This window comes from Diceros bicornis, chromosome 10 (assembly GCF_020826845.1).
Source record: "Diceros bicornis minor isolate mBicDic1 chromosome 10, mDicBic1.mat.cur, whole genome shotgun sequence".
NCBI lineage: Eukaryota > Metazoa > Chordata > Mammalia > Perissodactyla > Rhinocerotidae > Diceros > Diceros bicornis.
Window position 1 is genome coordinate 53,582,839 of NC_080749.1, and position 121,896 is coordinate 53,704,734.

A 121,896-nucleotide genomic window follows, 5' to 3' on the forward strand; every position below is an offset into this window, starting at 1 on the left:
TCATCTCAGTCTTCCCTGAGCCCCAGGATTTTCCTTTTGTTTTTTTGGTTTCCATATTGTTCTATGAACATTCTGAAAGAATGTTGGGGGCCCCGAAGCAGCAAATGTCTTGGAACAGCAAAAGTCAAGCATTCTAACTCTGACACTCTGAAGGTTTTCCTACATCTGACAGCTAAAAGGCAGCGCTGAGGACAGGCAAAGGCTCTGCTTTGAGAAGATTATCTGTTCCTGTAAGAAGAAAGTGCTCCACTCCTGAAATGATGAGGGATACCCATGGTCAATGAAGCAGAATTCCAGTGAGGTGCTCAGAAGCATGACATCCTGCTCTCTCAGATCCTATCTAGAACCACTGCTCCGAGATCCTGGTTCCACTTCAACATGGAATTCTCAGTGCTGGTGACAGCTGACTTTAGTCACTCCTCTTTGCTACTTTGCCTGAGAAGACTGTGGCCAGAAGAGTTGCCTGTGCAAACATAGCTTTGCATCCAGGCTCAACGCTGTTCTCTCCTGCCTGTTGACCAGAAAATAATTCACTTACCTGCTGTCCAATAAAACAAACCAGGTAGACAGGATTCCTTGCAGATAATTCCCTAAGATAGTCCATACTGTGTCTGCAGAGAGATCTGTGTGGCTGTGGGCAATGATGTGAAGGCCAGAGGAAGGGGGTGAGTGAAGAGATGGGAGAGGAAGGGAGCTGGGTAACCAAGATCCTGTGTCAAGACAAATCGCATGGTGCCATGTGACAGTGAAAAGAATTCTCATTAGCTGCTCCAATGCCCTTGTCTCTAATGTCCCAGAGGGGCCCCCTAACCTAAAATTTTAATCTTGAGGGCCGTTTCTTTGCTTCTTAAAATTAAGGAGTGGAAGAGAGAATGGTGGCCAGGACATCTTCCCCCACCTCCACCCCTCTCTCTTTATACATAATATGTGTGTACATACATGTATACAAATGCACATGCACACACAAACCTACACTTGTGTGTATGTATGTGTAATCCCTGATATCAGAGCTTGTTTCTGACCATGTTTTGCATTTTAACATATATTTTTCTGGATCTCTTCTTTAAGAACACTGTATTATACTTTTGAATTGTGACCTATGTTGTGTGATCTTTCACGTCCATGTTTATTTTGAGCCACTGATCCTTGGCACTAAGTTTTTAATATTCTACATTTTAAATTCTACCAGTGCGCTCCATATAACAAAACTTGTTTGGGCCCAATGCCCATAAAGAGAGTGTTTGCTTAACAACAGAGTAGGTTCTGTTTCCTTGTTGACTCACTTCAAGCCCTAGAGAGTGGAATGCCTTGCCCTCACAAGTTGCCTGATAACCATCAGAGTTGCCCTATTTGACTAGGGGGATGGGGAGCACAAGAAGAATATGGTGTTTAAGCTGTGATGACCAAGTCAAGTCCTTCCCTCAGCTCAAACTATTTCCCCAAGGAAATGCAGGGATAGAAATTTTCCATAAGGTCCAGAGGAAGAGGAGGCAAGTTCATGACTGACAAATGCTGAGGAGGGTCAGACAAAACTGCAGTTTGAAGGAGCTGGGCCCAAGACCAGGTTTCCCTGGGTTGGAGCCAAAGGATGTGACTGTTCCTTTCACCAGCTGGGGAGCCTAATGACGCTACCTTCTGCCCACTCCTAGATCAAGTACTTCCTATGGCCAGCCCCCTGTGATGGAACCATCTCCGAATCCCTGAAAGTCCTACTTCTGGAATGTCTGCCCAGTTTCCTATAGCCTTGAGCATTTTGTTACCTGTGTTGAAGAGGTAACCCAACCCAACCCAGGCATCTCTCACACTTTTCAGCATACTTTCTCAAGTAATGGAGACGAAACTAGAAGATGTGTGTGGCTGACATGCTGCCAGGGGGTCTCCATGGCTGTGTGTGCCTTGTCCAGACTAGTGGACACTGCTACTTCTCCCCTAGGCCTGAGATACTCATGAAGTCCTCATGGATGTGACCCCTAAGAGATAGGCCCAAGGTCTGAGCTGCTTAGGAGAATTCAGGCACAGTGATGAGCTGAGAATCCTGAGTTTGTTAAGAGCTTATGAGATAAAGGCTCTTCATTCCCAGCTGCAACTTTCACAAATTCACTGGCCTTTAAAAAAATAGCAGATGAAACTCAAACAGCTGGGCTCTTTCATGCCACGTTCCCCAAACTGGTGAAACCCTTCCATGCAGCTCTCCCCACTGGCAGGACATTGTGCTTGGAGGTGATGCCCCTGGGCTTGCATCGTCTGCGATTTCTATTTAAAGGCAAATCCCAGACAGAGCCATATTTGTCGTAAATTATTATGGCAATGTGACATATGGCTTTTCTGCCACTAAGGTCACTCTACTATAGGCGTCTTGCTTCCTCCTCAATTGCTGTTCATTCCAGGAGGCTTCCTCAATTTCAGCAATTCTTGTGGTGCGGAACCAGCCACTCAGCCATTTATCACTGGTAATAACCAGGAGAGTTGCGATCTTTTACATCTCCACACAGTGATCTAAGTCTTGGAAGGCTTCCTAAATCCCTGGCCCCCTCTATCTGGCCAGGGCCTCTCTTCCTTTCTAAGTTCAACAGCTCAAAAGTTCAGATGCAGGGCTCTCCTGCTGTGTAGGAGCTTGTAGGTCACAGCAACACCCGACAGATTCATTAACATAGCAATAACAGGAGAGAAAAGAAGGCTGGCGATTCTGGTGAATGCTGAGCCTTGTTCTAAATCCTCATATAGAATCTTGATAGACCTGTGAGCTGGGATTTGAAGCACTATTTTGCAAAAGAATTTCAGAGAACCGAAAGCATGGGAATGGAGCCATCAGGACAAAAAGCCATGCATTGCAAAGCCCTACTGCAAACAAGCTCAGCTCTCAGGAGAGGTCTCAACTGAAATAATAGCACGTGGTGGTTGTTCTAACTCCGTTACAGCAGATGAAAGCATTTTAAAATTTTGAAGGAAGTATTTTAAAATTTTGAATGAAGGCAAGAATTCTTTTTCTCCCTGTCGGTGGTTCCCATTACTTACTCTCTTAGAACACAATGCTCTTTCTCCAGTCCTGTCTATCAGAACCAGAGGACCTTCCTGCAACTTGCAGATATTTCCATAGTCTTTGGTGGACCCATCTTGGCTTTGAGGGTGGAAGCAGGGTGTGTCAATTAAAATACAAACTCCCAGGGGATGCATTTCTTGAGGAAGCAGGCCTGAGTGTGCCTACATCCTTCCTGGTTCTTTCCTTGGATGTGTCCTGCCTATTAGCAGCCTTCCAGACAGGCACCCCTAGCTGGCTTTCACAGTGGCCTGTGAGGTTTCGCCTGCCAGGACCCAGGACTTGGGGGTAATTCACAGTCAAGAAAGAGCGTCAGCATGTAGAGTCTGAACAATGGGCCATCTTGAACACATAACTACATTTTGGGAACAAAAACTGTGCATAGAGATTTAAGGAATTCAGCATTCAGATAAAAGAACACCAATGCTATGGGAGAAGAGGGCTGCTTTTTGCCCCACCTACTTTTTTTGGGCCACAAATTCCAGAAAACTTCTGGAATTGCTTATTCTAAAAGTCTCCATTTGGGGGGGAAGAAAGACGAAAACATTTGCCCAGTAGTATGCACCTTTGCCAGCCACTTTCTCATAAAAGAGTGCACTTGATAAGTACTAGATTTGGAACTTTACAAAAAAAATCAACAAACCAATCCCTTTTCCCTACTTTGTGACTACATGTAATCAAACACACTAGTAAGTGGCATTTTTGCTTTTGAAGTTACCCTATTTCTTTCTCTTTACAATTTATTTAGTAATGAGTTGCTGTAAAATGCAATGATAGATGTGCTGGCTCTGTATCGGTCCTCCTTCCTTAGCACTCCTCTTTCTTTTGATCACCCACAGAGGAAGGAGCACCGGAATAGCTGCCCCTGGTCCCTCTCTAGGAGGTCTCGCATCACATGCTCCTTATTCGGAAGAAAGAGTTGCCATTTGTTAATGGCGAAACGTCATGGTTAGCCCATGCTATTGATCTGGGTCCCTCGTGTCACAGCAAAAGGGGCTGTAGTGGGAGCGGGGAGAAGAGGGCTGAGCAGGATGACTTTGGTGTTAGAAAAGTGATCAAATTTGGGCTATCTCTTGGAAGCACAGTGAGACGGCACAAGTTGGAGGTACAGGGGGTGATGAGGGGGCAGGCTCAGGGTCAGCAGATGCTGAGGGAACATGCTTTCCTGCCACTGGGCCTCCTAAAGGGCTACCAGGCAGGGCTGACTTGTATATCTCCAGGGGCCTATTCATCCTGGAATTGTGTAATGCTGACTTCCCAGCCTTACTGCCTGAGGGGAAGAGGTGACAAGGACTGGGCAGACCTATGACTCCGCCCCCACTCCACCTGCCTGTCCCAGCAAGCTTCCATTCAGAGTAGTGCAGCAGACTGTGTGTCAGAGTTCATCTCTGAGGGACAAGATGTGCCCCATGTGGCAGAGTCTCTTCCTGGCTTTGCCACACACTAAACATCTGACAACTTATTCTATTCCCCCAGTGGAGGCCAATGACCAAGAGAAGGCTCATGAATGAGTTTTCAGAACTTGGCCTTCTAAATTGTACTTCACGTCCTCTAGATTTTCCACCAGAACTTCTTTTTCTACTCTTGTTGCTTCCCTATTTGGCCCAAGCCCATTTGTATGATGTCCAAGGTGTAGTTGGGGCTCTGGGGTAGGGCTGGTTCGTCAGGCTCTGAGGGACTGGAGATTCTCAGGCTGCCTCAGGCAATGGAGTACGTGGTAAGGACAGATACAGCGATGCAGGAGATGGGGATCCCACAAGAGCCCAGACTAGAGGACAGAGGGTCGTCATGGAAGAGGGAATAGAGTTCAGGAATTGGAAAGATCTAAAATTTCTCTAGGGCCTATTTTGTCACTCCCTCAGATATTGAATCTCCACCATGACAGTGGCAGAGCTCTTCTTGTCTTTCTTTGGATTTTCCCAGCATCTACCCACCACCTGCATCATGTTCCATCCTGTATATCTTTTTCTACATCAGGGATTTCTGCCAGCCCACAGCTCAACAATACTCATGACTTCTGTTTCCTCCTAACTTTCATTCACTTGTGGGCTTTCACTGTTCACTGCAATCAGTGCTCTTGTATCTTATATTCAAGATTCTACAAGAGACACAATCTGACTGGCCCAGGTTGTCACCAACAGTCCTCTGGGCAGAGGCTTTCATGCCAAACCACATACCAGTCTGCAGATTACCTGCCTAGCCCTGTCCCCTAGCAGGGGCCTCTGGGGCTTTTCCCCAACAGAAAACTATGGGCTTGCAGCACCTGATGGTTCCCTCCAGAGGGGAAGACAAAATATGAAAAGGAAGAAAATGAAATTTTCTACCATTCCACAACAACCATAAAGCACCCCTGACGTTGAGGCATCTCGGGAGCCTGCTCTTAGCGAGGTTCCTATTACACATATGGCATTTCTACCAACAGCAGAGCCTGCAGGTTGCTGGCTTGAAAGCAACAGCCAGCCCTTATCTGCCTGCCACTTTGTTAAAAAACCAAACCTTTGCTCAAGGCTGTGAATACTAAAATTTGCCAAAGGAAGTGGTGGGAACTGCATTACTTAAATCCTTTCAAAATTGCCCGAATAAAGCACTTCACTCAGACATAAGGAGAATAGACTGACGCTGACCCTGCAGGCCATCCATAAGATGACCTCAGAGTTTTTTTTCTGTGTCTGGTTTCTATGAAGAGAAAGACCAGAGCTGAACCAATGAAACAAAGAAGTAAGTTCATACCCCTCCCACCCCCATGCCCTTTAATCTTTACTTGGGTTCTAATTCCAGATTGTCTCCACCAAAGAAGTTTTAAAAGCATCCGCACATAATGCCATCCTCAAATAGTGTAAGATCATCCTTTCCACTGTAAAGAGAGAATTCATTTCAAAAAGTCTTTCGTGTTTCCATTTCTTCTTCCGTAATTACTGCAAATGTCATCATGAGTGGACTCTGAATAATTCTCCCAATTCCCTCTGGTGCCTCAAAATGCCCTCCACCTTACAGCCGTCAAATTGAGTAGAATGTTCCCTTGCACAGCTTTACTGCATCTGTTATGAAGTAAAGGCTGTTTGCTCTTTGAGATCCAAATAATCACAGGGCAGCTTCTCAGTCAACAGCTAGAATCCAGAAAAGTAAAAGCAGAAGGAAGTGGGCATCTTTTGCAGGAGGTGTAGCTTGCTTTCTTTTCTTCTTTCATTCATTCTTTGTTTAGAAAGCAGATAAGGAGGTATTATTTATTGAGAAAGAAGTATGTGCATTAGCTACCATGGTAACTTATGTTACTGTTGGCAATGTCCAGGCCAATTAAGGTCCTTTCATAATGCTCGTTTTCTTTCTAGGGGCCGAGAAAGCCACTCAAGTCAGAGTCAGATAAGTATCTTACAAGCACTAAGCATTAGACTTTGAATGTCCTTCTATTGGCTTTCCTGGAAATCTTACTGTGCACAATGGATTTGCATTTACCCCAAGCCTCCAGGAGGAGCCTGGGCCCTGGATTGCACCCAGCTCTAGCTCTGGACAGGGAGACCTCCTTTAGCAGGGGTCAGTCTTGCCGCCATACCCTTCTGCACCTGCTGTCCAGTCACTCTGCAGTTAGATTCTGAGCCTCACTTGCTTGTTCTATGGAGGTCTTTCTTCCCTGGGCTCTTTGCCCAGGCTCTTGGTCGTTGTGGTCATACCTCTTCGATGCTAAAACTGGCTTTCTGCTGATATCTATGCATTAATCCATCTACCCACACATCCATCCATCCGTTTATTACCTTCCTACCACATACCAGGTGCTGTATTTGGTGCAGGGGATACTGAGATGAATAGGACATGATTTCTGCCTTCAAAGAACTTGCAATTTAATGGATGAGGTAGACAAATAAAAAGGCCAGTGATTTTACATACGGACATTTAAAATTCACATCATGTGAAAGATTTACAGTGAAACATTTCATTCCCACTCCTGTTGTACAGATCCTCAGCTCCCCTCCCTACTAACGTCAACCAATTATTGGAAATCCTTCCAAGGATACGTGCATAAGCATACTCAGCTGTCAGGGTGCGGTGGGCATACAGTGGATGCCTTCTGGCCATAGGGACTCTGACGGAAGCAGTAAGTATACAAAGTCACTCTAGCAGGGTTCCCATGGAGCTATGTCCCAGTCCTGGTACACTGGCAAACACACTTTCTTTCTTTTCAACTCATTTGTATAACTGTGGGTTAATCCTTCCAGGCTACCATGATATCTACGATGTGTACAAATCCCTAATTGCCTGCTGATCTTGATACGTAACTATTTCCTCAGCCTTTTCTTTGGAGGTGACATGAGGCACCTAAAACGTACATTCCAAATCCTACATGAGTCATTTCCGTTGCTTCTTGAGAGGCCCAACTCCATCATTTCACACTTTATCCACCATCGTGGGTGTTCACCATAACGTAAAATGATGGGCAGGAAGAAAGGCCACATCAGGTTAAAAATGTGGTTGTTTAATTTAGGGGAGTATAGCTGAGTGCTAGTGGCTCATAGCATGGAGAAAATACACACTAACCAAGGATTTCCAGTGGATAAATTTTGCATATGTTCAGCACTTACATTCAGGTATGCACTGGGATGGCTACACTGGTTGTTAGTAACTGGTGTATTTCTGATTAGTTGGTGTCATGCCATACAGATTGGAACTATTTCAGCTATTAATAGTGTTAATACAAATAAGGACTTCATGGGACAGTTTTAAATGAAGAATGCCTGTATTTTATGTATAATCAATCATATATATTAGGCTTGGGATTTTAAAAGCATTTTCTGAGGCCCTTTAATCTTTCCTTGGAAATTCTCAGAGCACCCTCCTTGGGTAATCAATGAGGCCAACCAGGCAAGGCCTTGGGTCTCCCTCCTTCTCCTGCTTCCACTTCCTCAGAGCATCTGCTCTTTTGCATTGAGTTCTGAGTAAGATTTCTTTTAAAGAAAATACTCTATTAATGAGAAACAAGGTTGAAACCCTATGAGATATATAATTCCACTACTCTGGTGGTATTTCTATGGGGGCCATAGAGGTGCATGGGGAAGAGCCCCTAATCCAGTCTTGGGCGTGAAGCATGGATCAGGAAAGGATTTCCATAAAGAGCAATTCCTGAGTGTGTGTAGGGTGGGGTGGTGCGATTGTGTACCTTCCAGGCAGAGGCAGCAGCATGTGGAAAGTCCCAGAAGCAAGGCAAAGAAAGTTTAGCTTCTTCAGAAAAGTTCCACGGAGTTCAATATGGCTGGAGTGTTTGGTGTAAGACAAGACTGAAGAAGAGAGAGGAGGTCAAACCTATGTTCCTGCCTATTTCGCTTTGTCACTTTCACATCCTTCAACCAATGCTCTAGACCTGGGTGGTACCACCCAAACTCTTGAACTTCAAACCTGGTGAGGGTACCATCTGTTCCTCCCTGTCCTTTCAGCACTGAGCTTTGACCTAACCATGCTTCCGACATGACCCAGCCTGAAAGATTGGACATTGAATCCAGTCAGCTCATCTGTATGTTCACTTTTTTGCAGTCTGCTTATACCCATTCCAGATTCCTGAGCCCTATCAAGCCTGAGGCCCGATTTGTCTAAACCAAGTGCTGACCTTCCAGTGGCCATGGCCTAGCTTTCTAATTCTCATTTTGTTTCTTAGTCAACTCTTTGGACAAGATCTTGCAATGGAATGATCAAGTGACCTCCCAAATTCTCAACACCCTCCAGCAAGCAGGTGTCGCACCTTCAGGAAGCCAGCCATTGGTTACCTACAGTTTCAGTTTGGCTCACCCTCAACAATTATTGTGATCTCCCTCCAGCTCACTAAGCTATCTTTTGTACCAAATTGTAGCCTGGGCTATGACATTCTAGTTTAAAATCAAGTTTTTTGTTTGTGGAAAATGTTCTATCCTCTTTTCTTCACATTGGACTTCTCTTAGTCAAAGGGGATCTCCAAGTTGTGAGAATTGAAAATGCCAGAATTGTCTCCCTTTGTGCACTGTTGAGCACCAGGATGACTGCCAGCAAAGGAGCTTTGGGCTTATCAAAATCAAAGAGCTCAGTTCAAAGTCTTTAAGGAGCTGTCCTTTCTGGTGGAGAAACCATCAAGTCCTATACTGCTTATTACGGTCTTCAAATTGTTGATTGTGACAAAGCACATTTTGTGTACAGGAAACAACCACTTCCCTTCTCCCTTTGGAGGACCGAAAAAAATTAGATCTTAGATAAGAAGCCATAAATAATCACATAAACAATTACTCAGCCTTTGCCTTTTTTCTTTTAATCCTGTAATAGTACTTTAGCAATAACATCAAACACTACTATTTCTCTTTGCTTTGCACAGTGAATAAAAATAGGAAGAAAATTCAAATATTGTAAGTACTTGGTTTTTAAGATTTCCGTTAGTTGTGAGAAGACACTGTTATTGATGCATTGTTGGCTCCTAATTTGCTAACCATGCATGAATATGCAACGGAATGCAAGTTTTTTATTTTCCCCCAGCAGAGAACAAGACCATTTTTACAATGTGTCATTGAGGACATAAATTTCTCAGCTATATGAAGTGCTTCTATTAAAACTATGTTTTTAGATGTGAACCACAGCTCCAATATTTAGTTTTAACTATCTAAATTTTAACTTCTCCCAAGCCATAAAGAAGTTAAAAGCCTGGTCACTCTCTAAACAGAGGTTGGGCTTTCTAATGTACTGTTATCTTTTATGGGATCACAAGTGCTGGCAATGCTCCATAAATGTTAAGCTGGCTTAGCCTATGTAGTTTTCTACGGGAAGTTAGGAATAAAAATGTGATCCATCAATGTGAACAATAAATATTTGCCATGTACTTAGTGATAGATAAGACATTTACTGCTTGAAAAAGTTCTAGAAAAAAAAGGAAGAGCCATTTTACTGTGGAGAATATAACTGTCATTAACAGGAGAAAAGAATTTCCTGAATTTGAAGTGACTCAAAACAGTTGATTTAATATTTAACGTTAGTATTATATACATTTTTAATATTTTATAACCACAATACCTCCTTATAATTTAAATGTTATAATGCTGGATAATATACCCTGTGACTAGTAAAGCTTATTTCATCTAAACTATCAAGGTGGAAGCTTCATTTAATGCTCTAAAGTAATTGTGTAATTGTACCTTTTATTTTATTAAGCCTATTTGCCTCATAGTAGTAGGACTGATTGCATAAACACCCTTCTCTATGCCTCCAAATGATGCTTTTGTCATTCATTCGTTCACTCTACTTAAATCATTCATTATTTATTCATTCTACTTAACACCTGTTGAGCACCTACAGGGGCCAAGCCACTCAGTAAAGGGGCTGAGGAGGAATCAAAGATGAGTGGGATCTGGTCTTTGCCCTCCAGGAGTAAAAAGCAAGTGGAATGGAGTGTTTACCGTGCTCTGGCACAAATGGGAACCCAGCGCAGAGGAACAATGGAGGGAGGGGCTGGGTCTAGATAGACAGGGGCCTGGTCTACACAGTTCTTCTACAATGCAGAGTTTACCCACAAAAAGTGAGAAGATGTCATGAAAAGGGCCCTGCATTGGGAATTAGAAGGCTTGGGTTTCGCTCCTCGTCCAGCTACTTACAAGATTTTTGATCCTTGGCAATTCATTTCAGCTCCCTGAAGTTTCTCATCTATAAAGTAGAAATAATAATAATAGCTGTGCACTCATCTCACAGAATGGTGGTTTTGAGGCTCAAATGAGCTAGCGCATATGACAATCTTTTTAAAAGATTATGTGTATCTTTTAAAAAGATTTTCTCTATATATCTCACATTATGGCCGCTGGTGTCCAATTTCAAGTATTGTGACTACTTCTGGATTTCATAATGAGAAAGAAAGGTGAAGAATTTGGAGAGGACTCAGAAGACATGGATAAGAAGGTGAAAAAAAAAAAAAGAATAAAATGGGAAACCTGAGACAACATGTGCAATAAACACAGGAAGGGCTCCAGGTGTTTCCTATCTTTACCAAGACCCCCAACAAGAAGAAATAGATTCAAATTGCAGCATGAGGGATTTAGGTTAGGAAAAAAGGTGATTTTATTTTCTCTAAAGAGCTATTAAAACACTAAAATGGCCAGTAAAGGAAGGCTCTGGTTCTCCTCCAGGAGTCTTTAAAGGTAGGAAGAACGAAGCCATCTTACAGTGGGTCACTGTTCAGAGCAGAGGATATAAACAGAGTTCAAGTACAAGAAGTGTCCAGATGATACTTGAAACATGCAGAACTTTAAATGATTCCTTTGGGGGAGAATCAGAATCTGGAGAATTACATTGGGACCCCACTCACCTTCCAGAAGAAGTAGATGGAAAAGATACGCCTTCTGTTCTGCAGACCTGTTATTCTTTGTTCCTTATTTTGTGTAACTTTAGACATTTTATGGCATATCTATACAGCCTGAGGGCCATGAAAATCATTTGCTTTAGGACCAACCAAACACACAATTGCTTTTTCTTAAGCATCTGGATTGGTTCTCATTCTTGGTGGGATTCTCTAATTTCATCCCAGTTCCATGTAGAGTGCCATACAGGCCTAGTGGGCATTGGACTAACCCAAGCCTCTAAGTTACAGCCCTTACCTCAGCAGAGTATGTTTCAAGGATTCCTGGTATGTGGCTAGCCGGAAACCAGGTACATTGGGAGCTAAAGACCATACTTACCTTGGCTATTTTCCAGGCTCTATAAAGTGAATAAAGTGAAACAGAATCTTTAAAGCATCCAGGTACAGACCTAGTCCAGGCAGAAAGCAAGGGATAGTCTGTATAACCAGCCCAAAAAACACACTTCAAAGAAGCCATTTGCCCTGCTGGAGTTGTTCTGGAATGTTCTCAAACCTACACTGTGATTAAACCTGGCTTCCATTTCTCAAAAGAGATGAGAGTCTGCAAGGAGCAAAGGCCTACAGTGGGCTTGCACTCTGGCTGTGGGTTAGTCCCACGTTACTCCCGCCTCTGCCCTTCGTTGGCTGTGGGAGGAGGAGTTCAGGGCCAGAGGATGCACCAATGAGTCTTTTACTGTCCACGTGTGATTATTTGGGTCAGACCCATTCCTGAAATGGCACTGTTCTTTCTTAAGCTTATCTCCCATCTGATTACACTGCAGCTTGGAGCATGTGCTGCTTTTTTCCACCCTTCCTGGTTGCAGTCTACCTCTCTACTTGTGTAGCCAACAGGGAAAATGGCTACAGTAGGAGGGAGTCTCTGTTGTAACTGTCTATTTTTAGTGGTTCATAAACTTCCCAATATTCCTTTGGCATGAAGCTACACATGCTTGGTCTCAGCCCGAAGGGAAGTTATTTTGGAAAGTTTGAGCAAAATCCTCTCCATTGCTGCTTGGACTGGGTAAGGCAGACAGAAAAAATGGGATTTTAGAAAATCAGGTCAGTAACTTTGGGGCTGGTGTGGAACTGGACACTGGAATCCTATGTGGTCTGTCCTCCTCCAGGCCCCTGTTAGAGGCGGGGCTGCCGGACTCCCTTTAGGCTGCTTCTAGTTACAGGAAAGTGGCCGCGCCATTGCCTCTGAGTTGAGGGTGATAGCAAGGCGGTCAACAGGCTACACCGTGGTATGAAAGGAGAAAGGACTGGATCCCAACTCAAGAAAATCAAAATCTGCCTCTCAATAGTTATACGGCCTTGGACAGATCTCATCCCTTCCCTGGAGTTCAGTTGCCTTCTCTATGAAATGAAGCAGCTAAGCCAGCTCTCAGTTCTAATTCTGTTCTGGAATAAGGGGATAGAAATACATCTCTTCTTGAGATGAAAGCACTCACATAATTGGGAGGAAGTTATCTTCATCCTCTAGGGGCACTGGTGGTAAGAAGCCATTGAGACCAAAGGCAGGCTTTTCCTATAGCTCGTATTAGGGAGAATAAAAAATTGAGGCTCTGGAGTACAAATACTTACAGGATTCTTGTTTGTGGAAGGTGGAGATGCAGGAGTGATAAAAACAAAAATGAGGCGATGGTTTTTCTGTGGTTATTCCATGTTGTTTCCCAGAAGTGAAGCTATTTATCCATCAAAGCAGATGAAAGCCGAGCTTAATTTTTTTCGAAAATGTGAAAAGTTCATTTGTTTGTTTATTCATCTATTTATTTCTTCAACTAACATTTATTGAGTGCCCACTAATTTTCACCCTTTCCTCTTGGAGTGGGGAAGGAAATGGACAGGGGATGGAAAAGGTAAGAGAAACAACTGGTTGACTGTCCAAACACAAAATGTGGGCTTGGGGTCTGGGGAGTACCCTGAACATGAAAATGGTGTCCTCCAGGGAGGGCCTAGAGCATCCCTGAGCAAACAGAGTGACCAGACACTTAGATTATATGTTTGTGCTTCCCATGTGCTTCCAGGTTTCGAAGGCAAATCCCCCTCGCTGACTAGCAGAGATGCTGGGACTCCGTACCCAGGGGCACTTGGCAGGATGCCATCACACCTACATCAACCTTCTCGCTTCCTTGCTCTGTCATCCATTCCCATGGGAAGCTCTGAGTTCCCACACGTCCTCAGCCAGGAAGATCAGTGTGGACACATCTGTGTGTATCATAGGGTGTGGCTGATAAGCACCAGCTGCTGGACCCTACTTGGCCCAGAGCACCACATCCTCTTCCGTATCGGCTACTGCAGCAAAACCGCAGACCCTGTTCCACAAGTCTGATCAGAGCCAGCTTTTAAGAAGGGGAAAAAGAAATAGCGTAGGGAGCTTGATTGGGTTTCTTGCCTACCAGGCAAGACCTGGTGTTGGTACTACTGCTGTCAGAAGCAGTAAAGGGGGAGTGGTGACATCCTTTTCTGAGGCTTTGACATGAAACCAAGAGAAAGGAATCCATACTAAACTGTCGCCAACCTGAGAAAATGATACCAGGGTGCAGAGCAGTCCTTCTCAAGCTTCCATGTGCATACAGATCACCTGGAGATCTTGTTAGAATGCAGGCTCTGAATCAGCAGGTCCAAGATGGGGCCTGAGAATTTCCATTTCTAACAAGCTCCTAGATGATGCCTGCGCTGCTGGTCCGTGGACCACACTTTGAACAGCAAGCCTTTAATTTTAGTCTCCCCAGCACTTCCTCGGGGGTAGGAACATGAACATGAACCAAGCTGGACCAATGAAAATATCTCAACACAAGTCAAGGCGTGGCACGTGACCCCTGTGTGGCCAGAGTTTTTGCCCTTTTTTCAATTGGGGCGTGGTCAATATGGAACTGAGAGAAGGAAACCCTATCCTCTCTAGTTGCTCAAGTGTGAGCCAGAGCTGCTCCTAACAGTGATCCCCATGTCACAGAGGAGTTGGTCTGAGAAGACACAGCAGATACGTGGGAGAAGTGAGCAGGGGAACAGAGAGGTTCTTGACCGTGTTCAATGTCCTAGTTCCAGTTGTCCCTAAGGACTGGCTCTTCCTGTGGTTTTTCTCTGTGAGTCTGCAAATGACCCTCTGTTGCTTAAACTGGTGGTTCTCAACCTGGCTGCTCATTAGAATCTGATGCTGGAGGTCCTTACCTGGGGACTCGGATTCAATCCGAGGGATAGGACTTGGGCATAGGCAGGTTTTAAAGCTCCCCAGTTGATTCTAATGTGCTGCCAAGATGGAGACCCACTGAGGTAGGCTCATTTAAGTTAGGTATGCATCAGCAGCAACTGAGGGAGTCCTAAAATGGGTTCTTGGGGACCCACAGAGCTAGAAGAGTCAGACTGAGCAGGAAGGCCGGGACAGACTCCTGAGAGGACAGCATTACAAAGGGCCTGAAGAAAGGGAGGCTGAGGACCATACTCCAGCTTTCAGTGACCTCTTTGCTCCCTCAACACTGTGTGCCACAAGATACCATCTCTGAATTATGTGTAGTGCTCAGTCTTGTTTTGGTCTTTAATTGTTTCCAAGGGGATTAGCTCTGGTTCCAGATCGTGTGCTCCTTCAGGGCAGGGATGGTGTCTGATGCCTCTTTCATTTCTTCCTAAGCACCAGACACTATACATGCACTTGCTGGCGTTCCCAAATACGAGGTGGTTAATAGATATCCAAGCATGTGCCATAACTGGTTGGCCTCATCTTTCAAACCTAAGTCTTCCCAACCTCTTCCTCAATGAAGAATTCCTAAGGCTGTTCACTCATTCTCAGCATGTATTTTGGAGGGGGCGTGGGGGAGGTTCATCAAGTGCTTATTTTATAGCCCAGACCCACATCTTAGTCCAGAGTGGATGGAACGTGCCAGAAGTGGGGGATCAAGGGGTTTGTGAACTCTCTTGCCACTTCAGGTTCAACCACTTATTCTCTTGAAATAGAAATAGCTGCTAGTTCTGTGGGATTTTTTCTTTCCCCAAGGTCAGGCCCTTTTCTCAGAAATGCAGTTGCCTGTGGAAAACTGACACTCCCTAATGAGTCCTCAACAGCTGTCAGCCCCACAGCAATACTAATTATTCTGCAAGCTTCTTGCTAAATTCCAGTGATGGTCTCTGCCAGGGCCTGGCAACACATGCTCACTGGAGGTGGCGGGAGCTGACAGAGCTCTTTGGGTGGTATCCTCTCCCTTTCCCTCAGGAGGACTTGCCCTGGGAGGCTTCCAGGCAGACCTTCCACGATGGATGTGAGGAGACTGGAAGTGCATGTAGAGTTTTCAGGCTGAGCCTTAGGGCTGTTCTCCCTGAATCAAAGAATCTGAAGCACGAGAAGGGACTAAGCTGATAGCTAGGAAGAGTCATCAGCCTTGCCAAGAAGAAAAACATACATGAAAGCTGTTAATATGTAGAAAATCTTTCACAGATATAAACACTGTCGTTCTTTCTTCTTTGGTATTGTTGTATGGGTGAGAGCCGTGACATGGACAAGACACCTGACCAAATCCTTGGGTTAGGAATCCAGAGCTCGGCTGTGGTCTTCTAGACTTTATTCTACCACTAACTTCCTGTGTGACAATTCAGTTAATTTGTCTGGGCCTCATATTTCTCACAGCTGGATGTGTACCTCTTCTAGTAACAACATTTTTACAATTCAGCAAACTATTCATTAGATAAGGTGTCGACGGTCAATAGCCTTCAAATAACATGTGGGAAACTACAATTATTGGCAAGAATGGTAGGGGGCTCTTTCCAAGTGACTTAAATCCACACGGATGTCAATTCTTGTATTTCCTGGAGATGTGGCCAAAATAAAAGGCTAGTTGGGAAGAAATTGTAGCCCCCTACTTGTAACCTTGGTTTGTTAAATGGATCCTCTCCGGCTTAGTGAGATAGAAAATTTATTTTCCTAACTCAGTTGAGAATCTCTGTTGTGCTCTGTTTCTCACTCCCTTCTCCTTCCCCCAGCCTCAATGACTTCTGGGTTGGTTTTTCCAGAACACCTGGGAAAGGCATGGGGCTGGGGGGTGTCCTGGTCCAGTCAGCTGCTGCTTACAGCACATGCTAAAAGGGCTTTAAGGAAATAGCGCGGGATGCCTGTCCAGAGAGCGGCCCCTCCCAGGCCATTCCGTGGAAGTGGAATCCAGCCAGTTCTCCCCAGCTGGCTCCACAATCCGATGCCTCAACGATTGATTTCACCATCTGACTTGCATGCTGGGCCATCTCTCAAGAGTGTGATAATCCGTGCTTCCCAAAAAGGTTTCCAAATGCCACTCTTTCCAGTTTTTTTTTCTCATGTGGCAGATCTTTCTCTTGAGTCTGAAGACATCCCTCCATATTATGATGAAGTAAGTTTTGTACTTTTTTGTTCCTAGAATGTGAAGGACCCAGAATCCGTGGTTTATATCCTTCACGTGCCCGCAGCTCTTTGTGCCTTCCTCTCTGTTGCCACATGTTGTTAAGTATTGTAGTTACTGGTGTACTTCTGCTTCAACAATGACCTCCTCAAGGCTGAAAGTTGTGCCTTATTTATTCCTGAAGATTCAGCAACTAACAGCACATAGTTCTGAGCACACCTTAGTTGTTACTAAAACGTTATTTGAATGAGAGCTGTGCGTGAACTACATCACGGCATTTTAGTGATATCCAGGAAAAGTGACACCACACAGAGTCAAAATGTAAAAAACTGCATGGTTTTAAGGTATCAGTAGAGGGAATACATTTGACTGCCTGTTCAGAGCCTGGTTTACTTTTGGTGTCAGTATAAAGTTATTGGTTAAATCGGTTTTGTTTCTTATAAATAAGACTCTCAAGTCTCCTAAGATAACGTGAAGGAATCCTATGAGGCCTTAAACATGAAGTGAAAAGCCTGTATGCTCATTTATCCACTCCTAAGTATTTGGCAAATGAATAAATGAATGGAAACGTATCTCTTAATAAACAGAAAATATATAAATTCCCTTTAACTTTCTTTGAACTCTATTATTTAAAAAAAAACAAAACTCTATCTTTAAATGAGATAATATATATATATATACCTAGCGTGATGTGTGGCACTTAACTGTTAGCTATTTTGATTATTTTAATGTAGATAATGGAGCGGCATGCCTTCTCATTCAGTTAGTGACAAATCACAGTTAATACCAAGAACTCCCCCACTCTTTTGTTAAATTAAAAGCAAATTAAAAAATAACTTTTGAAAACTTCTCTGGGTAAATACACAGAATAATTTCTTGTATCTGAAGCCTTTGTTGTTTTGTAGTCTTTATTCTTTAGGAACACTTGGATATAGCAAGGCAAGAAATATTATCTTCAATTTATAAATGAAAAAATTGATGGTTTAGGAGCAGAATTTGGCTAGATCTCAGGGCCGCATTTCCCTTCAGTGACCTGACTCTCAGTTGGTAGCCCATTAGTTCTCCTTTTTAATTCTGCCTCTTTCCCTTTGCTTTGCATGGAGCTTGATGAGGACAGTTCTGTAACTGGGATATTAGGCCCCAAAGGCTTCTAGAAAATGGGGCTGGATTAAAGGATGGAGAAGAGAGAAGAAATAGGGGAAACGGTGTGCAATTCATTACTTGCTGGTGTCTTCAAAACTCCTGAGGGGATTTGGCTGGTTCCATCAGGGAACTAGAGAGGGTCATCCTCATTAGAGAGGGTCATCCTCATTAGAGAGGGTCTGATGTTTTTAATAACCCTGGTGAGCAAGGCTTTCTTACAGGGCAGACAGTCCCTTCTGCCTCTGCACAGCCCCTCTCCCCACTTCAGTAGTGACGACAGGGTTCCATCACCCACACCGGCTTTCCTCCCCTCTCCAAGCCTAGAATGGGTATAGGGTGCGTCTCCCTTCCTCCCACCCTGTATAGGGAGGCGCAGGTTTTAGGTACAATTTCTGGCTTCATATTATCCTGGTGTCCCCCAATATGGGCACACAAGCCACGCCCATTTTAAGGGTTGTTTTGCTATTTAGGACAATACGACAGACAGGAGATGACAAACCTTACAAGGTGCACAGAGTCACCATCTCCGGAGCCAGGCTGGAATTAGAGTGAGGCAAGTGACGATGAGTCACGCAAGTGCAGGATCTGATCCTGTCTTTATTTAAAATTTTGATATTTTGTTTATTCTGGATTTTTTGTATTAAAATGTTAATTACCTTGATTACTGACTTCCACGGCAACCCCTTACATTTTGACTGAATCAACAGTATTTTAATCACCAGTACTGTCAGATTAGGTAGCTGCTGACATGTTTTCTTGGTGGTCTCAGAACACAGCGAGGCCCTCACACCTCCATAAAGTCACAGGGCACCATCTCTTCTGAGTTAACATAGATAAAGTAACCGTGCCCGGTACAGGGTAGGAACTCAAGAAGTATAGGTTCCCTTTCTTCCACTTGAGTGTGGAAACGTCTCAAAGCTTGAGGGAATCTTCCCCATCATAATTAATATGTTTCAAGTGAATGTGGTAGGTGAGCATGTCTGCGATTTATTCTCCACTGAAATGGAAGGGTTGTTTTTACTTCTGATGGAAGGAAGCTGTTTGGTTCCTTCTCTGGGCTCCCATAGCACTTTGCTTCTCCTGGATTATAGCTCTTACTCTGCTCATGTCCACATGTCTCCCCAGACTGCACATTTCTCTATACAGAGGCACTGTCTTACTGTTTCTCCCTAGCACCAAGTACAGTTCCTGGCCCTGGACCTGCCCAATAAGTGTTTGTGGAGTGAAGGAATAAATCAGGCAGTGTGTCTGACTCGTACAAAATATTTTTGGGAGACACCTTGTTGCAGCGCTTTTTGTTGGCATGAACTTTTTGTACCAAAAGTTCTTTTTTTTTTTTTTCTGAGGAAGATTCACCTTGAGCTAACATCTGTTGCCAATCTTCCTCTATTTTGTATGTGGGTCACTGCCACAGCATGGCGGATGATGAGTGGTATAGGTCTGCACTGGAGAACTGCACCCGGGCTGCCAAAGCAGAGCTCTCTGAACTTAACCACTAGGCCACAGGGCTGGCCTCTCAAAAATTCTTTAATAAATCAAAACCAAGTGATTTCTGTGAATGCTATCTAGCTCTCGTTTCTGATATTTCCATTTGTGAGAGTTCAATGTATGTAGGGTCTAGCCATTTAGAGAAGTCCTTAGTAATTGGACAGAATGGCTATCACTTGAAAACATTATTTTAGTGACTGAAAATTTTCTTGAATTAATCAGAATCTTTTGGGTTGCAAGCTCAAGCAAAATTAGCTCAAGCAAAAATGGGAATTGGCTCAAGTAACAGAGAAGCCCAAGGAGGGATGTCTGCTCCAGGGTCTAAAATGATGTCACCAAGACCCATCTCTCACCACTGGTGAAGATGGTTTCCAGCATCTTGAGGCTCGCAGGCAACCTGCTTCCAACTCCCAATGAGGAAGAGCTCCTTCACTTGAACTCCACCAGGAAAGTCCTGGTAGAGACTGCCTGGTCGAGACCAAATCACATGCTCACCTGTGAACCCATCACTGAGGTCGGAGGGAGTAGGCCACCAGACAGGCCTGGGTCAGATTCCCACACCTGTGGGGGAGGAGGGGCCAGGAGTGTCAGGTCCACCTGAGCCGCATGGCCTGGGGCCCTCACAGGAAAGGGAGGCTCTGTCACAGAAGAATTGGGGTGGGTCTGGGCAGGCAGAAACAACAGATGCCCACTACACTTTTTACATTGGATTTACTCATTTTCCATTTTATTTTCATTTTTGCATTCAGTCTTATTAACTTATTTTCACTTAAGTTACAAATTAGATTATTATTGGAGCAGTTTTATGGTTTGATTTTTATTTTTTTTCCCCTGGGAAATCTTTTCAGGCCTTTCCTGTGGTAGCCTGTTGTCTTTTTTCCAACTGTCTGTCCTTGGTCTGCTTTTCTTTATGTACCAGTCTCTCCCTTTTCGTCCTTGGCTCAGGGGTTGGTCTTCATCATCAAGAGTGTATCTTGGGCTTCTGGTTACTAACAGCAGTGTCGTGTGTGTGTGCATGCGTGTGTGTGTGTGCACACGCACGCGTGCATTTTCCAGTCCTGACTATCTTCAAGTGTCACCTCTGATGGCTTCTAGATGGTTTCAACAAGCAAGCTGCCTCATTTCCCAGGGCCTGCTCCTGATAAGCCCCGCTGGGAGAACGTGGCCTGGGTGATCACAGGGGGTGTTAGGTGAAGGCACGCTGATTCTCCTGGATATGCACTGCGCTCTCACTCCACCAAGCATTTGCATGTGTTGTTATCTCTGTCTGAAATGCCCTTGCGGGTCAATTTCTACTTGTCCTTCAAGTGTCTAATCAGGCATCATTTCCTCCAGGAAGCTCCCTGGCCATTCAGACTGGGCGGGGGACAGGGTTCTTTCATAATCAACCGGTATAGCCATTTATGGAACCAACTGTTTACAGCTGGAGTCAGTTCTGATTGGTGAGTTACATATCTTGAGTACCTATGGTTAGGGCCCCTTCTCTGAGTTGCACTGCATCCCACATATATCCCTATTATGCCTGAATCACATTGTTGTGTATTCATCTGTTTATCTTGCTCTCCTAGTAGACGATCAGCTCTTTGAAAACAAGGATTGTCTTTTAACTCTATTCCTAGTGTCAGGAACATAGTAGGCTTTTGATAGATGTATGGAGAATGACCCACCCCCTCCACTCAGAGTCTCTGAAGCTCTGCTGCAGGTCCCTGCTGGTCTCAGTGCTCACATCTATTAGAGCACCATTGCTATTCGTTACGTGCCTCATTTCCCTATCACATAGTAAATTTCCTGTGGTAACCATCTATGTCTTTATTCATTTCTGTTATCTGGCACCCAGTCCACTTTCTGGCATATATAGTAGATGCTAAATAAGTGTAGAAAAAATATTTTAAACTTATACCTCTTTAATTAAAAAGTTTCAAAGTGGAAGATTATCATATACCTTTTTGTTGGTATCTACTGAAGAGCTTGGCTAGATTAATATGAACTAAACCATATGACTTTTGCCAGCACTTGGTTTGGATGTTTCTTAAACGTCCTCAGGTGCCAGACTGTTAAGTAGCATGACTAGGCATCTGTTACTCTTGATACTAGGATGAGAACAAAGTCTGAGAGACAATGAGCACAGTCAAAGCATTCTGTGCATCCCACAGTCTAATTTATGTCCTGGGTGTGTCTTCATTAGGACCTTGCAGAGGGGATCCAAGCTTTCGACTGAGCTGGGATTTTAAGCCCCCAGACTGGTTAATGGAGGTGAATGGGGCTGGAGTTTGTGTCCAAAAATGAGTGTAGGGTCAGTGCTGGCATCAAGCAAGAACTGGGTTCCAAGTAGAGAATCCTGAAGGGAGAAGAAGCTAGAGAGACCCCTGAAAGGAGGTACTGGAAAGGCTTCCGGAGGCAATGGGGGGCACGAGGACCTTGTCACCACAAACTGCCTTTGAGTCTGTGGGTGGAGAGGGATTGTTTGGGGCAGTGGGTGAGCTCTGAAAGAGACAGGAAGTTGGCCTCTTGGCTATATGCAGTGGCGAGCTGGAGGACCACCACAAATACACCCTGTGTGTCAGAGGACATGGTGTAGACAGAACACCCTAGACAAGTGTACACTGAACCAGTCTCCACCAGGCTACCCTTGGGGCCTGATGCAGTGGAGGTCACAAGACGGGGTTGTTGTTCTTTTCTAACTGTTCTGAGCAGCCCAGATTTGAAGAGTAAAATCTCCTCATCATCTCACAAGAGGCTAAATAAACATGATTAGTAACATGTCAGAAGCAATTCAGATAAAGGAGTTCTGAACCCACCCAGGTTACCCAGCCAGTGATTCACACAAGCTGCATGGCCCTGGGCTCACCACTCGTGCTGGATAAACGAGGAAAGATACTCCAGGGAAGAGAAAACAAGAAAGCTTGCGTCTACTTTTTTTTTTGTGAGGAAGATTAGCCCTGAGCTAACATCAGTTGCCAATCCTCCTCTTTTTGCTGAGGAAGATTGGCCATGGGCTAACATCCGTGCCCATCTTCCTCTACTTTATATGGGACGCTGCCACAGCATGGCTTGACAGGCAGTGCGTCGGTCTGAGCCTGGGATCTGAACCTGCCAACCCTGGGCCGCTGAAGCGGAGAGTGCAAACTTAACTGGTATGCCACTAGGCCAGCCCCTCTCTTCTACTTTTTTATAATACCTATCAAGTTTAGCAGGATTAAGTGTGGAGAAAACAGACTCTATCCACTTTCGTCTCGGAAGGAGACACTCTCTTTCCTAGCCAGCTTATGTCAGAGTAGATGATGAAGATTTGATAAGACAATGTCTTTATTTCCTATGTATATTTCTTTGTTCCAAAAAGAGCACTAATGTGTTTTCATGTTAGGTTCAAAGAAGAGATTGTCATGGAAAATCACAGCTCCTTTGGAAGGGCAACCGGGACACGAAAACCTTTCTGCTAAATCTTCACCCTGTTAAGCTGAGAACTGAATTTCCGAGCCAGGGTGAGCTCCCTGGCTCAGGTGGTTTTTAATTAAAGCAATTTATATTCAAAGAATGTGTGCACATGCAGGCTCACACAAAATCAATGCAGTCAAGAGAGGAAACAGAAATAAAATAATGTAACCTAGAAGCACTTATGTGGAAAGATAAAAAGAAATTCTTTATGTTTAATTTCTGTTTAAAATATTTATATACATAGCCTCATTTCAGCCAAAATTCTAAATGTGTTGCACACTAAATACTATTCTGCTCCTCCCTCCCCTCCCCCTACAAAATAAGGCTGTTTGGTCCTAGATTAGGCATTGCTCCTTTTTTTCTTACATTTAAACAAGTACACAGTTTGAGTGCCTAGTAGAACACATGAAATAATTTGCTGCCACTTTCCTTCAAGCAACTCAATGGGCATGAGATATGAATGAGAGTGTCCCCTTAAACAAGCGGCATGGTTTTGTCATTTCCATAAAGCTGGCTGGCATACAAATATAACCCCACATTCTTTTATGAAACACATAAATGCAATAAAATAGTTGCTTTGGTTCTGTTCTGGAGGCAGAAGGAGAAAAATGTCAAACTCTCATTGTTCAGTGTTCCTAACAGACCCCTTTTGTACAACTTCTATGACTTTCCAGCACAAAGTTCCAAACTGCAGATAATAGCTTAAAAGGCTATCTGAACCCATTCTGTTATGCAGATGAAAGGAAGTCTTTAAAATTAATCTATGGCATCTCTGAATAAAAAAGAAGGGCTCTCATCCAACTTATTTCCTTGGGCCAAAGCAGTGAGCAAGCAGAACAAAAATGCCAAAATTCTGCTGCTCGAAAACCAGAGTTTGATATGGCACAAACACAGCAGATCAGCAACCAGATTTTTGCTTCTGATCTGTCACTGTTTGGAAATATGAAACAGTGGGTTATTATTCAATGTTATCACTAAATTAAAAGTTAATGTAAGGCGTCTGACTAAATAAAGTGTAGCATAAAGGCTAAGAACTTGTTACATCGCTGTTTTATAACAAAATATTTTACCAGAAATGCATATGTAAAAAGAGATAAAATAATTCTTATTTAAAACTTAGATGACTGTCTAAACCAAAAGAAGCAACTGAAAAATTAACTATGTTTGTCAAATTGGAATGAATATACTGGGAAATATGCATGGTGCATCATTCTCGAGAATCAATTTTATTAATAAAATTGTATCTCCAAATTTATTTATATTACAACCAATATCATATTAAGGAATCAAATGCAAATACCAGCAAAATAAGAGATTTAAAGAAATTCTGAGTTAATAACATCAGTTAAAATGACATCTACCATTCATACTGCATTCGTGTGAAAAGATTGGGAAGGACTCATTTATTAGAACTAATAAGCATTTGGGGGAAAGGTTACAAAATAATGATACAGATCAATACTCTTTCTATATGCAAGCAATAAATAGAAAATATTAAAAAAATACAGATCCCATACACTGTAAGACATAGACATACACACAACAAAAAATACACAGGAATAGAAATATGCTGGGCTTCTATGTAGAAAAAAACCAATTTCCTTATTGGGACATATAAAAAGGATTTCAGTACATGGAGAAACATGTTCTATATTTCTACAGTAAAGACACAATATTAGTAAGAAGTCAATCCCCTCAAATTAAGTTCTGATTTTTAACACATTCTTAATGAACATGCCGATGATCTTAGGAAGAACTTGACAAAAATTTTCTAATGTTCATCTGAAAGAGAAAATAAAACCATGTAAGCATATCCAGGAAAATCCTGAAAAAGTAGAATAATGATATAGGACTTGCCCCAGTTTAAAAATGTATCACAAAATTATTATTTATTTATTTATTTTTTGGTGAAGAAGATTAGCCCTGAGCTAACATCTGTTGCCAATCCTCCTCTTTTTGCTGAGGAAGATTGGCCCTGGGCTAACATCCGTGCCCATCTTCCTCCACTTTATATGGGACGCCACCACAGCATGGCTTGATAAGAGGCACATTAGGTCCACACCCGGGATACGAAACTGTGAACCCTAGGCCACTGAAGTGGAGTGCGCAAACTTAACCACTACGCCACCAGGCCAGCCCCCTCATAAAGTTGTTTTGATTAAACCAGCATGGTATTTTCACAGGAATAGATAGACAAGACAGGAGTAAATAAGATATTTGTCACTCCACCAATTGGGCAGACATGCTCAGAGGCGAACACTTATAGCTGGGGTTGTTCTCCCCCAAAAGGCTTCTCACCTCCCAGGCAAATGGATTTCTACTGGGCATTTCTTCAGTTTATCAACTATGCTGTGAACCCTGAGGGTAAAAATACTATCATATTCTTCATTCTCAATCCTGCACAGTGCCTGGAAGTAGTAGGTATTCTATTAGGTTTGATGAATGAACAAGGGAATATATGAATAAATGTGCATTGAAAAAGAAAACTTTGAATAATATTAGGAAGATCCATCAGCTTTTAAAATCTCTGCTTGAAAGTTACTGACAAAATTCTTTTATAATAGCTAGCATTAGAATGAGATTTTCTATTTAATAAACCCAACCCCAGCTAATGCCTTGATTCAGTGTTTTTCAAATTAAATTAATTTATGGATTGCTTTTCTTGGAAAAAATTCTTATTAGCCCAAGTGATGACTCAGACTATTTTTTTAAGTAAAATTACTTAAATATGGACACACCCAAAACTAGGCATATACTTCTTAAGCTTATGACCCTTAAACAAACATAATACCAAAATATATTTATCAATTAAACATCTATAATTATAAAATCAATAAAATTCAAATAAGCAACAAATGATATTTTACAGAAATCAAGTTGCTGATGTTGGGCTTAATAGGAAGATGGGTTTAGTTGTTTTACATTTCACTAGTTGACTTGATTCTTTCGATTGAATATGATGGACCATTATCTGAGGCTTCATTGTTGTCATTGCTGTAATTTTTAGTTTTTATAGTTGGGTTTTTATCCATTGATCCATTGTATTGGTTGTCCAATCAGTTTAGTCCACTGCCTGGTGTACAGTGTTGTATACAACACTGAAGGGTTAGCACCAGGTCTCTTGGAAACACAAATGCAGATGCTGAACTCAAGACAGCATTTGGTTACAAATGGTCATCCTCATGGTCCAGAACACTCTTATATGACTTTTCTTAAACCATAATCCAAAGGAAAGCCCCCAAAAAATTCTTTCAAAACTTGTGAATCTCTACCCTATCTTATTTCAAGTGGTAACTGGTTTTTTTTTTTTTAATTCCAGGATAACAGAAGAAATTGGGCAATCTTTTGTGATTGTTGTAAATAAGATTTTGTGACCATTGATGGATATTTTCAGCCCCTATCTTGGGCATGAACCAACTGGTCCTCCTTTGGAGACAGGCGCTGCGAACTCTATTCGGCAGATAAAGAAACCAAGGCAGCAAACAGCACTGCAGGGGCACAGCAAAAGTTGTGGTGAAATTTAGACTAGAGGTCAAAGTTGTGCCTAATTGAGAGGAAAAGTGAGGAGGAATCACAGAAATTGCTCAGCCTTTGGCTTGCTCTGACAATCATTTAGGCTTTACTTTTTTTTTCTCCTTCTGGCTGAACTCATTGGTATCTCAGACCACAATGCACAGTGCCTCATCGAGCACTTGTGCTAAATACACACTCCCTGTTCCTCACCCCCATGTGTCCTATTCAGCTACAGGGGCCTAAATGGAAGCTAATAGCTTGTCTGAGACCATGAGAGCCAGCAGTCGGCTTGTAAGGTGTTACATGCTTCTAATTATAGGCCCGAAAGGGGTGAATGCTTACCATGGGGAGCGACTATTCTTTCCCAAGTACAGGTGTCCCTTCTTGTCGAGCAGCTGCCAGGTACTCAGCAGCTTGGAGCCCTTCAGATAAATAGCCCCTGAGGTTACGTTGCCTCAACCACAGCATGTGCAGGCACAACCCTCAGGTATTTGGGCGTGGACTCGCTTTAGTCATGGTGAGACTGGAGAGAACGTTCCTTCAAATCAGGCCAAGTTATAACCACCTCCCCAAATATCAGGGGAACATCACCCTAGCCATAGTTACTATTGTAACTGAAAGAAATCACCGTAGAACACCAGAGAAATTGTGCCAAGTAAATTCCTAATTAGTGTTAAGTAAGATACCATTTAGTATTAAATAGAGCTTTCCTATACTTGAAACCTTTCTGCAACTCAGCAGAACAGCATTGGAAAATAATTTCAATTCCATAGTTCCTATTATTAACTCTAGTAAGAGCTGGAGACCTGTTTTTAAATGACCAGATTTCACGTATTTGCATGTTTAGAGTAACCTGCCAAACCTAGTCACAGCAGCCAGATTGCCCTCTTCCATCCTTATATTATTTTGTTTGTTTGTAGGATCCCCAAAGTAGGGCTTAATATATTATTAAGAGAGAGTTTGACCTATGATCTTTAATAAGGAGCTTCTTAGATTAGTCAATGTTTGAAAGCCAAATATTTATAAACATGTTTCTACATGCATAAAAGGGAGGATGTAAACCAAATTGTTAACAATGATTGTCTCAGGGGAGTGGTACTAGACGGGGTGGAAAATGTCACTTTCTGTTTTATATACTTCTATTGTCTAAGTTTCTTTAACAGTGAGCATGTGACTCATATTTTAACTTTTTAAAAACATTGTTTATTTAGAATAATTTCATTTACTCATGTGAAATTAAACCGGATTCACACTCATGCCAAGAGCAAGTATGATTCAAGGCAGATTAGAATCAGTTGATTTGAATTGATCAGCTTTAGGAGGAACTTGTGGAGATAGATGGATATGATCCAGGGTAGAGCCTCTTCCTCGAACAGGAGGGATGCTTTCTCTCAGTCTCTTCTCATCCAAACCCCTAGATTAGAAGAAGAATGAAACCAGGAACACTGCAAGCCCTTGTGTGGAACCTAGGAGGCAGGGACTGATAACCATCATGCCCTACTAAAGCAGACAGGATCCAGCCTCAGAGGAACGTGATGCCAGGACACAGCCATGGAATCGCCTCAGCATCTGCCAAGTGTTTGCTCTACAACTTTAGGATTTCTGGGCAAATATAACTTCCATGGTTGTGTTCTACTGCAGAGCCCTGTGAATTCTAGTCTGTTGGCTTGTTGTTGAGAAAAAGAATGTGCCACTTCTATGATGATCTGGTCTGCTGGGCAATATACTAGGTGAGATTAGGGAGACTCATGACCCGATCCTGATTCTGCTCCTAATCCTTTATAGGCCTCAGTTTCCTCAACTCTACACATATTGAGAAGACTGAATTTTATAGGATCCCTACGGTCTCTTTTAGCACAAAAACTTGATGACCTCTAAAGTGGTCCATAAACCAAGAATTTTGAGTAGTGAGTACCATACAGTTCCTCTCTCAAACTTTTTTCAAAAATCCCAACTTTAAACATAGCAACTCAGTCAGATATGTCTGTGTTGTAGGTCACGTGTAGTATGATGTATCAGTCAGAGAAAAGTCAGCCTAACCTGCTTTATAGGAATGGAGATGGGAGAACTGAGAGAAGGGGTATGCTCAAGTTTTCTCGTGAAATAAGTATGGATTTGGAATTAGGATTTAGCCCTCCATGCTCTAACATGGAGAAAAGGCTGCTTTCACGTCTCTCTACATCAGCACAGTACCTTAAAAATAAGTACCATGTTTCTCATTTTCCTACAAATTGCACCTTCACCCGGGGGCAGAGCTGTGTGTAGCACGGGCAGTGCAGGGTGCAACCATAATTGATATTCTTCTGGCCAAGGCATTCCCACTCTGAGGGGGGCTGCTCTCAGGCAGGTTCCTGAAGTGAGCTGATGAATCAGTCTTGACCTGACTGCTTCAGGTATTTAAGCTGTCCCCAAGGAGGTCTGTGGACAGTGGGGAAGAGAGACTGCACATGAAGTGCCTGAACTCTTGGCCACTCTATTTGTCACGCTCAGCCTCAGTCACTTCTAAACCAGGATGTGATTTTATGACGACCACGCTATTACATGCCAGACTGTACAAAATAAGAGAATTCAGAGCGACCTTCAGACATCATCTGAAAGGTCAACGCACCTTGACCACTTCCTCTGACACATGTCCATATTTGCTTGTTTCTTCTTCTTCCTCTCTTTTTCTTCTATACTCTTTCTATTTCTTCCTTCTCATCTGACTCATGGCTCCCAGGGCACTCATGGATGGACAGTGTGTATTTCTGTCGGCAGCTCAGACCCAAAGATGCTCCTGAGCTCTACTTCTCAACCATTCAAGATTTGCAGGTGTTGTCTAAATTGCTTCTCGAACATCTTCTGGACTAGGCAGTCCATGGTCTTTTTCTGTAGCTTGCCAACAGACTCTTCCTCAGGTTCAACACAAAAGCTTTGACCAAAGCTCATTCCAACTTCTATGATTACAAGACACAATTGTGATTAAAAACCTTCCATGTTCTTGAACAATAAAAATGTAACAGCTCTCTTCTCTCTAGAACAATTAGCCCCAATTCCTTGTAGCTTCACTTGTAAGTCATACTTTAATAATTTTAATTATTCTTGGAACCTTTGCCAGGACCTCTATATCTCTATATCTTTTTTTAAAAGAGTGGCTAGGGGCCAGCCTAGTGGTGCAAGCGGTTAAGTGCGCGCGCTCCACTGCGGTGCCCCGGGGTTTGCCAGTTAGGCTCCGGGCGCACGGATGCACCGCTTGGCAAGCCATGCTGTGGTGGCGTCCCATATAAAGTGGAGGAAGATGGGCATGGATGTTAGCCCAGGGCCAGTCTTCCTCAGCAAAAAAAAGAGGAGGATTGGCAGATGTTAGCTCAGGGCCAATCTTCCTCGAAAAAAAAAAAGGGGGTGGCTAAAATGACACTGTGTGCTAAGTAAGATTGGATTAAAATAGAGTGGAAAGTTTTTTTTAAAAACCTAGCTCTTTAAAAAATCACAATTTACATAATACATTGCTTTTCAGATAAGTTAATATTGTATTGGTTTTTTTAAAAAATGGCTTCATATAGGTAAATTATTCTTAATTTTGGATCTTTTTTTATTCGTTTTGTGCATCAATATTTCCCTAACCTATTTTGGAGTAGAGGGATTTTGTCCAAAAGTGAACTCCTTTTCACTCATCTGATTTTTCGGGTTAGGCTTTTCTGTTTGCAAGGAACAAAGATCCTCTTGAGTTATCTAAGGCCATGAGGCTTGTAAGAGTACCTGTGGACCACAACGGAATCTGAGAGCCGCCAGAAACTGCATCAGCTCAAAGCACAGGCGTCTCTGATTTCTCATGTTCGTTCACGTATATATCATTTCTCTCCCTTCCTCTTTCACCGTGTATTTCTGCCTCATTCTCCTCTCTAAACTGATCACCTTGCTCTGCTTACTCAAAGCTTCTGCTTCCTCATAGCTTTGGCTTGCATATGCACATGACCACAGTGGCCTCTTCTTTCCTTTCCCTATATCATAACTTTTCAACTTAAGTTACTGTTGCCAACTGGGTCACTCTGTTTTCCAAAGCAAATTCCCAAGAGTGAGGATCTGACAGGCCCAGCTCAACTTCTCACTCCAGCCTGTGGACTGACTGTGACCCAAGGGTGACCCAACACCCCTGGGTCAGGTGTTCGCCCATGTCCAATCATCTGTGCTGGGCATATGAGGGTGTCATTCAAAGAACATGCAGCAGGGAGTGGCTGATTTGGCACTGTGATTGATAAACATTTCTGGCACATCAAAAGTGAATTGAATAGTTTTTATAGAACTATTTTCCCCATTTTCTGAGAGTTAGTTTGAATTTCCGTCGTCTTCCAGGATATTATCAATTTCACTAAAGTCATTGTCATATAAAAATTGAAGGCATATATTCTAACTCTTTTTATCTATCTAATAAATACTGATATTGAATGAGATAGACTCTGAGAATGAACCCCATGGGACTTTCTTCAGAACATCACAGGTGGACACGGTTCCACTGAATGCTACTACCTTTTGGGTTCAATCTCTAAGCCATGACTCTAACTCATACCAAAATAAAGTCAAAAGATAATACTTTTTCTTGATTGAGTAAAGAGTCATGTATTCTGAGAATCAATTGGGTGTGGGGGTCATGCATGCAGGCTCTGGAGCCAGTCTGCCTGGGATCAAGGACACGTCTGATCTGTGTACCTTGCCGCTCTTCACTTTCCCTGTGTATAAAAAGGGACCACTGAGAATATTTACGATACAGGTTATTATGAAGATTAAATGAATGAATCAACATAAAATGTTTGCTGGAAATAGCACCTACTAAGGATAAACATCCCGTACATGTTAGTTATTATTGTCACAATTAGTTCCATAACCTTTGTTGAATACCAATTGTATAGCTTAAGCTAGTTTCAGGTGGGATTCTGTGAATTTTACGACCACGGTGGTCTTAGCCAAGAAAATGCAGGTGGATTTCCTGTCACTTTCTACCAGCCTAAGTGGCCATAATTTTATTATAGAAAGAAATTAGACTGGTTTGTTATGCCAAGCTCTTTACAGATTCACATTGGTAATATTCTGTCATCCTCATATATATTATTTCATAAGTTTCCTATTATGAATGTATTCAACTGCCTGGGATCAAATTGAGAGAAATTACATAATTTTTGTTGTCTTCCAGAATATCAGATATTTAATTTAATTTATTCCAATTAAAGTGTCCTTAATTTAATATGAAATATTTTACAAATGTAATTCTTTGAGTCTTGTAGTGACATGGTTCTTTGCATTTTTTCCCCTGTATTAGTGCTGAGTATAGTGACTTCAAGCTGTGAGTATATTAGTGTGAGAGTCTATACTGAAACAGACACAAGAGGCAATCTTGAATCCAAGTTCATGAACTGTGAAAAGCCTGACAAGCAAAGAAATGTGGTATTGCTAGTGGTCATCTTGAACTAAGCTGTAAGAGTCCTGCTCCAAGGTTCTGTCATATTAAACAGGTTCATCTTGCTAAGCATCTGTATCAGGTTCACTGCCTCTAAACAGGCAGCCTCTCCTAACCTAGTGGTAAACATTTTGATTAGTGAGAAGTGTTTTCACATCTGCTTCTTTCAAGCATAAATGCTTTTCTCCCTCTCGCAGAAAAATTGAGATAAGGCAAATAGCATCATCCCCATTTATTCCCACTTGCAGTTCCAGCTAGTATGTAAATACAAGGCTTGGAGGACCAGAGAATGTCTTAAATTTATACAGTATCCTAACTGCATTGCCCAATGCTGGAGAGTGACGGGAAATTGGCTTTCCTAATGGAGCTGTGGTGAATATGCATTTTTCCATCTGGAAACTAAGCATATATGATTCAGAACGTTGAAAACTGGTGTGACTTCGGCACTGTAACTACTTAAACTTTATATCTTCAGAGTGTCGGTCACATTAAAAAAATGAATGTGCTGCTATAAAAGTATACAAATGAGAAATAGAACTGAATTAGTTGCAGAAATTAACGAAGTCCATTTTCAGAGGTAACCTGGAGAACAACCACGTTAAAAAAACATTCCTGGGTGAGGATTCTGGCCCACACTTTGATCATTGTTCTGCGGGGTCCATAGGAACTTGGAGATGTGCTCTGCTCATTTCTCCACAGGATTCCAATTTCAACAAGAATTTCCAGGATCTCCTTAGAAATATAGACTATTGAGGAAATGGAAAGAAATTGAGTAACTCAAAGACACACCTTATGTCATAAATAAAAATCCTATAGTTAGAGCTTGGATTGAAAACCTCCTGGGGATCGACAGCTCATTCCTCTGTTAGAACTGCTCTCTGGAAATTAATGGGCTTGGCTTTGTACCTCCAACTGTTCTGCACAAATGAACCAAACTGGGAATCAGTTGGAGTCACTGAAGCTGAACACAGCTCCAGCTATTGTTTACATGGCTCCAGTGAAACCCCTGTGCCAGCTGATTAGATGTACATTTCATTCGATAAGCTTGTCTGCTCACGGTGCATAAGGCAATGAACCTTTCCACAAAATGAAACTAGAGCGGGAGAGAAACAAAACAAAAACCAAGCCTTTAATGAAGAGGGAGGCTGAGAGACTTTGGTGGGGGATCTTTTACGTTTTTAGAAAGCCTCTCTTATGCTGGGATTCATAGGCTCACTGTCAGAATGACACTTTGGGATTTGCCCTCCTGCTTACCAGAAACTCTGCAGTGCCATTTTAAAATTTGTTATGATAATGGGTATGTGTAATGCTAATGGGATCTGGGTCTTTTATAGACTCTTAAAGATGAAGTGGGTCGGGGAGCACCATGTGGAACAGGGGAAGCTATCACCAACCACACAATGCCACACAGAGCTGCTTTTTTGTTCTCCCCCTATCCCCATGCTAGAAGCTGGGAGACACTGTATAAAGCCTACCCTATTTGCACATGCTTTGGACCTATTATTGAGTGGTTGGGAATTAGTCATGGAGCCATGAAATCATCACCCCTAAAACTGTTTCTGGTCACCTTTAAGCAAGTATAACTGATCTCCTTTCTCCAAGACCATGACTCAATAGCTTTGCCAACCATGGCCTAGCACTGTGGACTTGCTCCCACTGAGAAAGACAGCAGAGGAGGGGCTAGCTGAATAGAAAGAAGCCCACCATCAGAGGAGTCCCACGTGGGAAATTTATACCACATCTGTTTTGGTTATTTATTGCTTTATCACAAACTACCCTAAAATTTAGTGGCTTGAAAACAACAACCACTTTGTTAATATCTCACAATTCTGTGGGTCTGGAATTCAGGTGGCGTGATTCTTTTGCTCCACATAGCGTCAGCAGGGATTACTTGGTGGTATTCACCTGGTGGCTGGGTAGTTTGTAGGGTCCAGGACAGCTTCACTTCCATAGCTGGTACTTTGGCACGGACGGCTGGAAGGCTGGGCTCAGCTGGACCTCTCCCTCTCCGTGTGATCTCATGATTGCTCCACCAGGGAAGCTGGACTCCTTACATGGTGGCTCAGTGTCCAAGAATGAGTGTTCCAAGACTCCCAGGAATGAGCTGTAAGGCTCCTTATGCTTTAGCTTGGAAAGTCCCAGAATGTCACATCTGCTAATTTTTATTAGTCAAGAAAGTCACTAAGTCCAGTTCAGATTCAAGGGTAAGAGAAGTAGACACCACTTCTCAATGAGAGGAATGTCAAAAATCTGTGGCAATCTTGAATCTGCCTCAAACGCTTTCTCATGATCTTAGAGAAAGAATTCAGTATTACAAGTTAAGTCATTTTCAAATCCCTTACCCAATAATGGAAAAAAAATAGAAGAAGAAAACTCTCAAGAAACCCTTATGCATACATGAGTATGCACTGAGTGCCTAATAATATTTAGTAACAATTGAGAGATCCATTAAATGGAGTATATGATTGAGTATAATTGCACAGATTTCAAATAGATAACTTTTGGCTGACAATTTTACTATCAACCTTGAATAAATCACAGGGAAAATTGATGTTTATATAAAACAACATAGTCTGTAGGTATTAAACTCTGGGGCTCACACACTGGATGCCTTTTCCTATTGTTTACCTCATACTCTGTTATCTTATTGCTATAACCATACTTGTTCACACACTGCCCATGTCTCCAGAATTCTATGAAAACTATTACTGTGGCTTTGAACCACATCATATCATCCTTGCAGGTGCAAACAGAAGCCTATTTCCTTTAGCCTTTTAATTTTCATTGCAGTAAAAAGTCCCATCTGTAGTCTTGATGCAAGCTCATAAGCCCCAGCTGTGTCTGCTGTGATACTCATGCGTGTTTCTCCCAGAAATCTTTTCCTGAGAAGGCCTAGCTGGCACTGAGCTTCCTCCCATGTTGGCATGTGCAGTTGGAATGGGGAGAGGGCAGGGTGTGGAGACTGACCCAGTTATATACTGCTGGGTGGATTGGGTGTGGAGGCCAGGAGGTTAGGGAAGTCTATCACCTGAACCTTGCCTACTTCATGTCACCATGTCTTCTCTTTGGTGACTAAAGGATGAGATACATTGAAGGTGAAAGCATTGTGAGCACTTCAGGACAGTAGACCAAAGAGTGAAACAAATATATTTTCTAGTTTAGAGAAGCTTGCCCTACAAGGACCCTGCTGCTTTCTTTGTTCAAAGGACTTTTGATTTGCAGCCATCATGCCCCCATCTCCAATGCACCCTCTTCCTCTCCACTCTCCCTCCAACCTCCCCAAAATCCTTTGCTAAGAATTTCCACTCCAGATCATGCAGTCCACTTTCACTATTTCCTCGCTGTCTTTGAATTATTGGCAGGATTATAGCATCGGAGACCTTGCGTCCAAAATGGTGCGTTGTTAACTGGTTGACTTGATGCAGGGGTTTTCCATTTCCATGAGAATTACTGATCTTTAGAGGAATCTGGGTGGGGAGGATGTGCCCTTTAAATAAAGTTCACTGTTGGGTACGCTCCATTTTAAGCATATAATACAAGGATGACACATTTTCTAAAAAACCCTCCAACTTCAAAGATGTCTACTGGCACAAAAGTGATGATTAGTGAAAACCGTTAGGTACCATAGTCAGTCATTTTTCAGTACCTTCCATGTTCTAGGCCTAGTTATTGGTACCAGGGATACAAAGATGAATAAAGCATGGCCGCCACTTTGAAGGAACCAACAGTTTAGTAGCAGATAGTTATGTAAGCAGATAAATCGCAGTATCACTCAATATTAAGTAGGAGAGAAGTGTATGCAGAGTGTTCATGGAGTCTGGGAAGGGAGTGCCTGGGCAGATGGACAGAGTGTCTGCTTAATGCTACTCTCCTCTTTGAATATTTATCCTAAATGGCTGATGGCTGGAATATACATATCCTTTTAATTAACATTTGAAAATGTTTCAACTTTGGAATATATTTTAAAAATACACATAACATTCAAACTATTTTTCCTGCTTTTGAATTATTTAAAAAATACAGATTGAAACTGTTTATAACCACTAAAGACATCACTAGATGACTGTAGTCAGCACATAAAGAAAGTCTCAGAGAAATAGATGTATTTTGGTTATTTACACAGTGTAAATTAGGAAATTCTAATAGCCCTTCAAAATCAAAGAACTGACTGTCTCCCATACTCTCTTACCTCCTTTTCAACCGATGTGGCATTTACCCAACCGTTTCTGTAACCGACAGCAACCGGGGGTTGGGGAAAGTAAACTTCTTCAGGAGTGATGGGGTGGAGACTCTATTTCCTAGTAGGGTCCAAGGCTGAAAAAATTCACCCTGGTTCATTGGATGAGGAAGGGCACGAATCCCCCTGATTAGCCTTTCTATGCTTTCTAACCTTCTGTAAGCAGGAAGAATGAGCAGCATGTGTTTAAGTATGAACACCTAGACCAAACTGATAAAATGTTACTGTGGTTTTTTCCTGGCAGAGAACACCTTTGATCAAGATCACACTTCACAAACTGCTACAATTCCTTGTTCGGGAGGCAGGAAATTTGGTCTCAGTGGACTCTTCGTCGGCCAAGACTGAAGAAGGGTATGAAGGTGTGGTCTTGGTTATGAAATCAGAAGTCAGGATATCCTCAGTCTTAATTTGGTCAGAGACTCTGACCTGCTTATGAAAAGTCCCTGCTTCGATGTCTCCAGAAATAAAATTGGGACAATGTCTTTTGCCTTGTGGAGATGCACTGACTTTCTAAAGATTTTTGAAAATGAAATATGGTATAAGGATCAGTGAGGCCATTTTTCTTCTTTTTCGCCAGGGAATGTCCAGAAATACATTGTATAATGCAGAACCATTTGGCTGCTCACTTTTGATCATGTGGTCTCGGACAGCAAAGCCATTGTTACTGGAACATTCTCAGCTATTAGGTGGTCCAAATTTCTTTTTCTCCTCTCTTTGTTATTTGTTCTAGGTAGCGGTTTGTTCACAGGGCAGAATTTATTACACTGGCTTCAAATGTCTTGTTAATACGCCAGTAGAAGCAACTTGTTAAATATACTGAGTACTTAATTATTCACGTGCAAATAGCTTGCTTTCCAGATTCAAAGATTTTGAAGAAATTTTGAAGTTCAGGTCTGACTTCCCTATCAAGTAGCATGTTCTCCTAACTACCCTGCTGATTTATTTTAAGTAGTATAAGCTGCTATAATATTAGCAGCAAGATGTATTCAATAAGATAAAGCTTCAAACACAATAACAATGATTTTTAAGTTGGCCGTGATTTTGGATAATCCTTAGCACTAACTCTCCCCTGGCTGAACAGACTGTGAAAAGAGGAAGATAAGGACACTGGAAATGTCCTTCAGCTTTCCTCTCTTTCTCCCACCAGGCCTGCTAGCTGGCTAGTCCTCTGAACTGTTTTTCTCTTCCAAACTTAAGATGCCGAGTTTAGGACCCTTTTGCTTCTCCAAATGCTGGTAAGAGTTGGAAGTGGTCCACACTCAGCGTGAAGCACCAACCTGCTTCCAGCCAAAATTTAGGCACTGAGAAACTGTATTATGACAGGGATTATTTGCCAAGCTATAACTGGAAGGAATGGTTTATCCTGACCTTTTACATGAAGTGAATGTGGGTGACCTCATTCTCATATTCTCTCCCCATACTTAATGCCCACTACCTGAAGCCCTCTCTTATTTTCTCGTATATTTTCTTCTCCTTCATTTTCACAGCTACCATTTTATTCAGCACATATTTAATAGCAGACATTGTACTACACATACCTCATATATATAATCTCATTTAATCCTTATGACCACCTGATGAGGTAAGAATTCCGGCCATTTTACAGATTAGAAAACTGGGTCCTAGAGAAGCAGAGGAACTTGCTCCAGGCCCTCAGCTGGGAAGTGGGTGAGGCTAAGCTGCCTTCCTTGGGTGTTTGCCTGGATCTGACCTGACATACTCCAGAGATCCCTGCTTTAAGTCTTAACTCAGAATCAGAATCAACTTGTCTTTTTTTTTATTGAAGATATTTTTATAGAAAGTTTTTTCTTTAAAGAAATTAATTTTAAAAATGTCTCCTCCAAGTTTGGCCTTTCAAGACTGCATTGTGTATGACATGAGATACACATAGCTTCATGTTTATTTCTGATGATGGTGGCGATGGAAAAACAAATTTTCCAAGTGGGGTTTTCACCTCAGCCTTGGGAGCTCAGTTTTAAATTTAACTTGAATCATTTAAGGTTTGAGTTTATTTCTGGCTGGCTGGCAAAATGTGGCTTCCTGGCTTAGAAAAATTCCCTTAAAACAAACTTGAAAAAAAGAATCCCACCTAAAATGGCAATGGGAAATATTCTACAGCATTTTAATGAGCTTATTATAAGTGAATTAGAATCATTCAAATGAAATTTACTTTAAAATAGATCTGGGTGAACAACCTAGTGTTCATTGACAGATGAATAAAGAAAATGTGGTATATATATATATGTGTGTGTGTGTGTGTATACATATATATAGACACAGATACATATATGTATATACACACATATATATATAATGGAATATTATTCAGCCAGAAAAAAGAAGGAAATCCTGCTGTTTGCAACCACATGGATGAACCTTGAGGACATTGTGCTAAGTGAAATAAGTTGGACAGAGAAAGACAAATACTGTATGATCTCACTTATATGCAAAATCTAAAAAAACCCCGAATTCAGAGAACAGAGAACAGATTAGTGGTTATCAGAGGCAGGGTGGGGTGGGGGGTGGGCAGGGGGAGGGGGATGAGTGAAGGAGGTCAAAAGGTACAAACTTCCAGTTAATAAGATAAATAAGTCCTGGGGATGTAACATACAGCATGGTGACTATAGTTAACAATATTGTACTGTATATTTGAAAGTTGCTAAGAGAGTAAATCTTAAAAGTTCTCATCACAAGAAAAAAAATTGGTAACTATGTGAAGTGATGGATGTTAACTAAACTTATTGTGGTGATCAGTTCACAATATATATACATATATCAAATCATTATATTGTACACCTTAAACTTACACAATGTTATATGTCCATTATATCTCAATAAAACTGGAAAAATAAAATAGATCTGGGTGTTGAAATAAGGTATAACTGGCAATTTGGATTCTCCTGATCCCAACCAAAGGTGGGTTTGCTCCTATAAAATGTGCTGTGACTTAGAACAAATAAAATGTGAAAACAAAAAGCGTTAAGGTTCCCTGCGGAAGGAAAACCCCTGAATACATAAAAAGAGACAAAAAAGCAATATGGGAAAACTCTATTTTTTTCTTCTGAAACAAAAAATCTGCCATTGAATAGAATCCCGATTTAAAACAGTTTACTCTATATATCTAGTTCACCAAACTATAGGTATATCGTGGGTCACGGCATAGCTCGTCAAAGCCAAATTTTGAAAGCCTGTACACAGGTGGAAGTTCCGGTGTTAACACAACATCCTAAGTGCTTCAGATCACATTAACTATTAGTCCGTAAGGCGAGGCAGCTCTGTGGGGGTAAATGCTACCGTTATCCCCATTTCACAGCTGAGGAAACTGAGGTGTAGAGAGACTGACTTGTTTAAGGTCACCTGGCCAGTGTGGAGCAGAGGCAGGATTTGAAGCAAGGGACTTGGGCTAATCACTCTGCTTCCATTAAAGGGCTCCCATTAAAGGGCTCCCAGGAATATGTGAAACTGCCAGTATAATGCAACCACACAACAATAAAGAGATGTTTTCAACAGCTATTTTCTGTGTTGTCTAAAAGCAGCAAATAAGATATTCTCTGCTGCTGGTGACCATGAAGTCAGTATAAGTGACCCTGACAACAAAATGATTCAAGTAGGTCCCAGGAAGTGGAAATACGTCAGGCATGACGTGACTTCCTCAGACTTCTCCACAGGTGGCCAATAGTTTAAAATTATTTGAAGCTCCCCTACCAAAGGTGGGGTATAGAACAAATAATTTTCTTTTTAAAAGTGTATTGGTAAAACATAAGAATTCAAAAGCTCCATCTGAGCAAACGCCTCTATTCATTGCTCTGCTTTTCTATTTAAATTTTTTTAGTTTGGGGCCGGCCCGTGGCTTAGCGGTTAAGTGCGCGCGCTCCACTGCTGGCGGCCCGGGTTCGGATCCCGGGCACGCACAGACGCACCACTTCTCCGGCCATGCTGGGGCCACGTCCCACGCACAGCAACTAGAAGGCTGTGCAACTATGACATACAACTATCTACTGGGGCTTTGGGGGGAAAATAAATAAATAAAATCTTAAATTTTTTTAGTTTGGAAAAGTTTCTTCTGTGATAATGTAATTGTGTTCTTAGGTACAGTCATGCTCCACATAACGATGTTTCGGTCAACAATGAACTGCATATTCAGCGGTGGTCCCATAAGATTAGTACCATATCGCCTAGGTGTGTAGTAGGCTGTACCATCTAGGTCTGTGTAAGTGTACTCTATGAGGTTCACACAACAACGAAATTGCCTAACGACACATTTCTCAGAATGTTAAGCGACACACAACTGTATTCCTTTTCGGTTTTTTTCTAATCAGCCATTTTTGGATCATGACACGATTTTGTCATAACTGGATTTGTAGAGCCCTTCTTACATGTGCACATCTTGGTTTTTTATACCCATGTGTGTGAGTGCGTGCGCACACATCCCGGCCCCATGCCCTATATGGTGAGCACCTTTATCACCAAGCTCTCTCTCTTTGGTTCCAGACAAGTCTTCTTGTCCTAGATTTTTTTTTCCATTAAAACTATGTACCTCCCTCCCCAGGTCTTTATTTCGTAGTTTTCAGTTTTCTTGCTTCTTTCATTCCTTTGGCCCCAGAGATGGACATTTTCCTCAGCAGATCCTGAAGGATCTCCAAATCTTCCTTTTATAAGACACTTCTCTCTTATGTCAGCCTAACTTTACTTACCATGGAAATGACAATGATTCACAAAACTTGATTGTTACTGTTAGTCAGGAAGAGCTGACAATCTTCAAAGAGATTATTGTTAAAAGAGTCTTTGAGTTTGACTCAACTTCAAGTATATTTGGCATCCTAGGCAGGAGAGAGATGGAAGGTAGGAGTGTGGTTGATAAGTTTTTCATCTGTGATGGGTACCCGGCACACTCCAGAACAAATCTCTCACCCTGTTTTTCTTAATCCCTTCCTTCTCCCATGCAAGCATCATTCGATTTAGTAGCACTATACATTTAGTTGTTATATTTAAATTTAACATTATCTAAAATTTCAATTTGAGCACAATCAGTATCTATGATCAAATAGATCATTCTGGCTATTCAAACACCATCTACTAAACATATCTTGGAAGCAAGAAACGAACGGTGCACAGAATTACTCTTAAAGCAAGGGGTGATATTCAGTATAGTTAACATCTGGTATGACATGGGCACACCCAATCAGAAGAAGCCCTTGCAGTGCCAGGGTTTAAGGGCTTAAACCTTTAGTTGCTGGACAATGGGAAAGTTGGCGGGTCCTAGGAAAGTGGCCAGGGCGGAGGCAGTTGAACTGAAGTGAACAGGGCGCCCAGTTGAACGGGGCGGGGCTGGGAGTTCGGGGCAGATATTTTACGAACCAGTTCAGAAGTATTTCAGCAACCATTACAGCCACATCAATGGCTCCTGCTGAGGACCAGCCTGCAGTGAGGTTCACTGTGCTCTAACTATCAGAGCTTGGACCTGTCTCTCTGGAATAGTATGTGTTTAACATGAAGAAGAAAGGCTAACTTGCATGAAAAATCATATTACAGTTGTTTCTTAGCCTATTATAGTCTCCAATAGTTTCTCAACCTTAAGGTCATCACGCACTTGTTAAAACAGTGTGATCTCCAAGATTGTCTACTAAATTTGAACCCACCGCATTCCACTTTTGACTATATTTGACTGTAGTTACTGATTGGCAAAGAGGTGGGACATATCTGTAACATGCTGAGGGACTCATTCTGGCAGCTGTTACCACCTCTGGACACTTGACGATGTTCAGGTGGCTTTTCTACATGTCATGGGCTGCTCCTTTGCTACAAATAACCCTTGAGGTGAAGGGGCACACTACCTCCACCCCCCAACTCCCCCTCCTCCTGACCCCCACGTGCATACACAGCTCCAGCTCTTCCCTGGGACTGCACTGTGCTACTACTTTCAATGCAGGATGTCAGATTCCAAGGCAGGCTCCCCAAGGCATTCCAGGAGCCTTCAGGCTAGCTCTTCTTAACATTTTTTATGCCATGGGGCCCCTTTGGCAGGCTGCTGAAGACCATGGACCCCTTTTCAGAACAAGGTTTTTAAATGCATAAAATAAAATACATGGGATTGCAAAGGAAACCAATTATATTTAAATATGGTTACCACAATGTTAAAAAAATTGTGCTATAGCAATATACATATACTTTTTAATTGACATATTACATAACAAGATCTAGCTGAGGGTCTAATAACTACTTGAATTTAAGATATTTGCCAACTGTGCCGTGATGTAAACAACCTACAGGTTCTACTAGAGACTAAGTCATACTTATCCTACTGCCACTGGGGTGTGTTGCCTACATTCATAATAGAAGGAAATGCTAAATGTCAGTTAGAGGTCAGTGAAAATGTAAATTTTTTTGTCATCCAAATTCACAGTAACCCTGAATTCTCTCTCCCCTGGTGAAGAACCCCTGCAGGATAAAGTTGCCCCAGGGGTCAACACCTCACTGGAGGTCATACCCCATGCCCTGGAGGCAGAAGCCCTTTAGGCCACCCACACACAGCTCAGAGCTGCCTCTTGGCTGGAAGTTCTCCTTCCAACTACTCCTGGGAATTTGGGGGCAGGAAAGAAGGGCTCCTGAGCTCATGGGTCCCATCCTTTACTGTTGAGCGGCTTCTTCTCAGCCTCAGAACACCTGGAAACCAAGTTTTAAATAGCTGACACCAGCGTGCCTTCTCCCACAAGCTCTCCTTTTCACCCGGGCACGGAGCCCTGGGTGCTCTGGGGCAAGGTTGGGCTTCAGTTTTCTCATCTGCAAAAAGACAATACTCACCATAGGATTGTTAGGAGGATTAAATGAGATAATAGCCGTGAGCTGTAAATTGTACAGCACTATCCAAGTCTGTTCTGTAATCATGTTTGACAGTTAGGTCTTTGAGGGCCGAGCACAACCTATGCAGCTCCATTCCTCAAATATTTGGCACGCGGTCGGCGCTCCATAAACACTTGTAGAATGAATGAATGAAGTCTGCGTTTGCACGTGGGTCTGGTCTGCGTGAACACGCTGCTTAAGGCGATCAGGGCCGGCGCATCCCCAGCACGTTTCTTTACTAACAGGTAGTAAACCCCTTTCTGGCTCTGCGCCGAATGGTAAGCATAATTTAAGTGCTTCTTTCCAGGAGGCCCCCCGGGATGGGGCTGCTCGGCCCGGAGGTCGCCTCCTGGTCTCCCACGCCGCTGCTTCCGGGCCAGGTAAGGGGCGGCGGGAGAGGCGGGGCCGGCGGGGAGGGCAGCGCCGGGCCGCACCGCAGCCGGGCGGGCCGGGAAGGTGCGGGCGGCGGGCCGGGCGGCGGGCGCGCGAGGAGGGGCCAGAGGGTGGGGAGGGGAGGGGCGGGGCCGGCGTCCTCGTCACTTGATAAAACGCCTGCGAGTCTCCAGAGAACAACGGGCTCATTCAGCGGTCGGGAGTTGCCCGCGAGGGGGAGCGGCCGGCGGAGAGCGCGACTCGTCCCGGGGGTGGGGCCGGGCGCAGTGGCGAGAGGAGACGAAGGTGGCCGCGGCAGCAGCAGCAGCAGCGCGGCAGCCTCTACCCGGCTCGGAGCGCAGGGCGGCCGCCGCAGCTCCGCTCCCCTCCCGGTGCGCCCGCCCATGGCGGCCGCGCGGCAGCTGTGGCTGCTCTACCTGTCGGCGGGGCTCCTGTCCCGGCCCGGCACCGCCTTCAACTTGGACACCCGCGAGGAAAACGTGATCCGGAAAATGGGGGACCCCGAGAGCCTCTTCGGCTTCTCGCTGGCCATGCACTGGCAGCTGCAGCCCGAGGACAAGCGACTGTGAGTTCCCCGACTCTTCCCAACCCCCCGGGGCGCCGGCCCGCGCGCGAGGAGGGGCGAGCGCGCGCCGCGTTCCCGCCGGCCAGCCCTACCCGCGCGGCTGCCCCGCCCGGGACGCTGCCGGCCCCCGGGAGGAGCGGGGTCTCGCGGCGCCGGCCCCCATTCAGCCCGGGAAGGAGGGGAGCCCGAGGGCCGACCCCTGTGGACTGCAGCTCCGGTGCCAGGCGGGGCTGTCCTCCGTCTCGGGAGAGTTTACTTTTTTTTAAACAAAGTGCTTTCCGGCGGTCCTTCCCTCCGGGCGTGTTTGCTGGGAACCCGGCAGGTGGCACGCTTTGCTGAGCTTCACTTGCGTGTTTGGGGCGGGGGCGACCTGGGGTGTGGGGTCGCTGTATCGCTGCTGTGGGGCTGCTGAGAGCGTTGTTCAGGAAAATCCAGGCCTTTCCCAAACTCACGGAACCCACCCGTCGGCCCGCAGACTCGCGCGCCCAGCAGAAGTTGGAAAGCCGCTTTTCATCGTGTTCTGCGGGCTTTCCCCGCACAGCAGGCTTTCCTGTAGGAGATACTTTTACACTCCCCTCCTTTTTTTAAATGGGGAACTAACCAAGCACCTGTTCGCGGGACTAGATCAGCTGAGAAGGCAAGACCCCCTGAATGGTGTGCCCGGCACCCCCGCCCAGGCCCAAAGTGCCCGGCAGCATCCGAGACCCTCTGGGCTCCCGCACTGGGCAGGCCCAGCCGAGGGAATAAAGTAAAATGTCGGATCTGGGCTGGGGCTTTGCAAACAAGGTTTGGAAGTGACAGCCCCCCACCATAGCATAGCGGGGCTCCTCCCAGAAGAAAGTGGAGACCGGTGCTCGTAGCCCCTCCTTTGCTTTCTTAGACAGTGTTTGGTTCCCACATGATCGGACTATTTAGGCTGGAGAGGGTATTTGGAGCTTAGTCGCCTTAATCACTGTAGGGCTGCATTCGTGATCTGTGTGTTTGGTTCCCACATGATCAGACTATTTAGGCTGGAGAGGGTATTTGGAGCTTAGTCGCCTTAATCACTGTAGGGCTGCATTCGTGATCTGTGCGGCCGAAAAATCAACTCACAAAAGGTCCTCCCTCCCCCCGGGCTTTAGTTGAACCGATGTCCTTCCAGGACCAACAGACCGGAGAAGGCAAAGTGCAGCCACAGTAAGGAGAAGACTTTGTGTTTTTGAGAGGTGAATGGGATTTTAGAGCTAGAGGAAACCTCTTGATTTCAGCAATTAAGAACTTTGAAATTGGTGACTGTTGTGGCCCCTAAATCTTAAAGTCAGATTTTTTTGATAACACCTGCTAGTGAAGCAAAGAAATTAGTTGGGGGCAGGGAGACCATTGGCGGGTGGTCTGCAGGCCTGGCCAGCCGCTTATACTGTACTCTGCTTTCTCTCAGTAGAAATAATTGTTAAGCTGTAAATCTGAAATGAAAGGTGGTTTCTGTTAATTCAGTTAATGGATGATGTTTAGTGTCTCTGAATACTTGAGTGTGTAGATGTGCATCCATGCATATGGAGAATTTGAGCTAGTTAGTGCAGAAATGATTGTGGGCCGATAGAGGGAATAGATTCTTCTTGGCATTCTCTTTCCTGCACCAGACGCCTACCGAATCTGGTGGCTGCCTTGAAATACTTGTTCAAGCGAACATTGTGAAGAGGAAGTACTGGGGCAAGAAAATATCCTTGGGATGGAGATTTGCAAAATCTAACTTTCGCCAGGAATCGTGTTGACACTAAGCGGGCATGCTTGCTAAAACTTGTTACTGCTAGTGGGCTTCTCTGCTATTAGAGCTGCTGCAAGTCCTCCTGAGGCTGAGCATAAGCCTGTGATTGGAGTCTGGCACCTTCTAGAAATGCTTTTCTTGGGGGCTGACAGAGAACAGTGGCTGATCAGACCCTGGGATGGGGAGAGACTCCCTTAAGGGGGCTGTCTCTTTCCCTAGAGCTTAGAGGTTGGCAGTAACCGCACTCTAGGGGGCTGTGGTTTATGTCAAATGCTGCCTCCTCCTCTTCTTTTGGTACAGTATTCCAGTTTCAGGAACAGCATTGATCCTCCCAGGAGAACCAGCACACACACATCAGTTGTCACCTTTGTCTGTAAAGGATGTGGGTATAAATAACAGCAAGTGAGACTGAGACCCCACAACTTCTGGTCCAGCTTCCTAGACTGCAATCTGTGGAAAAGCTCAGTGTGAGTATTTCACGGGACTAGTGAGAGGGACCTGAGCTCCGATTCCTTTTCAACCATTTAGCAGCTGTTAATTTACTTTGAGCCTTAGTTTCTTTATCTGTAAAATGGAGATATTACTGCTTAATACGGTTGTTGTGAGGATTAAGAGATAACATGCAAAGTGCTTAATTCCTGCCTGGCCTGGGTACTTGCTGACTAAATGGTAGCTGTTACTGTTGATAAATTTCGAAGCGGTAATTGAATTCCTACTGTGTGCCAGCTGCTGTGCAGGTGTTAAACTTTCTGTGATTCTGACTGCCAAAGAGTAAAGCCAAAGGTTATTGTAGTTTGGGTAACTGATATTTTAAACTCTTAGTCACATTTATGAAACCCATGTTCAAAGCAATTTAACTTTAATCATTCTTAATTAGACTTACAACGAAAGTAAATTTACTGAACAAGGGACTTTATTGAGGCAGGAGAAGTAAAACATCAAAGATATGTGGAAATATCAGATGAACGCACCATTATAGAAACCACCATAGATTTTTGTGGGTTAGTTTTTCTATAAGGCTATTTAGATATTTAATAACATCTTAAACTCCTGTTAAGATTTTATAACAGAACAATATTGTATGTGAGAGCATTAAAACATTTTGGGTGTTCCTAAAACTTGGGGACTATAAAACTGAACTAGAGGCTGTAAAACTTCGCTCAGGTTTTTAGGCTGTGTATTAAAGAAGTTTTAGACTCAAAAGATTATTAGTTGGCTGAGTTACTGAGGTCAGAGCCTGAGTTCTTTGGAATCTTTCATTTCTCCTAGGTAGTTAAGGTTGAGTCACTCCCCACCTAGGTAGAAAGTATGGGATGACATCTGTGGGTATGTCCATCCTGTGAATCATCACTCTTGGCTCTTCTGGGAAGACATGGATCTGTGTATGACTGCAGGGCAGAACCTAGAAGGAAGAAATCTATAAGTGATATTCTCTTATAGAACTTTGGATTTCTTGAGCAATTCTGGATTTCTCTCAATCTCCATTATGTTCTTTTTGGGAACCTTCTGATCACCACTGTCATCCAAAGGCTCTCTAGGTCCACTGTCCCTTCTGTTCTGACTCTATGATGTTTGTTCTTGATTTTTCTCAGACTTGTGATGCTCCTGCCTTTAAAATCATGTTTACTGGACTAGAGATCATCTAGTCCGACTGGTTCCCTTTATAGACCAAGAAACTGAAGCTGAAAGTTAGGAGATGTCTAGTCTCACAACTGCTTGAGCAGAATCTTAACGGAATCTGTGTTTGAACTTGGTATTTGTGACTCGTGCTCACGCCATTTCTAAAAGGAAAAATCAGAAATGTCCTTCAGACCTGGAGAAATTGGCCAGCATCTGCGCTTTGGAAATGTACTGTGTTATGTTGATTTATTAAACTGCTTCCCATATGGATCAGGGCTATCTATTTAAATATCTGTGCCTGGACTCTCTTCCTATTGCCTCTTATTCCAGCTGGCCTTGGATCAGCTTCTAGGTCCTTCCTTCTTTGCCTGTCACTCCCTCCCCTTCTGAAAAAGCCCAGTGAGGGGTGACTGGAGCCAGCCAGGGATCAGAGCTGTGTCCAGGATGTATACCTAAGCACTTGCTTCCTTGCATTCATTCAGAGTGCCATGTGGCCCGGGGCCATCATCCAAGGACTGTGCTCTGTCACCTTGTGTCCTGAGAGTGGAGAAAGAGCCAAAATGGGCAGGGAGACTTAGAGGAGATCTTAGGACTCTGCAAGAAAGCAGAAATAGACGAGTTTAATTTTAACACAGGCTGGTGGGAGACCATCTAAGTAATGACTTAAGGGTTGGAAAAAAAAGTCAGAATACATATTCATATAATATGAATAATTTGCCAGGAAAGTCAGGTTAAATGCTCATATAATAAGATTCTCCACTATCGTAAGTAGTTACTTGGTGTTCTTAGTTGTATAATACTCTATTTTAGCATAACAATACTATTAAGATTTAAGTTAAGCTTTAGTAATCAAACAGTACTGGAACTATAGCACATGGTTCCCCTAGGACCTTGGCTCAATATATTACTGTGGACAGAGTTGGCCAGTGAGTTATTTGGCACTCTCAAGAAGGTCAGTGGAGGGCCGGCCCCGTGGCTTAGCGGTTAAGTTCGCGCGCTCCGCTACTGGCAGCCCGGGTTCGGATCCTGGGCGTGCACCGATGCACCGCTTCTCCGGCCATGCTGAGGCTGCGTTCCACGTACAGCAACTAGAAGGATGTGCAACTATGACATACAACTATCTACTGGGGCTTTGGGGAAAAAAAAAAAGGAGGAAGATTGGCAATAGATGTTAGCTCAGAGCCGGTTTTCCTCAGCAAAAAGAGGAGGATTAGCATGGATGTTAGCTCAGGGCTGATCTTCCTCACCAAAAAAAAAAAAAAAAAGGTCAGTGGAGACATATTAGAAAATACTATCATATGCTTAGATGACAGGGTCAGTTTTACTTGGAACACTGATTGGTCCTGAGTCAGCCCGTCTTAAGAAAGAACATAATCATGTCTCAAGAACCAGTTAAATTTATCCATGAAAGCCTTTTGAGCCCAGCCTGAACTACAGCAGTTTCTTCTTCCTTTGAATGTCTATAGCACTTAGTATCATGTGTCTGACATTCTGATGATTTCGTGTTTAACTGTTATCTACCATTTTCAGAGGATGATCCAATCTCTCCCAACTGGATTTAGGTTATGTGAGGGCAGGGGTCTTATGTTTATTTCTTTGCCCAATAGCACCTAGCATATGCCTTGCAAATACAATGGAGTCATATCATACACTCAATTTAACTTGTAAAATCAACTCTTCCAGCTCAGGGTAGACAGAAGGAAAAATCACTTTATTTAACCCTTTGCCCTTCCCTGCTTAAAGTAGCCCTTGGTCTCTGCTGTCCCCAGGGAAAGGGAAGCTATAGCCGTAATGCAAAGAGATACCCAGGATGTTAATTGTTGATTTTTGAGTTTTCAAGGGCCCAGGTCTCAGTTAAAGGATTTTCATGAGTGATTTTTAATCACACTTGACTTTTGCCCTAAAGGCAGACTTTAGAACTTAACCCCAGACATACAGGCTGTCCTGCACTGCAGTAGGTACTCAGGATTTGTTGGTTATTATAATCAGACTAGATAGAGAAGGATGGCCATAGAATAAGATCCAGAAAGCATTTGACAAGGGTGTGGGGGTCAGATGGGAGTAAGCATGTGAGGGCACTTGTGAACTGATGCCTAAAGCTTTAGTTATTCAAGGATACCAAGGGAATCTTGGGTGTATGTAACTCTTTGGTGGAATAGTACAGAAGCTGCTGACTCCCTCCAGAGAGCTGTAGAATGGCAATCTGGGTTAACTGCATGTTAGAACCAGAGTTCTGATGGCCTCTTGGGATGGTTGTCAAGATTGAGCCCTGCAGTAATGGGCACTGGGGGGCAGGGCCATCCCCCATTGCTTGTCGTACCCTTCTGTGTTTGAGTACAACTTTGCAATCAAGTAACTTTATATCTGCAAGGAACCTTAGGGGTTCTTAAAACTGGCTGGTCATCTTTCATCAGAGTAACTTGGGGTTCTTTGTTTTTTTTTTTTAATAAAAAATATAATTCTAGGCCCAGCCCAGATCTATTGCACCAGGATCCATAGATGTGATCCAAGAATCTGTTCTTCAAATTTTCTAGGTTTGAGCTAGATGAGCTTTTCTTTTTTACCCAGAAGGCAGCATAATGTAGTAGATAAGAGCAGACTTTAGGGGTAGAGTCTAGATTCTAGATCCCACCCAGCTGGGATCAAATCCTGCTCTGCCATTTACTAGCTGTGACGTTGTGCAGGATACTTAGAATTCTGCACCCAATTCCAATGTGTGGGAGGTTTTCCCACACACCACCAAGTAATTCTTGGACACCAGCTGGGTGTCGTACAATTTAACTCAATTCTGACACTGTCTACTTGGAGTTAGCCTCTGGTCCCACAGGTTAAGGGCTCAGTCCTAGAAGATTGCCTCTCCCCCCACTTCACATGCCAATTGCAAGTCCAGCTTGTCACCTGTGCTTCTGACAGACCAGCTATAGATTGGTGGTTCCCATGACCTCCTCCTTGCATTTGATTAATTTGCTAGAGTGGCTCACAGAACTCAGAGAAACATTTTACTTATTAGATTACCAGTTTATTATAAAAAGATATAACTCGGGAACAGCCAAATGGAAGAGATGCATAGGGCAAGGTATGGGGAGAAGGGCTTGGAGCTTCCATGCCTTCTCTGAGCACTCTATTCTCCCCAAATCTCCACGTGTTCACCAACCCAGAAGTTCTTCAAAATCCATCTTTTTGGGGTTTTATGGAGGCTCCCTTGCATAGGCATGAGTGATGAAATCCTGGGCCGTTGGTGATTGAACTCAACCTACAGCCCCTCTTGCTTCCCTGGAGGGCAGGAGGGTGTGAAAGTTCCAACCCTCTAATCAGTGGTTGGTTCTCCTGGCAGCCAGCTGCCATCCTTAGCTGAGGTCCAAAAGGCACCTCATTAACAAAAGGTACCTTTATTACTCTCGTCACTTAGGAAATTCCAAAGGTTTTAGGAGCTCTGTACCAGGAGCAGTGGATGAAGATCAAATATATTTTTTATTATAAATCACAATACCTAACCACTCTAGTCTTCTCTTTCCTCAACTGTAAATTGAGGATAATTGTACCTTAGATGAGTCCTGGTCCAGTGTAAGCATTTTGTTTGTTAAATAACTGTGGAAACCAAGGCTGTCAGAGGTGAAGTGGCCACGGCATGTCAGGCAAGTTGTTTCTAAATCCATATCGCCCATGCTTCCTGGCCTGTGCAGTGTGTGTGCTCTCTCTTCTTGAGTTTGCTTTTGATAATGTTTAAGTGTACATCTTCCCTTTCTTCTATTCCAGTCTACAGTTACCATGTTTGGAAAGTACATCTCAGAAGAACTATGCCTTATAGCCTTTTGGTAGCTGCCAAGCGGTAGATAAATACCAGCAGGGTTTTAGTATGTAGAGGAGATGAATAGGCAGACCAGTGCAAGGATGATGAGTTTCTGGGTGGGCAGTGACTTGGTGCATAGGATACCCGTGGAGGGTGGATTGTGCAGTTACAGGGTGGAGTTATTCATGAGGAATACCAACTGTCTGGTTTCCAGATCCTCTCAGACATCTGTGACTTTGCAAGTATCCCCCCACATCTATCCCTGGAGGCTGGGTAACTTGCACTCCACCCAGGGCAGGGTTGATGAGGATTTATTTTTCTTAATCCTTTGTTTGGCATTAATGTATGGTAGGAAGGAGCTTGTGGAAAGCTGGATCTGACTGGCGATGATGAAGCTGCCTAAAGTTGAAAGATGCATGGACCAAGTGTGGAAGTAGTGTTTTAGCAGATTTTTGTTTGTTTGTTAAACTGGCATTTAGAATTGCAAACAGTGATCTCTTGGAACTAAGAGGCTAATTGTTAATTAGCCCTGAACTGGGGCAGGTGGATTGACACTTTTCACCAGTGTCAGTGCCCGTTAGCCTAATCACAGGGCGGAATGATCACCATCTAATTTGCTACCGTCTGGCTTTTCTGTTTAGATAAACAAGACAAGACAATTCCAGATCAGTTTGTTGGTGTGTTTGCAGAACAGACACCTTTCACAGGCCACAGTGTAGCAGCAGACCCTCCCCACATCACACACATGTGCACATACACACGCATACGCACGTGCTGGATTCCACTGTTGGATACTGCTATCACTTCATCTAATCCCAAATTGACAAAAACACTTCAGAAAACCTGTAAGTCTCTAAAACCAATTAAATGGTAAAGAAGACAGTTCTGAATTAGGGGGAATGGGAAAGTGCCACTAACGCAAGTGCAGAAGACAGAAACAAGTGACACGGAGACATCTGCTCGCGTGTTTATTTGCCAACCAGCTAGATATATTGCGCATGTCATGCAATCCAAAGATCACTTTTTTTGAAAACCCATTTCAGTTATAGTATAAGAAAAACCTTTTAGAGAAGTATGCTTGCTAAGCCTGGGAGTATAGAAATCAAAATAAACTTGGGAATAATTTGGAAGGAGCCGATTGGTTAGTGATATGAAGAATGAATGAAGCATGGGGTAATACCTATTTACCTAAGGGCTGTGCTGGCTTTGCTCAGTGATATCAATGTCACTACAGTTTCTTCATTTTGAAAAGGACATTCATTTGTACTGAGGTTATTTTAATTGTGTGTGTGTCATACAAATGATAATAAACATATCAGTCCCAGAGGGTAGGATGTCACTGAACTGTAAGTCTCCTGAGCCAAATAATTTCTTGTCTTGGTAGAATCAGAGTCCTTCTCTTTAGGATATACTTCCATTGATCAAGTGGTCACAGTCTTCTGTGGTCCTGATAAAGCAACCTAATGTAAAGTTAGTTAGATGATCCTCATCAGAGTGAATCACAGCCAGAGGTGTGGAATGGTTGTTCCCTGGTGTGGACGGCCCATCTGGCAGCACTAGAATTTGAGGTTCTATTCTCCTTCCTCCTTGCTGAGGAGAGTAAAAAATCCTTCCTGGGTTCCTTTCCCACCGATACATCTTGCCAGGTGATGGCCTGACTGCCCTCCTACTGGCAGTGTAGTTCTGTCTATCCCTTGAGAACAAAGGTATTTCTAAGTAGTGAAATGGAAATGTTTAGAATTCTACCAGGCTCTGGGGAGATTGGAGATTGGTAGGAAAAGACATTTAAAATTCCTGGAGTAAATGTGAGGTATTGAAAACCTATTGATTGGACTTAAGTAATGCAGCTTTGTTGTGACACAAATAAACCTAAGAGTTTTCAAACAAGGAAGAGCTTAAAGAGGCTCATATGTGATCAGATGGATACGTGGAGACGTAATTCTAGGAAAATGGCACTTGCCACTGAAGCCTCATGGCTGCTAGTGACACTAGGCCCAGGTGTCAACTTAGGACAATACTCAGGAAAAGTTGAGACCTGGCTTTAAGATCTGGATGATGAAAAGGCCTCACATGAAGCCACAAGTGCAAAAAGAGATGGGTCTGGACTCTGCTGGGCCTTCTAGAGGCTCAAGGATAGAGGACCTGGGGCAGACTGCAGGAGAAGCCTGCTGAATTAGATAGTCTGAAGCTCAAGGGAGGACCTTGGGGGCCAGCTGGAGAAGCTCAAGGGAGGACTGTGGGGGCCAGCTGGAGAAGTGTTTTAGTGCCCAGAACGTGGTAAAGCCATTTCAGATACCATATCAGATCAGCCAGTGTAGAAAGAAAAGTCTATACCTTGTATTATATTTAGAAAGGGCCCAAGGCTGCTATAGAGGTTAACTAAGAAAGGGTTATGGGAGTATGGAGAGAGGGGACCCTCACTCAGAGGATGATCCCAGGAGGTAAGTGCTGAGAGACAAAGATTCCCCACACTTAGCAGCACCACCAGGCAGAAGCCATCTGAGAAGGTTTTTCACTATCATAGGATAAGTAATGGGTCTTCTGTAAGCTCATTTATTTCTATGTGTGTATATATATAAATGTATATTTTATATTTCAACCTAAAAGAAATAGGGATTTTATCCTTACTTGAACATGAGGAACAAGTAAAAACTTGGAGGGGAATGTGCTCTGGACCTGCTAGAGAAACCATAACCAGCTTTTTTTTGGAAGATGTTTGTAAATGCTCACCAAATATCTGTTGAACTATGTATTAGAGACTGTTCTAATGTTGGACATCCAGCAGCAAACAAAATAGATAACATCCCTGCTTAGGTTCTGATGGAGAAGACCAACAAAATAAATAGGGGTATTATGTTAGATGGTAATAAGTGATACAGAGGGAAATCAAGTGGAGAAAGGGACTAGTGAGTGGAAGTAGTGGGGAGTGGTTGGCAATGGGTCAGCCAGGGAGACTTCACTGAGAAGGAGAAGCTGTCAGCTGTGTCAGGATTGCGGGGGAAGAGTATTTCCGGCAGCGAGAACAGCAAGTGCAAAAGGCCTTGAGGCAGATGCATGCCTACCATGTTCAGGAACAGCAAGTAAGCCTATCGTCTCCTTGGAGGCAAACTGTGTAGAGCCTTATAGATCATTGAAAGAGGCTGGATTTTACTTTTGACTGAGATGGGAAGCCATTGGAGGGTTCTGAGAAGAATATGACATGTTCTGGCTTAGATTTTAAATGGATCTTTCTAGCTGCTAGATTATTGAGAATACTCTGTATGAGGGCAAGGATAGATGCAGTGATGTTCATTAGAATGCTGTAATAATAGATAAGAGATGATGGTGGTTTGGACCAAGGTGATAGCAGTGAAGACAGAGAGAAGTGGTTCGATTCCAGCTGTATTTTGAAAGTAAAGTCAAGAGGATTTCCTATGGACTTGATATTAGGTGAGAGAGAAGAAAAGAATGTCTCCAAGGTTTTTGGCCCAAGTGGCTGGAAGGTTTAAGTTTAAAGTTGTCACATGATGGTTTAGGGAGGACTGTAGGAGGAATAAATTTTGAGGGAAGAGCAAGAATTTGATTTTAGACATGTTAGGTTTGAGATGTCTAGCCATCCGTTGGAATTGTGGTAGGCAACTGACTGCGAGTCTGAAGTTCAGGTGGAAAGGTTTGGATTGGAAATACAAATCCTGGACTCCTGGGCTTCTAGGTTGCATGTAGAGTGATGGACTGAATGATGAATGGGATCTCCAAGGGAGTGAGGATGGAGACTGAGGGCAGAGCTGTGGGGCACTCCCACATAGAGGTTAGGGAGGTGAGGGGACCACACCCGAGGCTGAGAGGACGGGCCAGTAAGGTAGAACTAGGAGATGTGCTACTACGGAAGCCACAGGATGAAGGCATTTCAGAGAGGGAGTGATGGATCAGTTGTGTCAAATGACACTGAGAATTGATCACTGGAATAGCAATGTGGAGGCCATGGGTGACCTTATCAGAGCACTTCTGGAGGAGGGATGGGAGCAATGCCTGCTTGGAGTGGGTTGGCAAGAGAACAGAAGAGGGATTGGAGACAAAGAATAGGAACCTGAGTTGTGCTGAAGAGGAGAGGAGAGCAAGAGTTGGAGGGGAAAATGAGGCCAAGCGGGAATTTGATTAGTTTTTTAAATATGGGAGGAAATTATAGTGAGCTGGTTTGTTGATGAGGATGATTCAGTAAAAGGAAAAGTGGATGCAGGAGAGTGGAGAATTGCTGGTGTGATGTCTGCTAGGAGGTGAGAGGGGTACACCAGTGGAGGAGTTAGCGTAGTTATTGGAGCATCACACCGCAGAATACAGGGGCATGGGTGCAGGTGGGTGGGGAGTTGTCCTGGTGGGAGACTGTGAGGTTTTTTCTGGTTTCTTCTAATTTCTCAGTGAATAACAATAGATCCTTAGCCCTAAGTTTCTCAATACCTGTAGAAATTTGCCTTATAGGTAGAGGAACTCCATTCTAGAGGCAGAGGAATGTGAGGTTTGAGTTCCAGCTTCTTCACATTCTTTTGATTTGACCTTGGGCAAGTTTCTCGTCCTCATCAGTAAAATGGAGGTGCTAACAGTACCTGCCTCATAGGGTTGTGAAGGTTCTATGTGGTGAGTAAAAAGCACTTAGTGTGGTGCCTGGAACATCCAATAAGCATCAGCCTTTACTGTTGTGGGCGCCCTAAAGTAAAATATGAGTATAATCCGCTCACACGGGAGAGTTTTTGTAGCTGTCTTTACAGTCTGGTGAACAGCAGAGGTTACCCTTTGGGGGTCAGGTCAAAGGTGAAGTTGCCCCGAGGGTGGGGCTACAGCCCGAGTTGGGGGCACTTCACAGACAGGTGGGAACTATAATATTGCCTTGAAGAAGCGAGGAAGGGGAAATATGGGACTTGGAATGGCAACACATCAAAACCCTTTAACAATCTCTACTTCCTGATGCTATATTTGAGCTATGGAGAACCAGGGCTTTTTATTTTGTTAAATTCTTACAAGGCTTATTTTAGGTGTTGAGTGAGCATTGCCCATATGGGACTATCTGCAGCTCCAGAATCTGGTACTGTCTTGATGGCACAGTGTCCGTGTGTCCCCCACTGTAGACACCCAGGTAGACACTAGGACGTCGACAGGTGGGCGTGTGCCGGTGCAGGGTGGAAGTGAGCCAGGAACACGGCAGGGGTGCCAAGGCTTGCTTCCTGCTCCTGCTGGCCTGGTCGATCGTCTTTGTAATCCTGGTCAACGTATCCAGCATTTCACCGAATATATTGAATAAAAATGATGCATGGCCCTGTTGAATTGTCAGGAATGTGGAAAACAAGGGTCAATAGTACTTTGAGTTCTGAAATACTGTCCAGGGGCCGGCCCGTGGCTTAGCGGTTAAGTGCGCGCGCTCGGCTACTGGCGGCTGGGGTTTGGATCCCGGGCGCGCACCAACGCACTGCTTCTCCGGCCATGCTGAGGCCGCGACCCACATACAGCAACTACAAGGATGTGCAGCTATGACGTACAACTGTCTACTGCGACTTTGGGGAGAAAGAGGAAAAAAAAGGAGGATTGGTAATAGATGTTAGCTCAGGGCCAGTCTTCCTCAGCAAAAAGAGGAAGATTAGCATGGATGTTAGCTCAGGGCTGATCTTCCTCACACACACAAAAAATAATAAAATAAAATAAAATACTGTCCATTGGCAGTCTCTTCTTTCAAGATAAGTGGTGTAGGCTAAAAGAGGTAGCTTGAGGTAAATCTGAATCCGAAAGGCAACAGAATATCTCTGAAATTATGCAAGAGTATGAATCCTCAAGACCTTAGCATCCATTGTCCTGGGGCATGCAGCAAATTAATTACAGAACGTCTTCCTGTGGTGGCATGGTGGTGAGTTTTTTTTTTAAAGTTACCTCATTGTAGTGCAGAATGAAATGTGTACATTTTTAATTAAAATACGAGGCTTTAAAGACATTTTAAGCTTTTGGTGGTTATTTTGGGCTCTGTCATTGAGTGCATTTGTGAAAATGGTTAAGAAACACTGACCAGCCCAAGCTTTTCTCTGTGGAGGGACGACTGAGACCCAGAAAAGTCAAGTGACAGCTAGGTGATGGCAATGTGGGAATCCTGAAACCCAGCCACCTGATGCCCGATCCACCTGATCCTGTGCCATACATGTCTGCCATTTGGTGAAGTAGCTCATTCTTGGAATTAAAGCTGTACCACATAGTCTTGCCCTTTATAGAATGGTAACGTGGGTTTTTAAATGTCTTCCCACACAAAGGCCTGGAATAGTGACAGCAAATATATAGCCACTCTCGCCCTTTCCCCTCCACTAATTGGGGGCACTCCAGATGATCATAGTACTTCTTGCAGCTGAGTCTCGGAATTCTCCAGGTCAGCATTAGTTGGCCTCTGCTGATGAATGAGTGTTTGCATATAAGATAACACCTGTTTGCCCTCTTGGCCTGGCCAAATCCTCTGTATATGCAAGATGCGCTATAAATGTCTGCCTGATGGATATCATGCCTGCTGGTGTGTGAGCTTCTTAAGAGCAAGGCTGACAGCTTGTCCATTTTTGGTTCAAATCTAATAGACAGAAGTGGATACCCAATAGGTATTTGTTGAGTTCTTTGAGTTGATTTAATTTCCCTAATATTTTAAAGACTTCTAGAGAATAGAAAGTGGGATGACCATTTCTTTAGAATGATCCTTTACACCCTGCTATTACTACTTGTTTTTTTAAAAAGTTGTGGTAAAATACATATAACATAAAATTTACCATCTTAACCATTTTTATGTGTACAGTTCAGTAGTGTTAAATATATTCGCATCATTGTGGACAACCTGGACTTCTTAAACTTGCTCTGGGGTGCCCAGAAATCAGGATGGCCATAGTATGAGGCCGTAAAATATCGATAAACTAAACTTAAAATAACTAAATATGGAATTGTGCTAAATCATATCATCTGATATGATATTCTAATGTAGATTAGTGGCAATAGAGTTAAAAGTTTAACAAATTTATAGTTGAAGTTGAAATTTCCATCTCGTAGCTTAGTATGCCCCGGGTTGGATTCAGTGGCCGTGCACCGGCTTGACCTGTGGAACTCCAGGGTTCCTCACACACATCCTTTGAGAAGCCAAAGTAATCTGTCTTAAATTTTTAACTGCATTAAAGAGAAACTTGCAATGGATAAAAAGCCTGCCCATATTTGTTTCTTTTTTATGTCTTGCTACTCTTCCTACCCAACTCTTAGTAGCTTTAAAATGAAACCGAGAGTGATTTCAGTGGCACACTGAGTTCAGGTTGAAGCTGAGGTTTGATATGACAATGGCACATTTACGGGTCGAAGTTCGGAAGGAAGTGTGTGTTTGTTCAGGGAACAGCAGATTAGACTAGCAGCTGTCCCTGGTGGTAAGGCCATCTTTAGCTTGTCTTGCAAATACTTTCCTAGTTGGTACCATCCCCCATGCCCGTCCCCGCTAGCGCTTCCTTTAGAGGATGTTAATTTATTACCTGGGAGCAGCTTTATTTTCTTCCTCTGTGCCTTATCTCTTTGATTTTCTAATGACGTATTTCTCTATTGCCCAGATCCTGTTAAGGTCAGTTTAGTAGGCTCTCTTTATTCTTACTGATGTTTTCATTATGAAATTTCTGATAAGCTATTTGGGAGCTGCCAGAGTAGAAGCTTACTGACAGTTCTGAACTGTGGGCCCTCTGAAGGCAGGGAGTTGGTCTCATTTATCTGTGTTTGCCCAGAGCTTGAACATGGAGCCTGACACGTGTCATTCCTCAAAAAAAAAGCGTGCTTTAAAAGAGATCCAAAGCGCATGCTCAAGCCATAGGTGTTTTCATCTGCACAAAGATAGTGGGTGTAGTCTGGTAATGTTACCCATTAATGCTTTTGTGAATTTCTTTACCATTGAAGCTATTTACCACCTGCAGAAGTTAGGAAGGAACTCAGGAAATGATCTAGAAAGGTAGACCATCTCCGTCATTTTACAAATCAAGAAAGAGAAGTCTAGGATTTATTGTAAGTCGTACAGCCAATGACTGACAGGGCTGTACCTACATCCCTGATGCCCTGAGAGGTCTTTCTACCCAGTCTTCCATTTGAACCCTTGTCCTCCACTGCCCACCCCCAGGCAGGGGTCTTTCTAGCCAATATGTCTGTTTTTATAAAATGTCACCAGAAGCTTAAGCAGATCCATTCAAGTCCCGCTGAACTGGTCTGAAAATCTTTTCTCATCATAGAGAATTGCCATCCTGAGTTCCTGAGATAAACATTTCTCCATGAGGAACGGGCATGGGTTTGCCTTTGACCACAAATCCAGAAGCAGTTGTGTGTTCCCTCCTGTGGATCCCCACCCCCTCTGTTGTTTCTGAACAAGGAGTCCTGGTTCTCTCCACCCTCTCATTCATGCTTAGATTAGATGAAAGGTGAGGTGCCTGACTCAGGCCGTGACTCACTCGGCTCCTCCCTGTAGCAAGAGGCTGCTTCGGGGCGGGTTGGGCAGTGTCCACAGCTACTAAGACAGGCGTTTGAACCCTGCAGCTGCCTTTTATAAATGGTACTTACCGTGTTTGAGCTCTGAATATTGAGATGCCCCTGAACCAAACTGATTCATTCCCTTCTAAAAGAGGATATGAGGGGCGAGGATTTTGTGTTGATGTTTTTCCAGAGCTGAAATGTTCCCCTGAATGCTGTCAGTGCCATGGACTTTTATAGTGATAGTGAGAGTTCTTCCCTCTGATGTCATTGTGTTTTATTCCACACCACACTTGACCATGGTATTCTGTAGGAAAGCTGTCTACCTTCTCAGCTGGTTGGATTTCCTCACCTCGGTACATTTCAACCTCTGCCGTCCACTTGCATGTTATTGTAACACCCGTGTGGCCAGCACAGTGCCTGGTGCACAGTAGGTACGGGTTTATCCGCTCCTTTATTGGTGTCATACCTCCAGAATGGGCTGTAAAAGTCAGTCTTTGACTTTTGGCGGCCTGCAGCTGCCTACATAAAGTTAGCATGTGTGAGCTTGTCTGACCCAATTACAAGGTTTGCTTTCTGCATGACTTCTGGGCACTGATTTTAAACTCTGTGACCATCTCTGTCATTTTCTCTGCAAGACTTTCAATCACCCAGTGTCCACTGACTGATATTTTAAGAATTACATTTTGAATAGGTAATACAGTCACATGGTACCAATATAAAAACTGCAAGAAGATGTGGAGTGCAAATCACCCACCCACCCCCGGTCTTTGGTCCCCATCTTCTTCCTGGAGGCAACCATTATTTTTACCCATTTGTTGTAAATCCTTTCACAGGTACCTATACATTTGTAAGCAAATATATTCATATATATTTTTTTACACATACAGTAGCATGCCATATGTATTCTGCACCTTGCCTTTTTTCACTTGACATGTTTTAGAGCTTGTTTGATGTAAATAAAGAGCTTCCTTAGTATTTTCAATGTCTGTATAGTGTTCAGTTTTAAGGATGAACCATGATTTATTTAACCAGTCTGTGGATATTCAAGTAACTTCTAATCCTTTGGTGTTAAAAGGATTGCTGCGGTGAAGAACTTTGTACCTCCCTGGCTTCGCCTTAAGTAGAAGGTCAATTCCTAGGGCAGTGGCTTGCCTGGTATTGTTCTAATGATCATGGCTGATTCTGGGGGAGTGGCTGGCTGCTCTTCATGACTTTCTATCATTGCAAACTGTGTCCTACCCTCTGATGTTATCACAGGCTACTCTACCAGTGGGCTCACTGGAATCTTTTCAACAGCCAGAGTTGACAGTCTTATGCCCAAGCTGTTGGATTCCTGATGGCTTCAGCATTTGTGCCCCACCTGTACCTATACTTGCTAAAAAGTACTTGTTAAAATTAGAATGGCTCGTTGGAATGTGTGTTAACTGAATCCTGATAAGAGCATGTGTAGTGCTTCATCACCGCATTCGAGTTTACAAGGTTGACATTATATCATTTGATCCTTGCAACACACTATGAGAAAATTTAGATAGAGCCATTTTATGGATAACTCATATAGATGACACCCAGCTAGTGGGACTTGAACTCACCAGGTATGCTTGCAACTTCTTCAGTATTTGATTATGGTTTTGGCTTGCCAATCTGTTCTGGGGCAAGTGAAAAGGTGTGCGCTATCTGGAGGTAGTAGCTGCTATAAGCACTTACCATATTATCTCGATAATGACGGGCCCAAGTAGGACTAATGTTCAGCCAGTATATACCAGTGAAGAATACTAGTTGTTAAACTATTGAAATACTTCTGGTTGGTAAATAGTTTGCCCCGGTCCCACTTGAGTGTCCATCAACACTGCCCTGGCCATTCGTCCTGTACCAACCCCGCGCCACCCCCCCCCCCCGCCCCCAAGCCCGCCAGTACCTTTCCCCCATAATGCAACAACTAAAGGGGAAATGTCCTAATACGACAGGGGCCTCTGGGACGTAGCTCCAATGTTATGCCACCATCTGTGTCGATTAATTGGTTCCCAAGCCATACTAGTTGCTAAATATTTTTAAATACCATCTTTAATTGTAGGAGTGGAGTAGTAAACAATGTAAATGTTTAGGAATATAACTTGACTTCTGTAAATATTTATATACATACACTTTAAAAATTGTATTTCTTTTTTTGTTCTTTTTTTTCCTAAATCTTCTTTTTCTTTTTTTAACCTGAAAGACTTCATTTGGTTTTGCTCTTTGCATTGTTGTGTTTTGTTTCCTGTTATATAATAGTCTGGGTAGCTGGTGTGAGGTGTCAGGGACCCAGAACTCGTTCTCCTTTTTGCTTCACAATATGTAGCGTCAACCTCATAATCTAAGATGGCAGCATCTACATTCTAGGCAGGATGAACAAAGAGACAAGAATAGTGCCAAAGGTACATGTGCACCATCTTTTAAAGGAGATTCCTGGAAGCAGCAATGTGACACTTTGTCATGAGTCTCGTTTGGTGGGACCGAGTTATATGGCACGTCCAGCGGGAAAAGGAGGCTGGGATGAGCAGTCTTTATTCAGGGTGGCCTTATGCCCAGCTAAAAATTCTTGTACTGTGGAAAAAGGGGAGAGCCTATACTGGGCAACAGCCAGCAGTCTCTGGCACAGCTACTAAGCCTGTATTTTCTGTTATCTCATTTAGAAAATAAACTATGTGATCATATTAATTTCCTTTCCAAAACATTGAAAAATTTGGATTTCCTAAGCTATTGGAATAGTAAAATGGATATGGCAACTTACCAGGTGTGTGCTTTTTAAATACACCTTTTCTCTTCTTGATTTTTATTAAAAATATTTTACTGAGAAATGATGGAAATTGAAAAGTCACTTTTTCCTTTACAAATGAGCTATTTGATAATAGCTTTCAAGCAATGTCTCTTTTTTTTTTCGGGGAAGATTGGCCCTGAGCTAACATCTGTTGCCAGTCTTCCTCCTTTTTGCCTTTTTGTTCCTCCCCAAAGCCCCAGTAGATAGTTGTATGTCATAGTTGTACATCCTTCTAGTTGCTGTACGTGGGACATCAGCATGGCTTGATGAGTGGTGAATAGGTCCGCACCCAGGATCCGAACCAGGGAACCCCAGGCCACCGAATTAGAACGTGCAAACTTAACCGCTGCGCCACCCGGCTTGATCCGAAATGTCTCTTTTTTTGAGTTAGCACTGATAACATTGATGCTTGGTACAGTACATTTGGTGTAAAAAAGCCTACTTGATAACAACATAGTACTCGAATTTAAAATTATTAAATGAGATGATAAATTACTTATAAAATAAACTTCATTCATTTAACAGAAGTTTACTAAGCATCTGCCAGGTGCCAAGCACTATTTGACGGTCAAAGACTGGAGCGGGGGGCTCACAGTCCAGTTCATACAGGTTCTTAGACTTGGTTCCTTAAAAGGACAATTCAGGAGAGTGACAAGTGCGATTTGGCAACTGGAAAGTCAGGTATCTAATAATCCAGAAGCACAGGAAGTGATCACATGTCACATTTGACAAGGTCTGGCAGCTGCTTTGTAAAACTGAAAGAACAGGATTGCCTGGAAACTTTCATTTTTCCTTTTCTTACTGCAGTAGATAACAACATTTTTATTATAACTCGGAGTGACGTCTTACCGGTATGAGTTGCTTGGTCATCTGGAAATCCCTTTTCAGCTAATAACTTTATTTTCAAAATGAGCTGGTTATATATTTATACCTATCCTTTATAAATTTTTGTTGAAGTGGAATTCTTGGCCATTTTAAATGTAGGCCAGAGTCTATGGTGATTTTACCTTGTTGGGTGCTAATGGTAATCTTTCCTTGAGATTATTTAAATCCTTATTGTTGGGAGATTAGAAGCAAGTGTTGAACCAAGGTCACGCCAAGAATTGATGCCAGGGATAGAACCAGAATTCCTTCCCCACCCCCTCCTCTATTTTGCTGATCTGACCACTCTTGTTGGCATTCCATTTAAATAGTTGAAATTGATGCCGTGATTTCACATCAGTTTTTTTCTTTCCCCTGGTAGATGATAGAGGTTTCTGAGCTGGAGGAGGAGTTGAGTGTTGTGGATAATGAAAACACATTCTGCCTTGGGCCTTCCTTTATTACCTGAACTCCCTTGTTCTTGGTCAGACACACCTATAGTAAAAGGTACTGAGTCAGGTAAGAACTAGAACCCTCACGCTCAAATGTCACAGGAGTTTCATAGTCACTGGAAACGGGATTTAGTTCTAGCATGTTTCTCCAAGGAGATGGGAAAAAAGTCTCTTGTGAAATTTGGGAAGGCCAGGACAAAATTATGGGTTTTGTGATCCAGATAAAGGCAACAGGTATTCTTTGGGCCCCTGTGGCATGGATCTCAAAGCACTTTATAGACCTTAATTATAACCAACCACACTCTTGTAAAATCCTCTTTTTTTCACAAGGAGGGTAGATTGAAGTCCTTTAGTGATGTTTTCAGCCAATCAAGCAGCAAGGAGATTGTGGGGTTGTGGTTTAGAGCAACATCAGGGAATACTGAGCATAGCTCCTATTTTATCACTTACCAGCTGTGTGACCTTGGGCAAGTTACTTGTCTTCTCTGAACCTGCATCCACAGTTCTGAAATGGGTGGTTGTAATAGTGTTTACTTCTTAATGAATTTATAGCACAGTGCCTAATATATTATAAGAGCATGGGAGATGATAGCTGCCAGTGTATTACCAACAATAACAGCTGTTTGCCTTAATTTGCAGGTAGGATATTTCTTACTATGTGATTTCTTGGAAGGTTATTAGAAATCTAGTCTTTTGAAAGTGAGATTGTAGTTCATAGGGACAAGGGAGCCTCGGCCTTTTATCACCTTTCTGTATAAACATGGAAACCTAGGCTAGGAAGTGAACAGATTTGTTCTACTGTGAACATTAGCTCATACTTGCCCAACTGGATCAGCCTGTTAGTAATAGTTAAATAGGGTTTTGGTTTTTCTTAGCCAAACACCCTTGAGGTTAACAAAAAATAGTACCAGATTCCTGGCCTCAAGGAGTTTATAGCCTTATCAAGTAAAGTTGGGAGAAATCCTCGTACAGGGAAGTTTATTTTGGAGAAGGTGAAACTTGAGTACAGGGTCTTGAAGGCAAATTCATGTGTAAAGCCTGGAGCTGGAGTTTGGAAATTGTTGGTGAGGAGAGCTTTTGTGGGGTGGGGGCAGGATGGCAGGAAATGTGTGAGCAGAGACCTCAAGGCCTTTGTGTGCTTGGGAAGTGAGGAGTTGGGGCAACTTGTGGTGGATCGCCACAGTGTGGCCTGATGGCGGGGGTGGCTCCAAGTGGTAGTAGGAAGAGTGTTGCTTGTGGGAGGGGTATTGGGCTTGAAGCCCTGCCCATATCAGGTAACGTCTGAGCCTCAGTTTCTTCATCTCTCAATTGCTGAGTCATATTTGGTAAAAGTATATGTGAAGGACTTTGTAGTTATAGAGTGTCCTACAAATGTGAGTAGTTTGCTCACATCTCAGGTTTGCTGCCTCTCTTGTGAAGAAAAATATTGAGATGCATAAGTACTATTTACCTAGGGTTATAGTCAACCCATGTATTGAATGCCAAGGCTATGCCAGGTACTGCTCTAGGTGTTGTATTCCAGGAGGAAGAGCAGAGCCCCTGCACCCATGGAGCCAGGAGCATTCTAGTGGAGGAAAGAGGGGCAGTTGACGCCAACAACCGAATTTCATAATTTCAGGTACTGATAAGGGCTATGAAGATTATTAAATTGGGTGAATGTAGGGAGTGACTTAGGGAGAGCTCTAGCTAGGATGATCCAGGAAGGGCCTCTCTGAGGAGGTGACATCTGAGTTGAGCCCTGAGGGATACGAAGGATGCAACCCACAAAGATCCAAGGCAAGAGTCTTCTGAGCTGAAGACAGTAACTGCAAAGACGCTGAGATGGAAACCAGGGTTGGTGTGTTCAAAAGACAGAAACCAGGCCAGTGTGGCAGGAGTGCACACCTGATGGCGAGGAGGCTGGAGAGGCAAATAAAAGAGCGTTTCACCTAGGGCCTTGTAGAGCGTGGTGGGAATCTGAATTTCATTCTAGTAGCCGTAGAAACCCGTTGGAGGGCTGGCTGTAAGCAGAGGAGTGATGTGATGTGACTTAAGATGTAGAAAGTGCAGTGGTTGCTCTGTAGAGGAGGGACTGGGGTGGGACAAGAGTGGAAGCCGGTAGAACAGTTAGAATGGTACTCCGCTTGTCCAGGTTTGACCTGATGGTGGCTTAGACCATCCTTACAGCAAAGGAGCCCTGAGAAGTGGTCCGATTCAGAGTAAGATGTGGAGGCAGAGCCAAGAGAATGTGCACTGGATGTGGGATGTGAGGGAGAGCGAGGAATCAAGGATGATTCCTGGGTTTCTGGCCTGAGCACCTGGGTGGATAGTACAATAGTCCTCCTGGATCCTCAGTTTCGCTTTCTGCGGTTTTAGTTACTACCGTCAACCGTGGTCTGAAAATATTAAATGGAAAAATCTAGAAATAAACAGTTCATAAGTTTTAAATTGCGTGCTGTTCTGAGTAGTGTGAGGAAATCCCACTCCATCCTGCCCGGGAAGTGAATCATCCTTTTGTCCAGCATATCTACCCTGTATACACTATCCGCCTGTTAGTCATTTAGTAGCTATCTCGGTTATCAGATCGACTGTGGAGGTATTGTAGTGCTTGTGTTCAAGTAACCATTATTTTAATAACGGCCCCAAAGCACAGAGTAGTGATGCTGGCAATTCGGATAAGCCAAAGAGAAGCTGTAAAGTGCTTCCATTAAGTGAAAGGGTGAAATTTCTAGACTTAAAAGAAAAAAAATCATATGATGAGGTTGCTAAGATCTACGGTAAGAATGACTCTTCTATCCATGAAATTGTGAAGAAGGAAAAAGAAATCCGTGCTAATTTTACTATCACACCTCAAATATGCACGTATAGGAAAAAACAGTATACATAGGGTTCTGTGCTATCGGAAGTTTCAGGCATGCACTGGGGGTCTTGGAACATACCCCTTGAGGATAAGGGGGGACTACCGTATACATTTATCGAGATAGGGAAGACTTGTGGGGAGCATGGCTGGGGGAAAGGCTGAGTTCTGTTTTGAACACATTAAATGTGAGATGCTAAGTGAAGATGTCCAGTGGGCAGTTGGGGATCTGAGTGTGGAGCTTGGGCGAGAAGCCTGGGCTGAAAAGAAATGTTTTGAGAATCATCTGTAAATGGAAGGTGTTCCCAGCCTCAAGATGAGAGTGTAGCTAGAGACGAGGAAAGAGTCTAAGATGTGACGGAAGAGGAGCAGCCAGCGAGCGGGGAGGATGAATCCGACAGGTGTGGACTGCTCACATGGACCGTGCCACACTTTCTCCAGCTGCGCAGTCGGATCCTAATTGTGCAGGATTAGAGGGTCAGAACAGAACTAGACATGGGAAGTCACCAAGACTCTTTGGTCTCTCTCCCTTTAAATAAGGGAAGTGAGCCCACAGTTTACAGCTGCTCTTGTGGGGCGAGATAGGAATGATCACAGTGGACACAGTTCCTAACCTTGAAGAATATACAGGTAACAGGACACTTGCAGTTAAATAGGAGGAGAAAAGGTTAGAAAAGGCTCTCTCTGCACAGTACCCTCCTAGAATTATCTTTTAAAGCTCTAACAACGAGGAGGAGCCCTTGGTGCTTAATCTCAATGCTAAGATTGTGGAGGAATTTAACATTCTGGGGATTCCTCTCAAACGATGTAATGAAATGTGGTTTTAGAATTTGATTCAGAAAAAGGGGGAATGTAGTCAGTTTCCTTGTCCGGCTTCCCTTGACCTTCTAGTTCCTCTTTGCAGGTGATTAATTATTTTGACTATTAAACTCTTAAATGCAGGCTGCATAATTGACCATGCGACCTGGCCAGGTCTCCTTTGCACCTTCATCCTTGTTTCCCTAAAATTAGGGGCTCAAATGAGATCAAGCTGCGCTCTTTGAGCTCCTCCAGGAAACCAGGGACTGGTGGGGGTGAGTGAGCAGCAGGTCTGCCCAAAGGGATACCAAGGCTCAGTTACAGGACATGTGGTGACAGCACCTGAGGAGGCAGAAAGGGCTGGCTTCATTGATGGTGGTGATGCTCTAGTCGAGTGGAGATATAGAGACGAGTTGGGGACAGGGCAGACATTCTCTGGCGGGTGGACAGCATTTGCAGAACATTTGCAAAGCGTGGAAGTGTGAAGGAAGAGCCTGGGGGAGAGGATGCATTCAGATGGTTGGTCTGGTTGGAATCTAGGTAGGGCATGGAGGGGGAAGTGATGAGGGTCACGAGGTTGCAGTGTCACAGGACCAGCTCCAGATGGTGACCCCATATATAGGAATAGGGTGATTCTCCGGTATTGTCTCATCTGTAAGTAGCCCTGGGGAGAATCCAAAATGGGTCAAGTAAAGACATTCCAAAACATTAGGGCTATTAGTTCTGCATGGATAAAACCAGAAACAAAGTTCAATCTTCATTTGATAAATTGAACTTTCTAAAGCTTTCTCTCAAAACACATCTAATGGGCTCATTTTGGTATTTATTGTTTTAGCTGATGAGCTACAGGTAAGGGCATTTATGTTACTTAACGCTACCTTTTGAAACCTCTCAGCCCCCCTGTGTTTCCAAACGTGGTGTGGGCATTTGAAGCAAACTACTGTCTGTGGAAGTTGTTGCTAAGCATTCTGTTGTGAAAGACCAGTTTCCTTTGCATCAGTAGGAATGCATTAATCAGTAGGAATCCAGGAAGTGGGAACCACTGACTCCACTAATAGGTCCAACTGAGGTGGGGAGGTGGCCCAGTCACAGTGTAGGGCAGAGCACCCATTTAGTAAGGAGCTCAGGAAGTATTTGCCAAGTGAATGAATGGATGATTGAAAGGCTGTGGTCTTAAACGGGCAGCCAGCATTTCAGCCTCATTTTGCTCAAAGATTTGTTGGCAAAACTTTATTTTTGTTTAAAATAATGCCACATTATTAATTTTAACCTAACTTTTACATATATTTTAAAAATCACAGGACGAACAGAATGCAAACATTTTTTCAAAAAACAAACTAGAGCCCTCAAAGGAGTGTCTGACTTGCTGGTATTAGGCTGAGGGATAAGGGGCGGGGCATCAGCAGGTAGGACTCCTCATTTTCCTCTGCCTTTAGAGGGCTACTTGCAGAAACGGTTGAAGCTTTCTCAGAGTTTAAATCTGTGTTTGAATTATTAAAAGTGAACTTTGCCTTTTAACTGTGTAAATTACTATAATGAAGGTGGTTCGTTCATTAAAGATACCTATTGAGTGTCCTCTAAGTGCTAGGTACTGAGCTGAACGCTGGGGAATGCCGCAGTGAACAGACAGTTGTCCATCTGCCTCAGCAGAAGGTCACCTCCATGGGGACAATACACAAGTCAGCTCACGTAGTCATAGAATTACTAATTGTGGTCATCGCTATAGACGAAAGGTAAATGAGAAATTACAAGAGGTGGGACGTGACCTAGCCTGGAAGGTACAGGAAGGTTTTTAAGCAGAGACCAAAAGGGTGAGTAGAAAGATTCCAGGGAGAAGGAGGAACGTGTGCACAGGTCCTGAGCCAGGAGAGAGCATGGTGGTTGAGGAGTTTGTAAGTAGCCCAGTGCAGTTAAAGGGTTGATAACCCAGAGTGTGCTCTTCAGAAATACCTAAAGTGGTTTTGCTGAGGCTATCATCAAAATTCAAGTTCTTGATGTCTGAGTACAATTTAATGTGAATAAGAAAGAGATGGTTAATATTTCCTGCTGGGGTAGGCAGAATAATGCCTACAAAGAAGTCTACGTCCTAACCCCCCAAACCTGTGAATGTATTAGGTGAAGTGGCAAAGGGGTATTAAAGTTGCAGGTGGTTAAGGTTGCTAATCAGCTGACTTGAAGATTAGGGCGAGTATCCTGGAACATCCAGGTGGGCCCAGTGTCATCACAGGGGTCCTTATAATGTGGAAGAGGGATGCAAAAGAGAGATTTGAAGATGCTTCGCTGCTGACCTTGCAGATGGAAGCAGGGGCCGGCAGTGAGGGAATGCAGGCAGCTTTAGAAGCTGGCGAGGGCAAGGAGACAGATTCTCCCCTAGAACCCTCAGAAAGGAACTGCTGACACCTTGATTTTTAGCCCAGTGAGACCCATTCGGACTTCTGAACTACGGAAGTGTAGGATAATTTGTGTTGTTTTAAGCCACTAAGTTTTGGTAACTTGTTACAGCAGCCATAGAAAACGAATACAACTGTCCAACTCAAGGTCTTATTGCATAGATGGCTACTGCCACCTAGTCACTTGGTAGTAACAACCTTGGATGCTTTCTTCTTCAGTAAATATCATTGCGCACTGCCATGTGCCAGAGCCTGCTCTAGGAGCTTGGGATAAGCCCATGGGTTAAAAACAGGAAGATTCGTGTCTTCATGGCGCTTCATTCCAGATGCTTCATAGCCCTGACCTATGCAGAGGGCCAGCGAGGGCACAGACTTCGTGTCCAGACACCCAACCAGACAGTGGGGCACTTATTCTGAATGGCTGTGAATAGCAGTGACTTTCCCTGAAAAAGAAGTCAGTTCCCTATCTTAACTACTTTTAGGAAAATGAGAGTTTTATCCAGCGTATACTTAGTTTTCCTTTCAGGTTGTTATGAAATGATTATTCAGGACTGATGAAACAGGACACATTAAATATAATAATATTTGCTAATGCACAGCTCACTACCACTGGATATAATTTTTTCTGAGTGCAGAGTTCTCAGATATACTTTTCTATCTCCAAATAACCAGTCACCAAAATAAGGAAAATAGTATTATTCATAACTTAAATAATATATATATTTTTTGGTTGGAAAACCTACATGGGGTGTTAGTCTGATGATTGACTGATTTTCTAGTTCCACAGGAGAGAGAAGCAGGCCCTTTCTCCTCTGAAGGAATTTGACTGAGAGGCAGAGGTGCAGGGTTTAGATAAAAGCACAAGCAAGCTTTAAAGCCTCCCTTGCTGCTGTTCACCAGGTGGAGAAGGGAGGAGAAGAGGGTCCTCGACTAAAGGGAGGGGAGGAAAGGACAAAACTCCTCAGCAATCTGGGTAGGCTACCAGGTTCACTGATGGTGGCTGGGGGTGGTGGAGGAGTGTGGACATTCTCTGTTGACCACTGGTCCTTGGAAAGCAGGCACTTCCCCCTCTAGCCAGAGGAGGGACAGTGCTGCTGTCAGTGGACACCTGGACGGTCAACCTGGTGGGTGGGGGGTTGGGGTTCATAAGGCCAATGGAGTTTTGGTGACCACACCAGCTACCCTCAGGTGGCCTGGTCATGTGGAGATTGACTGTAGGGCCTCCAGGGCCAAAACAACTCACCACTGCCTGTGAAACCGTGGCCAAATCCAACCACACAGTTGGAATTTCAAACACAGTATTATTAAATCCAACCTGTTGTGTCAGTCAAGTTCCATTGGTAGCTTTCTATCTGAGGCTGCGGTGACCGTACAATTTGTCTACCAAACCGAGACATTTGAGAGTGAAAGGGGGCCCAGGACAACAGGTGTGAACCAGGACTCTCCTGGGGAAACCTGGACCTATGATTAGCCTAGCTAAGGGCTGGAAGCCTTAACCACTTTGTGGATATTCTGTTGACCAAAAATGACTCAATACGATGTGGCCTTTGTGTGAAAGGGCCTAGACCTTCCAGAAGGAGAGAAGGAATGTCCTCTCCTAAGATACCTGTCCATAGCCCAGAGAACTCGCTGACTTCAGGGTCTTGAAGAGCTGTTTTCTGTATACTCCTAAATATAAGGCAAGATCTATTTTTCACCCCCAAATTATCCCACCTTATGTTTGAGCCCTTATAAAATCATTCTCCTATGAGATCTGCCCTGTTGATTACTTTATTTTAAACAACAAAGTTCTGTTTGTTATAAACACATTAGCCAAAAAGGACCTCAATCAGTTATAATTGTGGGTGCTGATAGAGGTTCAATTTGGTTTTAAAATATTTTCAATAAAATAAATTGATTTAAAGAAGGAGGCAAAGAAATTTAGCTCACATTTAGTAATAATTCCTCAGGATTTGACACCATAATTGCAAGTCTTGGATGTTGTTATCAACTTTAAAATGTCCTGGAAATGCTCTGGAAAATGCGTTGGACATTGCTTTCGTAAAGTAATGTCAAAGAAGCATATGGAGTTTGAATAAAATTGCTTCATGAAATACAAATAAAACTATTTTTAAATGAGTGTTTAATATGTTGTTTAAAATTTTGGGGGCTGGCCCCGTGGCTTAGTGGTTAAGTGCGCGCGCTCCGCTACTGGCGGCCCGGGTTCAGATCCCGGGTGCGCACCAACGCACCGCTTGTCAGGCCATGCTGAGGCCGTGTCCCACATACAGCAACTAGAAAGATGTGCAGCTATGACATACAGCTATCTACTGGGGCTTTGGGGTAAAAAAAAAAAAAGGAGGAGGATTGGCAATAGATGTTAGCTCAGACCCAGTCTTCCTCAGCAAAAAAGAGGAGGATTAGCACGGATTGTAGCTCAGGGCTGATCTTCCTCACAAAAATAAATAAATAAATAAATAAAATTTTTGTATAAATGATCAAGTGTTGTCATTTAACTATTTCATCTACATTCAGAAAAGCTTAAATGTACAAATTGGCCAAAAAACCTTTTTTGGATTTTTTTCCCCCGTGCAAGGAGCCTTATATGTAGGCATACCTGGTATATGAGAGGTGGCAGTAATGATAAAGAGGTGTTGTGGTCACAGATGGGAGAAAGACGTGCACCTTGAAACTGCGAGGAAACTAGGCTAGGATGAAAATCTGATTCTTTCAAGAAATGATTAGCTTTTGACTTATAGTTCTATATGGCAGACTACGTGTACAGGTTCCCCTCCAGGTTCCTCAAGGCTCTGTAATGGCTGAGAGATTACTAAAAGGCAGAAAGCTTATATAAGGCTCTCTGGCTTATATGACCTTGACAAGGGAGGGAGCCATGATCTGGAGTACGTCATCCGGGACTGGGGAAGGGAGCTGGTCTGCCCTGTGACCACCCTGAGAATCATCAGGTAAGGCACGGGCTGGGCATGAGGCTGGATCTGGAAGTGAAGGTCTATATGCAGGCCACAGACCCCAGATGACACCACCATTCCCCATCTCTACAGAGTATAAGCTGTTGGCATTTAACACTGGCCAAAAACAAAACAAAAACCCATAGCACTTTTTTGGGGGGAGGGAGATGGGAATGTTGGCAGGTGCATGTTTTACAAAGCTGCAAATTTACAAAGTTGTAAATCGATTACGACTCAATTAAAAATAAAGAATGGATTCTTGTAGAGGTAGGCAAGGCAGTTATGGCATTATTTAAAAAAAAAAAAAAAAGCTAGGGCTTCTAGTGTGAATGCTGGCACCCCAACAAGTAAGCTTTCCTCTAGCATTTGAAGAGTGGTTTGCAGTCTGACGACAGCTCCCTGCCCCCTCAGCCTAAAGTGATCCTGCCATCAGCACCACCACTCACCCTGGACTCCCTTTCAGAATTCTTGCTCGGGGTGAGACCGAGCCAAAAATGGACCTTTTTAGACAATAGCAAAACAAGAGAACCAAGGATTATCAGGCATGTGATGAGAGCTAGCAGCATAAAAGGGAATGGCTGGAGTAAACTCACAGAAAAACTGGAAAAAACAGACAATCCAGGAACAGAAAGAGAACTGAGGAAAAAAAACTTCTGGGTAAAATTTTCAGAATTTTTAGAACACATTAATCCACAAAATAAGAATAGGGTGCCTTGTTATGTAAAAGGCACAATCAGAACAAAGGAGTTTTTGGAGATTACAAATATAACTGCTGAAATTTAAAATTTCCAATGAAAATACTAGAAAATTAAGTTAAAACCTCAGAACCACAGAGAGGGAAGGAAAATGAGAGAAAAGATAGATTAATTCAGGAGGTCCAAAACCTGACTAGTTAACAGAGGTTCCAGAAAGAGAACAGAAAGTGGAGCAAGTGGTCAATGCACCATGAGTTTCCTGGAAACGAACGTTCTCCGTCTGTAGATTGAAGGAGGCCAGGTTGTGCACAGTGTTGAATAAAGGCTCACACACAGAGACACTGTCACGCTGTTCAGAGAGCCTAGGGAAAAGTGGAGAGCCTAAAAGTCACCTTCAAAGAAATGAAAATTGGACTGACATCAGAAGTTTTGTTGGCAACACTGGATACTAGAATAAATTAGAAAAGTAACAGCAAGGTTCTGAATAAAATGTTTTTTGACCTGGAGTCCTATACCAAACTATCAATCAAGGTGAGAGGATAATAATGACATTTTTGTATATGGAGGGGCTCAGTTTATCCATCATGTACTGTTCCTTAAGATATTTAAGAAAATAATTCAAATAAGAGGAGAACATGGGATCTCAGGTCAGAGCAGATCAGCCCAGGAGGGCAGTGAAGGGATGTCCTAGGATCACCCTGTACATACAGCAGGCCTAGAGGAACAATCCATCGGTGTAATAGCAAGAGGTCAAAGGGCTCTGAGGAGGAAGCCTGAGCAAAGAAGAAATCCTGATTTAATACAAAGTATGATTGGGAACTTAGAAATCATTGAGGCTAGAATAAAAGCAAACAGTGTAAGAAAAAAAAAGGCAATGAGGAACGCCAAGAAAAGCAAAAGTCATGGTCCGAATGTAAAGTACACCAAGCAATTGATAGAATCTAGGAAAAGTCTGACCTTGATGCTAATAGTTTACTTTGAGGCCAAGGGCTTCTGTTGCTAGTTCCAGATAGAAAGAGGATAATTTCAATGCAGTTTGGTTCAGCACTAAATAATATTTACCTGGTTATGTAGAAGAACAGATGACTGAATTGTGGTTACAAGACAAATGTAAGTGGGAATAGCTCTGGTAATAGTGTAAAAGTATAGTGGGACTTGGATGGTGGGACTTGGAGAAACCAAGAGGGAAGTTGGGGAGAAAGGGTCAGAGTGCTGATAGCTTGGTCTCACCAGCTGGGGAATGGAGACATTTTGTTGAGAGTTGACGAAGGGAAAATAGAGGTTTAAATATATTATTTAAAGCTTAAAGGGTAGCAAATAGAAGAACTAAAGTAATATAATTATTAAACATAGGAGGGAAAGGAGCAAGTAGTTTAAGTTCTCCCCTTTTCATGTTGTGGGGTCAATAGTCATTGCCTAAAGCTGATAAATCACGAAATAAGCATAATATCTAGAGTCAGAGAGAAGTAAATCCAGAATTTTTTTTAAAAGGTTTTCCCAGGGAGTGGGGCTTGGGATAAGTTTGGAATTGGTTGCTTTCCACCATAAGTGCTTTGTTTCTTTTTGGTTTCTTGTCATTTGTATTTATTACTTTAACAAAAATTAAAAATTGGATTTGAAGATGGGTTAAATGTAGAGTGACACAATGGCCATGGTAATGCCATGTTCTAGTTTTTAAGGCTTAATTTGGACAAACTAAGAAGGCTGTGTTTTAAATTAAGCAATAATAGTGTCCTTGTTCTAATGAAGCAATATTTCATGTTTCCTGGGACAAAGTTGCGCAGCTAGGGGCAGAATCTTTAATCCTTGAGGAAACGAATTATTGCCAAAAACAATGAAGCAAAGCAGCTATTGTCCTTAGAGTTTTAAAAGTGCTCCAGTGTTTAGAACTTTTGATTGAAGTAGTTATACAAAAGTATATCAGCTCTACTTGGAGGAGCACTTGAACATATGAAGCAGGAGTGTGGCTTACTTGAAATCTGAGATAACCTTGTGGTGAATAGCATGATAGCGGGTCCTGAATCTTTGTGCCAAGAATCCTGATCTGGACTCCAAAGACCTAATAATGTCATATCCTTAGTCACTGTCACACTTGTGTAGTTAGCCTTTTACATTGTATTTTACTATTAGGAATTTTATTTCTCGTCTTGAAAGATGACGTGGTTTTGCAAGTTTTGAGTTTTATCTTTCATTTTAAATGTGGGTTTCCAAAATGTTGGAATCACCAGGCACTTTTTATGTCAGTACAGCGTCAAAACTGTGGAGGTGATGGTCCGCTGGCCCTCTAGAAAGCAATTTGGGAAGTAATTGTTCCTGTTCCTCTTGGTATCTAAAATGATCTTAGTTCAAACCTGGATTCTTACTCTTGATACAGTTTTTCTTTGACCTTATATGGTAATTGACTTCTTAGACCCTGTTCTGTTAATTTCTACCACTTCCCTTTGAAGGCCGTAACTTATATCCCTTGGTCCCTGTCACTCTCAATGTGGGCTGTTACTATAGTTCTGAATTCCTCCATACATACTGGTCGGGTCAGTAATCAGAGCAGCTGCTGCCACTGCTTCTTAAAAGAAAATGAACTGAACAGCAGCAGCTGCTGCACAGGTCCTGGGAGTTGCTGTGGGCATCCTGGCAGTACCTGGAGAGTGCCTACTGCTCACACTGAACCCAGCATCAGAGGGCATTGGGGTGGCGAAAGGGAAGAAAGCTGAGATTTGAGCAGAAACTGTGGATGTGGGCGTGGCCTGAGGGTTCCCCTAGATGCAGACTGTCCCTCCTGGAGCTGCACCCACTCTGCTATCTCAGGAGCTGCCTGTGTTCTGAATGGTTTAGACCAGTGCCCAGGTCCTAAAGGACTTAGATTAGGAAGTAGATGGGTTGCACCAGGGACGGTGTCGTTGACTGGAGACAGCTCTATTTTCAATTATTTGTCCCTGCCAGGCATAGCCTCAGCTAATGGGCTGTGACCTCCTGGGATTAAGGCTGGTTCTGAGCAGAATCAGGAGTTTGCTTATTTCCTGAAACAGAGAGGGCAGCTTTACCTTGAGGATTAAGACACCTGCCAATTGTTGAGTTTGGTTGGGTTACCGTGTTCTCCCGTCAAGGTGCTTCCTTACCTTTTCATGACTCCGATTTTATCCGACTTCACTCCACCTGCCCCTAACCATTGTTTTCCTGTAAATGTGGTCCCAGGGAACCAGGTGCAGCCAGAGCAAGGGTGCCTGCTTTTCCTCCTCTGGCTGATTGGGGCCTCAGGCTGCAGAGGGCATCTGCCTCCTTCCATCCCAGGTGGCACAGATTCCAAAGTGGGCTCACTGTGCCAACTGTCCAGGGACCTGGGAGGAGGCTCAGTGCTGGAAACACGTGTAGGCAGAGCCCACGGGAGGCAATGTGACAGCTAACATTATTCTCCAGAGGTACATTTCACTTACTTTGTCAAGTTCTTTTCTCACATGTTATCTCCCCCCACCCCCAAAACCTTCCTGCTGCTTCCATCCTTCTGTGTGGCCTGCTTTCATCTGCAGTAGCCACCTCAAGTAAAATGGCAAAACTTGCACTGGAGCTTGGCATTTTTAGCACATGTGAGATTTTGTTGCCACAGCCCCTATAACCATCAGCAAAGTGGAGTTAAATGCCTGCTCTTTCTCACTGCATGTTAAAGGCCCACGCTTTAAGGGTCAGGGGAACAAGTGGAAGAAGGAGGTACCCAGGAGGTAGAACCCTACCATGCAGCCAGGAGAAAAGGAGCTGGAGGAAGCAGCCTGCTCTGAAGGACTGTGTATGTAAATAGAACAATGTCCGCAGCTTTTTAAACAACAGGAAACGCGGAAGCACCTGTGCCCTGCAGGGCACAAGGGTCATCAGAAGCCTGGGGCGGTCGTGCATCTCTGACCCTTCGCCTGGGAACAAGGTGCTCCGCAGATTAGGCTGCCCACCCCCAACTCCGTCTTGTTGCATCACTGATTCCCCCTCATCCATTTCCTCTGGCTCCTTCCCTCTCAGCCTTTGCACGTGCCATGCCCCTCACCTGGCTACCTGCAGCTCCACTGTCCATCTCTCGGTGACACCCTTCCTCGCAGGCAGGTTTTGGCGCCCTCCTCTGGACCGTGCCCAGCACCCCGTCCCACCCTGGCATTGTCTCTACCTGCCTGGGGTTTAAAGACCTGCTTATGGATCTGGTTCCCTCGGGGCTAGAATGTGGCAGGGAGGGGGGCAATCCTTGCTCATCCTAGGAGGCTCTTGAATGTTTGTGGAATGAATAAGTGAACAAATGAGTGAGTACAGTAAACAGGAGAGAACAAGCCTGGTACCTGTCTTAGGTAGCTTGCCAGCCTCCTTGGGTGTGGATGAGCAGGGGAGGAAGTGGTCAGAGAAGACACACTAATAACCTTGGAACTCCTGGGCTGCTCTTTATAGCCTTCCGGTGTAAGTGGGTTACCTTTACAGGAAATGTCTTCCCCGACCTTCACCCCACCCAGCTGCAATAATGCTGTGATTCCGCCTTCCCTCAGCCTCTCTGAATTGTCTTACATCTGTCAGTAAACAGAGCAGTTCTTGTTTCAGTGTTTCCTTTGTGTAGGTTTTCCCTTTCAGCTAGATTGTAAACGCCTTCAAGTCCTCGGTTTTATTTCCTAGGAAGCAATTTAAAAGAATGGAGAAAACATTGCTCCAAAGTCATTTTGTCCTGGCTACCATGTAGCTGTGAGATCTGAGGGACACAGTAATTACCCTCCTTCCAAAGACCTCTGTTCCTCATCTGTGAAGTTAGAGGGCTGGATACTCTCTCCAGTGCTTCCAATGCTCACGTCTGTGATTCTGTGCTCTGACTCCAGCACCTTGCTTATCCCTCATAGTAACTGAGATAGGGTTCCATCCCTGAATCTGCCAGGTGATTGAACTTGTTCACTCACAGCCTAGGCCAGTTCACGTCTCAGCTATTTGTCCGATCTCCTGGGATCAGGGACAACATTAGTGGAATAGGCGTGGTGCCACCCTATGGAGACCCTTGTGGCCCTTGACCTTGCCTCTGCCCACTGCTGAGACATTCCAGACACTGAGGACCCTGCCTCCATCCTGCTCAGCCTCCCTTCCGTTCTATAACTTGGTGTGTGCTCTTTCATCTCTTCAAATATAGGACGAGGGGGAGGCTGACTGTGCTGCCATCCAGGGGTCTGCAAGGAAGCATGGTGCTGGGGACACATGTTCCCACATGAGCCAGCCTCATTCTGAGACCTGGCTTCATTGGCTCTCCCTTGGCAGAGTCTGGCTCCCCTCTCTGTTTTCTGAGTACATTTTCCTTTTGTTGCACCTGCTGTATTGCATTGGTTTAAAAAAATACATTAAATTCTTTATTGGGGTCACAGCAGAGACAGAGGTGGTAGGAACTGTTTTGATTGTGGGGTGGTTTTTTTCTGACATTTGTGGGTTTCTTGAATGCCGGGAGTGGCTTGTGTGCTGTTTTGGGAGTTTATCTGTTCACATTCGTGTTCCCAGCCCTTTGCCCCAGCTCCAGCTTCCTTTCTCTTTCCTCTGTTTCGTTCTGTTCTGTCAGGTGTATGCTCTTTCTCTGTTTCTTTTCCTGGTTGTTCCATCAGTCAGCCAGACCCCAAAGATTGTAAAACTGACAGTGGGTGGGTGAAGAGCATTAGCGAAAGGAACACAGTGGGAAGGTGGTGGGTCTTTCAAGATCTCTCCTGGCCGTGAAACAGTGAGATGTTAAGGATTGTGGGTTTGGACTAGAGGCCCCTCTTCTAGGAGATAACAAGAACACTGGGGTGGGAAGGAAGAAGGAATATTACGATGCCTCGTACATAAGCGGCACTACCCAGACCCTCCTGAATCCTCTGTGCGAGACTGGATGACAGTGGAGGGGCTTGTCGGAGATGACAAGTAAGAATTGACTCGGCAAGAGGCCAAGGCTGCAAAAGTAATTGAGTCGAGTTGTATCTTAAGCAAAGGTTAGGTTCTAAATCAGTATTGTTAAAAGATAAACTGAGGCATATTAAAATTTAATGAGTTTATTTGAGCAAAAATTGATTTGAATCTGGCAGCGCCAAACTGAAAGTGGTTAGGAGCCAGGAGAAACACTTATATAGAGAAAGCTCAGAAACAAAGAAAGGAAATTATTGATTGGCTATAGCTTAGAGCCTACATGGCTGCTTTCATCGGTTGTCCTTAGCGTTTGATTTTATAACCTTGAGGCTTTTACAGGCTTAGATGTATTGCTTACATAGGCCACCACAGCATTAGAGCCACATCAGTCTAACAGCCTCCTGGTTTAATTAATTTAAGTGTATAAACTGAAAATCTACATATAGTCAAAATTACCTTTGAATAATATCTCAGGGAGGCACAGTGTTAGCAATTGACTTTCTATCCCTTGTCAAGTTTAACGTGACCAATTTTCTCCTCTAATGTGGGTGTGTTTTCCATATGCTGTCCTTGGCTTCAGTTTAGGGGTCATGTTCTGTGACAAGTGTGTCTTTTAAAACACCAGAATCATACTCGGCAGAGAGCTGTTGATACTACAGGAGATGGGCACATTTTTCACGGAGTTTCAATAACCTCTCCTGTGCTTGACTTGCGTGGTTGTATTTGTGTGTGTTGCATGAGCCGGTCCCAGGGTCACAGGACTCTGCCTTTGCCCTCCCTTACCGCCTAAGCTGGCAGAGGATTAGTGGACTCCTGGACAAAAAATAATCCCGATATCTCTTGGTTCTGACTAATTGAAATGTTAAATGCGAATTAAACTCAAATCTCCAAATTCTCTGTTTTGTCAACAGGTTGCTGGTGGGGGCCCCGCGGGCAGTGGCCCTTCCACTGCAGAAGGCCAACAGAACAGGAGGCTTGTACAGCTGCGACATCACCTCCCGGGGGCCTTGCACACGGATTGAATTTGATAACGACGGTGTGTTCTGCACTCACTTGTACCAACTCATCTGTACCCCACTTGCCCTTTCCGTGAGGAAGGGAAGGGAGGGGGTACAGGCATTTATTCTTGGAGAGAGAAAGAGCCTCTTTTAGTTGCATCAGCCTTGACTGTTTCTTGTTTGCCCTGAAAACATTTACTTTCTAAATCACCTTGGGATGCATCGTATCGCTGCCTCGCCTAACCCTGCTTTCCAAACTGGTACGGTGGATTGATGTTGCCACCTAGTGATGTGTTGAGGTTCTACAGGAGGCTGTCGAAAAACTGAATACAGAGCAGCGAAGAAAATTCAATGTGCGTGTCTTGTGCTCAGCAGCCAAAAGTTCTCACTTGCTGTTAAAATATTTGGGAGAAAGACTATTTTAAATATCAGATCTCTTGAAAATGAGAGCCGACCAACATGGATAAATTTTGCCCCGCTGTCTCAGATAGAGGCTTGTCTTGTGAGGATTCTGTGTGTTGGGCAGAGCGATTAGTGTGCTGAGAAGCTCCCCCCAAACCTAATTTGACATACTTGGTCTAACTAAGTAGATTTGCAGGTTCATGTTTATGTTCTTTTCTTTTTCATCTTTTAGAAGTAACTTGTTTTTTTTTTTGTTTTTTGCTTATTAGAAAATAATGCATGTTAATTGTGGGAAACTTGTAAACGACATCAACCTATAAAGAAAAAACCAATAACCCACTGGTAATCTAGACATAATCACTCTTTATTTAACATTTTGACATTTTTCATTCTGTCTACTTAAAGTTGGTTAGTTTTCATATTTTTGTAATGGTTCAAGATCAAAAATTATGCCTGCCTTGCTTCCCATTGAGGAAGGCAAAAATTTGGATATAGGGTTATACAATAGGTTCAAATTCATGCTGAAATGAGCACATGGTGGTGTTTGTGGTTTCTGTCTCTTTTGGGGGGAGGGGGTAAAAATAAATACATCACTTTCCTTTTGGGCATTGATAAATATAAAGTGAATCTGAGGCCATGTCTTCCCATCTCCAGCAAAGAAAAGAACAGTTCCTGCTGTTATGTAACAAATTTGGGAGCATATAGAGAAGTGCCCACTTTCTGTTAGTTTGGAAATAGATTTTTACATTGTTGCTTTAAGGGGCATATGTTGGAGGGCAACCCCTTAGTCTTAGCATTTTCAAATACCTTTCTGTACTCAGGAAGGGTGAAGGGCCACCAGGTAGAGCTTGTATTTTACAGAAAGAATTTTATGCAGGATTCTTAGCAATAACCACTTACCGTTTTCTTAAGATGAGAAATAATTTTTCTGGATTGAGTAACTGAATTTTTTAAGTAGCTAGATTTGGAATCAAGGCAATTTAAAAACCCTCTTGTGTATTTCATCTGTTGGTTCATTGCTTGTTTTGGTCCCTTTGAAGTCCTAACTGTGCGTATGTCACCTGTGCTGCTTTCCACAGCTGACCCTTCCTCAGAAAGCAAGGAAGATCAATGGATGGGGGTCACCGTCCAGAGCCAAGGTCCAGGGGGCAAAGTTGTGGTAAGTGTAGAGAAGCGTGTTCATTCCACAATGTCTGCGTGCCCATGATGTGCCAGCACCGGCCTTACGGCAGTGAACAGAACAGGCAGAGCCCCTGCCTGCATAGAGAGTACATTCTAGAAAACTTACTGCTTTGAAGTAGGTATTGGTGTCAAGAAGAAATCAAAGTGTTATTTTTCCTGTGATTGCTGACATACTTTGAAACAGCTATACAACCTGCTTTTCTTTATAACTTTCAGATTCAAAGAACTTACTTAAGAACCTTTATTGACTATCCTTAGAACTTTACATGGTCTTAAAAAAGCAAAACAAAACTAGACAGGGTTTCTGTCCCAGGAACTATGTGACTTTTATAGATGAAGTATAAAAAATATGGGTATGGTCATGGAAAGTAAGATCAGATAGTTTTAAACTCTCTTGTTATTTATTCTGAGCTTCTTCAAATAGAAGTGGTAGCGAAGAAAAGAGGGTTTGTTAGATGGATTGTGCTGGATGGCCTTGAAAGTGCCCCGCCCAGCTGGATTATGATGATCTCTCTGTGTCTCTTTCAAAATCTGGTTGCTGTAACAAATGTATGTAGAATTTTGAGAAAAATTAGAATTTTACTGAACACTGAATTTTGATATTTAAGGGCTACATTATGCGAAATTGACTTGGATATTGTAAAGTATTTTCAGCCTATATTACATGGAGGGTAGCCACGAATACCCTGTAAAATTATAGAGGTTATTTCATCTCTCCTGGCAGTGTAATTCTCTGCCCTTTTAAAATAAACTTAACTCAGAATTTAGAGTACAAGTTAGGACTGATTATAAGGAAATAGTCTGGGTAAAAGGAAAATGTCTATTTTAGCTGTGTTTGCCTGATCCCTATGAAAATATGTCCATGATTTCTTTCTTTTGGAATATAATTACTTATTTTCACAAACATACTGATATGAAGATTTATATAGCCATTAAAAGCCAATTAAATTAAGAAAATGAAATAAAGTATTTCCCATTGTTTATGTGACAGGTAAATTTACAAGTAAATTGCCTGTGGATTACAGATTGACATTCAGTATTTGGACTAGAGCATTATTCTCTGGGTAAGAATAAGACAGAAGTCTTAGTTTCCGTATGCTAGATAACGGTCTCCTTAGTGCCATCTTGGGGAAGATATGCTGGTTTTGGATTCAATCCCAGGATGAGGATACATTTAACATCCCGTTTAGAATTAACGTCTTTGTTATTGACAATTTTGTCAATTTGTGATAAAAAAACATAAAGTTAAGGTTTGTAGACATGAATGGGCTACTTTATTCCATCTGTTTGCAGACATGTGCTCATCGATATGAAAAAAGGCAACATGTTAACACAAAACAGGAATCCCGAGACATCTTTGGAAGGTGTTACGTCCTAAGTCAGAATCTCAGGATTGAAGATGATATGGATGGAGGAGACTGGAGTTTTTGTGATGGCCGATTGAGAGGCCATGAAAAATTTGGTTCTTGCCAGCAAGGTGTAGCAGCTACTTTTACTAAAGACTTTCATTACATTGTATTTGGAGCCCCGGGCACTTATAACTGGAAAGGTATGACATGTATTTATAGAAGTAGAGATTAGACTGACTATATGATTTCTATTATAAGCACTGTGATTTGGTACATTTTATTTTATTACTTTTTGTGTGTCTGAGGAAAATCAGCCCTGAGCTAACATCCGATGCCAATCCTCCTCTTTTTGCCGAGGAAGGTTGGCCCTGGGCTAACGTCTGTGCCCATCTTCCTCTGCTTGATATGGGATGCCGCCACAGCATGGCTTGACAAGCGGTGCATTGGTGTGCACCCTGATCCAAACCTGGGAACCCCGGGCCGCCAAAGTGGAGCACACGCACTTAACTGCTGTGCCACCAGGCCGACCCCTGATTTAGTACATTTTAAATTAAAACAAAATGTGTTATAAGGCACTTATATATTATAGAATTAGAGTAGGATATTAAAACCTCTAAATTACATGATTTTTTAAAACAAATAATGGTGGAAATACATGTTTTGAGAGATTTTTTTCCCCTCTACCAACAATTTACATTAATATAAGTAGTTAACTTTTTTCATGTAAGAATATAATAATTAGCATTAGTAGTTTTTTCTGTTTATATTTGCCTGTTTCATGAAGCTGAAAATTTTAATTTTAAGATAGTGATCTGAAAACTGAGAAGGATTGAGTGGTGTCGTGTACAATAACAGTGTATTAATACAGACATTTCTTTCATTATATGTTATCTTAAAAGGCCGTGTTTTGCTAATAAAGCGGTAAAGTTGGAAGGGCAGGTGACAGATTAGGGAATTTTGAGATGATAATTTCAGATAACTTGCAGAAAAGTTGTTTGGTATTGTTTAATTATTACTGTGATGTAGATAAAAGGAGACATTAGGAGGGAAGGCAGGGAGGGAGGAGAATGGCCCACATTTTTTGGTTGGATGAACCTAGTCAGCTCCTGTAATAAAAATTTAACTTCTCAAGAAATTAAGCAGGTGTAGAAAACCACTGTTTTATAAAGGACAATTAACCTAACTCTAATCCATAATGAAAAGAAATGCATCTGATTTGGAAATAAGACTCTTTTTTTTGAGATATTTATTAAAATAAATCCTATGTTATACCATTTTCACTAGTCAGGGAAAACTTAGGAAAATTTTCCCTTTCTCATTCAAAAACTTCCAAGTTTTAATTTCTATTAGAAGTGATCCTGAGAACACCTTCGTCTGTATGTCATCCATAGTAACCTTTTGGAGTAATTTCCTTTGGCCTCCTCACCCCCAACCAAATCTTTCCGTAGCAGTATTTATCAGGTTATTTTGACCTGTTTGAAATAACACATTGAATATGGAAATAGTTTTATTTTAACATGAATAGATGCTATATATAGTAAAATAAAACAATAAAAACACCCACCATTGTATATATTTTAATTTATGGGAAACATGTCTTATCTGCCTTATAAACCCTGGTTTAAAATATTACCATTTTAAAAAAGTCATATTGTGGGCTTACTATATGAAATCTTTTTAATTATTAATCGTGAAAATTTTAAAAAGATGAAACCTTGGTTAACATGATTTGAAGAAAAGATCAAAATATTGATTTTACTTTTATACTACAATAAAGAAGGTAAATTGATTTAAGATTACAGAAAATATAAAATATCAGGTTCATATGATTAAAAGAAATTGTTTTCTGTAGGTTTAGTTAACTAAGTAAACATTCCATTTTCCATCTAGTTTCATGGCATTATAAAGATAATTCATGAAAATGCATGGGGCTCTTTTTTTTTTTATTCCTAGAACACATTTCTTTGAGTAAAAATTTACGTGAACATGATTTTTTAACTTTAATAACCTCAGGAGTCATCTCTTTCCTCTGCCTTCTCTTCCTCCAGACTTTTTCTTCCTGTGCTCAGTGATAACATGAGGAAAGTTTATTAGGAACCATTTATTTTCTTTTGTTTCATCTTCATTTTTTGTTGTTTTTTTACCATTTCATTCCTTTAGGGATTGTTCGCGTAGAGCAAAAGAATGACACTTTTTTTGACATGAACATCTTTGAAGATGGGCCTTATGAAGTTGGTGGAGAGACTGACCATGATGAAAGTCTAGTTCCTGTTCCTGCTAACAGTTATTTAGGTAGGAACGAGAGTAGACGGCATGCCTACGTCTTCAGAGGCCTCTCTGTGACACTCCCCTCACCGGACCCTCCACTTGTAGGCCAGGTGGAGCCAGGGGTCTGGGGCTGCATTTACTGGAATTTGATTTCAGCCTTGGTGATCCCATGGTAACCTGACTAATGCTTAGCATCCTTCCCTTCTGACCTGGGCTCCCTCAAGGGGGAGTAAACCTACTGTCTCCTAAAATCGTCTGTCCTTCCGCATAGAAATCTGTCTCCTGAGCTAATGTCGGCCTCTGCAACCTGAAACAGGCCATTCATGCAGCCCTGATAAAATGCATGGTTGTTAGCAGTAAGCTGAGCTGCTTCCCTCTCCTTTCAGTGCCTCTTTCTAGAGATACTCTTAAGAGCTACGCTTACGAAGTTATACTTAAGTGGCAGGTCAAGACCTCCAAGTCTTTCCTCTGTGATTGCCGTTCTCCGAGGGTTGGCCCTGCTTCTGGATTGGGACCCCCATGTCACAGGGCCCCTGGTAGGTGGCACAGGGGCTTTCCAGCTGAAGCTGAGCAGGACTGCTAAAGCAGCTTTGAGGACACCCAGATGGTGTCTAAGTGCCAATTCCTTAACTCCTAAGGCTTGTTTGCATTACTAATGGGTGTCCTAAATTATTCATGTGCATTATGGTAATTACACAAAGGCTTTTAACAGCTTTAATTCTTGGTATGAGTTGACATAAAGAATAATTACTGTGCATTTCTTGGAAAAAATGTAAAAAATCTCCTAAACCTAAACAGTAACCTATTTTTTTAAAAAAGAAAAGTACCCATATGCTAGAGATACTACTGGAACAATGGAAATAAAAAAGGAAAAAAATAGGTATAGATATAAGACTAATTCTAAACAGTGTGTTATAAACATATTCTCAAAAAATAGTTCTAATGTATAGATATGTATGAACAGTACTATTAATTTAAAAAAAAAACTTCAGACACTCCTCCTCCCCCAAAATTAAAAATTTGGTGTGAAGGCATCCAAGGAAAAGTTATACTTGTCACTTGTTTAGCACCTACCATGTGCTGTAAGTCAGGTACTTTATGCAGGTCTTATTCACTGCTTTACAGGTCTTATTTGATCTTCCCAACAATGTTAGAAAATAAGAATTATTGTCCCTTCATAGCTGATAAAAAATACTGTGACTTAGGGAGATTAATTTCCTTGTCCAAGGTCACACAATTAATAATCCCTCAGGCGAGGAAAGAAATGCTCATGGAAATGACTGGAGCAGAGTGGGAAACAGCTGGGTGTGTGAATGCTATGTTAGTGGCTTTAGTGGCTTTACAGGACAGGAAGGGAACACAGGGCTGAGCGGTTTGCAGTCTCAATTATTACATGTAGTTTTTAAAGGTAAAATCCTTTTCAAGGTAAATATTATCAACAAGCCAATATTTTATCTGAATATATTTTAACAGACACCCTCTCTTCAAATCAGTTATTTAGGGATTATTTTATGATGAGAAGTATTTAATTTGAATGGCTCTAGTCAAGAAACCGACACTTTGGTCTTTAAGATAGATGCCCATGGATTTTATAAACTTAGCTGCTATTGGAACATTTGAAAATATTAAACTTTGTTTATGGAACATATTTGCCACTTTTAGAATGGATTTCCTCAAAAGTAGATGCCTGGGGGAAAAAGTCAAGTTTGTACTGTTACATTTTGGTTGTTCATGCTGTCTGTGCATCTGTCATTTCAAAAAATCAGTTTCAGGAATAAAATGATCTGCTTGAGGTTTTGGAAGCCGGCAAAGAGGGTGGCTTGCTGGCTACCGTGGTGGCCTCATCATCTAGCGAGCACGCAGCGGCCGTCATGTCTCTTACCAAGCATAATTGCTTTTTCTTCAATCTCTTCCGTCCCATGCATGTGTACAGGCCTGCTGTTTTTGACCAGCGTTTCCTATACAGATCCCGATCAGTTTGTTTATAAAACACAGCCTCCCAGGGAGCAGCCCGACACATCCCCGGATGTGATGATGAATAGCTACCTAGGTTTGTGACCTCTGAGATGACAAATAAATTGTCTTGGTCATGGTCATTTAAAAATTTTTTTGATTCATACAGAGCATAAATCTTTTTATTTTCTATTTCATTTCAAGTGAAGCACAGATAAAAAGCATGCCATGGTTGAGGCTCTGCAGCCAGATGGTTTTCAGAGCTGGATTTGATTAGATCGCCCTATTTTAAACTTGTAGCTCATCGTATTTTTCAACTCACTTCACAATTTGAGAACTGCAACAGTAGTGGTGAAGCTTTTCATAAACAGAATCCAATAAAAAGAGTGAGCCTATACGATTCCGCATCTGCCTCGCCTTTATGTAGGAAGTTTTGCTGAATTTGAATGGTTTCAATATGGGCATTTATATTTGCTTGCCACCAAATCTCAGTATTTGTAATCTGTCATCCTACTTGATGCTTTATAATTAGGTGTCCTAATGTTTTGCTGCCCTCTGATCAAGTATGTAATATAGATGACAACTTGCTCACCTCTATTGTTTATACTAGGTTCTCAAATACTGTATCTCATCAGTCATGGTTTTGTTTGCATGTTTGTGTCTGAGAACTCAGTTGATCCAAAATAATGAAATGCTGTCTGTGGTATATTAATGATGTTAGTATTTGTTCCCGTCTAATTACCAAGGAGATTGATGAATGTGGAAGTTACTAATCATTACATTATAGCAGAACCCTATGACATGCACTCAATTATGCTATGCTACGTCAGGTTGTATCTCTTTGTGTATGACGTAACTTTCCCATGATAATTCAATAGCTAGCTTGATCTCCTTTTACAGCAATTCCAGTACTAAAATGAGGTTCGAATTGATTAAGATACATGAATGCTTCATGATTCAAGCTACACAAATGCTAAATAGCATAGGTGCTTTTCTTTGAAAGTCTTGCTATATTTCCATAGAAAGCAGTAAAATAGCCTACTGCTTTATACTTGTGTCAAACCTCTTAGCTCTGTAACTCTTTCCTATGATAAATATGATAGCTAGTGGGGAGGGCTGGGAAGCAAAAGGAAAAGATAGTGATGGAGTTACCAGTGTTAGATACCTTTTGAAAAACAGTTGATTTGAACTGTATTTTGTTTCTCTAGGTTTTTCTTTGGACTCAGGGAAAGGTATTGTTTCTAAAGATGAGATCACTTTTGTATCTGGTGCTCCGAGAGCCAATCACAGTGGAGCTGTGGTTTTGCTAAAAAGAGGCGTGAAGTCTGCACATCTTCTCCCTGAGCATATATTTGATGGGGAGGGTCTGGCTTCTTCATTTGGCTATGATGTGGCAGTGGTGGACCTTAACAAAGATGGGTAAGAGCATCTTAGGTTATTTTATATTTGCAAAGGAATCCTTGCTTCTTTGGCTTCTGTGGGTCTTGAAAAGAGCCATCCCTTAGGGTTAGTTGATTCAAAGAATATTTTTGCTGCCAGGTTTTTATCATCCCATCAGATCTGCATCACTTATATTTTGGCAGCAGGCATTCATTACCCCCCTAGGGTGTAGAATTACATTTTCACTTTTTACTCATGTCTTGGGATCATAGGTCCATGAGAATTAAAATTGGGAAAAAAAAATTTAACTCGAAAAATGACACCTACAGGGTTCTGTTCTATGGTTTCTTAAGGGGCTGTTGGAGCATCCAGAATGTCCTGTTGAAAGTAAGGATTGGGAACTGATCAATACATAGGTCTATGGCTGCTGGTGCCAGGGTGGAGGGTGGAACGTGGAGGGGAGTGGAATCTTTGCTGGGAGTCGCTCTGCACTATAGATCTAACCTGGGGAATGGCTTCAAGGTCTTACCCTCAATATTTTTCTTTGGGCGTTTATTATAGGCTACCTTGGTTTTTTAAGAAAATATTTTAATTGATGAGATATAAATTCCCGATTTGAGGTCCTTTCTATCATATCTCTTTTGTCCTTAGTACTTGGGCTGGTGGTATTCTCCCTAAGTTCGCTGATATTTTAGCTGGTGATCCACAGTTCTTCTCCTCATTATGTTTCTAGGTGGCAAGATATTGTGATTGGAGCCCCGCAGTATTTTGATAGAGATGGAGAAGTTGGAGGGGCAGTGTATGTCTACATTAACCAGCAAGGCAGATGGAATAATGTGAAGCCAATTCGTCTTAATGGAACCAAAGATTCTATGTTTGGCATTGCAGTCAAAAATATTGGAGATATTAATCAAGATGGCTACCCAGGTAGATAATAGATTGTCAAATGGTAATGATTTATAGCTAGATTATTTGATTGTCTAAAATAATGATTGCTCATGGCATCTTTTTTTTTTTTTTTTTTGGTGAGGAGATCAGCCCTGTGCTAACATCCGCCAATCCTCCTCTTTTTTTTTTTTTTTTTTGCTGAGGAAGACGGCCCTGGGCTAACATCTGTGCCCATCTTCCTCCACTTTATATGGGACGCCGCCACAGCATGGCTTGCCAAGCAGTGCGTCGGTGCGCACCCGGGATCCGAACCAGCAAACCCCGGGCCGCCGCAGCGGAGTGCGCGCACTTAACCGCTTGCGCCACCAGGCCGGCCCTGTGGCATCTTATTTTAAAACACTATATTGGAATGTTTTAAAAAATGTAATGTTAAAATGTCATGTTGTCAACAGATATTGCTGTTGGAGCTCCCTATGATGGTATGGGAAAGGTTTTTATCTTTCACGGAGCTGCAAATGGAATAAATACCAAACCAACACAGGTAACCAAATAACCTAGATTTCCACAATAAGGGTCTCAGCTTTTTGCCTTGTAATAGAATATTTACGTTTAAGTGAAATTTCACACCAATCATATTTCATGTACAAATCTACAATAGTATGAATTTTATGTTTTTAAAAAATGTATTATTAGAAGATAGCTTGGAAATAGATATAAATGCAAGAACTTGCTTGTTTTAATTGTAAGAGTTCTTTGATAAGTTAGGAGTCAAAGTAATCCAAAGGAAAAGACTGTTCTACCTGACAGCATGAATAGATGGAAATGTGATATAATTTCTTTAGGAGCGTACCATATAGAAGTGAAACTGGGCAAACGAAAGAGATGATTGTAATTGCATGGAGAATTCACACACCAAAAATTAAAAATTGCTTTAGAGAAAAATATGACATTTGGAGGGCAGGTAGAGACGTTTGGTTTGAAATACCCTGATTGACTTAATATAGTAAACAAGCTCATCAAAAATTGGCTCTTTTATCCTTTGAGATATGATATAAATCGGATGACTTTTATTAAATGAAATGTATGAAGTGTTAGATCATATGTATACTTATTTATAATTTATTTATAATTTTATTTATTTTTAAGTAAACTCTTAAACTTTAATTCAAAAGAAACTTGTATGTCTTTTTCAAAGCATATATAAGCTCATTTTGGTGGCCCAGTGTCCATTCTGATGCCCTGTTCATTTCAGATTCTCGAGGGTAAATCGCGTTCTTTTGGATACTCAATTGCTGGAAATATGGACCTTGATAGAAACTCCTACCCTGATGTTGCTGTTGGTTCCCTCTCAGATTCAGTAACTATTTTCAGGTGTGTTATCTCTGACTTCAGTTAAGCATGTTCAGTAATAATCAGGTTACACTAAAATTTTGACCTTTTGAATTGAGATTTGTAATACCTATACTTCAAAGGCAAAGGCTTGTATGAATTTTGAAGATTTTTCTTTCAGGAGTAGTGTAACAATGTAATAACCTATTTTGCTAATTTTGAACCAATTGAGGAAAAGGTCAGAATTGGTGAAAATTTTTACTTCATAAACGTATTTTAAAAACTTTTATTGGAAGAAAACCAAAACACATTTGACAGTGCAAACAATATAAAGAAGGAAGTAAAAATCGCCTATATTTCACCATCCATTATTAAATGCCAAAGTTTTGGTTTATATCTTTCTGGTCTTTTATTTTCTGTGAATATACACGTATGTTTAACAAAATTGAGATCATAGTGTACGTATTGTTTTGTGACCTGCCTTTGTCAGTTTATAATGCCTAGTGGACTTCTTTCCAGGTAAGTGAGTTTATAATGCATAGTGGGGCTTTTTCCTTGTTGTTGAGTACTTTTCTGAAATGAAGTTAATGACCATCTATGAGGCATCACATGGCTGGGTCATAGTTTATTCACAACTGCCACACTGTCATTGGACATTTATGTTGCTTTCCAGGTTTGTGTTTTTCCCGTGATACACGAAGCTGTGGTAAACATCCTTACTTTTGTTCATGTCCTGGATATTTCCTTATGATAAATTTCTACAAGTGAGTTGCTGAGTTGAAGGGCATATGTGATTTAAGACTTTTCGTTCAGGGTCACCAAAATGACCTCCAGAAAGGCTGCAATGGCTTGCCGATCAGCTGTGTTTGAGTCCAAGTTTCCCAGTGATTTTGTCACGGCTGGAAATCACCATTAAAAATTGTTTTTTTATTTTTATTTTACTTTAAAAGTAGCACATTCTCAAAAATGTTAACACAGAATTACAGAAAGTCCAAGTTCCCCAGTATTCCCATCTTCCACAGAACAATTTTTAATAGTTGAATACCTCTCTCCTGCTAGGGTATCATCAAGAGGCCATACTGTAACCACTGTTCTCCAATCTGATTTTTAAAAATCTTGCCTCTTTCAGTTCTCTCTCCTTGTCAGAATAAGATATATCAATCTTATTCTTTTTAACAACTTAATATTATTCTATTATATGCATTTGATTAATCCTTAATCAATGGAATTTTTAGATAGTTTCCTACCTTTAACTGTTATAAACAGTGTGCTTTAGTGTATTGTATGTATTTCTATGTAATGGGGCTGTTTTTTTCTTAAGAAAAATTCCTAGAAATGGAATTCCTGGGATAAAAGTACATTTTTGTATTAATATGTATACCCACAGAAAAGTAACAATTTATACTCATGGCAACAACCTATGAGAGGACCTATTTTCTCACACTCTTACCAACACTGAGCACAGTGAATCTATTTAACTTTTGCCTGTGTGATATGTGATCTCATTTTTTGATTGAGTTTGCAGTGCTTTGATGCTAATGAGAATGAACCATTTGGTTTTTTTTTTTTTTAGAATATTTGGCTTTATAGTCATTTTTATCACAAAGAATATCTTTAAAGAAATGTGCAATAATGTCCAGTGAAACCCTAAATGAAAAAAAAAAACTGTGCCATGTGTATACTTGGTGCCATCATTGCCGTGTAGATTTCCAGAAGGGTGCCAGGTCTAGCTGTAGCCTCAATATCTGAAATACAATCCTAAGCAAACCCCCTGGGGATAAGAAACTGATACCAGGACATTTCTAAAGAGAAGACTATAAAAAAGAGAATATAGTATATTTATATAGAATATAGTATAGGATACCACAGAAAAATAGTTTTCTGGCAAGAAAACTGGTTTAAATGGCAAGATCTATGAACGCCATTTCACATGAAAACTAAGAACCACAGGAGAAGTTACAGATGGTAAAAGTAGGAGATGTGAAAATAAGTGGAGAATAATGTATCTGAGATATTAGTGAGACCAAAGGAAGAAGTCAAAAAAAATTCACTTAACTAAACGAACAGGTGTACATGATTGGATAAAGAAAGAGCTCAGGAAAACATTGACACATCAGTAGTGGTTTGTGTTTGTGGTGATAACTATCAGTCCCAGGAACCTCTTGACTCTGAGCTGTCACATTGGGGAGTGGTGTGGAACAGTGTGCCCTCCGAGGTTAAAGCATTCAACTTTGTTCTATCTATCAAATAGATAGAACTGCCCTTATTTGCCTGTTTCTCTCTGTTCATACAGGTATTATCTTTAAAATATTCAACATTTTTAAAAGGTAGAAGAGTATGTAACATTCAAGTATTTCAGCAAAGTTTCCATCAAAAACCAATTTGAACTTCTAGTTCTAGTTTGGGGTACAGCCCTCAAGTATCAGAAGACTTGACTTCCTGTACCAAAATTTGGTTTCCAGATCTTCCCCAGTACATGACCTCTCTTTAGTCAGTTAAATATTTGCCTCTGTGGGTAATTGACATTTTAATACCCTTACTTTCCTGTCCTCGTGAAGTAGGTTATGAACCCTGTAAACTTGTTTTTTCTTTCCTCATAGATAGTGTGAAAGTAAATTTCAGAATCCTTTGATAACAAGAGGAGAACCGACTCCCTTATCTTATAAATAAGGAAATGGAGGCGCAGGGCTCGCTTGAGCTTTTAAGGCTGGATCCTGTGAGGACACGATCCTAACTTCTGTCCCGAGCATTTTTCCCATTAAATCATACCAGTACTTCAGGGTAGTTAGTAAATAAATGCCAATTAAATACAAGGCAGCTGAGCCAAAGATTTGCTTTAGGTGTTAAGACACATTTTTCATGATTCATATATCCTGTGCACTTAAAATTGTGTGTGTATATTGTGTGTTTAAAACACAGAAGTAAAAATAGTTTTAGGCAGAAGTGTGTGTTAAAATATTTCCCTTTGAAATTTATGCCACACTAAAGCATTAGTACTGTGATATGTTAAACACACTATCATCTGTTGCAACTGGTTTTAAAATATTTGTGAATTTTTGTCTTTTAAATATGCTCTCAAAACTTGAAGAATGTATCTAGTTAGTATCTTAGAAACTAGCAGCTGTCTAAATGTAAAATAGCAATAGAAAGGTAAACAATTGAAATAAAGGGAAGTTGAGAAGGGAATGTGGGAGCATTTGCCCTTTTATTGGCTCCCACTTTCCCCATGAATATACCTGTTCCCTCTGTATAGCCTACTGATAGATTGATTCAGAAGTTTGAGCCAGCAGTTTGGGATTTAGAATGCATTTTCCTGTATAAACACTGTTCTCCGGGATGGCTGGGTTTACCACAAGCTCACTAAAGTCAGTCTAACTGAATCCATGTGGTGATGACACCATGGAACCCATTCTGAGTGCTGGCTGGGGAGCAACAGAGATCAGAGGTACAGTGTCTCCGCATCCCACTTGTACCTCGACCACCATATACTTGCATTTCTTGTGCCTGTGGTCAGGCTGTAGGCTGGTGGCGACCCCTTTGACTGTGGAGGGTAGAGGAGAATATATAAGGGAGAAAAACATGTTTTTATATGGTGAGAAGGGCTAAAGATGTGGATTCCAGCTCCTTGAGTGTTTGCGAGGTTGGAGTCAGAGCAGAGACGGGGAAAGTTAAGGGATGCAAGTTTTTGCTTACTGAGAGATTGTGGGGGTAGAAAAGTTGTAGTCAGTTCTGGCAGCAGGAGGACAAAGACAAGGTTGGGAGTGGGAGATTCCGAGGAGGATGAGGAAGGGCATATATTTGTAAGATGGAGACCTATAAGTTCAGGGTCTGTATTACTAAAATTCACATGTATGTAGAAACTCAGATATGGTGTAATCTTTTTGGAGGGTATTTTGGCAAGATTACTCATAATTAAAAAATGTACATATTCTTTGACTCAGAAATTCTGCCGGCAGGAGTTTATCCTACAGTTAAATTCAAATGTGTGCCTAGATGCATATACAGGGATGTTTGTCAGAGCTGAAAGCCTAAAACAATAACAATAAATGTCTACCGATTAGGGACTGGTTAAAGAAATGGCGTTGTGCTGGTGCAGTGCACCACCAGCGGCTGTGAAAGCCAATGAGCTAGATTTACATGTATCGATATGAGAAGACCTCTGAAATGTTACTGAAAAGGCCACATGCAGCACAATAAGTGTGAAAAGCTCCCATTTAAAAAAATTATATGTATGTTTCTTTATTTAATTTTAGATAATATTTTTAACAGAAACAGACTGTGATGTGTGTCTGGAAGGACATACTTAGGGATTTGGGTGGGGACGGAGATGTAATATTTGCCTAAAAACTCTGGAACTTTTGTATATTGTACATATTACTCTTTCAATTGAAAAACTCTAATATTAAAACTATACAACATTTTATTATTTAAATGTATAAAAATGTTTTCTAAATATTGTAGAATCAGGTTTTATACTATATCTGTTAACAGTTATTTTCTTTATCAATGGGGGAAAATAATCACATGTGGGAACATTTTTTTTTTTCCCCTGTGGTTTGTAAGATGTAGTGAGCAGCTAAGGATGCCCCTAGAATATGAACTCATCTTACATTCAAGGTAGCAGAAGCCTTGTTTTTACTCCTTTGTCTTCAGATCCCGGCCTGTGATTAATATTCAGAAAACTGTCACAGTAACACCTAACAAAATTGATCTTCGCCAGAAAACGGCCTGCGGAGCACCTAGTGGGATATGGTGAGAGTTTCGGCTGTGTCCACGTAATCCCCCTCAGTTTCACACCTCTGCTTGATGATGACCCTCTGTCCTGAGGAGCCACAGGGAATATTAAAAGAGAAATTTAATCTTTTAAAAGGGAAGGGAATCTGTCAAGTGAATATATAACATTTTACTCATCAGTGGGCAGTGGGGGGATTTGAGAGCTGGGGAACATGCTGGGGGTTTTTCTGTAATGCATCTTTTAAGAAATATGTGTTTGATTTTATACAGCCTCAAGGTTAAGGCCTGTTATGAATATACTGCCAAACCCACTGGTTACAATCCTTCAATATGTAAGTACCTAGTAGATTTAAAAATTGTATATTTTCTGTCTGCCAGGTTGAAAGTTCTGCATAAATAACAGAAAAATAAAACTGCAATGACCAAAATGGGTCCATAAATTCTTGTTAAAAAATTAAGTATATCTGTTGTCTCCTCTTTAATCAGGAGGGTGAAGCACATGAGGGAAAAACTCTCCATTTGGTCCCCATTTGAATTTTCCAGAGCAGATGGTTTAGGACAGAATGCCTTGGAAAAGTACTCATTTGCTACCACAACTGTTTCCTCCATTTCTGCCTTTGAAAAGCAGTGTGGAAAATTGGTTTTGTGGTGGTGAGGTGGTGGGTGGTGGTTGTAGGAGCGTGACAGGGGAGCTGGAGTACCACACAGAATAATTGCCAGTTTATACTCTCTTTGCTCCCCGCTCGCCTCCCAAAGAGGCCTCATGGCCCAGAACACCCAAGCTGTGTCCCCGAGTGCAGGCCCTTGGGGGGATTTGAAGGCTGGCCTTGAGAGTTCAGAGACTTGGGCTCTGCTCCTGGTTCCAACTCTGTTGCCGACTGACTCTACAACACAGGCAGGTCCCTTAACATTAGAGTTTGTATTTTCCCATCAGTTAAAAAAATGCCTCTGATAGAAATTACTATATAGCGTTGTGGTGGAGATCAAATAAGATAATGTCGTGAAAGCAGTTTGTTGTTTATAAGGTATTATTCTGCTTCCTTTCTTGATAATCCAAACAGGATTTTGCCACAAGTTTTGACAGGGCTAATGATGCTCTAACAATAGCAGTTATCACCAAGGCCTTCTCTGGGATGTTTTAGTTGCACCATACCTCTTCAGGTGTGAGCCACCTGCCCAGCTCCAGAGTGAAGATGGGGCTGCAGAATTTAAAGGAAATCTTTTCCCCAAAGAGGAAGTACAAAGAGTGAGAGTGATTTCCATCCTGGGTCAGGCCATGGTCCTGGCGGCTCAGTATTGTGGTGTAGCATGCCACCAAGGGAAGCTTTCTGGAAGGACAAGGTGGTTCTGTCCTTTTCATGTTTTTCTGTTTTTACTCCACCTGGAGGTAATGAGTTCTCTTAAGGTTTCTCCACGTTATCTAAAGTATTACTCTGTTTTCTTTATTAAAAAGATGTCCCTTTTAATATCCCAGAATTTGGCAAATAAGTCTACCTTCACCCAATTCACGCTGTGATAAGCCCACTTAGTCTTCATCTTTCCTGATTTTAAGCTCTCCTTGGGAGGTTTCTTCATCTCACTGATCTTTTTAGGCCCCTTCTGCTGGGCAGTCTCCTGCTCTATCATCTCTCCATGGGATCTGCAGACCTGGCATAAAGCATGCTTGGTGTCCGTGTATTATGACTTTATGCACGGGGGGGAACAGTGGCCTTGCACTTTGCTTTTTGATGTGGCTGGCATTTATTGAGTATAGAAAACAATTCTTTGTGTGGCTTTTAATGACAAGAAAACATCTATGATTTCTTACGATCTATCATCCTTTCAGTATCTTTTGTGTTATTTTTACCCAAATGCAATACCTTACGCTTGCCCGTGTGGATAATGGACCTTCTACCACTTCTGTTCGGAAGTGAACTAGAGAGACGAGGAGAAACAGTGGTTCTTTGACTAGGCAAGGAGAAGAAATGGGGAAATGTTTTCATTCTGTTAGTCTGTCATTTTCTCAGACCACTCTCAGTTTGACTATAGATGTGAAATCTCATCAGAGCACTCCTTATCCCCCCAAATCAATCATTTATATAAAATAAAGTAAAACTTGCTTCTAGCTTTAATGCAGTGTTTGATGCTATGGGTATTAATTTTATGTTACATAACTACTCCGTTAACCAAGTGTTTATTGATGGCTATTTTGGATAAAACTTTTTTCTCTGAAGATATTTAGAGAAAACCTGTTTTCATTACCTGTATTTCAACAGTATTGGGAAATTCTAAATCAAATAAAACAGAGCTTCCATAAAGCTGCTTAAGTTAGTACATCTAAAATCTGTTCCCAGTGTCTGAGAATTGAGCTTATTGTTTAACCAGGCTTTTTTAAATCAGCGGTCCTCAGATGTGGTGTTCCATACATACAGATATTTATAATTGAGCCTTAATGAGTATTCTACTTGGCTGGCCCCTCAAAAGGTCAGCAAAGGTGACCTGCAAGGATTTTAAGATGATGTGAACTGTCTGGAGGGTTAGAGAAGGTTAGAGTGGGTTTGGTAGATAAACGGTTTTAACGCACCCACACCCTCCCCTACTTTTGCCGTGAGGGGCACTCAGCATGTGAGCCTTCATCTGGTTCATTGTGAAGTTAGCAGGTCACCGATAAATGGATGATGTCAAAGCTACAGAGGGCCTAAAATGGAGGCGCATTCCATTTGGCAGCCGTGACATTAAAGAATTCTTAAGATGGACTCAGAAATTACTATTGAAACTGTCAGTGCTTCTAAATTTTGGTCTCACACATCTGAAGAGCTATCGTTTCAGCATAAGAGTAACGTCACATTGTGTGTGTGCACACAAATGTGCATTGTATGTATGTTGATACCAGATACTCTCACTTCCGTTCATCTTGTCTACACGTCATATTTCTATCAGGTGTTGTGCTGTTGCTGGGGAATACGGTGATAACAGAGTGCTGTGGTCCCTGTTCAGGGCTTTGCCTAGGGAAGATGGTCAGGCAGTTACAGCACAGTGGGCTAAGTGTAGTCATTGGAGAAATAGAAAACTGTTGGATCCCCCGGTGGGGGAAGCCAGGAAAGGCTTCCTGGAGGAAGTGATGTCCACGCTGAGATCTGGAGGAGGAGCAGGGTTAGCCAGGCAGTCGGGAGAAGTGGAAAAGGAGGGGGTCCAGCTGGCAGAGGGAGAGAGTGACTCATACAGAGGCCTGGAGGAAGTGGGAACTGGACATATAAAGCAATCATCTTTTGTCTTTGCGACAGAGACTTAGAAGCTGGTGCTGCCTTTGTCCCTCACTGTATGGCCCTGGGCCAGTCACCTAACTCTATGGGCCTCCATTTCTTCATTTGTAAGAAGAGAGTATTAAAATAAATGCTCTCAAAAGGTCTCTTCCAAACTCTAGCGTGAATATTAGAACATGAGTTGTTGATAATTTTCTAGGTTTTCTGGAGCAGATTTTTTTCCTTGAGGCTACCTTCTCTGGCCCTGTACACACTTTGGTTTGCTTCCCCTTCTGATGGTTAGTGAGTGATTAATGAATGTATGTTATTTAAGTATTGGCCCATAAAGAAACATAGCAGCTACTTCCAGGGAACCAGCGAAGAATGCATTCTGAAGTGAAGAAAGGAGATTTTGATCATCCAAATCCTGTCTTGCCTCCAGGCTCCATTAGTATAGGTAATCAAGAGCAGGATGTGCCTTCCAGAGCTTTGGAGAGTGGAAGCTTTGGTTGTGGGAGCTATATTACAGGCCCTCTAGCCACTCAAAGGAATATATTTTACCTTTTATTTATTTTTTTGCTGAGGAAGATTAGCCCTGAGCTAACATCTGTGCTGATCTTACGCTATTTTGTACGTGAGTTGCTGCCACAGCATGCCTGACCAGTGGTGTAGGTCCATGCCCGGGATCCGAACCTGCGAACCTGGGCTGCCGAAGTGGAGCGCACCGAACTTAACCACTAGGCCACGGAGCTGGCCCCCTTTTAATTTTTTAAGTGAAAAGTCTCATCCTATTGTCAAAGGACTTCTCCATCTCTAATGTATATTATTCCTTTTTTAGACAACTATCCTTTACCAGTGCTTATTAAACTTTAATGTGTATAAGAACTACCTGCAATCCTGTTAAAATGCAGAGTCTGGTTCAGCAGGTCTGGCTGGGGCTTCCTAACAGACCTCAGGAGATGCTGCTGCTGGTGGTCTAGAGACCTTTTTTGAATATCAAGGCGCTAGGCCATTTAAGCATGGGACTATTAAGGGAAAGTCAGTTTAGGCCCTTAGGGAGTGTTAAGTCCCCTCCTGTTATCTTTAGTACTCTGTGAGTTCTTGAAATTCAGCCAGAAACTGATTCTTAGATGCTGCTCACAGGTTTTGACTTATTCTTGAGCTCCCCCAGGTGGCCCAGTGAAAATTTAACTTTAAAACATTTGTTAACAGCAATGGGCAGGAAAGGACAGTTTGATTTGAAGCATCCTCAGTCAGTCAAAATGTACATTACCAGGAAATATGAAGAGAAACAATGGCAGTGGGAAAAAGTGTTCTTCTGCAAGGAATTGAAATATTTTAAAAAGGAGCTCTGCCTACTTATAGCTGAATTGTGCATGAATGCACTTTAAGTTCATGTGATTTTGTTTGTTTCATCTAGCCATTGTGGGCACACTGGAGGCTGAAAAGGAAAGAAGAAAATCTGGGCTGTCCTCAAGAGTTCAGTTTCGAAACCAAGGTTCTGAGCCCAAGTATACTCAAGAACTCACTCTGAACAGGCAGAAGCAGAAGGCGTGCATGGAGGAGACCCTCTGGCTACAGGTGAGGGCTGTAGACAGTCAAATCAGTGTTGTAAAGGGGACAGAAGTTGGGTTTTATGGTGGCGTATGTAGATTTCTGACATTTATACTAGCAACCCATTGTTCAATTATGCAATTCAGTACAAAATAAGGCATTGGTTTAGGAGTCCCCAGTAACATTTATATCATGCTTAACCATATCGCTGCATACTTTTCAGGAGAATATCAGAGATAAACTGCGTCCCATTCCCATAACTGCTTCTGTAGAGATCCAAGAGCCAAACACTCGGAGGCGAGTGAATTCACTTCCAGAAGTTCTTCCAATTCTGAATTCAAACGAACCCAAGATAGTTCATACAGACGTAAGTCTTCCTGACTTTTGTTTCCCCATGTTATTATGCTAAATCAAATGTCTTTGAAAGCAGTAGAACTAGTGGTTTGCTTTAAAGGCCGTTTCTTTGTGTTAAGTAAGCTTTTTAATATATGCCAAGTTTGTTTGAGAAGATTTGTTTCCCAAATTAGCAGTGAATATAGAAACATACAGAATACAATTTGGAGCCAGAGAGTATTTTTCTTAATAATTTTTGGCCACTGCAACTTATTAAGACTATAATTGGCAAAACTTATTATTCTCACATCAAATTTCTCCTCTAGCTGTATGTAGAAAGGAAAATACATTCTATTTTACCACTGAGAACATTAAAATGTAGAAAACAAACTGTTAGTCTGAACATTAAAATTAAGGAATATCAAAATTCAGCAAGGCAAAAAAAGTATTAACAATGCGGGGCCAGCCCAGTGGCGTAATGGTTAAGTTTGTGTACTCTGCTTTGGCAGCCTGGAGTTCGCAGGTTTGGATCCCTGATTCAGACCTATGCACCGCTTATCAAGCCCTGCTGTGGCAGGCATCCCACATATAAAGTACGGGAAGATGGGGACGGATGTTAGCCCAGGGCCAATCTTCCTCAGCAAAAAGAGGAGGATTGGCAATAGATGTTAGCTCACAGCTAATCTTCCTCACCAAAAACAAAAAAAAAAAAGTATAAGCAATGAAATAGTCATTTAGTGCCTAATGTAGCCTAGGTAGTAATCTTGGGAAGAAAAACTTATGTTAGAATATGGCTTGCTGTATACCTCATATGAGGTGGAGTCTATTTGCTAGGGTTTAGGATGGTTGAGATGCAAGATTAGGCCAGGGGGCTGTGACATCTTGATTTGTCATTATGCACTTGCTGTCAAAATCCAGTTGGTGCTGCTTGTCTACTCTGAGGTTCCTGGTTCTGGTGGCCCACTGACAAAGCTTTCCAGAAGTGAGTACTCACTGCGTTAGGCTTAGGAGCTGATGCCTAAATCTACACATCGTCAGTCTTCATTGTCACCAAGTATAGTTCCTTATACTTTTGTATACTTTTTTAATATACTTTTGATGTTATTGATTATCACATTAATATTTCTTGGGTGTATTCCCAGCTCCGTAGTCATGTTAAACATAACAAGCAAGGGGATAGTTTTCCTAATTATTTATCAGCGTGATTATTTTGAGCACCTCTTAGCACTGTGCTAGATACTCTGTGCTATTTGCTTTCCTGACCTGAAACTGTTTCCACATCTGTACAATGGGGCTCATAATAGTATCTTCCTAATAGGTCTGTTATGAGGATTAAGTGAGTTAAAATATGTAATCATGTGTTGAGTAGCATCATCATTATTATTGTAATTATTACAGTAGCCCTATAAAATAGCGTGGTGGTATCCCCATATTACCGTGACAAAACTTAGACTCTGGGGCCAGCCCGGAGTTCACACGTTCTGCTTCGGCAGCCCAGGGTTTTCCAGTTTGGATCCTGGGCTCAGACCTACTCACTGCTCATCAAGCCATGCTGAGTTGGCGTCTCACATAGAGGAACTAGAAGGACCTACCCCTAGGATATACAACTATATACTGGGGGCTTTGGGGAGAAAAAAGAAAAAGAGGAAGATTGGCAACAGATGTTACCAAAGGGTCAGTCTTCCTCCAAAAAAAAAAAACAAAAAACCCAGACTCCGAAAGGTTAAGTGACCTGCTCAAAGCCACACAGCTAAGGGAGCAGCAGAGCCAGATTGGAACGTAGACCTGTGTGGCTCAGGGCTGACACTGTTTCCTACACCACGCCAGCTCAATGCCCTTCTCAAAGCATTCTTAAAACCCGGTTTTGTTAAAGGGTAGAGTGGGCATTCAGTGCATGGCAAAGTATGTTTGAAGCTTGGATTCTGCTGTGGTAGTTGTCACACAGGGAAATGAACTGTATGGAAACAGCCAGTCACCTATTGAGAGTCCTAAATGGCGTAAATTACCATGGTTTTGTTTTCCTACAGGTGCACTTCTTAAAAGAGGGATGTGGAGACGACAATGTATGTAACAGCAACCTTAAGCTAGAATATAAATTTTGTACCCGAGAAGGAAATCAAGACAAATTTTCTTACTTACCAATGTAAGAATCGCTCTCTACTACTAGCAAAAATGACTCTGGCTTTGCAGTGGCTTTTTGTTAAGAAAGGGCTACTGAAAATGTATTGAGGACTTTGTCATTTTCTTTGGGTTTTTGTTTGTTTGTTTTGTTTTTTTATAGTCAAAAAGGTGTACCAGAACTAGTTTTAAAAGATCAGAAGGACATTGCTTTAGAAATAACAGTGACAAACAGCCCTTCCAGTCCAAGGAATCCCACAAAAGATGGCGATGATGCTCATGAAGCTAAACTCATTGCAACATTTCCAGACACTTTGACTTATTCTGCATATAGAGAACTGAGGGCTTTCCCTGTAAGTATTTTTAGAGACCGGCTGGGAGGGAAAAACCAGCATTGTTGTTGCAAGTGACTGTATTGTGATCTAGTGTGGTTTTCTGTTATAGGAGAAACAGTTGAGTTGTGTTGCCAACCAGAACGGCTCACAAGCAGACTGTGAGCTCGGAAATCCTTTTAAAAGAAATTCCAGTGTAGGTGACGCCTTCACATATTGTATTTTACTGTTTTAAATACCATTACAGTGTCGATATGCTTGGCCTGTGTTAATGGCTATTTCTGTTTTTTAGGTTACTTTTTATTTGATTTTAAGTACAACTGAGGTCACCTTTGACACTAGACATCTGGATATTAATCTGAAGTTGGAAACGTAAGAGTTACTTCAACCTTTCCATTCAGAATTATTTCACGAAAACACAGCCAGTCAATGAATTGGCTCTGATCTAACTCATAAAAGAAGTATAATTGTAATGAGAAAACTGACTGTTAAAATAAAACCCTATTGTTTCCTTTTCATTTTCAGAACAAGCAATCAAGATAATTTGGCTCCAATTACAGCTACAGCAAAAGTGGTTATTGAACTGCTTTTATCGGTCTCCGGGTAAGTGTTTGTGTTTAGCATAACAAATCAGTGTTTGAAAGAACCATTTACAATCCTCACTAAAACTGGTGTTTTTTAACTTAACAGAGTTGCTAAACCTTCCCAGGTTTATTTTGGAGGTACGGTTGTTGGTGAGCAAGCTATGAAATCTGAAGATGAAGTGGGAAGTTTAATAGAGTATGAGTTCAGGGTAAGTTTTGACAGTTGGTCCTTTTGTTATACATACTAGGAGCTAACATATATGATATATGGCCTTGAATATGTAATTTTAATAATATTAATAAGCATGATAAAAGCTCAGTTAAGAGTGAGTTTGCCAGTTTTTAAACAACATACTGGCTTATAGTAAAAGTTTGGTCTTCCAGAGTGGAGAACAACTGCCATTCAACACAAGACTTTGTTCAGAATCCAGTTCAGTTTGGTCTTTTTCTTATTAGGGAGTTTTAAATGTATAGGTGGTGTAGAGACAAAGGAATACTTGATTTTCCCCCCTGAGAGTCTGTCTATAAAACAAAGAAAAATCTCAAAGTAATTTATACTTGGCTTTAGAATGTGTTATGATTTATTTCTTCCTCCACATTGCTTATGGTTAACGGTCACCTTCCACAAGCCCAATTTTGTGCTGGTGAAGGTGGATTTGGCATATGCCGGTAAGGGAGACTTATGATTGCTCTGAGCCATTTCAAAGTAGGCCATCACAGTGACTCTAAGTCTAGTAAAATGAACATACACACACAGGTACAGAGTTGGCTCATAACTCATATGTAGGTTTGGGTCTGTGTGGCTCAAATCACATTTCCGAAAGCATAGTGACGGTTGTTGAGGTGAAAGTCTGAAATGGCAAGAATGGGCCCACCGTTGACTCCAGCAGGATGAAGAGGCTGAACTCTTCTCTGTGCATCTCTTAGCATTATAGACACAGTTGTGACATGTAGTGGTGGTGGCTATGATGCATATGCAGGTGTGGCTGAAAAAGAAGTCTGTGGGTTCCAGGGCAGTCCTCCACTCAGACAAAGAAGGCTCTTATCTCTTTTGGCTTGTGCTGCAGGAAGTTGCTCCACCTCCAGCTTGGACTTGTAGATTCGTGGCTGCCATAATGGTTTTACTCAGAGTCTCGCAGTTATCCCAAGCCTCCCCTGGGTGACAGAGGACAGAGGCAGTTTCGTTTTCACAGTAGGTGGGGTTGCCCAGAAGCAGGTTGCTGGTGCACTGCAACAGCACAGGCTTTGTCGTCTGCCAAGCAGGGTGGTTACAGAGTGATTCACAAACACACATGTGAGTTTTCCCTGGGCATGTTGAATGCGTGGCAGATCTACGCTGCAGATTCTGTTGCACACAGCAGGTGTGCTTGGATTGAATGAGCAATCATTTCTCTTTGACCTTTTTTTTTTCTTTCTTTCTGTTTTTATTGACAAGAATCTTTAAGCACAAATCTCTATGTTGAATATCCTATCTGTAGTCCATTTTTGGAGCCTGTGCTTTTATTGTAGGATTATGCCAGATATTTTGGCTTTTTTCTCTTGGCAATAGGAGCTGCTACTTAATTTTATGTTAAGAGAATTACACTGAGATAATGCGTATTATTTTCTAACAGGTAATTAACTTGGGTAAACCTCTTAAAAACCTCGGCAAAGCCACCTTGAATATCCAGTGGCCAAAAGAAATTAGCAATGGCAAATGGTTGCTTTATTTGGTGAAAGTAGAATCCAAAGAATTGCAGAATATAGCTTGTGAGCCACAAAGTGAAATAAACCTCCTGAGACTAAAGGTATGTTGCTGGATTTGTCTCACGTCTCCAGAGACGTAAATAAGAGAAACTAACTTTTGAGGGGGAAATCATTACTTTTAGGAAACTGACATTCTGGTGTGTTGACTTTTTCTTTGGTGTCACAATTTCTCTTTTATAGTTGAGTAACCAAGTCAGGCTGAGGATTTCTGCTGATTAGCGACCATTATGGTACATAAATCAGGGTCATTCAGTGCTTGTTGAAGCAAATGACATTTCTGAAGTTTTATGACCCGGTGTGACATATAAGGAGGACTGGGACCTGCTCCTGGGGGTGGGCCAGACAATGTGAACACCTAGTAGAACCAAACTCATTACAAAAGATTGGAACTTTAGCAAGTGACCTTGAAAGCTTTTCTTTTTTTTTTTTCTTTTTTTTTGCCGAGGAAGATTTGCTCTGACCTAAGATCTGTCACAAATCTTACTTTTTTTTTTTTCCTTGAGGAAGATTCACCCTGAGCTAACATCTGTGACCAATCTTCCTCTGTTTTGTGTGTGGGTTGCCACCACAGCATGGCTACTGATGAGTGGTGTAGGTAGGTCTGTGCCCGGGATCCAAACCCTGGCCACCAAAGCAAAGCACACCAAACTTAAAGCCTAGGCCACTGGGCCGGCCCCCTCATTCTTATTTTTTAAAATAGTAAATATCTGTTGAGTACATATTGTGTTTCAGGCATTGTGCTAATAAGCATTTTGTTTGTGTTTTCTCATTTCATTCTCATAGTCCTATGAGGTATTTTTCTTATCCTCACCGTTTCATAGATGAGGAAATTGAAATTCAGAGAGATTAACTTTCTCAGAGTCATTAGCAGCTAAGAGGCAGATTCTGCATTCAAGCCCAGCTCTGCTTGCTTCCAAAGCCTACACTCTTAACCCCTCTATACTACTCTACACTTATGTAACTGCTTTATCATTTATGCTCCAGTTTGATGAGAAGATTTGCTTTGTTATTGCATGTCTGTTTCTTTTAAGTTATAAGTGACTGGGTATGATCAGTGTTCATAGTTGGGTGGCTTATAGAATGATTCTCTATTCGTCAACTTTGAAAAACAAGATGATCCATTATTCCTAATCTTTATTTTAAGGAAAATGCAATTTTAAAACTTCTTACGTGGTTTAGTTTTCAGTACTCTACTCTGAATAAGTCATATGCTTGTTCTTTTTGCTTCCTTCCCCATTTTTCAGTGTCACTTATTCAAGATGTGCTGACTTTTCACTGTGTGTTAGTTACTGAGCTGGGTGCTAGGGATATAGGAATGAGATTTGATCCCTGATCTCAGGATGCTCACAGTTTGGTGGGGAGACAGAAGAACAGTGAAAGCCTTTTTCTCTCCCTGAGTTTTAAGGTCAGAGTGGGAATAAATTACCTTAACAAACGTGAAATGAAGTTGGTAATAACACTTGCGGATTTTACACGTAAATTATTTCTGTGCCTTTGGTGATAGGAGAAGAGTGACTATTAATTGTCAATTATTTGGGAGGGTGTACTCAAGAGATTTGTACAGTGGTGACAAAAAATTACATTAAGTGGAACTATTTTGGATATTATCCTTTTCAGGAATCTCACAACTCAAGAAAGAAACGGGAAATTGCTGAAAAACGGATAGACGATAACAGAAAATTTTCTTTATTTGCTGAAAGAAAATACCAGACTCTTGTGAGTACTTTTCAAGAGATGTGACTATTGGACAGAGAACAAGAGGAAGGTCCTCCCCGGACTGCTGCATTTTAACTACTATTTTTCCTTTCTCTCCAGAACTGCAGCGTGAACGTGAACTGTGTGAACATCAAGTGCCCACTGCATGGGCTGGACAGCAAGGCGTCCGTTGTTTTGCGCTCGAGGTTATGGAATAGCACGTTTCTAGAGGTGTGGCCCCACCGTGAGGCTGTCCCCTGGAAGTCATGTGCCACCTCCTAGGACATATCTCACTTCCCTAATGCATTTGCTAACTTTGTCTCCAAACAGGAATATTCCAAAATGAACTACTTGGACATTCTCGTGCGGGCTTCTATTGATGTAACTGCTGCCTCGGAGAATATCAAGCTGCCAAACGCGGGCACTCAGGTGAGAGGTCCCCAGTCTTCCTTCAGTCCAGAGCAAGTCACTGTTTCCTCCTTCCCATGGCCACGGCCTGAGGGCAGGCTACTTTGGCACTCATTTCCCCACAGCAAATTTACCCCCATGAAGGAGAAATCAGATAATGTCTTAAGGTGCTGCCACCCTAAGCTGTATTTTTAATAGAATCATTGAAAAAAAGAAGTGAATCTAGGGTCATCTAGTTCTACAGGGCACAGGGTAGATTTGAGAGCCATTGGCTCAGTGAAAGAATGGGTGCACCTCCCAACTCTAGAAACCCTGTGTCTTAGACTGTCCCTGATGCTGCAGCCGCGGTTGGAGTACCCCCAATGATGGTAACCTGGCCGCATTATGGGGTAGCTGGTGCCATGTGTGGCCAGCTGCAGTTAGAAAAGATCTCTTCATATATGAATCCAGAATTGAATCCTGTTGAGTCAGCGCCTAGTTATGCCCCTCGGAACAAGTACAAAATAAGTCTTATCTTTTGGCTATGTAGCAGCCTTTGAAATGATTGAAGGAAACTGTCACACCTCCATGTTCTCTTCAGAGCTAAGCATCCAGCTCTTTAGTTATCTGTCGTGCCAGGCACTGCTGAACTTGTTGCAGGCCGCTCTCCTGCCTAGGCTGCAGTGTGACTCTGGGCTGGGCAGAGAGCCAGTGTGTGGTCTGCCTAGTTCAGTTTGCCCTGGGGCCATTGCCTCCCGGCATCTCAGCCCCACTCTTCTGTCATTCCAGCCTAAAATTTGGTTTTCAAATGTTTGATGAAGGTTGTGTTTGCATTTCTAGCAGCTGCTATTTTTGTGTTTGTGTTCTGTTAAAACTTCCAAGTGTTTTCATCAGAATTAGTTGTCAAGCTGTATTTCTCATATCCCATCCTTGAGCGATTTTTTAAAATCTAAATGCATGCCTTTAAATGTATCCTCACAGTTTGTGTGGTTTGCTTTTGGTCCGTTGTTTCAGTTCACAAAGTAATTTTGAGTCTTGGTTCTTTGCTGTCTCTTCACTTTCTATCCCAGCAAGGTTTGTCTTTTTCAAAACTCAGAAGCATGCCTTCTATGTCTTCATCTAGGTAATTAAGAAAAATATGGAACAGGACTAGGAGCAGAAGCTTGTGGTGTACCACTAGTGAGGGCCTCCTTGTAGGGGTCTAGGACCCACAGGGGCTTGTATGAGGCTCTCGAGGTAAAATGACTGCATGTCACCGATAGAAATGTTTTGCAAGAGAGACTGGAGAAAGAAAGATTGTGAATTACTGTTCTCAAGTTGATTCACTGATCTACTTATGGAAATGTTCTGGCTTCAGTCCTTTAGCCAGCTGAAAATTCAGTGAGTCTCCTTGATCACTCTGGTTTCTGAAAAATAGTGATCCTGAGCTGTTATAGTTTATCATCCAAACCAGAATACATTTGTCTGGGGCAAACACTAAACCAGGCAGGATGCTGGACAAGTGGCGTAAGCCCAGACTGTCCCAGGCTCACCAGGATGTATGGTCACCCTGGCCTTATATGATCTTTGCATGTTACTCCAGCCCACCTTCCTACATCGTATCAATGGGGCGTTATCAGGGGTTGTCAACTAAACCACACCTTCCCTGAGAATCCTTTCTCTGCCCCTCTGGCTGAAGGCGGCTGCTATAGCTTTCTATAACTTTAAATCAACAATCCCTAGACTCACTGAGTTTTTAGAGCTGGAAAGAGAATGAACACTTTAGAGGGAAGGGACTGACATTAATAAAGCATTAATAAAATGTCTACAATTTACTAGACACTTTACCTAAGTGCTATCATTTAAACCTCAGAAGAATACATTGTCCCCATTTTACAAAAAAAGGAAGCAGACGCAAAGAGGGGACATAATTTGGGGTACTGGCTTGAAACCTATAACTATCTTTCAGGGCTCCTGTTCTTTCATTCTGTGACACTTGCTCCCCATTAAGTCCCCAAGTGTCAAATTCAGCTGAGAAAACTGAGTCCAAGGAAAGTTGTCTCTCCTTCAAAGTCACAGGACCAGCATGTGGAGGTGAAATCAGACCTCGGGCTCACAACTCCTCATCAAGTGCTCTTGTTTTCTGGAAGATGATGGAACGGGGAGCCATGGTATCCCGTCTAGTGGCTGGGTCACAAATGAAAATGAGGTCCTCTTGGGCATTTAGTGTTCTTAGGGCTTAGAGAACCCCATGCCTGCTGATGGGAATTGGAGTCATTGCTGTGATCCTACTTTGTTTAATAATTGGTAGATTTGGGAATGGATACTGGTCTTATATCTAGAACCTATTTCTTTTGAAAACTGAGACATTTCCTGAGCTCTAGTCTTCAGATACCTTTTCTATTAACTGTGATTTCTGAGATACAATAGCTCAGCTATATCTACACATTTCTTTAGTATTTTAAGGTGCAGCTTTTCTGGACCTAAAGATTTGAGCTTAATTCAAGTGTCAAATGCCTTCTTTTTTTATTCCCTCACTTGCTATGGGTTTCAGTTTCATCTTTATCTTGGTTCATCTGTTCTTTCCAGTCTGAAGATTATTTTTCTTTGGAGATAGAAGCAAAGGAGGTTGAGTAATTCGATCTTGTCTTTTGGTCTTAATATCAAAACTTCTTCCCATTGCGTTTACTCTAATCTTAGTTTTTTTTAAAAAAGAAAAGAAAAAAAATCTTTGTGTTTTCCTTATAACCCAACCAATTGCAAATCGAGTTTTGTGTTCACTTCTCAATAAAACACTTTTGAGACATTGTTATAACAAAGTCAGAGAGAGCTGGTCACCTAATTGAACTAGTTAAGATGGTTAGATTTTATCATCAGTTAAATCAAATCCATCCAGTTAACAAGCACTTATTAAGGACACACTGCATGCCTTCCTTACACAAATGCTAGTGAAGCAAAGTTGAATAAGATACAGTGTCAACTGTTAAGAACGTCATGGTCCTAGGAGACAGTGAACCGGGAAACAATTGTTGCATTAAGCAAAGGAAGGGGGAATGGGGGGAAGGGATGTATTGTTGACTTTTCATTCCCCTACTTCATTCCTAAGGGAATGAGAAGAGAGTATTTAAGCCTCCTGGCTGCCAAAGATAAAAGAAAATATGATAGGTAAAAGTAGGCACGTCATTCTTCAGGGGAATGAGATTTTCTTTTTTGGCTCTAAATTCAGAGAAGAACTTGAGATATGGATCCTTTTATAAGATGGATTTCTGATATAAGGAACACTCACTAAGAGGCTGGTATCTTTAATAGAGAGTTTTGTAAAAGATATGAAAATCCCTTCCTCGGGTCATTTTTTTATACTGATGTTCAATAAGAGCAGAGAGTATTACATTACAGAGTGATTTAGGGAAACAGTTTTGGCAGTGGGCAAGCTAACGTGGTCTAAGCCCTGCTCACTGGTGATGGAATTCAATGCATCAGCAGAACTTAAGCCCTTTTTCACCTTATGGGCACATGATAGTTGAGGTTCACATGCACGGTCATGCCTATGGAAATGCCTAGAGTTTACGAAACCAAAAAAAAATTATTTTTGGAGTTGGAGTAATTTCTACTCACCTTAACCTGTCATTGTCCATCAGTAACAGTTGCTGTGACGAGATGAGACAAGGCTTCCCTGAGTTCTGGGAATCGCAGCTCACATTTGGTCTCCCCTTACTCCATTCTAAGGCCACCCCCCTTATTCCCAATCCCAGCTGGAGGATGACTGTCATACAAAAAAAAACAAACTTCAGTTGACAATTTAAGGAAACAATAAAATCTTGCTGACTGGCCTCTCTCACCTCCCTGGACGGCATTGTGGCTTTGCACACAGACTGCGTTTGCAGAGCACATGTGCCCTTTAAATGTGTGGCCCAGCCGTAGCTTCAGTCTTCAGTCTTTGATGCCCAGTGAGAAGTGTTACAATTCCTAAAAGGCTCCAAGATCTAGTTTGAATGGTAGACCCACCTGGGGCATAGAACTCTCAGCTGGATTCCTACCCACACCCTCTCCACCCCCACAAAATAAAAAATTACCTTGTTCAGCGCTTATGCTGTTGGATTGCAGCCATTTATGGGAATGATTCTATCCCCTACCCCACCCCCTGCCTGTTATCAGCCATTTAAAAGGCTCTGGTACATGGTGTGATTGTAGTAAGGCTGATGCCCCTTGCCATGCTCCAGTCTCCACTTCCAGGTATCAGAACTTATTCTTCAAAATGAGGATGGCCCTTCCAAGTTTTCACCTTGTCCCCAAGGACACACTGTTGTGCCTTCTCTCTGCTAGATACTGGGAAAGCAAAGTTGTGTGAGCTAGAGCATAGGCTATTGAAATAATCTTTTTGTTTTGTTTTGAGGAGTCAGATTTACCAGTCACATCAACTATATTATTTCTTCACTGGTCTCTGACCATTCTTTCTTCCCTACTTCATGGATACCCCTAGAGCCATTAATCTAAAGAAAAAGTTGTTATAGCTTAAAGCTGGGACACCTGTTGGGGGAAGGGCTAAACCAGGCAGGTTTACCACCGCCCCCCCCGGGGGGGCTGGGAGCTTGGGAAAACCTAACTTGAGAGCATTACAGGAAACATAGTTGCTGAGTAGAGTGTTTATGCCTGCCTGTTGTGGTCAGTATAGTAGGCTGAGAACTCTAAATGTGAATTCTCTCTATTAACTGTTTAAAGAAAAGCAATTCTCTTGCTTTTAAGTATATTCTATGTCAAATGAGGTTGAGAAGCTGTTTTCTAGTATAACTAGAAAGTGAAGTACTTTAATGAAGAGATTGAAGAAAAAAACAGAAGTACAGTCTAGAAGTGTTGAAGCACAGTGTAGACACAGAAGCATTTTTAGGCAGCATCCCGAGTTCAATGCTAATATGGAATACTTGACTAAAAACACTTCTCGGAAGTTGAATCCTCCCTCCGAGTTTTGTTCACCCTTCACTTGATTCAGAAATATCAGAATCTTCAAACTGGTAGATCTCTGATCTGTGTAGTTTATAAAATCATATTCATAGCAATCACCGGGTCTTTTACGTGCTTTGAAAAATAATCTCCTGGCATCGCAAAAATCCACTGAATTCTAAACCCACATAACGAAGTTGTTGCGAATTGCCCTAAGCAACTTTTTGGATTTCTGAATAAACACTATTTCTATTTAATTGGTATTTGCCAACTGTCAAATGTTTAGAGCTTAAGCTTGTCATCAGCTGCTGCTTAAAGCTCTAAGCTGCCCCTGACTGAATCCAGGGTCTAGTTTGTCCACACACATTGTTGTAGAAGATGGTGCCAAGCCATTTCAGGAAATTTTATTGTTTATGAGGGTCCTTAGTTTGATATCTAAGGAAAAGTTAAAATGGTATCAGTAATGCAGCTTCATTCCTATGTTTATGTTTCACAACATCTTTAAAATCTGAGTGAGGAATGTAGGCTAATTATGCATAAACTAGCCCTTTTATTTCCATTGCTGAAAACTAATTAAAAAAGAGGGTGATCTTTCTCAAAAAGATACCAGATTATACAGATGAAACAAGATTGGCTGTGTATTGGTAATTGTTGAAACTTGGTGATGAATAAATGGTTCCTTATACAGTAGTCTCTACTTTTGTTGATTACAAAAATTTTAAAAAGATGAGTTAGCAAGGAAATAACCACTTTGTCAGAACACAATCCAGCATTGTCCAGGTTCTGGGAAAAGAGCTCCTGGAAATGCTTCTCAAAGCAGTATTTCATTATTAAAGGAAAGGATCTCGCATCAAAAAGGCATCTCATCTATCCGTAGTCTACATTGTCCAAAATGTGTCCGGAAGCAAAATTAAAACTATAAACTCACCCCAGTTTATGATGATGTTGCTTTTTATGCCCCATAGGTTCGTGTCACTGTGTTTCCTTCAAAGACTGTAGCTCACTATTCAGGAGTAGCTTGGTGGATCATCCTAGTGGCTATTCTTGCTGGGATTTTGATGCTTGCTCTATTAGTGTATATACTATGGAAGGTAAGTTATATCTGGCATTTGAGTTTCATGATATAAACTTTATTTCATGTTTTTAAAAAGGTGAATTAACAGTGATAGTATATATGTTTTTTTTTTATTGCTTCCTTTTTCCTAACATTTCATTATGAAATTTTCCCAACATACAGCAAATTTGAGAATTTTACAATGAATACCTGTATATCTACTTCATAGTTTGTGTTTAAAGGTACATTATTTGTACATTATAAGTTTCTTAAATGTGTACATTTTGGTGTTTTTCACATATAATTTAGCATGTTTGGCAAATAATAATTTTTAAAGTTGTACTACGTTTAGTGTTTTTTCCATCTAGGATCAAATTCTGAATCTAAGCCAAATTGTTGGGTGTCACATTAATCTGAATCTGTAACCCTGTTAATTTCAATGTCCGTAAAGAAATGTTCATGGCAGCCATTGGGGCTTGTTACAGTTGCAGCTAGAGTAGGAACAGAAAAGCATAAAATTAATGAATAACTGCATCTCAAAGGGTCATCATAGCCTATATAAAACATGAGGAAGATTTGGGTTTGATATGATGTTCTTCATTAGAATTTGGTCCTGCAAATAAAATATGGTATCTTCCTCCTGCTTCCTACCAGTAAATAGTCTACATTACAAAAAGTGTATATGAGATGGATGCATACTTTTGTTGCCAAAGATTATGACCTATAGATTTTAGATTATTCTCAATGAGTAATGGAAGTACACAGTCCCTTATCAGCAATTGCAAATTGCAAAAAACTCTGAAAACTGAAAGTTTGTAATGATTTATTTGGCAGCAAAATTTGACATGATGTAAAGAGAGGCTATTTATAGTCTTTATCTTCTATTCATTAGTTTCACTACAGAAATATCAATGTTTTGATTACAGTTTTATTATATATGTAGTGTATTACTTTTTTTGTGTGTGAGGAAGATCAGCCCTGAGCTAACATCCATGCCAATCCTCCTCTTTTTCCTGAGGAAGATCGGCCCTGAGCTACCATCTATTGCCAATCCTCCTCGTTTTTTTTCCCCTTTTTCTCCCCAAAGCCCCAGTAGATAGTTGTATGGCGTAGTTGCACATCCTTCTAGTTGCTGTATGTGGGACACCGCCTCAGCATGGCCTGACAAGTGGTGTCGCGCCCGGGATCCAAACCTGGGCTGCCAGTAGCGGAGCGTGCGTACTTAACCACCAAGCCACGGGGCCGGCCCCTGTATTACTTTTCTAAAATGCCAAAAATTCTGGATTTCCAAACATGTCTGATACAGAGGATTTTGGAAGAAGGATTATGAAACTCAAACAGCAATCTCTAGGATCAAACCATCCTTATCCTTTCCTTAGATCCAAGAGTATAATGGACAAGGGTTCAGAATATTTTCACTTTAAAATATTGGGCATCTCTTTTTTGCTTTATTTTTCCAAGTAACTTCCTTTTGCCAATCTGAGATAATTTTCTGATGTCCTCCAAATGTGTGATTGAAGCTTGGTATCTGCTCATGCCAGTATGACTCCTTGCATGAGATGTTAGCCAGTCCTACCTCTGATATTAACTTCAGGCAGGAGGTTTCTCTGGTAAGCACAGCCAGCCAATATCGGAGATGCTCTGAGAATTATTTTGACATCAAAAACTGAATTCGAGGTTTGATACTTGAGGATAGCCTTTTTGTGCTCTCTGGAAGAGGTCACAAGTTCAATCTTTTTCAGAGCAAGTCTTATTGGCAATCTTTAATGAGGGTGAGACATGGCAGTAGGTTGAGAGTTAAGAAACCCAAACTCTATAATCTTGGGCAAATCATTTCACCTCCGTGGGGCACTGGTTTGCCTTAGCTGTTTAATAAGTGAGTTGGACTAGATAATCTCATTGATATTATCCATTTTTTGTTTGTTTGTTTTTGTTTTTGAAGTTCTAAAGTATCCAGACTCGCAAGTAAACTCTAAAGTAATCAGACAACTTCTACAACCCCACATGAAAATCATTTTTATTACTTTATAGATACTCTTCTTTCTGAAACTAAACGATTTGTTTTTATGTGTTAAAAAATTGTAGAATTTGAGGTCCAGAAAGGACTCTAGTTCAGTGACCTTTAATTGGCTTTTGTACATCCATGTAGGTGCTGAGACTAAGCTAGGCAAGTGGAGGTAGGGCCAACATCCCCACTTCAACCAGAACAGTTCTGATTTTATCTGCTTTAGATATCGGGATTCTACGTATGATTTTGTTTGGAAGTAAAAGAGGAAAGTCCTCTAGGCTGGTCCAGTCATTTTGCAAACAAAGATGCTCATGCCCATGGATTTTAAGAATGTTGCCAAGCTGAAGGCAGGACCAGGACTCTTGGTTCATTCCTTTTCCCATCCTATTTACCTGCATGTGTTATTGAAAGTTGGCTGGGTATGTTTCACTGTGTATTAAATTGAGAGTCACAATAAATATCAAGATAGTTTAGATCAATGCTGCCCAACAAAACTTTTTGTAATAATGGAAATGTTCTGAAGCTGCACCATCCAATATGTCAGTCACTAGTCACATGTGGCTATTGAGCACTTGGAATATGGCTAGTGCAACTGAGGTATTGACTTTTAAATTTAACTTAAATTTGAATAGCCACATGTAGTGAGTAGCTACCATATTATACAAAACAGATCTAGATTTTTACTTTCATGAGTTGCCAGACTAGGAAGGAGAATTTTCTGAGAGGGCAGAGATTTATTCAACCAAGTTATATTTCAAAGGGCAGTTCCCTGGCCTTATGAACTAGATACAAGTAAATTGAAAAAGTTCTCCATTGTTGAATGAAGGAAATTACAGTAGAAAATGGAATTATACTTTTATACTCATTTAGAGTGACCTAACCTGAGGAGCATAGGTTTCTACCACTTAAGGGGTACATGGTGGTTCAGAATTTGAGAAAATGATGGCAATCATTCTTTCATGATGGTGTATTGGAATTTATATTGTGATTTACCCCACAAATCGAAAGCCCTCACGTAGATGGCATTTGTTCCATAAAATTTTCTGTGAAAGGAAGGAAAATACTCACAGTATCTATTTTATTTGGATTTGTGCTAAATCTTAGAGAATTTATTCTTTAACCTTTGTCTCAATAAACTGTAGAGGTCAATCTTTTGCCTGTTTTAGAGTCCATATTCTCCTGTAAGAAGAAACCACCCAAAGCTATAATCAGATGTGTAAATATTTACCCTTTTAGGATGATTTTTGTCCTCAAGATTTCTGTTACAAATAGAAAAATCAATTAGCAGATTAATGTCATCCATAGAAATATTTGACCAGAAACCCATGGTAGTAGAGTTGGGTTGATTACTATCACAATGTAACATAGTGCAGTGGCTATTCACTTCTGGTTGATCCATAGTGGTCTCTTTGTAAACAAGCTATAAATAGAAAACAGGTTAAAATCTGGGATTTTCTTTTGTTTAGCTCTTGTACACAAAACTGTAAAACTGACTAAATACGTTGCTTCCTTGTAGTGTGGTTTCTTCAAGAGAAATAAGAAAGATCATTATGATGCCACATATCACAAGGCTGAGATCCATGCTCAGCCGTCTGATAAAGAGAGGCTTACTTCTGATGCATAGTATTGATCTACTTCTGTAATTGGTAATTGATCAATGTTTTTTAATTGCTAGCTGTGGGACCTGCTATGGTTGTGGTGGCTAACTTTAAGAGCAACAGCTTGCTGTGTGTGTCCCATTAACAGATGTTTCCAAATGTCCACACTGGCTTGCCTTGCTTGGATTTATTTTATTTTATTTATTTCACTTGAAAGCTTACAGTTTTTTAAAAAATGCACAAAGAATCTTTTGTTGCAGGTGAGTTATTTTGAGTTTTTGTTGTTGTTCAACATCACCCACAGCAATGAAGAAAACTGAAATCTATGTACACACAAAAGGAGGCTTAAACCTCCATAGTAGCCCAGTCTCCCACGTGTTGTTAATCCAGTATGTAGCATCCCACTCGGAATTTCAAAGATGCATGAGAAATCATTCCAGATTTCTTGTCCATTTTGGAATTTCCCGCAGATAGAAGCTTGTGTTGATTGCCTAATTAACCTGTTGCATGTTGGAAACATTGTGTTTCTCTCGATGAGAGGCTTTCTCACTGTCATCTTTTTGATCTCCTTGCTATAAAGTGATGGGACAAGGCTTGGAATGCTTTTATTGTTGCTCAGAAATTGTTTTATGCTAGCTAAGCATGCAGCTTCCTTTTCCTGCATATCTACTATAGTTCAAAGACCATTACAACAAACTATGATTATTGGTGTGATGGACATTATGGCCAATTTCAGAAGATGGTCCTTTAGCAAAGTGACCTTTGATATAAAAATGTATAAAAATGCTCTGGATGGTTTTTAGTTTAATATGTTGTAATGGAGTTTGACCTTGTTTCATGTTTTAGAGATTTCATTCACACTTGGGTCTCCGTTGATTTTAAGTTCATGTTTTGCTTCTCTTATTTGTAAATCCATGGAAACAGGAATTGGCTGTGATTCCTTTTTCCATTTCTGTGGGCATGAGGGGATAGAATTAATCCTATAATCCCTTTCCATGGCACAGTCATGGTGAATCCCAACATTTTCATTTCAGTTTTACACATCACCCTTGATTTCCTTCTTTGTTTAAATGGGGCAAGAGCCACATTTTGTAATAGATAGGTATTGGCTTTTTTGCACAGAATGATAAAGGAGTCCATATAGAAATGGCCCTAGAAGAAAACTTCTTGGTCTGTTTTTCTTATTGATTTAGTGATAACCATGCACATAATTTTATTTTGCCCCATGACATTTTTAGAGCATAACATCATCCAACTTAAATGTTCTGTTCTTGTTGATGTCACATAGTAAACACATTAATTGACCATTCTAAGTATCTTCCTCATCCTCCTCCTATCTGCATTTATAAATTGAAGACACATCTTTTTTACAAAACTTATATATTTTATTCATTTAAATTCAGTCTGATTTAAAAATTTCCAGATATGTTCTCTATAAAATCTACTTTGGATCAGATTGAATATTTTTTTAAATGAATAAAATATATGTTCACTAATAGTTTAATTATGTAAATGTTGTCTTCCGTTTTGCAGAAAAAAGAGAGAAATTAGGGGGTGCTCTGAAATTCAATCTAGTGATGCTTTCCTCAAGTTCTTTGAGGTACATGATTGATTTTATTGTAGGACACAGTTACTACATGATTTATTAATGAAACAGCTTAATTTGGAAGCACAACAGCAAATCCAGGTAGTGTAAATTACCTTCTAGCTAATGAGAGATGTATACTGGAGCCTCAGAGGAGAGAAGATTCTTAAATTGACCCATTTGAACACTGGAATATTCAGATAGTAATTTGTGAAATATTTGTGACCCGATTTCCATTTTGTTAGTGGGAGAGGGGCATGAAATAATCTTTGATTTATGGCCTTTGAAAAAAGTTGTTCCTTAAATTAAAATGATGTTCTAATAATCTGAAAATTAATCTTCTACATATAGTATTGTGATTATAAAAAATGGAAGCACTGTTTCATAAACTCTTAAATTGTTAGTTGAGGTAGCTTACATTGTTATAAAATGTAAAGACAAGATGGAAAAATGGACTTTTCTTCCAGTTTTACAGCTGTTCTTCTCTTCCATTTATCCCCACTGGCTGTTACCTTTCTTTCTGATCTATTAGTTCCTTCTTAAAAGAAAACCAGGCCTCTTTTTCTTTGACCGAAGGTAGGCATAGCTGAACAGAAAGCTTAGACATTCCCGTTTAGTGCACTTGCTTTTCTTGAGATAATTTAATTTCTGTTTCTCTTCCCCCTTCTCCAGTGTGGATTCTTTAAACGCTCTAGGTACGATGATAGCGTTCCCCGATACCATGCTGTAAGGATCCGGAAAGAAGAGCGAGAGATCAAAGATGAAAAATATAATGATAACTTTGAAAAAAAACAGTGGATCACAAGATGGAATGAAAATGAAAGCTACTCCTAGGGGGGCCAAAAAAGCTTCACTGTACCCAAACTGCTTTTTTTTTTTGCCCAACTCAGAAATTCAAATGGATTTAAAAGCCCGTTCAATACCTGGATATTGATTTCAGACTACACACAGTACGAACCTACAGTTTTACCTGTGGACGTAGTTACGTAGCCTGAGGCCTCTGTTTTGCACAGCAAAATTTAAGACGGTTGGAATGGATTTTTCTTTAACTGCCTTAATTTAACTTTCCAGGTTGCCTTTGTTTTTGGTGTAGCTGACTTAAACATATGCTGGGGAAGGGCCTGCCAGTTGTGCTTATTGCAACATCCTCCTGATATTAGCTGGAAGAAGGCACCCACAATCACCGCACTAACTGAGTGACCGTCCTAACCTCAGCACTGCCTCTGCAAACATTCTTCCCAAAGGACTGGAAAACCGCAAATCAACTGTCCCGCGTCACAAGACTCTGCAGTCGGGGTAGTTCTGTTTCAATTTCAAGTGCTATCTTAAATTAAATGTGCAATAGAAGGTGATGTTGCCATCCTGCCCTCTTTTTCCATTTCCTAGATGTGTGAACACTTGCTCACACCAAATATATACAGGTTTCATTCTCCCTTTTCACTGAAACACACAGGCGCAACAGACTTGAATGCTAATTATACTTATTTGTATATGGTATTTATTTTTTTTTTTACAAACCATTTTGTTATTGACTAACAGGCCAAAGATTCTCCAGTTTACCCTTCAGGTTGATTTAAACAATCAGAACATGGGAGGTCATTGGTGTGACCTAAATTATTTACTGCAAAAAGGAAATAATAATTCTTTATAAATGTGCCAGAAAGTTGTTATAATTTACAGATAAGTTTAAGTTATTAAAACATCTCCCTTCATGACAGCCCTCACCCCCTTCCTCCAAACCCAAAAGGTTGCTTTAAGAAATAGGATTTAACCATAAGATGTTTAATTCATATCAGACATTGGATATTTTTGAGTTTAGAGCCCTGTGTGATATTTCTGAATTTCATGCTATAACTTTCAAGAATTCTTGGAAATTATGGGTTGGTTGGTTTGTTGAATTTTAGTGCAGTTTCTGCAAATACTGTATATTTAGGACTTGAAAGACATGGTGAGTGCCTATGGTGGATCCAGACTGATCCAGTGTAAGACTACTGAATATCTGACACCAGGAGTCAGGGAGAACATCATGGCCTTTAGGTCTTTAAATGTTATTGGAATCGTTTAATCAGTGAGTCAATGTTCTGTTTTTGCTTTGTTTACTCCCCTATCTATATTCCCAAAATTACTTTGGGAATGCTCTAACGAGCCTTAAATTGTTTTTTAATTTTAAAAATGGAGGTGGGGGAGGAAGACATTATTCTATACTTTCAATAGAGATTGAATAGCTACAAAAGCTGAATTTTTTTTTAATTACTGTATTTCAAAATGTTAAGTTATATGGGGCGCAACAACCAACAGGTGCTAATTTGTTTGAATATAGCGTAAGCAGTATCTCAGTCTTTTAGAAGAACAAAATACAACTACATGTGCCATTGTTGCTTTTAGTTTTTTTTTCTTTTCAGAAATCTTATGCCCTTAAGATACTAAGGACATTATTCTTGTTGTACTTTGGAATTTTCATTCACAAAAGTAGTTTTACAAATGATATTTTGTTTACAAAAATTTGTCTAAAACACGTCATAACGGTGTTTAAAATCTCAGTTTCTTGCTTAGGTAACTTGGAACCTAATGCACTGGCTTTATAGGTTGCTAAGAAGCTGATATTTTGAAAGTGCTATAGACCTTTGTTATAAAAACGAATGTCCCGAAGGTGGGGTGGGAGGGAAGGGTAGTTCAACAACAAAGAAATGAGAATGTAGTGGTGTTTAAATTTATAGTTGTTAAAAACGTCATCTCAAGTCAAGTCACTGGTCTGTTTGCATTTGATACATTTTGATACTAACTAGCATTGTAAAATTATTTCATGATTAGAAAATACCTGTGGATATTTGTATGAAAGTGTGAAATAAAATTTTTTATGAAAGTGTTCATTGCTTAGTAACACAGCATTGTATATGTGAAGCAAACTCTAAAATTATAAATGAGAACCTGAATTGCCTTTCTTTTTATTTCATCAAGGCAAACTAAAGTTTTGGATGTTTTTATTTATTCTTAGTGTCCCATATAATCTCAGATCAGCCAAAGATATTAGCACCCAAAAACTTCAATGTAAATGTGATTGAGGGTGTTTCTTTTTCCTTTTGGCTCTACTGTTCAGTTGATGCTCAAAGAAAATTATCTTAAAGATGGTTTATTCAAGATACCTACAATTTGGGAGATATCTATTTGCATTGATTCATCTGCTTCAAGGGATTATGCTTGTCAAGGGTAGGGTATTATTTAGCAATGATACCATGGCC

At 41.8% G+C, this 121,896-nt stretch overlaps 1 protein-coding gene across 3 annotated transcripts; it reads left to right on the forward strand.

Moving 5' to 3' along the window:
- The first annotated feature begins 43,412 nt into the window (after positions 1-43,412).
- On the forward strand, positions 43,413-121,525 carry ITGA6 (integrin subunit alpha 6). 3 transcript variants are annotated; one of them, XM_058549257.1, is made up of 26 exons: positions 43,413-43,768; positions 79,954-80,078; positions 81,522-81,601; positions 82,918-83,173; positions 85,134-85,265; positions 87,175-87,291; positions 88,403-88,613; positions 89,308-89,501; positions 89,915-90,003; positions 90,715-90,833; positions 95,445-95,543; positions 95,796-95,857; positions 100,167-100,327; positions 100,524-100,667; positions 102,661-102,776; positions 102,915-103,104; positions 103,196-103,279; positions 103,376-103,455; positions 103,609-103,686; positions 103,774-103,876; positions 105,281-105,454; positions 107,031-107,129; positions 107,229-107,339; positions 107,439-107,537; positions 113,378-113,503; positions 119,330-121,525. In XM_058549257.1, exons 1-26 carry the CDS (start codon positions 43,587-43,589, stop codon positions 119,489-119,491), a joined length of 3,393 nt encoding a protein of 1,130 aa, XP_058405240.1. In that variant the 5' UTR covers positions 43,413-43,586; the 3' UTR covers positions 119,492-121,525. The 3 variants fall into 3 exon arrangements, with proteins under 3 accessions (XP_058405240.1, XP_058405239.1, XP_058405237.1); XM_058549256.1 differs by lacking the exon at positions 87,175-87,291 and adding an exon at positions 116,991-117,120 and having other exon boundaries at positions 43,414-43,768; positions 119,330-119,416; XM_058549254.1 differs by lacking the exon at positions 87,175-87,291 and having other exon boundaries at positions 43,415-43,768.
- Positions 121,526-121,896: the final 371 nt, after the last annotated feature.

Bases quoted from the DNA above. Each gene is read 5' to 3' on its own strand.
- ITGA6 (XM_058549257.1), top strand. From the start codon at position 43,587: ATGGCGGCCGCGCGGCAGCTGTGGCTGCTCTACCTGTCGGCGGGGCTC. The intron at 87,292-88,402 runs GTTTGTGACCTC...TTGTTTCTCTAG, and splicing joins GATGATGAATAGCTACCTAG to GTTTTTCTTTGGACTCAGGG. The intron at 107,538-113,377 runs GTGAGAGGTCCC...TATGCCCCATAG, and splicing joins TGCCAAACGCGGGCACTCAG to GTTCGTGTCACTGTGTTTCC.